The sequence below is a fragment of the Metarhizium acridum genome (assembly GCF_019434415.1).
Source record: "Metarhizium acridum strain ARSEF 324 chromosome Unknown scaffold_1, whole genome shotgun sequence".
Lineage (NCBI taxonomy): Eukaryota > Fungi > Ascomycota > Sordariomycetes > Hypocreales > Clavicipitaceae > Metarhizium > Metarhizium acridum.
The window spans coordinates 7,038,829-7,145,239 of record NW_027094015.1 but is presented as its reverse complement, the minus strand read 5'-3'; the positions used below and the strand labels follow the sequence as shown (position 1 = coordinate 7,145,239).

Sequence of the window (106,411 nt, the reverse complement as noted above, 5' to 3'; positions counted from 1 at the left end):
TTTTTTTCAGCTATACTTTCATTAATTAGTTATATTATAAGGGGAAATTAAGTCCCTATAGCCTGAAAATTTCTAGCTAATTAAAAAGTAGTGGGGGCCCCATAGCAATGGTCAGGTCAGGTCAATTACAATGGTCGGGTCAGGTCAGGTAGGCGAGCAATGGTCGGGTGGTATGCATTCTCGACTCTTGGTGCTGGCAACGCAGCGGACTTTGTACCCTGCGTACTTTACTTTACGGAGTACTGAGTGCTGACTCCATACCCCGTACCCACTGCGTAATTGTGTCAACTGGTCTCTGAGCTGCTACTACCTCTAATACTCACCCCGAAGCTGCTCGTCCCTGAATCTCGCCAAAAAGGGTGACGACCTGACTAGACTTGCCGGTTCTGGACATCACCGTCCGCCACCTGGCTTCTTTTTATTTTCCCATCCAGCACTGAACACGCAAGCTTTTACGGAATCGGTCCATACTTTACGAGCTGCCCTTTGTTTTGTGGCACGTCTTGCGTCCGTGTTGTGCAGTTGTGTTGAACACGTCACGTACAGTCGACATCGACCTACGCATCGCCCTGAAATTCGAGTTCAATTTCCCTCGGCCACTCATCCACCAAACTCTCGAACGACGCCCTATTGTTCCCCCAATCTCCCGTGAGCCGATAAAAACTCGTTTCTATTCCAGATATGACGCTTTGCGAATAATCCGTCCGAACTTCTCCCAACACAAATCTTTGATGCTGGCCATGGAGGTGTCATCTCCTCCGGCGCAGAATCCTGTGGCCACGACCAATGGAGGAGGCGCGCCATCTCCTGCTTTCCCTACCATCGACCCGGAACGCGTGGTTGAGCATCTGGCTGCTGTTTGTCAGGTAGCCCTCGGTGCCACGCGAGAGGACCTCGAACAGCCTGGGAATTTGTTGCATGATAGCCGTTATGCCGAGACTGTTTCGCGTTGCACTCGTTTTGCGAATGATACCCAGAACGTTCTGTATATCCAGAAAGACATCGCACATTCGTCCACAGTCGAGAACGGAACAGACGCTGCTGGTGAGTGATGCTGCAATTTTGATTTTGTGCCCTGGCTTGATAGCATTTGAGGACGTTGCTAACCCGACTTGACTCCTTTTTTTGCCTTTTGTTTAGTCCCGTCTTCGTTTTACTACACCCTTTCGACAGAAATATCTTCCTCCGCCTCGACCGTTGCATCTCTCGTTCTGTTGAAGACACCGCAGCCTATTGACCCAGCCAGACCCCTTACATCGCAAATATTTATTACTAATTTACCTGGTCCTGCCTCCCTTAATACCGCTGTAGGAGAGCAAGGCGCTTCACTCTCCCCGTGGGAGGTTCTTCATTCTCAAGTCCACCATGCGTTGGTTCCTTACTTCGACGCCAACACAAAGAGCCAGCAGCTGGCAAACGGATCTAGGGGCCGTTCCGATGTCGATGCGAAAACAGGAATTCCGGTTACGAAAAAGAGATTAAACGACTTGGAGCTAAGTTTGTTGCACTTGCAGCAAAATGTTGACATTCCCGAGATATCCCTGACCTTCCACTCGGTCGTCCAAAATGTCCTTGATGAAGCCGATGCCCGTCACGGCAAGGCGGCCATCGATGCGATTCCACAAAACCTGTTGCAGGACAGTACTTTCCTAAATCGCCTGCAGGCCAACGTGAACACATGGATCAAGTCTATACAGGGCATTACGAAAATGACAAAGGATCCTTCTTCCAATGCAAACCAGGAATTTAGTACTGCCAGTCAAGAGGTGAACTTTTGGCTTTCCATGGAGTCGGCTTTGGAGGGCATAGAAGGCCAGTTGCGAAGTGAGGGTGTCCTCTTGACGCTTGAAATTCTCAAGCATGCCAAGCGATTCCAGGCCACGGTTAGTTTCACTGCCGACACGGGATTAAAGGAGGCCATGGACAAGGTGCAGAAGTATAATCAGCTTATGCGAGATTTCCCCCTGGATGAGTTATTATCTGCCACTTCGTTGCCAAAGGTCCAAGAGGCAATTTCACAAATTTTCAACCATCTGAATAAGAAGTTGAGGATTTGTCCGTATCCCATCCGCCGGGCCCTACCACTTGTTGAGGCCATTTCTGCCGATCTTGATGACGTGCTCCATCGACTTCTACCAGGCACAGAACTGGTTAACCTCGATTATCAGCAGTTCCAGGCCCTCATGCGCACTTGTGATGGCATATTCCGCACCTGGGAGGAGAACGTCAAAGAGTTTACAAATGTTGCTCGTGAAGTCACTCGCCGCCGTAACGAAAAGTTCATTCCCATCAAGATCAATAAGAAGCACTCAGAACTCGAATCTCGAATCAAGTACGTCGGCACGTTCCGCGACAACCACGAACAACTTCAACGAACAATTGTCAACGTTCTTGGCCCCAAGGCCACGATTCCTGGCGTTTCAGAGACCACAGGCACAAACGGGGTGGTGGTGGAGGAGATTGGCGACGTCGATGCTGTAGAAGAAGTCAAACAAGCTTGGGAAGCACTACAAAACGTCGACTTGCTTGACGTTACGGAGCAAGGCAAGGAACGATGGGTACGAGCAGAGAACTTGTATAACGAGCGCACAACTAGAGTGGAAAATTCCATCATCGCCAGACTTCGAGATCGACTCGCAACAGCTAGAACCGCTAATGAAATGTTCCGCGTCTTTTCCAAGTTCAATGCCCTTTTCGTCCGCCCGAAGATTCGCGGTGCCATTCAGGAGTATCAGAACCAGCTCATGGACCATGTCAAACAAGCCATCAATGGCCTTCATGAGCGATTTAAACAGCAATATGGACACTCGGAGGCTCACGCTATGGCTCAGCTCCGTGACCTACCCCCGGTCTCTGGAGCAATTATCTGGGCCCGACAAATCGAACTTCAACTAGATGGCTATATGCGAAAGGTAGAGGCTGTTTTGGGCCCTGATTGGACACTACATGCCGAGGGTCACAAGTTGCGAGAAGAGAGCGAGCTGTTTAAACATAAACTTGATACTGGCAGAATCTATGAAGCATGGCTCACAGACGTCAGTCGACGAAAGATCTCCATATCCGGCCAGCTATTCGAGATCGCTCGCGTCCGATCCGCCGGTGGCATTCTCGAACTCGCGGTCAACTTCGATCCTCAAATTATCACCTTGTTCAAGGAGACGAGAAACTTGACGTGGCAATCTTACTCTGTCCCCCATGCCGTGACAACTGTGTCGAAGGATGCAAAGAGAGTATATCCGTACGCTGTCAGCCTGATGGAGAGTGTCAGAACCTTATCACAGACGTTGCGGCAAATTTCTACTATGGGCGAAGAATCGGTCCTGCTTCATGGCTATCGCAATGACGTTTACAAGCTAATTGGTGACGGTGTTCCCCTTCGGTGGGAGTCCTTCATTAATTCACATGAGTTGTTTTACGCAGAGCAGCGGCAAGCTCGTCCCATGCTCCCTGGTGGTACTGAATTTGCTCTCTCCAAGAGTAATGAGAGCAAGCATGGAATGTTTATTCGTGGGTTTGCCGCCGCAGTGTCCGTGCTCCAAAGCAAAGCTGTGGCTCTCAATCATATCCATGCAATTGTCGAGCAAGCCCTCAAAGAAATTAGCAGCTGCCCATATGATTCTTCTGCCTTCCAGTCTCGCCTCAACACCATCCAAACTGCTGTCGATCAACTGAACTTGGAACAATACGTCAACCTAGAGTTTTGGGTGCGAGACTTGAACCAGAAAATACAGTCTATTCTGCTGGGTCGCCTCCATGCTGCAATTAACGCTTGGATTGCCGCCTTCGAGGACGAAGCTTCAGACGAGGGTCGATGGAAGAAGACCAGCGAAGACGAGGGCAAGCCAGACGGACCTGTCATGAAGCGCCTTGTGCTTGAGTTGGTCATGCGAAATCAAGTCATCTATCTTGATCCTCCATTGGAGTATGCCAGAGCGAGCTGGTTCTCGCACTTGCATGACTGGTTGGGCATCGTTTGCAATTTGCGAAAGATTAAAGCGGCACGTTATCAGATGAGCCTCAATACTACTACTGCTGAAGAACACCGCTTCACTGACTTGCCAACTGAGTGCGCCGACATGCTTCATCGCGTATATGTTTCCGTCGAGAAGAAGCTGCAAGAGATTGGCGCCTATATTGACAAGTGGCTTCAGTTCCAGTCGCTTTGGGACCTGCAGTCTGAACAGGTATACGACATTCTCGGTGACCACCTGCCTCGATGGCTTGAGTGCTTGCAGGATATTCGCAAAGTGCGGACCACCTTTGATACCCAGGAAGTCAGTAGATCATTTGGCCATATCACTATTGACTATGATCAAGTCCAGACAAAGGTGAACGCCAAGTATGACCAGTGGCAGCACGAGATTTTGATCAAGTTTGCGAGTCGACTTGGTAATCGCATGCGAGATGTCAATGCTGAGATCGAGAAGGCCCGCAAGCAGCTAGAGGGACAGAGCTCTGATACTTCATCTACAGCTCAGGCTGTGCAATTCATCACAGCTGTTCAGAGCTGCAAGCGCAACGTCAAATTGTGGGCTCCCGAAATCGACATGTTCCGGCAGGGACAGTCGACTTTGGTACGACAACGGTACCACTTCCCCAACGATTGGCTTCATATTGAGCAGATTGACAGCCAGTGGGAGGCGTTGAAAGAGATCCTTGAAAAGAAATCTCGTATTATGGAGGAACAATCTGATGCCATGCGTGCCAACATTGTGGCTCAGGACAAGCTGGTCAATGAACGCATAGCTGAGATTATCTCGCAGTGGAACGACGAAAAGCCCGTGTCTGGCACAATTCAACCCGATATTGCGTCTGCTACGTTGAGCAGCTTTGAAACAAGGATTGCGAGTTTGCAGGACGACTTCCAGCAGGTTGTCAAAGCAAAGGAAGCTCTTGATCTGCCTGTTGGTGGAGACAGTTTTCTCGATGCCACTCTCGAGGAAGTGCGTGATTTCCAATCAGTTTGGTCCAGCCTGTCTACTATTTGGTCCAGCCTGAATGAGACCCGCGAGATTCTTTGGACTGCAGTTCAACCCAGGAAGATTCGATCCAAGGTTGATGATCTTATCAAGAGCACCAAGGACATGCCTAGCAGAATGAGGCAATATGCTGCCTTTGAGCACGTCCAGTCCGTGTTGCGCGGATTCCTCAAAGTTAACCCAGTCTTGTCAGACCTCAAATCTGACGCGATTCGCGAGCGTCACTGGCATAAGATTTATAAGCAAATTAAACCTCAGAAGCGATTCTCACCTAGCTCAATGACCTTGGGCGATGTTTGGGATCTCAATCTAATCGCTACGGAAGCCATTGTGAAGGATATCATTGCCCAGGCCCAGGGAGAAATGGCTCTTGAAGAGTTCTTGAAACAAGTACGTGAGATTTGGCAAAATTATGCATTGGATATGGTCAACTATCAAAACAAGTGTCGTTTGATCCGCGGCTGGGACGACCTCTTTGCCAAATGCAGTGAAAATCTCAACTCGTTGCAAGCCATGAAGCACTCGCCTTACTACAAGGAGTTTGAAGAGGAGGCTGTCTCATGGGAAGACAAACTAAACCGCGTTCACGTACTCTTTGACGTGTGGATCGATGTCCAGCGACAATGGGTATACCTCGAAGGTGTTTTCACGGGCAATGCCGATATTAAGCACCTCCTGCCCATTGAATCTGGCCGTTTCCAGAATATCAATAGCGAATTTTTGGCCGTTATGAAGAAAGCTAACAAGACCCCATATGTTTTGGATGTGCTCAACATTCCAAACGCGCAGAAGTCCCTAGAGCGCCTGGCGGAAATGCTCAACAAGATTCAGAAGGCACTGGGTGAATATTTGGAGAAGGAACGAGTCTCATTCCCACGATTCTATTTTGTCGGTGACGAGGATCTCCTGGAAATGATTGGTAACAGCAATGACACGTTGCGTATCGCTAAGCACTTCAAGAAAATGTTTGCTGGCTTGTCTGGTCTCGTGATGGGCGATGACGAGACTGTGATTTCTGCCTTTACTTCCAAAGAAGGCGAAACTGTTCAGCTCAAGAAGGAAATCTCTTTGGCAAAGACACCACGCATCAATGACTGGTTAGCACTCCTCGAGGGTGGTATGAAGTCCACTCTTGCTGAGCTTCTTTCTGAAGCTGTGGAGCAGTATACCCCAATTTTCGAAACTGAAGCCATTGACAGTGCCGCTTTGAACGCATTCATGAACGCGTTTCCTAGTCAAATTGTTGTGCTCGCTACCCAGGTTGTGTGGACGACAGCTGTGGATAAGTCTCTGGCTGCCGGTGGACAGACCCTACAGACCTTATATGATAGAGAAGTACAAGTACTAAGAGTGCTCGCTGAGACTGTATTGGGTGACTTGGAGATTATTCTGAGAAAGAAGTGCGAGCAGATGATCACTGAATGCGTGCACCAACGCGATGTGATTGAGAAGCTCATCAAGAACAATGCGACTACTGCCGGTCACTATCTCTGGCAGCTGCAAATGAGATATGTATACGTCCCTGAGGGTAACTTTCTTGAACGTCTACACGTCAGAATGGCCAACGCTAAGCTCAACTACGGTTTCGAATACCTGGGTGTTCCTGATCGCCTTGTTCGAACGCCACTTACCGATCGCTGTTTTCTCACCCTCACACAAGCTTTGTGCCAGCGTCTTGGTGGCTCACCCTATGGTCCTGCTGGAACGGGCAAAACCGAGTCCGTTAAAGCACTTGGTCTTCAACTCGGTAGATTTACACTTGTCTTCTGCTGTGACGACACTTTCGACTTCCAGGCCATGGGGCGAATCTTCTTGGGTATTTGTCAAGTAGGGGCCTGGGGTTGTTTCGATGAGTTCAATCGTCTGGAGGAGAGAATACTCTCTGCTGTGTCGCAGCAGATTCAAAATATTCAGCTTGGTCTGAAGCAAGGTGCTGAAGATAGCAAATCGCAGATCGAATTGGTTGGGCGTCAGCTCAGCGTCAACGAGAACACCGGTATCTTCATTACAATGAACCCTGGCTATGCGGGTCGGTCCAACTTGCCTGACAACTTAAAGAAGTTGTTCCGCAGTGTAGCCATGTCCAAGCCAGACAAGGAGTTGATTGCCGAAGTCATGCTTTACTCGCAAGGGTTCAACCAGGCGAAGCAGCTGTCTAAGCAAACTGTACCGTTCTTCGACCAATGCTCTGGCAAGCTCTCCAAGCAAGCACATTACGATTTTGGTCTGCGTGCGTTGAAGAGTGTTTTGGTTAGCTCGGGTGGTCTCAAGCGAGCTCGTCTAGTTGATGGCAACCTTGGAGCTGAGGAGGTTGTCGAGCCCGAAATCATTGTCCAAAGCATTCGAGAGACTATTGCTCCCAAGCTGATTAAATCTGATGTCGAGATTCTCACTACTATCGAGAAAGATTGCTTCCCTGGTGTCGATTACGTGCCCGCCAACTTGGTCGAATTGGAAGGCGCTATCCGGACTCTCGCTGCGGAGCGTCATCTTGTTGTGACAGACTTGTGGATGACCAAGGTCTTGCAGCTGTACCAAATTCAGAAGATCCACCATGGTGTCATGATGGTTGGTAACTCGGGTACCGGAAAATCGGCCGCTTGGAGACTCTTGCTGGACGCTCTCCAGAAGGTCGAAGGCATTGAAGGTGTTTCTCACGTCATTGATTCCAAGGTTATGTCCAAGGAGGCTCTGTACGGTAACCTGGACGCCACGACTCGTGAATGGACGGATGGTCTCTTCACCAGCATTCTGCGCAAGATTGTTGACAATCTTCGTGGTGAAGATTCTAAGCGACACTGGATTGTTTTTGACGGTGATGTTGATCCAGAATGGGTGGAAAACCTGAACAGTGTGCTTGATGACAACAAGCTTCTCACACTACCAAATGGCGAGCGTCTTAATCTACCACCCAATGTTCGAATCATGTTCGAAGTCGAGACATTAAAGTATGCTACTCTGGCCACTGTAAGTCGATGTGGTATGGTTTGGTTCAGCGAGGATACCGTCTCGCCGGACATGATGGTCACGAACTATCTGGAGAGGCTTCGTAGCGTGCCATTCGAAGACCTGGATGAAGATAGCGTTGCCACTGGCCAAAATTCTACCAAGATGCTCGCCGTTCAAGGTGAAGTTGCAGACTTGTTGAAGGCCTACATGACATCAGAAGACTTCATTCATCAAGCCCTCGAACGAGCTGAAAAGTACAACCACATCATGGAGTTCACCGTGGCGCGTGTTCTCAATACATTGTTCTCGCTGCTCAACAAGGCTGTTAGGGATGTCATTGAGTACAACGGCCATCATTCAGATTTTCCGCTGGATGCTGAACAAATTGAAGGCTTCATTCCCAAGAAGCTGCTCCTCGCATTGGTTTGGGCTCTGACCGGTGACTGCCCTCTGTCGGATCGAAAAGCCTTTGGCGATGACCTTTGCGCGTTTGCAAGTTTTGGGTCGCCACCCCTAGATGGTAGCAGCTCACTGATTGACTTTGATGTCAGCCTGCCCAGGGCTGAATGGATCTCTTGGCAAACCCAAGTACCTAGCATCGAGGTCAACACCCACTCCATCATCCAGACTGATGTCGTGATTCCAACTCTGGATACCGTTCGCCACGAAGATGTTCTCTACTCTTGGCTTGCTGAGCACAAACCCCTATTACTATGCGGCCCCCCTGGTTCCGGTAAAACGATGACTCTCTTCAGTGCTCTCAGGAAGCTCCCAAATATGGAGGTTGTTGGCCTCAACTTCTCGAGTGCAACCACGCCCGATCTTCTTATCAAGACCTTTGAGCAGTACTGTGAGTACAAGAAGACGCTCAATGGGGTCATGCTTTCTCCTACGCAAATCGGGCGCTGGCTCGTCGTCTTCTGCGATGAAATCAACTTGCCCGCTCCGGATAACTACGGAACCCAGAGGGCAATCTCGTTCCTGCGACAACTTGTTGAGCATAATGGCTTTTGGCGCACCTCGGACAAGTCCTGGGTTACTCTTGACCGTATCCAGTTTGTTGGTGCCTGTAACCCTCCAACTGACGCCGGCCGTACCCCTCTAGGCGCCAGGTTCCTGCGGCATGCTCCTCTCATCATGGTAGACTATCCAGGAGAGCTGTCACTCAACCAGATCTACGGCACGTTCAACTCTGCCGTCCTCAAGATCATTCCTGCTCTCCGTGGGTACGCCGAAGCGCTCACTCACGCCATGGTTCGATTCTACCTAGAATCCCAGCAGAGATTTACCCCCAAGATTCAGCCTCACTATGTTTACAGTCCCCGTGAACTTACTCGCTGGGTCCGCGGTGTATACGAGGCAATCAAACCGTTGGAAAGCTTGTCAATTGAAGGCTTGATCCGTATCTGGGCACACGAGGCTCTACGGCTCTTCCAGGACCGTCTCGTTGCTGAGGATGAGTGCAAATGGACTGATGAGGCAGTTCGGCGTATTGCACTGGAGCACTTCCCCAACATTGACGAGGAGAAAGCCCTTGGCGGACCAATCCTCTTCTCCAACTGGCTGTCCAAGAACTATGTGCCCGTCGATCGTGAGGAGCTTCGTGACTTTGTCAAAGCCAGACTCAAGACTTTCTGCGAGGAAGAAGTCGATGTACCACTTATCCTCTTTAACGATGTTCTGGAGCACGTGCTGCGAATCGATCGTGTGTTTAGACAGCCGCAAGGCCATCTTATCCTCATTGGTGTCAGTGGTAGTGGCAAAACTACCTTGTCACGATTCGTTGCTTGGATGAATGGCCTCAAGGTGTTCCAGATCAAGGTCCATGGCAAGTACTCCGGTGAAGACTTTGACGAGGATCTTCGAGACGTGTTACGACGATGTGGTTGCAAGGGTGAGAAGATATGCTTCATCATGGACGAGGCAAATGTTCTAGACTCTGGATTCCTGGAACGCATGAACACGCTGCTTGCCAACGCAGAGGTACCCGGTCTGTTTGAGGGTGACGAATATGCTGCTCTTATGACTGCTTGCAAGGAAGGTGCCCAGCGTCAAAACTTGCACCTGGATTCACCAGAAGAACTTTACAAGTGGTTTACTCAGCAGATTGTGAACAATCTCCACGTTGTCTTCACTATGAACCCGCCGGAGGAAGGCTTGTCATCCAAGGCAGCCACTAGTCCCGCCTTGTTCAACAGATGTGTGCTCAACTGGTTTGGAGACTGGTCAGATCAGGCTCTCTTCCAGGTCGGCCATGAGCTCACGCACTCTATCGATCTTGACCGAAGCACGTTCCAAGCCCCTGACACCATCCCAGTCGCTTACCGCGGACTCAACCTGCCCCCGTCTCACCGTGAGGCTGTTGTAAATTCTATGGTCTATATCCACTATTCGCTTCAGCGATACAACGAGAAGCTGTACAGGCAACAGAAGAAGATAACTTTCCTCACTCCCCGACATTTCCTGGATTTCGTTGGCCAGTACGTCAAGCTATACAATGAGAAGCGTGAAGATTTGGAAGAGCAGCAGCGCCATTTGAATGTCGGCCTCGAGAAGCTCAGGGACACCGTGGACAAGGTTCGCGATCTGCGTGTGAGCCTGGCGGAGAAGAAGACGCAGCTTGAACAGAAGGATGCAGAAGCGAACGAAAAGCTGCAGCGCATGGTTGCAGACCAAAGAGAGGCCGAACAAAGAAAAAACACCTCGCTGGAGATACAGGCGGCTTTGGAGAAGCAGGATGCTGAGGTGGCGAAGAGAAAGAAAGTTGTATTGGAGGATCTCGCAAAGGCTGAACCAGCGGTTGAAGAAGCCAAGGCCAGTGTCAGCAACATCAAGAGACAGCATCTGACTGAAGTACGATCCATGGGTAACCCTCCACAGGGTGTGAGGCTTGCTCTTGACGCCGTGTGCACATTGCTTGGCCACAAGATCAACGATTGGAAAGCAGTGCAAGCGGTTGTGCGCAGAGATGACTTCATTGCCAGTATCATCATGTTTGATAACGGCAAACAAATGACTAGGGCGTTGAGGAACAAGATGCGAAACGACTTCCTCTCTAACCCTGAGTTTACGTTTGAGAAGGTCAACAGAGCCTCAAAGGCTTGCGGTCCCCTTGTGCAATGGGTCGCTGCCCAGGTCAACTATGCAGATATTCTGGACCGTGTTGGTCCCCTCAAGGAAGAAGTCACCCAGCTTGAAGAACAGGCCCTGCAGACTAGGGCAGAGGCCAAGGCAGTTGAGAACAACATTGCCGAGCTTGAGTCCAGCATCAATACTTACAAGACCGAATATGCCGCACTCATCAGCGAGACGCAAGCTATCAAGTCCGAGATGTCCAAGGTTCAGTTCAAGGTTGACCGAAGCGTCCGACTCCTGGACAGCCTGTCATCCGAAAGGACACGTTGGGAAGAAGGAAGCAAGTCGTTCGAAACACAAATCAGCACTCTTATTGGTGATGTGCTTATGGCTGCCGCTTTCTTGGCATATAGTGGCTTGTATGATCAGACGTTCCGAAAATCCATGATGGACGATTGGTGCCACCAGCTTCACCTCTCTGGAATTCAGTACAAGTCACCCAACCCAGTTACCGAGTACCTCTCGAGCGCAGATGAGCGTCTTGGCTGGCAGGAGAACACGTTGCCGGTGGACGATCTCTGCACCGAGAATGCAATCATTCTCAAACGCTTCAACCGTTACCCTCTCATTATTGACCCGTCAGGAAGAGTGACAGAGTTCCTGCAGAAGGAATGCAAGGACAGGAAGCTCACTGTTACCAGCTTCTTGGATGACACATTTACGAAGCAGCTTGAAAGTTCTCTACGTTTCGGCAACCCGATCCTCATTCAGGATGCCGAGCACTTGGATCCTATCCTCAATCATGTCTTGAACAAGGAGTACCAGCGTACCGGTGGCCGTGTTCTTATCCAACTCGGCAAGCAAGAGATAGACTTTTCGCCAGCATTTAAGCTTTATTTGTCCACTCGTGACCCTTCGGCGCAGTTTGCTCCAGATATCTGCAGTCGAACTACATTTGTCAACTTTACAGTCACGAAGAGCTCTCTCCAGACTCAGTCACTTAATGACGTGCTGAAGTCTGAGAGGCCCGATGTAGATGAGCGCCGAACCAATCTCATCAAGCTTCAGGGCGAGTTCAAAGTACATCTACGCCAGCTAGAGAAGCAGCTTTTGCAGGCCCTCAACGAGTCTCGCGGTAATATTCTCGATGACGACAACGTGATCGAGACTCTCGAGAGGCTCAAGACGGAAGCTGCGGAAATTTCCGCCAAGATGAGCAACACTGAGGGCGTCATGGCTGAGGTAGAGGAGATAACCCAGCAGTATGGTGTGATCGCAGGCTCTTGCAGTGCCGTGTTTGCCGTCCTCGATCAACTGCACTTTCTCAACCACTTTTATCAGTTCTCTCTACAATATTTTCTGGACATTTTCCAGCTGGTACTTCATGGCAACAAGAACCTCGCCAACGAGACTGACCACAACACTCGCCGTGATATCATTGTCAAGGACCTCTTTGTCAACACTTTCAAACGTACAGCTCTTGGTCTGCTTCAAAAGGACAGAATCACACTCGGCATGCTTCTTGCGCAGGCATCTCCCTACAAGATGGATAAGTCACTGATTGATATCGTCCTTGACAACCGCATTGAAGGTCAGGATCTGTCTTCGACTCCAGAGCTGAAGGACAAAGCCTTTATCGAAGCCAAGAAGCTTAGCACACTGAAGGAGAAGCTTGATGGAGTTGACGATGAAGATTGGAACAAGTTCTTTACAGAGGAGCTGGCAGAAGACGTCGTGCCGCAAATCTGGGACGACAAGACCAGCCCAACAGACCAGTCACTACTATCTTTGCTGCTCGTCAAGTTGTTCCGCATGGATCGATTTGTACCTGCAGCCGAACGCTTTGTCGGCCGTGTGTTTGGCAGCGAAATCTTTGACTTTGTCGAGGATCTCAAGGAGACAGTTGCTCAAGTATCTGCTACTCTTCCAATTGCGTTGGTATCTAGCCCTGGTTTCGATGCTAGTTACAAGGTGGACAACCTGGTGGAGAGAATGAACGTCAAATGCACCAATATTGCCATGGGATCGAACGAAGGTCTCGCCAGTGCCGACAAGGCGATTAGCAATGCTGCTCAGAACGGATCTTGGGTTCTGGTCAAGAACGTTCATTTGGCGCCTACCTGGCTTCAGAGTCTTGAGAAGCGTATGGAGGCACTCAACCCTCAAAAGGACTTTAGACTGTTCTTGTCAATGGAGTCCAGTCCCAAGATTCCAGTCAACCTTTTGCGTGCTTCCCGGGTGTTGATGTACGAGCAACCTGCTGGTGTAAGGGCCAATATGAAGGACTCCATGTCTTCACTGTCGACCCGATCAACCAAGAGCCCCGTTGAGAGAACAAGGTTGTACCTACTCATCTCGTTCCTGCATGCCGTCGCTCAAGAGCGGTTGCGGTACGCACCAGATCTTGGTTGGAAGGGTTTCTGGGAGTTCAATGACAGCGATGTAAGTAAACTTGACGCCCGTATTTCTTTGAAATCACTTTGCTGACCCGGGTAACAAATAGTATGAATGCTCGGCATTTATTGTCGACACCTGGCTGGACAGCGTGGCTGGCAACCGGACCAATATTGCCCCTCAAAATATCCCATGGGAGATGATTCGTTACTTGGTTACCGAGACGTATGGTGGCAAGATTGACGATGAAGGGGACTTCAAGTTGCTCGGCCAGCTGGTCACGTCACTCCTTACGCCTGACGCGTACGATGTTGATCACAAGCTGGTGGATGGCCCTGACGGCGGGCTGCTTGTGCCTTCCGGGACGAGCCTGCAAGACTTTATGGCCTGGGTGCACAAGCTTCCTGAACGTGAACCGCCTACTTACCTGGGCCTGCCTGCCAATGCAGAGAAGTTGTTGCTCGTTGGTCTCGGCCGCAGCTTGATCTCGGATTTGCGCAGAGTGACGGAACTGCTCGATCAAGGAGAGCAACTAGTGACGGACTCTTAAGGGGGGCAAGGATAGAATGCGGGGCAAAACTATGACTAGAGGGTGGTTGAATATTGGGACTTTTACTACGTGCTGCTCAGGCATGATCGTTTTTGTATTTCATTTCCTTTGTTTTATAATTGTGTGCTCTTGGTTTTTCGGCACGGTATGGGGCCGCGGCGCATGGCAGGCTTTTGTTGTAAGGTGTAGAGGAGGCTATATACACTGATACCCTATGATGAAATTGTTTTATTGGTTTGAGTCATGATTGTTTTATAATAGTACGAGTCTCGTGTCCACATTGGCCTGCTCTGTTGGGTGCCAATGAGATGATGAATGGGTGGTTAGATGAATTCACAGAGTAGTAGTAGAGGGGGAATTAATGGTACAAAAAAACAATAGACATTTTTACAGTTTTGGTCATGGGCATGCCGGTTCGCATGGCAGCATGGGTAAGGGGTCTCGAGTTGCTGCAGGGGAAGGGGATGTGGTGGTTGCGTTTGTCGAGAATTGGTATGCTTGAGGGCTTCTTGAAGGGAGGGCAGGTGAGACATGGACCGGGGCCGCTGCAAGCAGGTTTCCGTGGTTGTTTGAGGATGAACATACGATTCATCTGGTGATGATGATGAAGATTATGGTACTACTCGCTGGCCTGGCCAAATTGGCAACGGTTTCACCCACGCGAAGAAAATATCAGAGGAGGGACGGGGTTCATTGCTACGTTGACCTCTTGTCTGTGAAAACAAAGCCAGGTAGGAAAAGTTGCCTGGGGGATGGATGGATGGCAGCTGGGGGTTCCACGGCCTAAATCAATGCTTGAAAGGGATGGAGCTGTCAAGGTTTTTCCACGCCGTCAAACTGAGTTCAATGTTGGAGACTGTTGCGAGCAAGTACCGAGGTGGGGAGGGTGAGGTGCCCGGGTGCCGCGTGCAACGTACCCCGCGTGTATGGAGAGCCAGCTGGGCAAGGCACGCAGCCAAGCAGTGTGTACAAGAGTGGTCGACAAAAAGTGGTGACGTATTGCGGATTGCCTCGACAACATGGAGGGTGCAGCGTGTCTTTTCCTGGGCCGAGGAAATTGGATTTTGCTTTGATGCTGATGCAGCCGGGCGTGAATCGTGCTTGATGATGAGCTGCCGAGGTGTTTTCTCGATTTTGTCATATCGGAGAAAATGGAAGACGCGTCCTCGTTGGAGTCTCAGTTAGTCGTTGTCGACGACGGGTGAGACGTGCATTTTGTCTCCTTCTCATAGCCAACAGACTCGCAGAGCGCTCAGGCCCGCTCGCCACCGCGTAAGCCTTGTTTTGGCCGTCGCCCGTCGATGGTTCGCCGTTGGAGAAGATGGTACTACTACGACCATGGCCATGACAGCATGGCACCATGAACAGGATGGTGTGTGGCGCCGCCGTGCTTGCTGGTTTGACGGACTGCATGGTCAGCTGGCCACCTGGGCAGCCTGGTACTGCGCAGAGGTCAAGGACCTAGGTACCTGGGTACTTGTGCATGCCCTGCAGGTCCTCGTGCCAAAGGCACACGGATAAGTAATGTGTACTTTGGTAGGCTTGTCCATGGAGCCGATAGTCCAGATGCAGAAGCCAGAAATGCTGCCTTCCCCCCTTCTGGTCTTCCGGCACCTCGGTGTCACCCCAATCACTGGCGTCATTGATGAATCTGCCGATGCTGCTGCTTGTTTTAAAATAAAAAAGGGCAAAAAAAAAAAAAAAAAAAAAAAAAAGATACTTTGCTACAAGAGTCAACTTTGTAACCCCGCTTCGCCTTGAATAAATACAAGCTTTGCTGCCCGCCCTGGCCTATTCCTCCTGTGCTTGCTTGCTCCCACCATTCATTCTTGGCATATTCTCCTCTTCCCCGCGAGGATCGTAAATGACGAGAGCTGAAATCCGGCCGCTGTTCTGATTGGCACCATACACATACCAAAAGTCTTGATTTTATTCGTTTATTTTAAGAGGGGAGAAAAATTAAAGAATTTTTGAGACTTCTTCTTCACAATGGCGAACTGGAATGCTTGTGAGTTGATGGGACAGCATCGCTCGAGATGACATGAACATCATCAACTTCGCACGCAATACTGACACGGTCAGGGAACCCCTTTAGCCGCCGCGAGACTCACAGCTCCGGCTCCATCCTCACCTACAAGCTTCTCACCCTCCTCACCTGGCTGCTGTCCGTCATCGTGACCGTCTACTACGCCGTCAACGAGCCCAAGGATGGCTACAACATCCGCCGCCGCATCTGGGACCAGAACAACTTGATCCGCACCGCCTTCACCATGAACCCCGTCCTCGGCGACATCTTCTGGTTTGTGCCTCCCATTGTGTTTCCTTCTCCCCGTCTCTAACACGCCGTCAGGATCGTCCTCTTTATCCTCCAGTTTGGCTACATCACGCACCTCTTCTCGCGCACCCCCGAAACCGTCAACTACGCCGCCAGCGTCGGCAGCCATTTCATCGTCAACAACCTCTTCCACTTTGCCTTTATCATGCTCTTTGTCCGCTCGCACTTCATCTGGGCCGAGGTCATGCTCGTCATCAACTTCTTCAACCTGTCGACCTTGTACTTCCGCCACAACACGTCGCCGCGCTTCATCCACGCCCCCGTCGCCTCGGGGCCCCTGGCCTGGACCTTTGTCGCCCTCTTTTGGAACGGCGCCATGATGGTCTACCACCCGCGCAATCTGGTCGCCAGGGTCTTTGGCAACATCTTCATCTGGGCCATCCTGGGCTACGGCGGCTTCTTTATTGTTGCCTTCAAGGTGCGTCTTTTCATCACTCCTCACCTCTTCCCCCTTCCCCTCTTCTGTTTTGCTCGCCCTTTTTGTGACGAACAGCCGGGGAGAACGAACAACCTGACATCTGTAAAACACTGCAGGACTATACCATGGGATTTTGGCTCAGTCTCCTGACTGCCGCCATTGGAGTCGCTCAATTCGAGCGCCAGATCATTTCCCTCCAGTGGATCTTTGCTTTTGTCATCATGGCCATCCTGTTCCTCGCTACAGTGACGGTTGCTGTGCCAGCTTGGACAGGCAGAGACTATCTGTGGCGTCGCGAGGCACAGCCTGCCCGTGATGCTGAACGGGCTCCTCTGCTCCATGAGTAACATTGGTCTGCGGAAAATACGGGCAAACAGCCGACGGCGAACTATACCGTCCAACGAAATTGTGGACAGCTTGCTTTACCTTTTTTTTTCTCGCCATCATTCTTATTGAAATTCACTTTTCTTTGGACCTTCCTCAGAATGTTTAGTCTACCACGGTGCTTTGGGTTTTTACTGATTTGGTAATGTGTGTACGTGTCTACGAGGGTCGGGGCAATTCGTTCACGTCTTTTACATGCTGGTGTGATAATATGTGGTACAAATGAAAATAATATGAGGCGTTTAGGCAAAAGAGCTTGACGCGATGGGGTTACATATGTCAAGCCGAGACCTTAATAGTGAAATGCGTATGAGTTGCATCATGATGAGACTTGGGATAATGGGGGAGCATTTCCTCCGTGAGATATGACTGACGGCATGTTGCAGCTGGTGGCTCCCAATGACGTAATTTGTATCTTTTGCGTCGCCCACGGCCGCGTACTTATCGATAAGGCCGAGCACCACCCAAAACTTGTGCACGCAACAACGCGGCCCGCTCGACGATGCAATTCACCATGATGCAAATGACCCATGCCGGGCACCCATGGCCCCCCCAATCCGTCCCTTCCCCTTTCCCATTCACATCGGCACCGACATATGCCAAATCTCACGCATATACAGCATCCTATGCGGCCCGCGCCGCACGCGCTTCATCAACCGCGTCCTTGCCCCCGAGGAAGTTGCCCGCCATGACGCGCGGCTGAACTGGTCGGCGGCCTGTCCGAAAGGGGACACCTGCCACGCAGACGGCGGCATCAGAGGCACGGAGCTGTGGAAGACGGCTGCGTTTGTGGCAGGACGGTACGTTTGGGGCATTGTGCCCGCTTTCCCGCTGAGGACGAGAAGGGGGGACTGATGGCGGTTTCTAGGTTTGCCGCCAAGGAGGCCGCCATCAAGGCGCATTGGCGCCGGAGACTCACCTTCCACGATGTCATAATCGAGCGGAGGGCCGGCGGGCGGGGGGACACGCTGGGGAGCGGACCGCCCGTGGCGAGGATCAGGGCCGGCGCGGGAGACGCGGAGGATGCCTGTGCTTTGGTGTCGATTAGCCACGATGGGGATTACGCGACGGCCGTTTGCGTCGCGCACGACGGGACGGCTTGAGGATGCCTGGCGCTTGGGAGGGGAGGTTGTGAGACATGTCGGAGGGGACGCAGGGCATGCTGACTTTGGGGCTGGAAGCAGGATGTATCCTGTGAATATAAAAAAAGGGTAAAGCTAGAGGGAGTGGAACTTGTTGGCGTTGAGTTGTCAACTAATATATCAACAAATGAGTAGGACTATGCGACGATGCATGTATATATATATCACTCTGGGATGAGATGAAACCAACAGACGGTGTCTATTTTTACCTGCTAATTCTTTGGTGGTTTTTTGAATCGGTAACCTTGCTAGCGGCCAACGTATCTCCGTGCGTTCATGGTGTATTATCTGCGCTCCAAGTTGGAATTGTAGGTCGGTGGTGCGGAATAAGATGTTGACCGAGAAACGGCCTGGGGAGGCTATATTCTTCGTTTACCATCTCATGCCTCTCTGTTTTGGAATGTATTGTCCGATGACGTTGGCTTGTTGAATGCTTGTTCCGTCAAGTTTCAACACAGACAGCCCGATAGCATGTCAAAGGCCCTTTTCCATGACTGAACTCCCCGTTTCCGGTTCAGTACCTGACCTTGTTGCAATGGAAGATTGGTGCCAGAACCTCATGTACAGCTTTGCTGGGCTGCGTGAAGGGCCGAGCTGCAAATGGTAGCCCCTGACATGAGCCACTTTGACATGGGCGCTAGAATAGAATATTCTCAAGATATATGCTGTTCATTGTTAGGTATCCTGAATCGCTTGTCCTCTTAGTATCGACAAACGGCACCTGGCTGTTGCAACACACCGGCAGCCCGATGCAAGACGCCCGAATAAGCCCTCGCCGCATCTTGGCCACCACCGGCCAAACCTCCACCAAACACCCGCAATGAAGGTCATTGTAGCCGGCGCAACTGGCCTTGTAGGTCGTCATCTTCTGGAACAGTGTATATCATCATCCCAAATCACCCACATATACACGCTCTCCCGGAAGCAACTCCCCAATCAAATCGGCACAAGAGCCGAGGTCACAGCCATACGGCACGACGACTTCACGTCATATCCTGCGGGTCTGCTAGACCAGATTTCCGACGCGGAAGCGTGTCTGTGGTATGTCCCCCGCCAAAGCTCGTGCACCAGGTTCCCATCCCCTCCATCGATACTCGCGGGGGAGACTGACATTCATGCAGGGCCATTGGTGGCTTGGTGCAGAAATTCTCATCCGTGGAAGCTTGCAAACTCGCCAACGTCACTTCCACCCTCGCCGCGGCCACAGTGTTCGCAGACCATGTCGCGCCTCATTTGAAGCAAGGCCGCAAGTTTCGGTTTGTGTTTTGCAGCGGTATGATGACGGAGTGGGATCAGGATAAACGGCTGTCCTTCTTGAATGATTCGCGGCAGATAAAGGTTTCCCCCTTCCTCTTGCTTTTTCCTTCCTTTTTAAACACGTTCGACGTGACAAGTTGGCCGGTGGAAAGACAAATGCTGATTGATGTGTAGGGCCAAGCTGAAAGGGGTCTGTTTGAGATACAGGACGCTCACCCGGATCATTTTGAGGTATATTGTCCGCGACCAAGCGGGATACATGATACTGGTGCGGGCACGATTGAGCGCTTAGTTGGGAAGCTCTATTCGGGGATCGGCGTTGATGAGGTTGCGAGGGCCATGATCTCCATTGCGGTGAATGGATATGGCGAGAGGATTATTTCGAGTAATGCACTGAAGAGAATTAAGTGATCACTGGTGTGTTTGGGTAACTCGGTAGTTTCTGCAGTGCTACATGTTGAGAAAAGTCGGTTTGCTGTGTGTGAGTCTGCTGGTATGGTTAGCTACGGCATGTTGAGATATCAGTATTTGCAAATATAAGTACAAAATGATGAGGTGTTGGCCTCTTCCACTTAAAAGAGATGGCATCCTGCGACGTTGTCTCCTGTGCATGTATGTTCCCCTCTTTTTTGTGCCTGTGCTTGCATGTGGGTAAATTACCACTGTCGAGCGTTTAAGACGAAAGAAGTTTCGAGGACGTGGTCGTCTTTGCTTTTCTAAGGCGTGAGTCTCTCATGTTTGCACATTCTGCACATAGTTCGCTCATACAACGTTTTGCAACTCATTGAGCAACCACGACCTTCAGTGGCCAAGGTATTTGACTTGACAAAGGCGGTTGTTCATCACATATCATGCTACGAGATGGCAGCAGATACTAGGCATTTGCTTGCGCGATTGGCACATACACCGCATGCCGTTCACTCTTCTGGAGCCACACTGAGAACGCAGCGCTCTGTTTGTTGATATATCACCAAAAGTAGACCCGAAGTATCAAAAGCACCTTACGACGGGTCCTCAAAACGAGTCGGTTGGCAACTTCACAAAAGCCCCGTCGGCCAAACAGCCTTTTGAACGCCGACCTTCCCTTTAGGGCAAACATTGGCGCTCACCGGCGACTGGCACTGCCACCACTGCCACCGGGCCGTGACTAGGTTGTTTGAAAGCGGGCTGGTGAGTAAACCAAGTCCAGAGCCAGGTTTGTCCCTCTGATGAATCTCTGCCGAGTCTGATTGACGGTTAGCGTTGCAATCGCAGCTCTCGGGCGGAAAGAATAAACACACGACTGCAAAACTTACTAACCAAGTATTGAAACCATGTTCCTATGCTTTAAAACAAGGTATAAACATGATGGTAATTCGCTCGTCCTTAGCTCGACAAAGGTATCACAGTCCAACCGTGTTGGTTCCCCATGGGTACAGTACCAGGGTCAGGACCGTACCAGCATGGCCTTCCGTGTGTTCAAGATAACTCCACAGCTGGGATAGTAATAGTCAAGTATGTCGGTTTCTAAAGACAACCCGAGATCTCTGGTAGAGCCAATGCTAAATGCAGAGCGGAGAATCCATCCAAACGGAGCAGGGGAGAGTGTTCGGTGCCTAATATCGCGATAGACAGCGAAGCCCGTCTTGACCGACAACATAAGACATGGGTGCCATCTACTGGCAAATCATGACACAGTAATTGGATCATGTTGGTCGACTTGCAGGCAGTCTGGCCTATCATTCTGCACTCAGCCCGACAAAGGTTGCCAATCGAAATCGATGGAGCGTTAGGTCTGCCTTCCGAGGTCTTGATTTCCGATAGTCAGTTGTCTGCCATGGGCAGGTTTTCCAAGCAACTAGTGCAAGCGTCGTTTTGCACCTTGCCGGATGTCCTTGTGACAGAGACCAAGCCTGCATGCGTCGTTCGGGTTGTCATGACTCAATCGGAGTGCCAGACTGCTATTATGGTTCGCCCGAAATACTCCATACATTAGGTTGATGCCGTCTAAACCGGTGAGACGAGGCAGCAACCGCCCTGGTAAAAACGTTTGACAAGCCCTTTCGAGCAACTCGAGACGCCTCTGGAATTGTGCCAACTTTGAGGGTGCGGCTCATCCTTGAACTTATTTGCTTTCGTCTTTGTTACGGCATCTGTATCGTGTTCTCGTCGCTCATGTGGTCAATCAGAGGTCTCCCTTCAACCTTGATCAGCCATCAGCTTTCCCAGTCAACCGGTTCAGCCTGCCCTGGTTGCCACCATGTTTGTGTCACCACTTGTCGTGGAACCTTCAACTCCTCACATCTCCGCAAGCACGCGCAGTCTCATCCAAGGACTTGGTGGATCAACACCTTTGCCGACGACTGCTCGAGATCTCGGATTGGCGGCTCGATTGAGGCTCACGAACCTAGTCGCCCGCTACCACTTCTGGAAACAGGGCTGGAGACAAGCCCCAGGTGGGTTCCGGCAACCGCCATCACGCCGCCGGGCGACTTGGATGATCCTTGCGGGCTGCTGGGGGTGATGTTGGTTGCTTGTTGGCCCGAGGAAGTGACGGCCGAGACAAGTTGCAACGCACCTCAGCATTCAGAGCCCATCCTCCCGCTTGACTATTTGTCTGGTGGTTTCGCCGAGGACTCATCGCCCGTTTGCTCATCCTCGCGTCGGCCTCGGACCTTATTGTCGCAGCCATGAACGTGGTGATAGACAGGTTCCGCGACTATGAGTTCTCTCCTATGCGCAACCGCGTTGTGCTCGGTGATAACCACCAAAAGTTTCCGAGTCGGTACGGACCAATTTCAATATGCTCAAGCACTTTGTGTCTGCGCAACGCCAATCTATCTTCCAATTTAGCCAATTCAGTCGTTTGTCGCTGACAATTCGTAGCCTCGCGTCTGCCGCTTCTCAGGTACCTTGGATCGTTGAGGCCTCGAGCGCCGCTCGCTCTGGCATCCCGCAAGCCATTGTTCTCGCCACATCTTGTCTGTTCATCGTGCTGCACTTGATCAGACGACGCTCAAAACGTGGCCTCTCACACCATGCCGTAAAGTCCAGAGCGTCTGGTCTTCGATGGGGCTATGAGGTGTTGTCGCAGATGGCTCGAGCCGCGGCGCTCGCCTTCCTCGCCGTCGCGTTTTTCCAAGGGGACGCTCACGTGCTCAACGTGATTCTTGTCGCATACACCTTCGCCCTTGGATTGACTCGTCTAGTCACGAAGGCCCCGTGGCGTCAAGAAGCTCTCTACCACGTCAACCTGATTATTGTTGCTGAATTGGCCATCTTGATCACCGCCCAGCTCCTTCCCTGCATCGAAATCGACGTTGAGTGCACCGAGGATGCCAGCGTCATGGGAGCTACAGGCGCCCTTTCCTTTGGCCTGGCTGTTGCCATGTGTACGCCTCGTCAATGGATTCAACCTCAGCTCGCCTACGAGATCCCGGGTTTCCATGTGCCCGACGAGCCCGCCCTGGAGGAAGAGACCAGCTGGATCAACTACTACTGCACCTACCAGTGGTTGACTCCGACCATCTGGAAAGGCACCTGGGGCAAGCTCGACATGTCTGGTATTCCAAAATTGGCCTGGTATGACGAGCCTCTCTATCTTCTTCGCCAAGTTCAGCTGGCCAGAGCCGCCTCCAAGTCCACCTTGTGGACCACGCTACGCTTCCAGCGAAAAGAATTAGCCCTCATGTCTATCTTGATTGGCCTTGCATATATTGTCGAAAACGTCTCTCCTTTTGGCATGTTCCAACTGCTTGCGTACCTTGACGATCCCAACTCTGCCGTGTATAGGCCGTGGGTGTGGTTACTGCTCACCTTCTTCGGCCCCATGAGTCGATCTATCCTGTTCCAGGGATATGTCTTCATTTCCACTAGACTCATTGTTCGTATCAAGTCTGCCATGACCCAAGAGCTGTACCAAAGAGCCTTGGAGTCTATGGAACTTGAAGATGATCCCTTTGCCGGCAAATTTGATGACGACAAAGAAAAGGAAAAAGAGAACAGCACCAAGGCGACCTCGGCTGGTCGATTGGCCAACCTCATGGCTGCAGATGTCGAGGCTATTTTCAAAGCACGAGATGTCATAATTATCCTGGTGGGTGTTCCTGCTGGAACCATCGTTTCTTTTATCGGTCTGTACCGAATGCTTGGCTGGGTGTCCATTGTCGGAGTCGTTATCCTCGTGCTCGCCACACCCATCTCCTTTCTTCTAGGCAAATGGATGTACCGCACACAAAAGAAGGTTCGGAAGGCTCAGGACTCGCGAATTTCTCTTGTAACGGAGTATTTGGCTTCCATCAAAGCCATCAAATACTTTGCCTGGGAGAAGCCGATCACGGAAAAGATTGTCGAATCCCGTGCATTTGAACAAAAGGCATTGTGGGGAGTATCTGTTCTGCAAGTTTTCATCAACCAGATCACACAGATCTTCCCTTATCTTTCATTGCTAGTCATGTTTGGCCTGCATGTCATAGTCGACAAGCAGCGGTTGACAGCTTCTACGGCCTTCACAACAGTGTATCTTGTTAAGAACATCCGTCGAAACATCATGATGGCCAGTTATTTTGCTCGAAGCTTTGCTGGTGCTATCGTTGCTTTTGGCCGACTCGACAAGTACTTTGCCAGCACTGTGCCACTGGTCCAATACCCGGAGGGTCCGCTCCGCATTGAGAAGGGATATTTCAGGAGGAATAAGAAGGCCATTTTCAGACTCGAAGATATTTCACTAGATTTTGTCCAAGGCGGCCTGAATGTCGTTACTGGCCAGAGTGGAAGCGGCAAATCCACCCTCATGCTTGCTATTTTGGGAGAGACATATCTAGAGAGCGGTTCCATCTCTGTCCCGGCCGACATTGCTTACGCTTCACAAACATCGTGGCTGCAAAATGAGACGATCAAAGACAATATTCTCTTCGGTAGCCCAATGGAAAAAGCTCGATATGACCGGGTCCTGACTGCATGTTGTCTTCCTGAAGATTTACGCGAGCTACCAGATGGGGATCGGACATCAGTTGGAGAGAACGGAACGTCCTTGTCTGGTGGACAAAAAGCACGGGTAGCTCTGGCCAGGGCTCTCTACTCCAAGGCCCCCTTATTGCTGCTTGACGACATCTTCGCAGCCCTCGACGCAAAGACTTCTGCTGGTGTCTGGAAACATTGCTTCTGTGGCGACTTGCTAAAGGGCCGCACTGTGGTTCTCGTTACGCAAGTTCCGTGGATCGCTGCTCAAGCCGATCTCTCCATCTTGCTCGAAAAGGGCCAGGTCAAGGCGGCTGAGCCCAACATCGGTGTCGTGCGCCGACCGATTAAGATTGCTGAGGTCCTCGGAGGCGATGCTGATGACAGCAGCGAAACTGAGGTGGAAACACCTCCTGAACCGGATCTGCAAGCTACATCAGACGCTTTGAATGACCCCAACAAGGTTGCCCAGGACGTCCCCGTCAAGGACATCGTCGACCAGGAAGCAAAGGCATCGGGAAAAGTTAACAGATGGACCGTGATTGGATATCTGGGATACTTTGGTCACCCATCTTTCGCTGTTGCCTGCACACTTGGCCTGTTTCTGGCCAACATTTTTTATTTCGGTGCCAATTTCTGGTTGTCCATTTGGGTTGAAGCATACGATAAGGGCGGGCCGGTAGATGTTGTGTATTACCTGGGTATCTTTGCCGCCTTCATTTTTCTCGAGATCATCGCCTTCGGCTGTATTGTCATCACGTTTGAATGGGGCGGCTGGCGTGCCGCAAGACGTCTACATAATGATTTTATTCGAAGCATCATGAGTGTTCCCCTGTCTTGGTTTAAGACCATCCCAGTGGGTCGCATCACCAACCGATTCTCTGGCGATATGGCATCAATTGATGGCAATCTTAGCGGCATGGTTCGTCAAATCATGGACATCTTCATGATGCTCTTCTTCCGACTGGGTGCTGTCAGCTCCATCATGCCCATTTTCATGGTTCCCGGGCTCATCACCTGCTTTATCGGTGTGTTGATTGGAGAAATGTACACGCGAACCGCCGTCGTCATTAAGCGCCTCACATCATCATCTCAGTCTCCTGTATTCTCTCAGTTTGCTGACACCCTTTCTGGCCTTGCCATTATTCGAGCTAGAAAGGACAAGGCCCAGGGATTTAGATTTGACCTTGCTGACAAGCTCCGTGTTTGGTCTGCGACGGCCGAGGCAAACTATAATTGCAACCGATGGGTCGGTGTTAGGATAGATTTTGTCACGTCACTTGTTTCACTCTTTGCTGGCATAATTGCCATTTCCAAGGCTGGCATTGTTAGCGCGGGTTTGGTTGGCTTCTCTCTAACCAATGCCAATGATCTCAGCAATACTGTTCTCTACATGGTCCGAGCTATGAACGACCTCGAAGTTGAGATGCAAAGCGTACGTTACAAGATCCAAAAGGCATCAGAATCGCTGCGCAGAAGCCTAGCTAACTGGAAGTGTAGTTCCACCGAGTAAAGGAATACGTGAAGCTGGAGCCCGAGGACAAAAATGACAAGCCTTATCCAGATGAAGGTGAAGGCCAGTATGCTGATGACGAGACTCACGTTATTCCCAAGAACTGGCCCCGGTCCGGGGAGGTTGAGTTTCGAAACGTGACAATCCGCTATGACCCTGATGGCCCTGACATTCTCAGCAATATCAACCTCAAGTTCAACGCCGGAGAACGGGTTGCCGTGGTAGGACGGACTGGATCTGGCAAGAGCACTGTTCGTTAAGGTCTCCAGAAACCGTTAATCAGAAGCATTCTGTGCTGACAGATGGCAGCTCGTACTATCACTACTTCGATTCACCGAGATTGTATCGGGTGAGATCTTATTCGATGGCGTGGACATCACAAAACTGCCTCGCACCCGTCTTCGTGAAAGTCTCACCATCATCCCCCAGGAAGCGGTCCTGTTCAATGGATCCGTAGAGTCCAATCTTGATCCAACCGGCCGAGTTCCACGAGAGCAGCTTGAAGCAGCTCTCGACAAATGCAAAGGCATCGCCTCCTTCTCCGGCAGTGTCACTGAAGAAGACGATAATGACGCCGATTCCGCCATCCGTGGGCACGCCCAGGCCATCACGCTGTCGACTGAGGTAGACGCCCGCGGAGAGAACTTCTCTCATGGCCAGCGCCAGGTCCTCTCCCTGTGCCGCGCCTTAATCCGCAAGAGCAAACTAATGCTCCTGGACGAAGCAACCGCCAGCATGGACTACGAGACCGATCGTGGAATCCAGCAAATCCTCCGTGAAGACCTCGAGGCAGCTGATTACAATCGCACCCTCGTCACTATTGCCCACCGTCTTCGAACCATCATTGACTACGACAAGGTGGTTGTCATGAGCGCCGGCAGAGTCCTAGAGTAAGCTTTTGATATTCCTTCACCATCACCAAGTTACGCCGTTGCTAACCTGCGTACCTTTTTTTCATCTAGATACGGCTCCCCCAAGGAACTCTACGACGCAAAAGGCCAATTTTATGACATGGTCTACCATAGTGGGGAAATGGAGGAGCTTGAAGGGCTTTTGGGGGAGAAATAAACCCGATACATGTGGGAATAGGGCATCACTTATACATGAATAGACTGGCATTCACGACGAAAGAAAGGCTTCCGGTTGGCGTTGATTCAAGCCGAGAAGCAATCCTGCATAATGGATCGGAGCGCATTGAGAAGCTGTCTCTATCAGCCTCATAATCAGTAAGGACTTTTTGCTCACAGTTGCAACTTTGAATAGATGTTGATACAAATTGATACCAATCGATTCTCTGTTTCAAAAAAAGTGCCCGTGTAATTGCTTCCCGTGCAGCTTGTAGAAATATATATTTAGCCACAGCCAAGTATAAGCCACCTTCCACATCCAAATACATGACAGTAAGCGTAACAGAGAACTGCACAATCTGGGTGATATCTGGGCTGATCCAATACTTCCTACGTACGGTAGACATGCTGCATCATGACGGTTGGGGCGAAGGCCCTAATGATGACCATTTCATTCCCGCAGAACTCCGTGCTATTGGGCTTCCGCAATTCCGGGGACCTTGTATAAAGAAGAGGATGTTAAAATATGAGTACCCCCGACCCACCAGTCTCCCAAACGCCATGACTTGATATTAACGACACCTCTCCGAAGCCTCACATGCACACATCCAGCCTCTGTTCATTTCCCGCACTCCTTCATACGTTTGCCAGCGTGTATTCTGTATTGGTAATGTGATTGCGCTCCAAGCACCGTCTTTGCACTAAATGACTGTCGTATGACGTTGTCTGACCCAAGGTATCCAACCATTCGCTTCTCCATGCTGGCGTATACAAATCGCTTGATTTACTGATTTATTGCCCGTTGAACTCTTGACTCTCCATAGCGGCGACACCAGCCTCCACGTTGTGGTAGTCAAGAATTTCAGAATACCTGCAACACGGGTTAGGCAACAATACTTGTAAGCAGAGTGAATAGCTACGTACATCATGATCTTCCACGTGTCAACGGGTAGATCTGCATCATTAAAGCTCCAATCGAACTTCTCTTCAGCTACCGGCTCGTCTGTTGGGTCATGGTACGGGGCAAGGTATTCGTGTGCAAGAGCTTCGGTAGCCGTAATCCGCTTCTTGGGGTCGAATACGAGCATTTTCTCGAGTAAATCGATTGCTATGGCACCGGATTAGGTATCCCGTATCAAAACGGCTCTCGTCATGGAAGCAACTCTTACCTGGGGCGTCGGCGTTCTTGAACTTGTTCTTCAAGGGTTGGCGTTCTCGCTTGGGTAAAGATTTGACGAATCTTAGCGTCTATATTAAAAAACATTAGTACCATTGTAGACAGTGTGGCCGGCAAAAGTTCAAGGCATAAAGCTCACATTTTCGCTAGCAATTGTGTTGATAACGTCGTCAGGAGGGGTGCCCAAGAGCTCGGTGATGATGGAGAACTGGTTGACGTGATCTTTGCCGGGGAATAGCGGTTTGCCCTCCAGCATCTCAGCAAAAATGCAGCCTGCACTCCAGATGTCTACTTCGACATCATATTTCTGCCACGTGAGCATGATTTCAGGAGCTCGGTAGTATCGCGTCGAGACGTATCCAGTCATTTGAGGGTCCTGGATTCGGGCAAGACCAAAGTCACAGATTTTCAAGTCGCAGTTTTCATTGACCAGAATGTTGCTAGGCTTCAAATCACGGTGTACGACGCCGGCCGAATGGACATATTTCAAGCCTCGCTGTGCGTAAGCTGTCAGTCTAGCTGTGGGAAACTCGACGACGCTTGGTTACATACCATGATTTGATACAAAAAGTACTGAATAAACTGCTTCTCTAGCGGTCGCGAGGTCAAAAGTCGATGTAGGTCTGTTCCGAGGAGTTCGGTGACAAAGTAGCTGCATAAAAGGTTAGTATGTCTATTAAAACAGCTCCTAAAGAATACGCATACATATCCTCTAATGGGGAAATAAAAATATCACTCAGAGAAATAACCTGGAGGTCAATAAGTTAGCATCAGGAAATACAAGGCTGGAAGCTATGGTATTCAGGACTGGCATACATTTTCGTGCTTGAGGTGCTTCAACAACTTCAACTCTCTGTACGTTCGCTTGGCGAGGACCGGGGTGCTGAATGGCTTCATAATCTTCTTGACAGCAACATTTTGATTTGTGAGTTGATCCCGGGCAGAGCTATTGGCGGCCATTGAGTCAGCTAAGTGTACATCATGGCTGCATGGCATAATCAGTGTGCGTACCAAACCAGACCGAATGCTCCCATGCCCACAGGCTGGAGGTCGGAGTATCTACGATACCAGTCAGTATACAGCAGATTGAACCGCCTTTGAAATACCGAACTGTTTTTGAGAGGCTTTCCCCTACCTGGACGTGATTTCGAAAGTCGTGCCGAAGATTTGGGCGCGTACGAATTCAGCCATTGCTGCGGTTAGAACACCTATTGTGTCTTGGACCTCGAAATGGCGGGGTGGTTATGAAAAGGAAAACAACGTCGCTCCGATGCCCGGAACACAAGTGGTAGGTTGTGACTATCCCCTGCGCCTGGATAATCGGCCGATCAATTTCAGCCGTGTGCGCGGTTTGTACGAAATGCTGTGTCCCCAGGTTTACCTGCGGCAGCCAGCAATTTGCTCGTGACTGGAGGAAATCTTGTCGCAGCGCAGATGGACGAGCGGGGCAAGCCAGACGGCGGGTTTGGCGAGGCCCTGGTGTCGGTCGCTGTATTGGCCGAACAAAAAGACTGGCAAGTTGTCAGTAATGACGATGTGACTGCGGTTCACTGATGCCGGTGCAGTCTCGGGGTGACACGGGTGAGGAAGATCAAATCGGGAAGAAAGTTGAGTCAAAGAGAGGGAAGCTTTGCGGTCTGGCTGGAAACGGAGGAAGAAACTCGTGTGTCTGAGTTGCAGGTGGGGGAAAGGTTCTCAGGCTCCAGTAGCATTTGAGGCGCCACCAACTTCCTACCAGCGATCAATGGCAATCCACAGGGACCCAGTATCAAATACATTTGTACCTATGTCATCGGCACAATGTCGATATCGGTGAGCATGTCCTAAGCCTGCCACAAGGGACAGACTTCCCGGTGCCTCTGTGGAGCGGCCAAATAGAGTTTCCTTCGATGTCAACTGGTCCTTCATGTGCCAATACAACCAACAGCTTGTTTGGCTGTTTGCTCACCGTCCACTAAAACGGCTCACGGCTCATTGCAACTCTCAGCAGCATGGGAATCAGCGCTCCAAGAATTCGCACCCAGCGGGCTGCCACGCAACAGCACTCCAGGGCATTCTATTTGTCTTTTTTCTGCCAAGTGTTGCGAGCCAACCGCACTCACAACATGCTGGGAGATACATAACTTGAGCTCCTTAATGGGTGAATTCTCTCGACTTGATTGATGCTTGCTACATGTAGACAAGCGGATGCAAGAGGGTGGGACGAGACGGAAGCGTTGACAGGCCAGTCCAAAGCTCCTGAGTGCCGGGGCGCCCCGGTGTTCGTTCGGGTTATTCCTGTCGGTGGGAGGGGGCAGGGAGTCTTATGGTATGACACGTTACGCACCTCTGAGAGTATAGATAGTAACTATGAGTGGTGTTATAATTTAACAATCAAACTGCGACCGTGTCAACCCGGCCGGCATCGACAGATGACGTTGTTTCAGCGCCGTCAGAGATGAACATACTGTTTGTAGATGGGAGTAGCCAAGCTCTGGCCACCAGCGTTGAAGATCCCGCGCTGTTTTCGCTGTTCTAGAACCTCAAGCTCTGGCGAGAACCGAGGGCGGCTCGACGGTTATTGCTGTCAGCCTTCAATGCTTCGCAATACAGAGAGAGAGCTGAAGACTAAACCGCGGATCCTCGAATCCCATGTGATAAAGATTATCGACAGCGGTATTTAGGGGGAGAGGAAAGAAGGGAGTAAATAAGCAACTGATGAGAGGATGGTGCGAGGTAATGTCGTAATATTCGGACCCGTCTCGGTTGGGCTTTGCTCATGGGATCAAGCAAGAACAAGACTGCACAACACAAAAACAGAACCGGAACCAAGAACCAGGCAGGGGCCGGCTAGGATGCGGATAGGAATGAAGCAGCCGACCCGTTGTCTGTGAGTTGGGCTTTGACTTCAACCAGGGCGTATGGCATGGTAACCGTGTTAGTTATGGTCTTCGGAGGCATGTCCGCTCGAGCCAGGTCAATTGGTAAATAGGGACCATTAGGTCTTGCATTGGGGGGGGGCGTGCCCGTTAGCTCGGCCAGAGTGAATGGCTGTGGTGAGGTTGGCCCTTTTCGAGTGGATCATCGATCGAGATCCCAGGCACTGGAGCTCGGCGATGCTGCACCACAAGCCCCAAACGCTGGGAGGAGAGCCACTTCAGAAGGTAAAGCTAGGCTGAAGGCTTGCCTCAACATCCACCGAGAAATGTCGCAAAGGATTGATCAAGAAGCAAGAAGGACAATGAGGGAAGTATCGAGGAAGCGAAAGTACCCGTGGTGAATAATAACGTGGGGGATTCCGTGGGAGTGACGACCTACAGCAGCAAGAGCAGGTAACATGCCTACAGGTACCTTGTCCTCCAAGGGTCAACCAGACTTGGACGCAACAGCCAATTGCATGACTTTGGACCGGCGGCAAGTGCTGATACTCGCTCTTTCCTCATAGAATCGTGAATGCATCTATCTGCCGATTCATTTGGACATTCAGTTTCTCCCGTCGCTCAGATGCTAACAACACTCGACCCTTTCACCCAGATGTCGGGATATCCCACTCACACTCTCGGAGCAGTGTCTGGTGCACTCATGGGAAATCTCTAGCCGACAAATAACGTACAACAACAACAACTTGAGAACGTGAGCCACAGCAACATCCGAATCCACAAGTGCAAATATCGTCGCACAGACGCCTGGCAATTGGCAGGCTGAGACACCCGTTGTGACGACACAAGACTCCCGACGATGCTCAAATCTGCACGACTTTTCATTGACATGCATACTAATCCGGAAATCATGGCACGATTTAGCTTCGGGGACCAGCCTAGCCAACTTTGACGGTAGAAGTGGGCACTCGATAGTCTCCATGCAATTCTTGCATCAACAGGAGCCCAAGTGGCTGAGAATCACCATCTGACACGTTGAATTGTCGTGCAAATGCGTCGAATGTTCAAGAATGCGAATGCCTTCTTACCCCTCCCCCGCCATGGCAGGGGAAAAGAGGATGCGCATCAGACCTTGACAACAAACGGGCACGCCGCGCAACTACGTCATGGGCGTTATTGCGGTGCGTCGACGGATGATCATAAATTCAAGGATCCTTTATTTTGTCCTCCTCTTTCTGCGCCACACGCCCCTCAATTTCATCATGGCAGGGTGCCCAATAACAAGCAGAATCTGCATGTCCGAAAAAATGGCATTTTGTGTCCAAGCCCGCACACCGCGATTCGTTCAACCAAATTGTCCTCGGCTGTAAAACGGGGACCCGTCTCCAACATTAGAGAACGCTTACTACTCTGATTCGGACCCCAAAGCACCTCGGCGCCAATGCCCTGCCTTTTCAGAGCTGCGCTAGAATCCATGTGGCCTGTCCTCCGTACCCCGTTCAAGGGATGCAGAGATCGGGAGGGACTAACACCGTCTTAGCCAGGGACGTGTCTCTCGTCCGTCTTGTCGTCATGCTGAGGATACTTCTCATCTGCTAACGCCCCGTTATGTCCTCCGATCTGGTCTGCCCATCCTTCATCGCTGGCTCAGTGCAGAATCGGCGCGGCGGGCTGGACGGCGTGAACATTTGTGGACGAAATGCTCCGGCAACCTATGGCAAAACAATCCGATGCCACCCTTGGAACACGATTCCCCGAGAAGGAAAAATTGATTGGAGGTAAGCCGGCATCACGGGTTTACATACCGCTTTTTGGAACCCATGAATTCAGGTCCCTATTACGGAGTACTCAAGCCACAACCCCAGCTGGGGACGCGGGCCTACCCTTCCAAGTGAACTTCAGCCCGGAAGCTGAACCTGGTGCTACTATCCGTAGTGATGACGTCGTTTCCTGCAGCGAAAACCCATTGTGAAAGGAGGTGAAAGCCACCTGACAACTCCGATATACTCGCGCATCTTGTACGAATACTATTTTGAGCGTGTCGCATACGTTGCTACTGAGCGCATACGTAAAGCTATTCATAAATTCACCCTTATGAAAACATAATAATACTGACAAAAGAATAAAGGAATAAAGGTGCAAAAAAATTCGAGGTGTAAAAATCACGTGTCTCATCCTGAAGATCCCAATGTAATTTCGAATATATATCCCACTGTATTAGCAAACACTGGTCTGTCAACGGCAGCCCCAGATTATGCAAGTCCCAAGACAAAACTAGTGCCTGTCAACAAGAAGCGGCTCAACGTTCCAAATCTCCTCAGCATACTCATTAATACAACGATCACTGGTGAAGAAGCCCATGCGAGAAACCGATGTGATGCATTTGGCGACCCACTCATCCTGGTTGCGATACGCCTCATCTACGAGCTGATGCGTCTCGATGTAGCTGTGAAAATCGTCCGACACGAGATAGTAATCACCATGGTGGCGGACTGCGGCGATCATGGCGCTGAAGTCGTGTGGGGTACCAAACGTGCCCTTTTCAATCTCGTTGAAGACTTTGTCGAGGTCGGGATCGATGGCGTGGGAGCCGTAGGTGTGAGCGTGGCGGAGGTCCTCGACGTCCTCGGAGAGGTTGCCAAAGAGGAAGATGTTGCTTTCACCGATTTCACGCGTGATCTCAATCTGTTGTCATTAGAGGTCTGAAGCACACGGTTACATACTGAATCTTGCAACGCTGAAGACTTACGTTGGCGCCGTCGCATGTACCAATGATGAGGCCGCCGTTGAGGACAAACTTCATGTTGCTGGTTCCAGAGGCCCTGTGAAAACGTCAGTACAATTCCGTTCATCGAGAAGAAGCCTTCTGCCCCTCCCCCCCTTGGTTGTCTGGGACGAAACAGAGCAATGGCGAGGGGGAACATACTCTGTTCCGGCGGTCGAAATATGCTCGCTAATATCCGAAGCAGGACATATCATTTCCGCCTTGCTCACGTTATAATCCTCCAAGAAAATAACTTTGAGCAAGTCACCAATATCCTCGTCCTTATTCACCACCGCGCCGACCGAGTTGATCAGGTGGATAATCTGCTTGGCCATCCAATACCCCGGCGCAGCTTTGCCGCCAAAGATACTCACGCGCGGCAACTGCTTCTTCCGTTGATCGGGTGTCATGGCCTTGAGGCTCAGATACCGATGAATAACGCCAAAGATGTTCAGCTGCTGACGCTTATACTCGTGGATACGCTTGACCTGCACGTCAAACAAGGAGGCAGGATTGACAACAACGCCAGTAGTGTCCTTGATGTGCTTCGCCAGACGCACCTTATTGGCGTACTTGATCTCGGCCCACTCCTTGCGAAACTGCTTGTCTCCAATGTGCTTCTCCAGCTGGTTGAGAAGCGTTAGGTCCTTGAGGAAGTCTTTGCCGCCGCATTTGGAGGCAATCAGTTCGGACAGGCGGGGGTTGGCTTGGTGCAGCCAGCGGCGTGGTGTAATGCCGTTGGTGACATTGGTGAACTTGTCCGGGCCGTAGATTTCGACAAAGTCCTTGAAAATGGTGGTCTTGATGAGGTCCGAGTGGAGTTCCGCCACACCATTGACCTTGTGAGAGCCAACAATGGCCAGGAACGCCATGCGTACCATCTTGGGCTGGGATTCCTCAATGATGGATACCCGGCGGAGAATGTCTCTGTCGTTAGGGAAGGCCTTTTCCACGCTTTGCAAAAAGAATAGGTTGATGTCGTAGATGATCTGGAGGTGCCGAGGGAGCAAGTGCTGGACGAGACCGACGGGCCATTTCTCGAGGGCTTCGGGGAGGACCGTGTGGTTGGTGTATCCAAACTACCATTGATCCTCATTAGCTTGTCATCCAGAAACATGACGCAAACATACACAGTAGAGGGGGCGCTTTACAGTGCTCGTCACAATTTCCCACGCAAGATCCCACTCCAAACCCTCAACATCGACCAGAATTCTTTGCAACTCCACAATCGCCAGCGTAGGATGTGTGTCATTCAACTGGATCGCCACCTGGTCAGGAAACTCGTTCCATGACCTCCTGGATTTCTTGAACCTGCGCACAATATCATACAGCGACGCTGCTACCCAGAAGTACTGCTGCTTCAGACGCAATTCCTTGCCGCGCTCAAGGTTATCATTGGGATACAGCACCGCGCTTATAGTTTCTGCGCGCTGTTGATCCGCCACGGAACTCTCATAGTCGCCGTTGTTGAACTTCTGGAAGTCGAATTCTCCGCCAGAGGCTTTGCTCGACCATAGGCGGAGGTTGTTGGTCGTCGGAGTGTCGTAGCCTGGGATGGGGACATCGTAGGCAACGGCTTGGACAATTTCGCCGGCTTCCCAGACGGATATAGTTTTGCCGCCGTCTGTTTTCTTGTTGACCTGGCCGAAGAATTGGATCTACAGGCAACTACACGGTTAGCGAGGTGGTGTTTCGGAAGATACGAAAGAGACATACGTCTACGGTCACATCGTGACGGGGAAACTCCCAGGGGTTAAAATCCAACCAGTAATCAGGCACTTCGACCTGATATCCGTCAATAATCTCCTGCTTGAAAATGCCGTAGCGATATCGTAGGCCGTAGCCCCATGCGGGAAAGTTCAATGTAGCCAGACTGTCCAGGAAGCAGGCGGCCAGGCGGCCCAGGCCACCGTTTCCGAGGGCAGCATCATGCTCTTGCTTGATCACATCTTCGATTCTGAAACCAAGCTCGGAAAGGCCATCTTGCCAAAAGCAGACGCAAAGTCAGCCACTTACATACAATCCCAGTCATCAGGTGCGAAAGTACGGAGAGGCTGCATACCTTGGGCGACGTTCTTCAAGCCAACATTCAGCATTGCGTTATCCAGGGCCCTGCCCATCAAAAACTCCAGGCTCAGATAATACACTCTTTTGGTATCGCGGTACGTCTGACGCTGCTGCGTCCTGTTCCAGTGAGTGATGAGACGGTCGCGAAAGGAAAGGCTCGTAGCAGAATAAGCCGCGATTTCGTCGCAGTTGAACATGCTTCGGGCGAGGGTAGTTTCCACATGGCGCACGACTTCCTTTTCGAAACCGTCTTTGTCAGTGAAACTGGTTATTTGGTTTCGCTTCCAGGCTTCCCGCTGAGGCTCGGGGATGGAGGCTGCAAGTCGATTAGCTGCAGTCTCCAGCAGACAGGGGTGCGCCCGAGTACAAGCATTGTGTGAGACAACATGGGCAGGACAAAGTCGAGTCGACAAACCGTCTTCCACCGTGTACTCGGCAGTTATTACAACAGCACTCACCCTCAACACTCTTGATTTCTCCGGCCCCAAAGCCCGTAAAGGTCCTCTTGTGCTTCGGACGAGAGATGCCGGCAGGCCCAACACCGCCAGTAATATCCACAATGGGAGCTGAGGTGGAGGGGCGACGTTCCCTCATCGGCAGTCGTTGTTGTTCAGTAGCCATGGTATCGACGTCTAGTAATTTCAAATTTCAAATATCAGCCAGTCTTTCGCGATGGCAGCTTTCCCAAACTTCAATTGCATTTGAGCAGGCTCGGAGAGCAAATGTCACGCACTGGGCAGAGCTTCGGCCTCCCTCGAGCCCCGGGTAAATAGTGGGCAGTTACAGCTGCGGAGGAGAGCTATGGTGGGGTGAAGAGGGTGAAGAGGTGAAGAGAGTGATGAAAGCGGGGTGATGGATGGCACGAAGCACGGCAAGGACCAAGGTGAGCTTGACGAGAAAAAGAAATGTCAACGTACACAGACTGGGACTTGAAATGGTTACACACTTTATGTGAAGGGTAACGCGAGCAAGAGAGGGGGGTATTAAAAAGGGCAACAACCGAGTTTATGACACCAGACACTACAGCCACATATACTTTCCATTCCGTCATTGTGGCCTTGTCCATCGTCCATCCATGCATCCCAAGCTTTTTACATGTACGGCGGTCCAGATTGGTACGCTGGACCTGGAAACGCCATCGTACACACGTACACCAACGGCAGCCCGGCCACTCCGGAGCAGCAACTTACCAATGACCACGGTATCTAGCAATGCAGACTGGCGCAGCACGCATTGAGTGGACGTGTCTTCTCATCGTGCTGCTTCTTTGCCATGCCACGACGACCTCCTCTCAGCACGTCTACAAATTATGCAGACGTCATTCTGCATCCCGACTCTCCTCACACCCCGTAGGTGTCCTGATGTGTGGAGAGGCATTGTCCGGACGATGGAGCTGTCGAGCTATTCATACCATGCGGTCCCACAACCGTTTACCGTCCAGCCGCCTTGGCCACTAGCACAAGGCGATAGCTGGCATCAACTCCCTATTGGATGTTTCCGCTGTCTGGCCTGTGCTAGACGCGGATGGCTACTTTGGTATTGCAGCCAGTACCAAAGGCATACCGAGTATAGCTGAAGCTGGCCATCAAACGAAAAGATTTTTCTTCTAAAAAAAGGGAAAAAAGCACAGAAAGGGGGTGAGACAGAGAGTCTAGCAGTACACGCTTAATATTTACCGAAAACGAACTCATCATGCTGGCATTTTTTACACGGCTGGGGTATCCGGGACTATCGTGCTCCCCGCTGCTCAAAAGCAACCCACCACCACACACCCGTATCAACTCTGCAATCATTCGAGGCCTTTTCTTATTTTTATTGACGCCAACCGCGAGTCCTGACCTTTCTCTCTCCAGGGATCCTGACAATTCCGCAATATCCAAATTGTAGAGAACTCGCCCTCCGGATAGTCATATCAAACATGTCGTCATTCCAGTCCTCACAAGACTTCATCATTATCCGATGTACTGAATTGCATGGTCTTGTCTCCATTCAAGTCCTCCTTTTCTTATCGCCGTTGTGCCGTAAACGCCAAGCCACTGTGAAGGGCTGAAGGTCGCACATTCAAGTCTGTGTACGCGCGCCTGCGCTTGCAGGGGCTGCCGAGTAGCAAAAGGCTCGGCACGACTGACGTTTGTCGCTGTGACTGGGTGAATTAATATTGCCATCTGTATTGGCCGGGTCGTGAAGCAAGTAAAACAGAAGAAAGCCGCGTCCGTGGGCATCACCAAACATACGAAAATAGGAACGCCTCCCTAAAACTCCATGAAATGCTCTAGGACGCCAGCACCCTGTAGTCCGCCTGCTCAAATCATGAACATAGTACAGCGGTCTCCATCATAGGATTCCCGAGTCCTTCAGAGCATTATTTAAGATGGTTTCTTTGACGGCGGCAAAGACGAGTCGGATATTCGACGTGTCTGTAGCTTGCGTCAAGCTGAATTCGGTTGTCAGCGCACCGGCTACGCATTACTTGGCCAAAATGACAAGACTTACTGAGGGTATAGATTCAGATGTGCTCGGTTCACCTGATTGAATCGCCACAACAGGTATTTTGCGGCCTTGTTCACGTCGTTTCCTCCCGAATAGTCTGGGAAATAATTTCCCAATGGCGACCGAGTCAACTTTTGCTTGAAAATATCAACCTTGTTGAGGAACAAGATGATGCTAGTCCTCATGAACCAGCGCGAATTCACCACAGAATCGAACAGCAACAAACTTTCCATCATACGGTTCTACGATAGTCGGTCAGTCTTAGGAGCTCGTGATGCCCAGCAAGTCGATATTGGCTAACCTGGCTGCTCTCCTCGAGGAGAACCTGGTCATATTCGGAGAGAGCGACGCAGAAAATAATTGACGTAACATTCTCAAAGCAGTGAATCCACTTCTTTCTCTCGCTTCGTTGCCCACCGACATCAAACATACTATCCGGAAGTCAGCATTGACGTTTGATGGGGAAATGCCCAAGTATAGACGCACTGAATACTCAACTGGCCCATTTGAAACCTCGTTTCGTATATGCCAGTGGTTTTGGTACGAGCTCGCAGCACATCCATTTCGTTCGGTAGGTAGTCGGGGGCAACTATTCTCAACACCTCCTGGAAGAAGCTATTGACACTGTGTTAGAGTTTGGGTCTGAAGATTCAGAGACAGAGATGCTGCTCACTATTCTGCAGAATCCATTAAATAGAATTCGGTCTGGTGCTCCATCAACCGCTCTCTCGCAGGGTCGGCCCACAGCGACTGAATAGCTGTGCCAACTTGGGGATCAATGTGTGCCTGTGGTCCAGATTCGGCTTGATATTCCATCAAGTACTCGATATGTCGCTTATTCTCTTCCAGTTGCGGCTCAATGTCAAATTGTTGCATCGCGGTGATAACGGCCTTTGCGCATTCGACAAGGTTCTTAAATACGGTGGGTCGATAATTATACAATTCATCTTCTGAATATCCCTTGAGATGGATGATCTTCATCTGCTTGACGATGGTAGACTTTCCACTTTCTCCAGAACCTATTCAAACAACGGTTAGCCGGCGATAAGATGGTGCAACCGCCAAGTATCAAAGTCCCCGAGGGGGCTTTAGGTGCCATACCCAAGAGCAAAATTTTGCATTCTTTCCGTAGTCTTTTCGAATCCTCCTCTATTACTCTGTCGATGGCTTGACTCTTCTTCTTCTGTTCCGCCTCCTCGGTATTGGAGCTCATACACCCGCCCATGATGAAGACTTTTCTTCCTCGACGCTTCCACGCCGGCGCGAAGGAGGCTCAACACCAGGAGCTGGCGAGCTGTGCAGTCAATGGTTGTCGCTGATTGATGCAACTATTCACGCATTGCTGTCGTCGATTCGTCGCGGTGGAGATGCGCGGCAGCACAGCAAATCTGTGTCGATTGCTATCAATAACGAGCACCCCAGGTTGGTTTGGCCCCCCAGGTTGGTTTGGCCCGTAAGATGGCCCGGTCGTTGGTGTGTGAAGGTCGTGCAGCTGTCGAGCAGTATCAACAATGTACCATGAGCTAATATTATGTTGTATTGAGTCTCGTTCGTTCGTTCGCTCGCTCGCTCTGCTAGGCCACTTCCTTGCGGGGCCTGCTTACTCCGAGCTAAATCACGGCCAGGCGGAACTAGCGATTGTGAGTACTCGAGAACCAGGCTGGGGAACAGGAATAGTTCGAGCCTCGTTACTTCTGACAGAGTTGCCTTGTGTATGTTGCCAGTCAGAGCCGGGTCGCGGCAGAGGCGACGGGTCGGGAGCAATGGGCAACGACAGGAGCAGCAAGTGACGACCACGGGAGTAATGGATAATGAGTAAACCAGCGGGAAGACCTCTGAAAGGCAAGCAAGGTTCGCTAAAGGTAGGCTGTCAGCGAGGTGACCTCTCACTAGCCAGCTCGAGTGCTGCTAGGCAGGTGAGCGGCAGGCCCAGAGAACGACAGGACGAGGTGTGACAAGGACCAGGACGGGGACCGGGTCCGGGTCGAAGCCACACCAATTGACGTGGAGCGACGGCGGGGGGGGGTTGGGTGGATGGTTTGGGGGTTATGGTGGTTTGGTGAGCATTCGAGGACGGAAGGGTTGTTGGATACTCGAGGGTGGATGCTCGACGCTGCAACGGAGTTTGGTATGGAGCAACTCCGTGCTTGCAAAGCGAGTGAGGATGGAGCGAACTCTGGATGAATGTGGAGGCGGCGACTACTAGGTCCAGTCCAACCCCAAGCCAAGCTTTCTCCTCAATGTCACGGCGCCTCACGTCCGTGCCTCACTTCCAACTGCCCATATTACTCCGTGCTAGGACTGTCCGTCGTTGGCAATCGCCGGGCCTTGGTGGTCCGCGATGTTCGCCGCGAGGTCACGTAATGAGCACTCCTTAAGCCGATTCGACAGGTCGCTGTCGACACTCTTCAATTGTTTCTGCATCCCACAATAGACAACGACAGGGTCCCAACAGGCACAAGAACAGGCACCAGGTGCATGAAAAGAGGGGAAATGGAAATTATTGTACATACGGTGTACTGCAAATGCATTGCAGCCACAGGGGAGCGATTGATAACAACAGGACATCTGGACAGCCGTCATGATCCAACATCCAACATCCAGCAGTCATCAATCTACCGACCCACTGCCAGCTCAACATGAACGGACAGGGTAGGGTAGGGTACGGAGTAGTCCTAGCACGAATTACGCACGAATTACGCCGTACTCCCATGCTAGGTTTACTCCGTTACGGAGAGCACCCAGTCCCATGTGCCAAGACACCTGTGGGAGACCGCCGAACACAGGCAGGCTTTATGCCAATCTGCTGTTCCAGAACGGCGGGCTGGAATCTAAAATTATAAACAATATGGGCGATACGATATGTGAGCGTTCAGTGCGCAAAGTGGCCTGTCCACATCGCATGCCCAGACCGCGTAGCCGACTGAGTGTTCAAAGCCCTCCATGTCCTCCATGTTCCCGGGCGTTGGGTCATCATAATTTAATTGTTGTGGTTTGAGACTTGAGCCAAAGTAAGATGGCGAAAGGCCGGAACAACACGAAGCCGCGAGCGTCTGAAGCCTCTATTATTCCCAACGCTCACCACTAATTTCAGTCCTGGCCAGGCCAGACAGGTCAAGTAAATAATATGAAGCCCAATTCCCGGGCTCCAGGAGCGCCGGTGGCCTATATTCAAATCGCGCACACCTGTTTCGGGTCATGACGGTGCGGTGGGAGCAATAAGCATTTGCCCACACCGAGTGGGCAAATACTTGCTGCCCTAGGTATGTATGGCAGGCATATTATCAATCCAGCGTTGTTCGTTACATATCATGAGAAAAAATTTTGCCAATTACCGGCAGATATATGTATAAGCCTCACCTAACAGACCCAAGGTAATAAATAATACTATTACGGAGTACCGATAGCCCTGGTTCACAGTTGTGGTGTGGCAATAAAGCCAGAAGTTGCTTGTACCACGTCCAGGAGTGTTTTGGGAGGCCTGAGACGAAAGATGCAATAACTTGCAGCCTCAGAGGTAGGACGTGATGTAGATAGCAGTCGGTATCATGAAGTACCGAGATAGGTATAGGCAAGCAATCAGACAAACATACCGGTACATACTGCACAGAGTGCATCTGTACATGCTGTACTCCGTAGATAGTTGCCCAGGTAGTCAAAGCGGTTGTTGTGTGGCATCCCGGATGGACTCCACAAGGCGCGTCTGCATGGTTTTAGGTTTTGAACACACTTCCAGAATGCAACAATGGAAGACTCGATACGAAGGCGCTCACAGGTCGAATTCGAGTCCACGACGGGCGCCTATTTTCTGAACACATCTGAGACGACGACTCTAATAGGTTCTCGGTTGTTCTTGTTGCTGTTTTTGGGAGGCATTTCCTGAATCTCACAATTCCTGGACGCATCAACCATGCAGAAATACCTAGCCCTTTTACCCAAACTGTCCAACGTACGTATGAGGCGCTAGTTGCTGGTCGCGTGTCTAGACCGCAGTTTCTTAGGTTGGCCACTGAGAATTACTTGCTGTGCGTGTGGTAGTATGTATCTTGTCGAAGCCGGGAACAACCTGGCAACAGGCAATTCGGATGAACAGGCAGCATTCGAGTCAGCTCAGCCCATTTGGCCTCGCCAAGGGTAGAGAGCTCAGCACCATTAGCAGCTTTCGATTACCGGCAGGAAGATCGGGCGATCATGGCGATGACATGTGTAATATACGGAATACTAGCCATTACTGGGGCTGATGTTCATATCTCAGCTAACTTGTTCTGTCAAGTCGTTTGGCCGTTGTTTTCTTTTTGGGATGGCGAACAGCCGACCACGCATGCGCTACTCCGTACCACTCCCACCATCTGTGTACCCCTGTTCATACCATTGCCCAGTTGAGATAGTACATGGTTAGTTATATTCTCTCCATGTCCAGTCGGGCGGGCGCACTAGAGCGAGGTTAGAACAGGGACGGAGTAAAAATAACGTTGTGGAGAACAATTTGCTCGTTGGCTTGCAAACCGCACAAACTGCTTGTGTAGGTCCCTGTGTCCATGTAGCTTGCCAATCTGCTAATGTCTATTGGAATATTGAAATGGTTGGAATAATGCGACTTGGCCAGCCTTGAAGCCATGGTCATTTCGTCATCCTGCAAGCTGACTCGATATGACTCGTCGACGACGGACCCGCCTGGATGAAGTCGTGTCGAGTGTCTCAGCATAATCATCTATCTATTCTGACAGCCAGGACCTCGGACTGCAAATTGCGCCCAGGCAAACGCGGCCCATCCGTACCGTCTCGACGACGTATATCCATCCCTACGGAGGATGTTGTCGACATGTAGCTATCCCATCGTTCATTGACCACTGACAGCAGATGGAAAACAAGAATTCGTGATTTAGTTCGAGGCACCTGCGAAACATCAGCTACCGTCGGTGTGCAATAGAAACATATCTAGCCGTCCATCAAGCACATAAGCGGACAGGGGGCAATGACTGTTCCTGAAACAAAAGTGTTCAGAAAGGCGACCACGAGGATTCCTCTCGAAGCTGTTGTTCAGACACAACGGATCATGGCTTGCATGGCGCCACCAACTCATGAGGCCGCCATGCATCGTCTGGTACTGCTACTAATACATGCTGCGCTCTGTGGGACACAGCACACAGTACAACAAGACCTGAGAGTAGACGGTAGGTTCCGCGGCCTGGCTTCAGCACCGTCTTACAATCTTGCATGGACGACCAGCCACGAGGTCTTAAACTTCACCCCAGAGTCCATCCACGCAGTCTTACTTTCTTGCCGTGTCATAAATAGCCACGGAATACAGAAGCCAGAATCCATCGGAGCGTCGGACTAGGCGGACCTGACCACGATTGGCGCGTGGCAACTCAGCTGGGCGAGGCGCGAGAGCCCAGACTGCCAGTGTGTTGACGATCAAGGGACCCAAGACAAGATCACCACGGGCACCCTGCTGAAGCAAGGTGAAACCTCCACTCAGTGTCCGCAGCCAGCGTCCATGTGCAATTTTGCCAAGTACTCCGTACATCTCTAATATTTACGCCGGACGTCAGCAAGACGCAAGAATCATTGGCGTCGCTGAGTCCAGTCCGGTTCCATTGATTCGCTCTCACACCACTAATTATAGACCTAGACACTCATCGACTACTTGCATGAGGTGTTTGCGTGACTTAAAATCATCTTCATGAGGCGAACTCGAATATCAACAACATTTTTCCTTCTTTTATTAGACATGAACCACCAGGGGCCACTACAACATGGAGCGGAATCCCAGCAGTTGACCAGATGCGACAGGGGTTTACACGTGGCCCAATGGACCCAAAGCGTTGTGGCCTGGGTCAAGTTTTTTTGTAACACCTCAGTATTGAACTCTGCAGAAGTTACGGAGTACTACGGAGTACTGCGGAGTACAGAACTCACAAATGGAATGTGGTACGGAGTAGTCGCTGCCGGATCGTCTTTGAAGTGACAGTTCGGGTCCGTCCACGTGTTGACGTCTCTTCAGGATGGCAACCCCATGTGCTGGAAGCTGCATTCTGTATGCCGCGGAAGCACCACAGACCAGGCACTGGGTTGCAATGCGAGGACACAAGATGCATATATTGTGGTTGGGGTCCTGTTGTGAAACCAGGTAACGGCATGTCTCGAGTAGCCGGATTCCATGGAGACGAGGTCTTGTCTCATGCCCCCTTGCAACACAACAAGGGCGCCAGACGTGCACAATACAACCTCAAGTCTGTCAGAATCTCAGCAAGATAAGCTACTCCCCTCAGCAAATCATGAAATCAAGCATCTGAAGCCCCCTGGCAAGGGGCCCCCTTTGGTGGATTGGAATCAATAGTACTCCGTATTGGAACTGCGATTTGGTGGTGGTCGGATGTGGACCAGCCACAGACCAACAGAGACAGGGCGGCATGCATCAATATGTGTTGCCAAGATGGGTTACGTCAACGTGCGCTGATTGCGCAGAGTGCGAGAAGGCAGCCACACCGAAAACCTTGGACTTTCTGGTACCCCAATGTCCCTGGCCTTCACCGACCGGTGTCACGCATAAGCATGTGGCTTTGTACTCAGAGATCAGGATTGGGCCTTACCGGCTGGACAAGCGGTTGGAAATTTGTATCCCCCCTTGGCCATGTGGTGTCTTCATGGCTTTATTGCTAATTGTGAAGCTAGACATGTACCATTCCAAGGCTTACAAAGTAGGCTTGGGCCGAAACTTATGACAGGGCTACTACCCCAAGTGTCCAATTGTCAAATGGCCCTGTGCTCAAACGAAGTTGATTACTACTAGAAAACCCAGTGAACATTCAATCATGGTATTTCGTTCAAAAACAAAAGTCTAGCGACAAGGCATTATTCGTTCTTCATTTCACATCTTGAGTCAAATGGCTTCAGCGCACAATATGACACAAAAGGGCGGCATATCGCACCGAAGGCTTATGAGCATCGACTCCACGTTTTCCTCATCTCTACAGAGTACGGAGCGGTCAGTAACTTTCTCCTGGCATTGTATCAGACTACGGAGTAGAGCATGGGTGTACCCTCCTTGTTACCAACTCCATCAAACGCCACACGGCACTCAATCTGCTCCGTAGCGCAGAGAAATCGCCGCTTCATGTGATTCACAGTACGAGTGGCCCCTTTGGTCTTGGTTTCAAATAACTTCGACTGGGGATAGGCGGACCGTGCCGAGAAATAATAACAGGTATCTGTACTCCGTATCTTCTACTAAAACTACCACAACTACAACAAGAGCCAAACCCACTATGATACGGAATACTCCGTACCTAACTTCAATTTAAAGATCAAGTGCTTTGTTCGTCAGATCCGCTGGCATTCTTGCTGTTCTTCCTGCCTGCCTGATAAGACGAACCGTAGTCAACTCTCAAGCTCTTTAGCTCCCGCTTTTTTTTCCCTCTCTCATTTCTTCACCTCTCTTAGACCTTTTAGTACTAGTAGATATCACCTGGTTCCGTTGTTAATGCGCCTGCTACACATGCCCGGTGTCTTCATGGCGTGTTCTGCGTGTTCGGACATGACAGTCTACTGGTACAGAATGAATGGATCCTACTTTATACTTTGAATACTCACAGGAGACTCTGATAGACTTGTGTCTACGTGTGTCTTGCTGACTTGACTAAAAGCCGAAACACAGCAACATCCCCAAGAGTAACTGCGCTAACTTGGGCGAATAGTTGGCCAATCGCACCCTCGACACAACAATGGTAGGGGAGGTACATCGGAGGTACACTAAACAATAAGCTGATTCCTCAAAATTGCTACTTGACTCCTTCATGAGTCATCTAGCCCTCACACACCATATTATATTTCTTCAGAGGAACATGCTACTGCTAAGCACATTCACCCTCACAGCTTTCCGAATGTTTTGTGTTGCCACCGAAAAGGGCCAATGGAGATAATGTAAGATGCTTGGTTGCTACAAAATAGCACATGCAGGGCTAAACCCAGTTGAAAATGCCATCCGCATGAATCCATTCTCAACCCAGCACGGCCAGGCTGCAAAAGCTTGTATAAAGATTGGAAGCGTCCGGTCGAAATCTTGATGCTGTAACGACGGAGATGGGCTAACAATTGGCCGGGCATAATTGCAGTAGCTAACTGCAAACAATAACCCAAGCTCTCTCAAGGCTACAAAAGATTTGCGTTGATTCAGAAGACATCTACAGTCCGCCGCTAACCCTGTTTATAGTGTTACACCAGAAAAAATGTCCTAGTCGGGTAGTCAAGTGCCAATACTCACTTCAACGCGCGAAGATCTAAGCGCCACGACATCTGGCATTCGCCCCCTCCCGGGCAAGCTCTGAAATTACCACAGGTTCTTTCCTCTTTTGGCGAGCCATTATTATGACATGTGAGCATATTCACATGTGTCTTTATCAATATGGCCGACGAAAGGCACTGCAGCTTATACTGTCGCTGACAGTCTGATGAGGGACATTGCCATTGCCATCATGACCTTTATTTTGGGCAATCTAGCCAGGGGGGGTGTGTACTTGGGTTAACCGAGGGACAGGCCGATGCCGATGGTGGGAGAAGATTCGGATGATCTTGTAAGTCCCGCTTGAATCAGAATATTCGGCATTGTTGGAGGGAAATGATCCATTTTATACGTCCAATGCTTGGATGGAAAACTACAACTCAACAGGATATTACTAGTCCCTGGTCTAACCACTGTTATTAGGCAGTTTGGCTTCTGAGGTAATTCTTAATTTCTTCATAGACCTGTTGCAGCTGCATTGTTGGTTATTTCGGACAGCAAAGACAAGTTGTCTCAGTTGGCCTGCATCTGCCCGGACTCGGTTTGTCGATTTAGGGTTTTAAAAAAAATACATAGTCTTAGAAAGATATAGGTGTAGTAGAAGTTGAACTGCTGGGTGTTGTTCACGCTCCTGTGGATATTGTGTACCAAAACTACTGTTGGACCTCGCTTCGGTGCCGTTGCAATCAGGTTCCGCGGGAGCAAGGTTCTTTGCAATGCTTGTTGCCACTTATAGTATAATAGTCAGCTATGACCAAAGCAAGTGTCTTCAAGGTTTACACGACCACACGACGATATGAATGTATGACATGCAGGTATTTCGGCTTCGTTCTTGGGCGCGTTGCATCCCTACCCTAGACCTATCTATACCCACTTGAGTGCACTCACTGTGGTGGATAGAGCAGGTGGGGGTGTGCTTCCTATTTGGGCTTGGCGGCGCAGCTTCTTTGCTCAATCCTCCTTGATGAGCTGGCTAGCTGGCTAGCTCTCTGTTCTGTGCAACCACGCCAATTTCCGGGACCCTGTGCCATGTTCGCTCCTGATGTCACATTGTCAACACAAGCTTGCGCCCAGAAGGCATCACGAGCCGCCTAGCTAAAGGGTATCAACAGAGGGAAAACGATCCTGTCCACTCTCTCGTGCTTATTGCGCTGCCGGCAAGATTTGACCCGTCATCGCTGCGCCATCCAACGATATCGCTGGCAGACACACACCTGCGTCTCCACCGCATTGACACTTCATCTTGCATATTCCATACTTTGCACGACGTTGAAGAGCCGACTGGCGGAGGCAAGAGACTGTCGACCATTCATTTCAGTTTTCCCATTTCCCACCACCTGTATCTCGAACGCTGCCTTCCGAACCGTACAGTACTGCAGGCCCAAGCTGGACAAAGCTGGACAAAGCTGGACAAAGCTGAACAAAGCCTGCCATTGCCATTGTCCTGGGTGGTAGTCCAGAAACATCACGAGACGCTGGATCTCTGGTACGCTCGAGCAACTCGTTGCCGACGGGGACTGTATACATACATATGTGTGTATATGCTTGGCTGACAGCCACTCTACTTTGAACGACACACTTGCAAGCAAGAGCGCTACCGTCTGGTTGGACGCTTGGATCAATCATCCTGCATATGGCGAGTTTATTGTATTGGCAAGCCGCTCTTTTGAACCTGTACGGACGCTGATTACGAATCAACGATTGCGGCTGCGGTAAGGACTCAAAACGATGGCATCCGAGGACATCAAATACAAGCACAATGGTGCAGCCTCTCCGGATGCGGCAGATGTTGAGCCGGCATTGACCCCTATCAGCCTTGCCAATACGGACAGCCCAGCGGGTAGTGGGTTCTCGCCGCTCGTAACTGTTGTAGGATTTCATCATGCTCGGGGACCCGAGGTGGAGACGTGGTTTGGTGCTGACGAGGGAGTCGATCCGGCTATCAAATACAACTGGCCACTATTGCCATTCATGGCACTGAGTGACGGAGCTCATGCGTACGTAGCGCCAGGACCCCTATTGTCCTCGAATCGAGGAGCAGTGTTGCTGACTGAAATACTAGCTCCGAAGAAGATTTTTCGTACTTTACACTACTGAAACCAAAGACCAATACGGAACCTGCCACATCACTCTTCGGAATATCGTGTACACGGCAACTGGATTCGGCCCAATTAATCAACCGCCCTGCTGATGTAACCAGATCAACAGTCCAAAAAGCTGTGGTTGTTATTGCGGATAGTCCACAGTCTTTTGGCATGTTGCGTGAGCGCCTCAGCATTGTCACCCAAGCATGGTTTGCCCAACGGGAATTCACAGACACCGAGATTCTGCGACGGTTTCAAGAAAGCCTCGCCGACGAAAAGGCTAGGGGCCTCATGAAGGAGGAAACTGAGCGTGACCAGCACTTGGGAATGAGTTTGCGGGAGTTCATACATGAGTTTAAGTGGCAAGCGCTAGTCTTATTGAAATGTTGCTTGCTCCAGCCAAAGGTATGCCCGATATGCTCTTTGTGTCTTGCTAGGCTAATGATTTTCAGATGCTTTTTTTCGGCTCAAGGTGTGATAGGCTGTGTATGGTGCAGTTTTCTCTCATTTCTCTGATACCTGGCTTGATCCGCAATCTGCCAGACTGCGCCGACCCCGAACTGGACAGCTACGAGAAGAAGCTTGCCAAACCTACAACTTTACAGAGTAGCAATCGCAATTCACTTTTGACTTTCATGGGGCTCCCGCTGCAAATCTTTGGCAAGGTTGGAACACACACACATATATTTCCGTAGCTACCTCAACTAACATATTTCATAGGGTGGCTTTTTCGGACCTTACACACCGTTGCAACAACTTGACATTTTAGCCGACTTTGGCACCAAGTCATATATGGTCGGCAGCACCAATTCGCTCTTGCTTCAGCAAAAGGATAGATACAGCGATGTCCTCATCAACTTGGACGAAAACACCGTCAGCATCACATCACCATCTCTCAAGGCGGCGCTAGCCTTGACACCTGCAGATCGTCGCTGGATAGACTTTCTAACTCATGAGGTCAACGAAACATGGGACGAGGCCAATCCTAGCAGACCCAAGAATATGCAGTACATTGGAAGTGAAGAGTTCATCAGATCACAGTTCGAGGCGTACATGCTGGGGCTTATATCATCTGTCAAGTTCCGCAACTTTCTCATTACCCAAGGCGAAGACCCCGCTACCCTCGGCGCCGACAGCGATCCTGCTGTAGACTTTGGCTCCGAATGGGTAGAAGCATGGAAAAAGACTGAAAACTACCGTATATGGGACGCTCACACTGACACAAATCTATTCGCCGTCTCGGAACCAAAACATCCTTGTGCGGGGGGTCTCACTATTGACGACATTCAACGCCGTGTCGCCGATCAAATCAAAGATCTCCATCTCGACGAGCGTCTCGCTCAGGGCCGCGATATACTCGGTCGCAACCTCGCCGCGGGCCGCGAAAAGGCCTCCACCATGTTAAACAAGCTCTACTCTGACGTGGAATACCTGCGTGAATCCCAACGGCGTCGTGCAGAAGACTCGCGCACCCAAACACCGAACTCGAAATCTTCCACAGAGAAGTCTCAGTATCCGGTGGATCTCACTAAAGCCCAACAAACAATGAACTCGGTCGGCGCCAAAGCATCCGCCTACATGTCCAGCTGGGCAACATGGGCCGGGGAGAAACGCAAAGCTGGCGGCTGGGCGTCCGGCTGGGGCGGCAAGAAATCCCCTTCCCCAAGCACGCACAGCAATCCCCCTATTCCCACTAGCCCCATCGACAAAGACTACCAAATGGTAAGCCCGCCTGATTCGAGGTCCACGAGCACAGATGATCCCAAGAGACCCGCTACACACGCCAGTTTCAGCGAGAGTATTCTGAGCAAGGCCTCTGACCGACCTGTTACGGAGTCTTCAGAAATGGATGATTCCTTTCAAGACGTCATGGGGTCACCCGAAAAGGTGAGCCACAAATCAAAGGACGAGGAGGATGTAACGCCGAAATTGAAGAACGACGGGTTCCAGCAGGAGGATGTTATGGGCGCAAAGATGAGTGAGACGGGGGACATGAGTGACACGTCGGAGGGCAAGGGCACGGAAGTCAAAGCCAGCGACTAGCGTCATTGATTGGCATTGTAATCGATTTAGTAGTGCCGGTGCGGAAGGGAAAGAGCATCAACTTGACATATAAAAGAGATGGGTATTTATGGCTGATGGGTTTTGTAAAATCTCTTTCTTAATAGAAAAGTTCACCCTGTCGATCACGAGGCCCATAGTTTGCTTATGGCGAATGGATATTTCCATGTATTATCTACTGGCTACTCGCTACAAGTCTGTATCACCTTTCTTTTCTTTCTTTGTCCATCCGTACTACCCTGGCCTTGTCTACATTCCCACTCATTCTTTTTGCCCATGCAACCTGCACCCGTCCAGTTTGCCCATCTCCACCCAGCAAATATAACACGAAGCGGAACCATGCTGCGCCGTGACCGATCCATTCCATACGGCGAGTAATACCCTAGAGTCGAAATAATATAAGAGTTACGTTTAGTAATGTCTTTTTTTTCAATATACTCTACGGACGCTATCCATCCCAGCTAATATGTCGTCGCAAAGGGAAGAACGCAATCGCATCCCAGGAACAGTGGGCACTTATGCAATCGCGGTGAGGAAAGTGAATGCCCGATGCGCCTGAGATAATATAACAAGAGGAGCCGGGTATGCAGCAATATATCATTTTTGTGCAATTCGTGATTTGCCATGGCAAATAATCCGCCAAAATCGTGGTCGTTGCTGTGCATACTGTGGAGGAGTGTGGTCGGGATATGACACTATGCGAGGTAACCCAGCTCATCGTCATCCAAGCGTTCAAGATACTCCTTGTCCAGAAGGATCTCAATACATTTTTTGATATCACCAACTTTGGGAACGAATCTCGAACGAATCTGGTTGATGGTTTCGCTGACAAGTTGAGTGTGTTTCATCTTCTTTCGTGCCTTCATGATTCGGACAATGGCCGACTGTCGACAAGGTTAGAAACGCGCCATCTACCTCTCCATCTTGAGAGGCATTTTGGGATGTGGGTGTGCTTACCTGAAGTACCAACTTGCGGTCCTCCTCAATGGTCTTGTTAGTCTCCGTCTCTTCTTGCTTAGCCTCCTTTACACCACCCAAGTTAAGGTTGACGCGAATCTTCTTGCTCTTGAACTCGTAGTTAAGGCTGAAGGACCTTCCGGGTTTAGGCCTTGCGCCCGAACCTCCATCCATCAGCAGCACTTTGGCCTTGAGGATGACGGCTAGTGCTTGATCCAGAACTTCAGTGCTCAGTTGTGTTGCGGTGACCATGTCATCATATGTGTAGGTGTCCTTCTCATTGAACAGCAAAAGAATAGCCATTTGGTAGATTGAAACTTGGAATGTGAATGGCGTTTTGCTGTTCTTGCAATATCCCGCCTTGACTTCACCTTTGCATAAATGCCACAACCAGGTCAATTTGCGCCCGTCATGCTTGTGCTTGTAGAATCGCGTAAAGCGCTCAATTTCTGTGGCAATTTCCACAGGCGGGTGAAAATGCGTTGATGGCGCTTGTAGGGGCCAGAAACCGGTACCCAAAATTCGAGAAGGTTGAGTCAACCGTCTTGGCTGAGTCGACGCTTTCTAGGTGGCCCCGGAAGTCTTTGTTCAGGTCCTTTGAGATCTGCATGTCCTGGAACATGCGTTGTAGCTTGTTGGTATATTCAAAACCACAAGCCTCCTTGAGCTTGCTAATCATGCTCGTTTCGGCGTCGTCCGATGACGAGTTGCTATGTACCAGGCGTCGGGCCAACATCCGGGAGTAATACTTTTGGAATACATCCTTGTCCTCGATGTATTTGAAAACGGTCATAATCTGGGTCAAAGTCCGCTCCAAGTCGCCTTCTTCTATACTGGTGCTACTCTTACGGAGTAGGACGTCGGTATACTTGGCTAGGAGCTCTGGTGATTTTGTGGAAGTGTCCTTGCATACTTCGTTGCGATTTACGAACTCCCTGCATGCGTTGTCAAGCGAGCGAGTAAAGTCTGGCTCGTCATTGAATGCTTGCTTGACCAATAACTGATACTGGGAATGCACTTCAAGTAGTGCATCCACATATACTTTAGGTTCAAGCTTGTCACCTTCGGAGGACTGTACCTTCTGAACAGCGGCGAGACCAGCCTTGAGCACATGCTTTTCGAATTTAGTCCGCAATGGGTCCAGCCCGTCAGGAATTCTGGAAAGGAGGTTATACATTCTTGCCATGTCTTCCTCTCGTTCATTGTCCAACAGGAACTGGAACTCCTCCCGCAGCAACGTTGAGTGTTCGGCAATCAGAGCCGTGTTGCAAGTCTTCTTCAATGGCACGGCGATATCCTGATGCAAATACATGACGACTCTTTCCTCCTCTTCGGCCAGACGTACTTCGGCTTTTTTCATGTATTCAACAACGCTATTTTCAGCGACAAATTGTTTCGATTCGGCGGTGTAAAACTCTGCGGTAGCTTCCAAAAAGGGCCTCTCAAAGTGGTAGCGGTAAACGTCCAATGTAGACCTCGACATGTCGGCTTCATCCAGACCAAGGGATACAAAGGAGTCGACAACTTGTTTGATCTGGTTGTGTTCAATCGTCTCGCCATTTCGCTGCTTCTCCACTAGCTTCAAGACGGCGTCCATTACCTTTCCGGAGACCTGCTCGAACAAAACCTTGCGCCACTGTACGAGGTGGAGAGTGTAGACATCGTACACGTTCTTCTTACCCTCATCGATTTCTCTCTTGACCCAGTGACGGTTTAAATATCGGAAGAGATGGTGGATGTATTTTGCCGCATTGGTGTATCGACTCCATTCCTTGATGTAGTATGCCAGCAGTGCCTCGTCGGTGTGCGATTTGGATGCCTCTACAAGATCTTCGAGATGCTTCTGGAGGTAGGTAATGAGGTTGTTGTAGAGTTCTTCACCTAGGAGATGGGCTATGCAAGAACGAGGAAATTAGCTGAAACTGAACGTCGAAGGTGTCAACGCATCGATGTGCTATGTGACAACTTACCACCACGGTGGTTGGACTGCATGGCTGGCCCGGTGAGACCAACGGCCTTTTGTGAGGTGCAAAAGTTGTGAACGGCGCTGTGTATGATGGCAAGTCAGCACATTATTATATTTACCATCATTCTGAAGGCGAGAGCTCGATGAGCAGAGACGGCAAAGCACGCACGTGTAGACACCCATATACATTTGCATGTCGATTCCTCTCTCTAGCTCGTTCATGATACGAGTGATGCCAGTCTGGAGATATTGCCATCTGAGATGCACGACAGGTCAGCCATGTTTTGTCGATCAGCAGCGGTCGGCTAGGAGCATCTTACGTCGCCCCGATGTCCTCCCTATTAGGGACTGGAGGCATCTGGCTAGGAGTGGCCATGCGTGCAGCCATCCTTCTGCTGGAGAGACGGCGTGGCGGCGGTCGTCACGAACAGGCAGCGCGGGGTTCGAGTCAAGAGTCGTGCGGGCCAAGGAGCACGCGGCACACGAGGGAGAGACAAGAGTTCGGATTTGCGACGACAACAGCGGCCAAGGCAGATTGGCGAGAGGGGTGAGAGGAAGTCTCCGAGAAACGTCCTGGCGGCGGAGGTGCAAGGGACTGCTTCGAGACAGGGTGCGGTCTTGGACTGTTGAAGGGGATGGTCAGGCTGAGGTGCGGCGCGGATGCAGGTTGAAGGATAATGCACGAGGTCAGAGTTGGAACGGAGGCCAAGGCTGCGATACGGTGCCGTCTGGAGCTGGCGAGCGTACCACGGGAACTGTTGGCGATACGCAATGATCAGATGGCTGCAGCCTGGTCTGAATCGCGGCAACGAAGGGATTCGCGGGATTAGAACAAGGATGCGGTCGAGGTGTTTCACAAAAGGGAAGGCGGATGTCGTGACCAGTGGATTGACTAATTGTTCATCCAACTTTGACATCGAAATAACCAAGAACCCAGCCGCCACAGGCAGGCGGCAGTCCAAGTGCCCGTCCGCCTGGGTCGGTCAGCCTCGAGACATGCCCCAATGTGCCGAAGTACTTGGGCACCGAACCTAATACCAAAAATACCACGACCAAAAGTGGGCTAGCGCAAGGCTTGCATCCCAAGGCGGGAGCCGACAACTAAGACCATTGAATCGCCGTGGTTGAAGCAGTGCGGCTGCAGCCACTGATTTAGAGCGAGGATTGCGATTGGGGCCACCGAGTATATTGTACATGAAGAAAGAAATGAAGAAAGTAGAGAGAGCTAACTATAGGTGCAGCCAAGGCTCAGAGGCCTATGTAGGTAGCTCGGGTGTAGAGTACTATACTACCTGATAGGTACCCAGGTACTCTGGAAGCCAAAGAACACGAATATTGACTCCGAAAATCTAAGAAATGTAAAGCCAAGAGCGGTGCATCTCATGTTCAAACTTAAAACGATGCAGAAGTGCTACCCGCAACAAAGCTAGCGAGAGATAGCTAATCCGCATACATACGTCTTTGCGCGTAGGCCTGACAGTCCCCATAAAAAACCTCGTTAATCTGTCAAAGTTTCACGCATAATTGACTTTGTCGGCTTGTTGGCTATACCTGGCTTCAATGCTCAGAATGTCCATGGGCAAGTACCCTGTGATATACATCCTTTGATGCCAAAATGTTGGTCATGATACGCGTACATATGCCAAAGTAAATGCCGCTTGGAAAGGACGTACCCATATCAAAACAATATCTACATACCTACCTAGGTACCGAGGAATAGGTAGGTTAGTCCATATAGTACTGGTAATGGCTGCATCATGAATGTACCATATAATTATCATTTTGCTTGGAAAAAGGAGAAAAAAATATAAAGTGTAAAATATAACGAAAAAAAAAAAAAAATTAAAAAAGACTTAAAAACCTTTGAACGCTGACAATATACTCACAATGGTGAAGAATTCCCCCGTAAAAACTCCTCATATCTACATTGAACATCCCTCGCCCGTCCTCATCATACACCACTTCCATCATTATCATCCCCTCCACCTCCTAGCCGCTTGACGGTTCGGAAAACGTTGATTGTAAAAGTCATCGACCAGGAACAGAGGCCAATGAGCTGGAAGACAGCCAAGGCCACGGACAAATGGACGAGTTGGTTCTGCCGCACATTATGATATATAAAACTTTCAAACGCCAGGGCCGTGCTCGCAGACTTGAATATGATGAAGAACAGGTCCAGCAAAATCAGCGAGATCTTTGACATGGCCGACCGTAGACCCAGCGGTTTCCCCGTATACTCGTCCCATATCATATACCCAATGTAAGGAATTGCTAAACAGTCCACTACGATGGCAACCACTACCTGGGCTCGCTCAGCGCCGTTGCTCTGGTTCATGCTGTTTTCTAGCTGATATATTCGAGCCGCGATTCCAAGTGCCAAAATCGAAGTCACCATTACGCCCAACCGGAATAGAAATGGCGACAGCGGATGCCGCATTATTCGGTTCCAGATATGCCTTGGTAGAGCTGCCAACTTTCGATGATGTTTGACTCGCACGTCTGTGTGATGGAATTGGACATCCGTCTCCTTATTGAATGTCGGCTGGAGCTGATCGAGGACCTGATGATCGACGACCTGGGATTCTTCATTGGGCATCCGTCCCCAGGCTGACGACCGTACAAAGTCAAACCATGACGATTTGCTCTGGGTTGGAGCTGGTCTGTAGTGGGAGACAATGACGGGTTCGTTGGAACGCAAGTGATCCCACTTCCTACCGCGCATAGAAGCGCGTCCATATCGAAGGAAATGAGGGATTTTGGCCCGAGCACTCTGGGCTGGGCCTAGAGACGGATCATCCCAGGCGACGAAGCCATCTTTGGAGACACGGCGTTGAGGTGGATTTGGAGAAAAATTGGCTTGATGCTGCACGATACGCGCTGGTGGTTGCAAAAGACGAAGCTGTTCATCGCTAACGGGCCCGTATCTCTCCTCGTAGGAATCAATCCAAGCTGTAGTCGAGTGAAGGCATTGTTAGCAAACAGTAGTTTCGAAAGCTTGTGCACTGCACTACAATACAGCAATCTCGGGCAACACATACGGGGAAGAGTCCTAGGAGGTCGGAGGCGAACGATAGGACTCTCAGTCGCCACCTCTGATAGATATGCATGTCTAGATGTAGTCGGTTCGGACGAGCTTGATTCCGCAGCGGTTGGAGGAGGCGATGACGATGGCGCAGCACACGACGCTTGGTCCTTCATCGCGGCTAATCTGTGTGCTACCCGAGCAGCCACATGGGTTCATCACCAGCGGCTTGACGATTAGCAGCTTTGCATGATTCCTTGGTGCTGCGTGGTATGTTGAAATGCCATCTAGAGATGTCGCACATGCGATGGCCGTTACATCAAGTTTACGCGACCCGAGATGCGAGCTGGCTGAGGTGCTGTCATGAGTTTTGATGCGGGATGATCGGAGTTCTTATTTCTGGCGTGCTCTGAAGTGCTGCTGTCTTGGGTGTCTGCAGCTACCAATTGGCGCTTGGCTGTACGGCGTAGAAGCGAGTTCAATGTTTGGACGGAAAGCGAGGCCCATGTTGAGCAGGGGCCTGGTCGGTCATGAACGAGTCGTTCCTGCCAAGTATGGCTTGCGTTCACTTGCGCCTTCTTCCGTCACCTGATGGCGCGCTACAGAGCCACAGAGCCACAGCAGCCAACCACTTTACGCACTCTTCACACGCGTTGCCTTTCGCAGGGCGTGACCACGATTTGACCTTGAGACTCGACAACATTGGCGTTTGTGTTGCATGCAATCAATGCTAGAGCGTTCGCACTTCCAATGATTTTGAGGTTAACGGTCCGATGCTCAAGTCATTCACACCAACCTGCCCGTGCTTTGCAGCTCACCTGGGATACCTAGGTAGCTAGGCTTGGGTTTCCATCAACGAACAACTTTGACTGAGCTTCGCCGAGAAAGCTGGCCAGCTCGCATCGGGTATCCCTCGAACCCATGCAACTTACAGCCGCTCTCAGGGTGCCACCAGCATCAACATGCAACCAGGTCTCAAAGCAAAGAGCCGTGGGCTTCAGGCATTTGCTCGTGGCAAGTCCGACAGCAACGCCAACTACAATACTGTCACCGAAAAACCGTCTCAACCACAGCCAGAGAAACGCTCAGCCACGCCAAATGCAATTGAATATGTTCCGAGCCGACAAGAACTAGCAGAGTTTGCCCGACTTCCTCTACCTGGAGCTGTCCGCAAACCGCTAGGTAGTCCTCGCCTCGGTGGTCAGCTCAGTAACCCGCAGAAGCCTCAGTCACCACTAAGACGAGGTATTGCATCACCAGTCAGACAACCTGTGGACCAGATGCAAGCAAACCACCAACCGCAGCATGATATCTTCACCGGTTCACAGCTTGGGGAAAATTTTATGATGTCAGGGCTGTCAACCCCCGTGAATGAATCTGAGGACATAGTCATCAGACGAACTCCAGACATCAAGATAGAAGACTCACGCCAAGATCGTAATCATATTCAAAGACTACCACCTAGGCAGGCGCCGGTCACCACGAGCCAGAAGCATGAATTCGCGCTTGGTGCAGATGGTCGACTCTCTGTTGTCCCAGGCATGCACCGCTACCATCCATCACATATGAAAGATGGATTTTACAACAACGATGCTCAGCCCGGCCCAAGGCCATTCAAATCACAGAAGTCGGCCTATAGTCTCCCAATGCAGTCAGTTCCTGCCCACGCAAAGTTGCCAATGCGCGGAGTTCGAATCAACCGTGGACAGCTTCCAGGAACCAATGCCCTAATCATTCAAGAAGATAAGGTTAAAGACAACTTTATTGAACGGAGGGATGGACAGTGGCAAGAACAGACAGCCGACGAGAAATTTAACGAGTCCATCCTTGTGAACGATTCGGATGACGACTTTGACGCTCTTGGCGCATTTGGCGGCATACATACGGCGCCCAAGCCCAATATGCAAAATGGACATCGCACGAGGAGAGAAGATGGCGTATCTTCGAAATTTTCCCGAAATGCGCCGGCCAAGGATAAAAAGCGTAGACGACAAAGCTTAGACTATGACGACAAAATCCTCAGTTCCATGACATATCAAGATCTTCAGGAGGAGCCGTTTGATGTTGTACCGCAAATACCTGGGATGAATGGCCACGATATGTCTACTTCAAAATTAAAAACAAGACTTGAACAGTTTCAGCAGCAAGGGGAGCACGAGCAGCGTCAATTCTTTGCCAACATGTCAATTGAGGATTGGGAAGACTCTGGCGATTGGTTTGCTGATCAGTTCTCGGACATAATGAAACGTCTACGAAACGCTCGACGCGAGAAGCGTGAAATGATTCGGTCGTTTGAGACAGAAGCTTCTCATCGAGAAGAGGCCATACGTTTGCGGACTGATGCCATCGATAAGAAATTAGCCAAAATGAAGCAGGATGGGCAACGAGTGGTCGGCGACAAGGATTTGTAAAATTTGCAAAGCACCTATGCTATATCATGAGTAAAAATTAATAGTGGATTAGTCAACGATCAAGATGGATGAGGAATGCATATATATAGGAGTTGGAACTGGGGTTTCCGAAGGTAAAATTCAACGAGCATGGCGTTATTTTGCGGGAAATGGAAAATGACACGCCGATATACCCCGGTCGGACTGAGGATGCAATTGCTCTTCTTGCTTTCTATATACACGTATATACGTATATATCACTTTAAGCTCATGATGTATTTGAACAATAAACATTCAAATCTGCACAACATCCTTGACCTTTCTATCCCTTCCAACAATCATGCGCAACTGACACCCGGGCCTATCCCTGAATATGCCTCTCCTCATACCATCTGTATAGAGCTCATAAGCAGGAAAATACCCGTCCACAAACCTGACCACCTGCTCCGGAGTCATACCCGCCGTCGGATCACCCCTGGTGGCCCGCAACGAATCTTCCTGCTCCTGTCGCCAGGCGTATACGTACTCTGCATCCTCCGAGTCAATATGTATAAACGCGTCAAAGGAGTCCGTCAGGGCGTCGTAGTTGCCCAGCTGCTCATTTATAAATTGCAAATGCTCCAGTTTATGTTTATGCAAGGTCCTACTGGGGGCTTTCCACTTCGCCTCTACCTGGGCAGCCGGGATGGGACGGAAGCCGACGCACCAGCCTTCAAAGATGACGACTCGGACAGGTGGTTGGCCCGGGTGGTTGACCGGCAGCCACTGGGAGGGCGGGAGACGGTCGCCCTGTCCGGAAAAGAGGGCCTTGTCGTACTGCGGAATAGAGGTGGGCGAGTTGTTGATGAGCGAAGCAAAGACTGACTTTGCCAGGGGGACGTCGTGCGTGCCTGGCTCTCCGCGATGCTGCACGAGTGCGTTGTCGGGATGCGACGCAGCCAGCCTGACTTGCTCGTCGTGGGGGAGATAAAAGTCGTCGATGCTGAAGACGAGTGTGTGGATGTTGCGGGCTTTGAGGGAGGCGGCCAGCGGCGCGACTAGAGTTGTCTTGCCGACTCCCTGCATGCCGTTGAGGCCGATGATGAGCGGGCGGTCCGGGGATTTGGCCTGGTGGTCTTGGAGGAGCTGCGTGATGAAGGGGATGCATATTGGTGCTTTGTCATCTGCGAATGTGGACATTGTGGCCGACTGCTTTGTTTTGGGGGGTGTGGTGAGGAGTGCCGTAAGCGGCATGAGGTTCCAAGTTGGAGTTTGTTGACGGTCCGGAGCCGGAGCCGGAGTGGGGGGTTGAAGTTCATAAGTCTGGGGTGATGCCTGTTGGCGGGAGGCGGCGATTCCCCATCATGTAAGTCGTCAAGGGGCTCGGCATATTGCCCACAAGACGCTACGACTTTTGCGTCCAAATTCTGAGAGGTGCGTGCGACGTAACGGTATCCCTTAGATGTGAGAGACGCCCCTGCTACATGAGAATTGCGTCAAACCCCCACAGCACATTATCCCAACTCATAGTCTTTAAATCAAAATCCGCATCGAGCGTCTGCCACCGCTGATCCATGTCCACCATCTCAACGCCCATCTGTTTGTTTCCCCCGTCCAGGTCCGCCTGCTCGAGATGCTGCGTTGGCTCGAGGACGTGCCGTGCAGTCTCTAGGTTCCCGCGCCGTTGAGCTACCAAGGCCGCCACAATGGCCTCCGAGACGCCGTACTTCCTCAACATCTGGCTCGCAAACTCGAAAAATAGCTCAATGACATTCGAATCCTCCTGCTGATCGCTCATTAGCCTCCACGCATCAAGCATGTCCGACCTTTCCCTCTCGAAATCGCGAATCTCGGTGCCCGAACAGACATCCAGCAGGAACACCGCGCTTGCCATGATCAAGGACCTCAGGAAGTTGGTCGCTTTGAGGCGCGGCATGATCCAGGAGTACTGGGACTTGACATCCCTGTGTAAGCGGACGATCTCGCTGGCGGAGCTGAGGCACGCTGTGCGAGATGGCGCGTACTTGGGATCGATGATGGAGAGGGACAAGTACTGGAGGTGGAGGAAGCAGCGCAAGATGTAGACCATGCAGTTTATTTGGATGCGGTGGACGACCAGAGTTTGCTTTTCGTGTGTCGCAGGGGTGGACAGTCTGTTGACGGAGAAGAACGGCGGCAGTTCTCGCTGATATTGCTCAAGGCGGGCATCGTGCTGTAGCACTTTTTGGTAGTCTGCGTCTGTCTGGGACTCGGAGAGCGGGCAGCGGTCAATATACTGGCGGCTGATTTCCGTCAGGCGAATACGCTCCAGGAAGTAGGACACGTCGCTTTGCTGTTCACGTTCTTGAAGGGACGGAGTGCCGTCGTTGCCGTCTCTGATGATTCTGGGTTTGTTGACGGCCATGTGTTGAGGGTGGATGGTGTATACGCCCTCGTGGGCGCCAGGGAATAATGCGAGCAACCTAGTACCATATATTGCCTGCGTATTAATTCCTAGCTGTTGAAACGCCATGTGGCAGGATACGAATTCGACGTACCAATCTATGGCAACAAGGTCCCACCATAATCGTCTCCCAATCTCCATGTCCATTTCCGAGTCTGTATCAAGACTGCCGGGTTTATTTCCAGGGTGATCTATGCGGTGGAACCCCAGGTCGCGAGCCATGGCTACAGACGTAGATATCAAGCTCCGGGCTCGCACTGAGCTTCCTTCTATATAGGTAGAGACTTTGCACAGGATGTTCTGTCCCTGAAGACAGACTATGCTTCCTTGGCCACGCCTCTTGATCTCGTCAGACAGCGCATAAGAGGCCGCCACCCACGATGCGCACTGTGTATTCGCTTCCAAATGACTTGCAAAGAGCCTGCAAACGTCGCCTTCGGGGGAAGAGGCATATGTCACTGAAGCGATAATGGCTAAGAACAGGAGTAAGTCTGACTTGTCTACCGGCGTCTGCTGCTGTATATTGGTGTATATGCTTTGCATGGAGAGCAGTGCCGAGGGGACATGGAACATGGGGCACAATACTGCGCACTCTTCAATAAAGGTGTGCAAGATGATGCAAGCTTCTTGGTATAAAGGCAGGGTGAGACACATCTCCCGCCCCCCTGTTGCAAGCGATGCGAATGCCGAGGTCGCATCTTGTATAATAGAGTACGGTTTCTTGATGAGTCTTATCGGCGAAAGCTGATATGTCACACACACATCTAAGAAACTCGTTTGCTAAACACAGGGTCATATTCTCAGCTCAAGTCTTAGAAAACAAGGTAACTTGATCTTGGGTCTTACAGGTGGGATACACTTGGCCGTCTTGCAGAGGAAATGGCCCCCAAACCACAGGGCATCCTCGGACAAATGCTGCACAGTAGCCGATGACTGGACGCGCATCATCATCAGTCTTTTCGGCCGAGGGCGTGGAACCCAGACGGGGATCAGAAAGGCCGGTAATCCAAGTCTCCAACCTGTCTAGCCGGGCCCGAATGTCGGCGTTGGAGACATTTGCCGACCTTGGCTCGCCCTTGTCCTTCACCTCGGGCGTCGGCTCAAGAGGCTCGTAGAACTGCACACACTGCAGTCCCCTGGACGTGCAGTTGGAGCATGGAAACTGGCGAGAGCATCGTATCTTGCGTCGCCGGCATGACTGGCATGCGATCGGGCGTTGACGCCACTGCCGTCCCATGGCTTGTGTTTCCGTGATACCTGTCCGGGGAGTAAATTGCAATGATGAGCTTGGCACACATCCTTTTTATTTTTGGTTACAAGCCCATCCAGCCCAGATGGAATTACTGGGAACGTTGGGTGGCATGGACGGACTTTAGATTCCCGAGTCCGCGCACTTTTTCACACCCCGATGGGTCCGATTGTCCCGGCCTTTCAACCGACTTTCACCATCATGTCGCCGGTGGAAGAACCCTTTAAACAGGTTTATTCAGCACAAGATGTATTTTTGGATATAGATAAGCTGTCTGGGGGTGGCGTTGTAGTTTCCTACTGTTGGACCGGCAGTTATGCTTGGTCAGGCTGGTGGCTGCGGTAGTAAATGCATCTTGCTGGGTTTGCGAGCATCTTGTCGCGATCGCGAATCTCAGTCTGTTAGAATCCTTTGAAATTCACAATCCAGGCCCCGTCCGCGATAAGCATGTACCATACTGTGAAGCTATTGCACTATTGAGTAGGCAGTACTTGTGATGCTTCTTGCATTCAGATGGTCTCGCTCTGGCAAGCTCGGGCTTACATTTGCAAGACATGGAATTATCCCTTCTGAGCTGCTGTTCATAACAAAAAACGTATCAAGATGCCCACCATGTGCTGATCCAGCCACTGACAGTTACTGGGAGCTCATCCTCTGCTGTTCGAAAACTGCGGTTGAGAGAGGACTGCATAGTCCCAGCAAGCAACAGACATTATGCATTGATTGCGGCTCGTTGCATTGCCCGCATTGATATCATCGGCCGACGCGACCAGGAACACGATGATTAAAGTGCTGGTAAAAATGACTCTCCTTGTCTAGTCATGACTTTGCTGGCCGTTTTGCGACTACCCAAGAACCACGCATAGCTGCTTGGCAAGATTGAGTTACAGATTGGCGACTCGCTCCGGTGCCTAAGTAGGCAGCCCTGTGGTCTAAGGCATAATTGTATGCGTTTGATGAAACTCAACCGGAGAGATTGCTAGCAAAGGTACTCGCGAGTCTGATCGGATGGAAGGGGTTTCGCAAACAGCCACATCTTGACTCGTGAACGACAATGCCAGCGGGAGCCATTTCCTGCTTTCATGTCAGGCGATCCTTTCTCAGCATTGCAGGTCCAGAGCACCTGGAATAAGTTGTTCGTAAGTGACATAGACGAGTTAAATGTTACTCAAACAAGCTCCCCCGTTGTCCACATTGACTTGAAGTTGTTGAAGAATTGGACACATCCAAGGCAAGAAGGTGCGTGGGCCACAGTTTCCTCACAAGACCCTCCTGGCTGCAAGTTTCGTCATTGCAAAAGTACGAGCGCATAGTGATCCAGCCCTCAATTTAAAAGTAAAAAGACAAAACTCTCCACTCGTACAGCATTGCAGGGGCCAAGCCAAGCAAACAACTTCGTACAATACATATTATGTCTGGTACAATATACTGCAGGTGCAACGGTGACAATTGGCCACGACAACGCGGGCACTCAGCACAAGCCAGGCACAGGAGGCACAAGGCAACCTAACCTAATGGCCTGGACAGCACATGCCAAGGTTTGTCGGTTGAATACTGTAATTTAATTGGGAGGCGGGGAAAACACTGACGAGGCAGGTCCGTCCGAGCTAGGCTGCGCCTATCTCGTCACTCGCGCCGACATGGGTTGGCCCGCCCCTCCCCCCCAATCATGCGTGCTTCGTCCAGACACATCTTCTCGTTTATTTTGCTCGCTGTCAGTCCTTGCCCTCTTATTCTGGACGTCCATACCAAGCACATAGAGCCATCATTTGATCCATTCGCGCTTGAGTGAACAACCATCTGCACATCATACAAAGCCCCAAATTGCCTGGTTGCAGGACCGACTTCGAATGTTGACATTTTAACTTTCGTTATCCGCACCCACCCAAAGTCAAATCATTCCCCCACCCATTGGCTGCCCAGCTCCACGTGCCTTGCATTGCCTTGGACCACCTCCGCGACCTGTCTCTCCTTTTCACCCAGTCGCTCGCTTATCAACGCAAAGGAGCACGGCGACGTGTCTCCATCCTTGAATTTGTTGTCGACGCCCACCCTGCCATTCTTTGTGCTTTTCGAAGCCTGCGTCGAATTGTCAACTCATGACAGTGCGATTGAGCTCCAGGGAGCCTTGAGTGTCTCCCGTCGTAACCACCGTCCACTTTGACGTGCGACAGAAATCTTCGAGACATTTGTTGACAATGGCATCGCCATATACTTTGCCCTCCTCTGCGCTCCCTCATGCACACCAGCAACACATGCATTCTCACGCTCACAGCCACACTCATCACACTCACAATCAGTCTCAATCGTCTCTAAATGCCTGGCGAGCATCAATGTCGACCGGATCTCTCCCCCAATCCCTCGCCGACGATGGCCACGACCACGACCATGGGCAACCACATTCGACCTCGAGACAGCCCTCACATGCTCGCCAAGCACTCCGCTCTTCCAATACCAGCGCAGCATTACATCGAGAGAAGCCACCACCGGCTTCGTTAAATTCCCTAGACGGCTGGACGAAAGAGACGACAGCTGGTGGCAAGAGTATTCTGACGCCTGGGCCCGACGCCGCCACAACACCATACTCGCCTCCAATCCAACACGGCCACAGTCATAGCCATCACTCGCACCACCACGGTCATAGCCTCGATCACTGCCACAGTCATGAGGTCGGACACAAACATGACCGTGCCCACATCGACGAGCATCGATCCGACCCTGGCAAAGCGCCAAGATCCCTGTTTACAAGGACATTGTTAAAATATACAGCTCGGTTTCCCATTTTGCATGCCATTCTTGTTGAGAAGGACTCGCGGAGAATATTTTACTTCATGGTGTTAGTCATGGTTCTTGCGCCGATATAGCATGAGATCCCGCTAACATAATAATTCAGATTGAACTTTGGGTTTATGACTGTCCAAGCATTTTACGGCTACGTCACCGATTCGCTGGGGCTTCTCAGCGACAGTATACACATGTTCTTTGACTGCGTGGCACTCATGGTAGGCTTGCTGGCGGCTGTCATGAGCAAATGGCCTCCGAGCCAAAAATTTCCATATGGGTTTGGCAAGATCGAGACTCTATCAGGCTTTGCCAACGGTATTCTTTTGATGTAAGCAAGGCCTTTGGCTTCCTTGGTCGGCTGCAGATTGTTGACATGTATATTCAGGCTATTGAGCGTTGAGATTGCTTTTGAAGCGTTTGAACGATTATGGGAAGGCACGAAGACGAAGCGACTTGGTGAATTATTTGTTGTGAGCAGCTTAGGTCTTGCTGTCAATTTGGTTGGCATGATGGCATTCGGCCACCACCATCATCACGGCCACAGTCATGGCCACAGTCACGGTCACGAACACGACCATTTCCATAATGACGACAATCACAAACACCATCATCCACATGGCTGCGGCAGCGATCATGGTCATGACCATTCGCATGACAACGAAAACATGCACGGCATCTACCTGCACGTTCTGGCCGACACATTAGGCAGCGTCTCGGTTATTGTCTCGACAGCACTGACCAGCTTTTGGGGATGGGCGGGCTGGGACCCCTTGGCGTCATGTTTCATCGCTGTTCTCATCTTCTTGTCCTCCAAGCCGCTTGTTATCTCCTCAGCTAAGCGCCTACTTCTCAGTGTCCCCGAGGCTACTGAGTATAACCTGCGCAATACTCTTGGCGGAATCCTGGAGCAGCGCGGAGTGGTAAACTACTGGGCTCCCAGATTCTGGTTGGATGACCGAACTGGAAGCGAGGACGGCGAGAAGCTTGTCGGCGTTGTGCATGTTATTGTGGCACGCGGGTACGGGATGGACGAGGCGCGGGACAGAGTGCGTGACTTCCTAAAGAGCCAGGGGGTCGAGGCAATGGTACAAGTGGAACGGGAAGGTGACAATGCCTGCTGGTGCACAAGAGGACGTGGCTCCGTCGCACCGCCGTCTGCTCCGAAGATGCTTTAGAGAAAGCACATGCGTGGTAGCTGGGCGTCTGCTGAGGCAACTGTTGCCGACTCTAGGCAGTTCATGCCACTGTCAGGTTCTCTACCAACTGGACCAGCCAGGCTTCCCATGTTGCCGTTGGCGGACAATGTATAAATGACGCCAACAGCATCTACTTTTCTTCTTCTTTTTTTGCGTACAATCACGGCATAGGACTGGCATCTGCCCGTCGTGTTGGGTACAAGTTAACGGTTCTTATGAATACTGAGAGCATACACGGTTTGGCGACGACTGGAGTCGTGGCGTTTTTATTGGTTGTTTTATATAGATACTCCATATAGTGTCTTTTCGCGTTTGACGCTCTTTGGCAAAACTGTATCAGATTAGCCATGTATAGTAAATATCAGACAGCAAAACATATCTAGGATAGCTGCAAAGTGTTCTGTGCAAGCTGCAGTGGCACTCGCAATGAGTGAAAATATAGAAGGAATATGCTTGGCCATTATATGTGCCCGTGTAATACTCAGCATACATACTTCATTCGGAGATGGGGCCGGCCTGAAGGCTGTTAGTGGTACTATCACATGTGAATGCTCCAAAATTCCGGGGTGTGGGGTGAAGGTGTGGCAAAGGCGATGTTGAATCAAAATCGTGGGGCAGAGAGGCGCTTGACACAAGACAAATCTGGAGCTGGCCCCTCAAGCGGCACCGTCAAAAAAGGAGCCAGAGCTTCTAGAAGCAGATTATTCTTTGCGCCAAGGGAAAAGAAGAGCAGGATGCAAGCCATGATGCTACCTGTACGCTCGCCAGCCAAGCTTTCTGGAGATGCGAGGCGGCTGCGAGGCTGGCGGGCAACGTGCTCTGATTGGGCGCATGCAAAACGGAGCAGACGGGGTTTTGCGATTCCCCCCGTCCGCAGCCGGCCATGCGGTACGGGGGACCCGAGAAGCTGAACCCTCCCCACCTACAGACAGCCGAGGCCGTGGCAAAGATGGAGATGGAGATGGAGTTGCCGCGAGGAGCATATCTGCGGGCTTTACAGAGGAGTCTGAGGCCGCTTGGGGCGCGCATGTCCACCATGTCCAGGCGGGAGCGCGAAGACGCAGAATGCGCAGTCAAGACATTCGGACATGTAAAATGTGTTGATGGGCGTCAACCACGCAGCTGGAAGCAGACGTGGGATTCCGTATCGCGCCGAAGCGGTAAAGCGCCGACGTGGCGAGCCATTTGACGTCGTGGTTGCAAAAGAGGTCAACGGTGTGTTGCCACGAAACACCAGCCCCTTTGGCTTCGGGTGGACACGCAACTTGTCAATTCTCCTACTTTTCATTGTTCTATCATTTTTTTTTTCGCCTTGCAGCATGCGATTGTAAAACCCTTCACTTGCCGGGAAAATCCATTGTTGCATTCGTCATTGTTACAGACGTTCCGGCCTGGTTGCATTTTGCGCCGCCACCGAGCGCCCACAACAACCCCAGAGGCCGAAGTGACGGAACCGCAAATCACCTTACCCAGACGCTCTTTCCCGCTTGTGCACAACTGCCTTTTTTTCCCCCTCGCTTCTCTCGCGCACAAAGCCCATTTCCTTTGCTTTTTCCCCCCCTTCTCTCCTTCACCGCTCGACGCCGCCATCCTTCCACCCCCATCAGACAGAATGCCCTCCGCCGCCGAGAACTTGCCCGCCCCCGTGGCCGACAAGCTTCCCCGCCTGCCAGAGACAAAGGAGGAGCTCCAAGAAACCAAGGAGGCCGCCAAGTCGGGGCTGTTATCGCAGCTGCGCGCCCTGGCCGCCGGCGGCTTTGGCGGCATTTGCGCCGTCGTCGTCGGCCACCCATTCGACCTGGTCAAGGTGCGGCTGCAGACGGCCGAGCGCGGCGTGTATTCGTCGGCTGTCGACGTCGTGAGGAAGAGCGTTGCGCGGGACGGCCTGAGGAGAGGGCTGTACGCCGGTGTGAGCGCACCGCTCGTGGGCGTCACGCCCATGTGTAAGTTAATTTTTCTTTCTTGGCTGCTCCTTGCCAGCAGAAAAAGGACAAAAAAAGAAAACTAATTCTTTTTTTTCCCGCAAATAGTTGCCGTCTCCTTTTGGGGATACGACCTCGGCAAGCAAATCGTCTCGGCCACGTCCACCGTCGGGCCCGACGGCCTGTCCATCGGCCAAATATCGACGGCCGGCTTCCTGTCCGCCGTGCCCATGACGGCCATCACCGCGCCCTTTGAGCGCGTCAAGGTCATCCTCCAGGTCCAGGGCCAGAAGCAGCTCGCGCCCGGCGAGAAGCCCAAGTACAACGGCGGCCTCGACGTCGTCCGCCAGCTGTACCGCGAGGGCGGCGTCCGCAGCGTCTTCCGGGGCAGCGCCGCCACTCTCGCCCGCGACGGGCCCGGGTCCGCCGCCTACTTCGCCGCCTACGAGTACATCAAGCGCGCGCTGAGCCCCAAGGACGCCCTCACCGGCAGGCCCACGGGCGAGCTGAGCCTGACGGCCATCACCTGCGCCGGTGCCGCCGCCGGCGTCGCCATGTGGATCCCCGTCTTCCCCGTCGACACGGTCAAGTCTCGACTGCAGACGGCGGAGGGCAATGTCACGCTCGGCGGCGTCATCCGTGAGCTGTACGGCAAGGGCGGCTTCAAGGCCTTCTTCCCGGGCTTCGGACCTGCTCTTGCGCGTGCTGTGCCTGCGAATGCTGCTACCTTCTTGGGCGTGGAGCTGGCTCACCAGGCCATGAGGAAGGCTTTTGACTAAATATGGGGGGGCCTTCAGACGACATTCAATGGCACTTTAAAAAAAGAGAGCGTTGTAGAGAAACTCGTTTCGACTTGGCGGTAGAGAAGAGGCCAAGCTGCACAACATATAGGATATAATCAAGACAACCGTCGAGACAATGGCGAGCCAACGGTCTTGAGCTACGTATAACTTGTGGGAAGGAAAGAAGACAGTAGCGGATGCTTGCTTGCTACGCTGTTTCAAGGCTCGTGTACAGCCACCGTTGTCGATTCGAGGGTACAGATGGCTTGTGACGTTGAGGATGAGGGATACCCCGTCGCATAGCTGCCGGGCTTTTTTTTTTCTTTCGGAATACTGTATATAGACTGCATGTACGCAAATGGAGTTGCTTTAGAACAATGGGAGTCTGTTTCTCATAGGTAAATCGACACGTTTTCACCGGTGCTGCAGACCTGCTGGCTGTTGCACCGACATTGATTGAAACCCGGAAAACGGGCACGTTCAAAAAGGTCTCCTCTGTCATGCGCCTCACAGTACTGCTGGTACGAACTCGGGGGCCAACGAGTCCGCGGGGAATTATAAACCAATTGGCTTCGTTATGCTGGCCGGTTCATCGGGTTTATGTATTCTTAGTTGTTGCAGGTACTTTTACTGTTAAATTTCCGCTCAGCCACGAACCCCCATGCTCGTCACCACTGAGAGATGCTGACGCCCTTGGAATGTGACGCGCCCATCTGTCATGCTTTTCTCCCCATGGTGCATTCCATAGTTACTCATGCCTCATCCATCACAGCTAGAAAATCACGGGCGAATCGAGGCTCGAGAGCAACTGCATCTTGACTCATACAATGCTTTTTATTACCTGGCACTATGGTGCCCCTAAAACGCCCACGCCATGCGAAAAGTTCAATGCCACGATTCCCGCTCCATCGTCACACCAAAAAAGAAAAAGAAAAAAAAAACGCTCAGGATATTACCGTCCACTCTAGGCCTAATACATTACACAGAGAAATAGACAAGGAGATAAAAACATTCATGAATCTGCGTCAGCCTAGGCTCGTTCATTAACCGTCCATCGGCGCTTGGTGTGGCTCATATCCCGAAACCGCTCTGCCTCGTCTGGTGGCGGAGGAATGCCCCAGAGACCGCCGAGCCCTGCTCCAAGCTGCCTCACCTTCACTTCCTCTACAGGTTTATCGGGCCCCAGATTTGTATGCAGCTTAATGGGACCGGCGAACATGGGTGGTGTCGGGGTGTCTTGGACCTTGTCCGCTCTCGTTGGTGGAAACTCGGGAAACGTGGGTGCGTCGTCTGTTATCACTGATGATGAAGTCGACTCCGCCGAGAGATCTGATTCCCTTTCTACCTTTGTCGGAGAGCTCATCTTGAATCGCTTCTGGTCAAAGTCTGGTAGTATGGAGCCAAAGTCATCTACATCATCGTTTCCGTCGTCCATGAGTCGCAATGACGAGGGTCCAGCTGACGGCGGGCCAGCCGACCAGAGGCCAAATCCTGACGATGTTGCGGGCGGCGATCTATTGCCCATGTTTGAAGACCCAACTGCGTGGCCAAATCCCACCGAGGCGAGAGCGGGACCTCTTGGCAACGGTCGCTGAGAAGCCCGTCGAACTATTGGAGGCAAAGCGGCGCTGGCTGAGGTGCTGCGACTACCAGTGGAGGAGAAGGGATCTGAATATGTGAACGGGCTCATGACTGGGCCACCTATGCTTGACAGGGTTGAGGTCCGGCCTCGCGAGCCATGGTTTGTGTTCCAAATGTTGGTCATGAGGTTGGATCTCGCGGAAATCGGCGTTGAGGGGCTGGACCGCCGCAAGTGCTCCGTGCTTGCTGACAGTCGAATATCATACATCTTGTCAACTGCTACTAAGGTTTTCTTGGAGGAATCGGATGGTGGAGGCGTTGAAGCCAGCAGTTCCTTGTAATCCAAATTTTGCTTCCGAGAAGCCATGGTAATGGATGCGATGCCAATGTCCATTAGCACCGGTTGGTGAGTAATTGCGCCGATCAGAGCATTGCATCCAGCACCATGAGAGACCATAATCACAACTGTTTCTACATCGTCGTCAGATTCATGCTCTGCGCCGCTGTCGTCGTCCTCGGCGGACTTCGTCGGGACCAAGTCTGCTGGAGACTCCGTCGAGGCATACCAGTTGACCAGTTTTCTTACGCCTCCCCGGAACCGCTTATGCATAGATGCCCACTCCTCCCCAAATTTGCCTCCGTCGCCAAAGTCGAGGGGTGCCCTCATTGAGTCCCATTGATAGTCTACGGTTACAGAGGCATCTCTTGCATGAGCAACGAAGCCCTCTGGAATACTCCCGGAACTTGACGAGGCATAGATAGGCCGTGGGGGGATATATCCTCTTTTCACATCTGGTCGTGTAGGAAGAGCGGCTCCTAGTGCTGACATATTTATTGACTCTTCACTATCAGTTGAGGGAGATCTCGGAGTCTGTGCCGGACTTAATGTTGGTGATTGCCATAAAGATCCAGAAGAAGGCCGCGGAGCCTCCGATTCGGGAACGAGGTCGTAAATGCTGTAATCTTCCCGCCTCAGCAGTTCGGCCTTTGCGCCACCTAGCATGAGAGCAGGGCCTGGCGGGGGTGTGATCATCTCGAAGTACTCTGGTGACAGCCATTCTCCCAAGAAGGAATCAAGCCGCAGGAGAGTAGACTTGAACTGAAATTGAGGCTCGGTATGTGGTACGGCTCGTGGGAAAATAAAGTCGGCCGGATTATACATGGAATCGGGTAGGAATTGGGTAAGTCCAGAGCTGATGCCAATGGAGGTTTGAACACATCGTAGGAAGGGGGAACTGTGTATGACAACCTTGAAGCGCTTCCGCTTTCTGGAGCCATTTGAAGTATGGCGCGTTTCGTCGTCGGCTTTGGCTTGCTCGAGTATGCTTGCTATTTGGTTGCCAACTCGTCGAGCTTGGAGGAAGCCGCCGTAGGTCAGAGGGGGATCGTAAGGGGTCGGAGATGTTAAATGCCATGACTTGTCGGCAGCGTCTAGTCGGCTTCCATGTCTAAATGGCATTCACATGTTAGCAGGAGGTGTGTTGATGGTGGCGGGTCGGGGCTGGGGGGCACCTGTCCGACTTACCTCACAACGAACAAGTATTCCGGAGGAGAATGTCTCATGTTGACAGGGACTGAAGCGGGTATGGCCAGGAGCAATGCGTCAAATGGCAATGCGGCCAGCAAGAAGCGACCGCAATGGCAGACCTTCTTTTCTTTAAGGTTTGTTGGGCCCTTCGTACCGGAGGAAAGCAATCATGCAGCAAAATCTCGGTAAAATGTGCCGTCATACGATCCAAGCCGGCGGGTCGCACTAGTAATAGTATTCAATGTTTTTCCCTTGCAAGCGCAGGGCTTCCGCAGCCACCGGCGACAATCAAGTGCAAAGGCGGAAGGGACAAAGTTGCTGTGCCTCGCCCTCGCAGCAAGACTGCGTATTTGCGTAGATGCTACTTGACGGCCACGGGCGAGTGCGGAAAAAAAAAAAAAAAAGATGGCTAGGTGGTTGCGAAAAGCTGTCGCGGCCGCGCTTGCAGTCAGGGTGTCCTGATGGTCGAATCCAAGTCACCAAGGGACGAAGAGCTCAGGCCCGGGTCAGTGCATCCAGGAGGCAACAAGGCGATGCACGTTTGACGCAGCAAGCTGCATCAAAGCAGCGGTGGGTTGGGCAAAAGGACTGCCAGACAGGAGGTCCAGCCGACTGATACACCACCGGGACAAAGCAACGGGCGTGGGTGGCGAGGTTGCTGGCGAACAGATGCAGCTCAAAGCCGGAGGGTGGTGATTGTGACGGCTTGGCGATTTCATCTGTAAAGCCCCGCGCTCTACGGAGTTAGACACTTGGTGTTTCGTCGATTTGGAGACGGGGCAGCACAACCCCGACCCAACCAGGAACTCTGGGGTTCAGTGCGCAAGCACAAAGTGTGACAATGCACGACGCCACGGCGGATGGAACAAAGAAATAAAAAAGCGAAGCAAAGAAAATGACGAGACCCTGGTGATGTTTGAACCAGGCACGGCGGTGCAGGCAAGGCTTCATTGATATAAAAAGTGCCTCCACCTGTGACATGACACAAGACCCACATCCACGCTCTATTGTGCTTACTCATCACTGACTGCCCCTGGCACTTGAGAGTGGGGCATCCATCAATTGAGGCCTGCACCAGACCAGACTCTTTCAACTTTTGTCGCAGCCTCGCTGTCCGTCAGATCATCGGGCAAATTTTTGAGCCGACAAGTCTCTCTCTTGTGTCACTTTGTCATTCTCAAGACTGAGCCGGCTGCAAACCATCGACCGCGCTCAAACAGGAACCAGTCACCGCGCCATGTGATCCGACTGGATCTTCTGATTCCCACTTGCTGTTCCCACCTGAGCTCCATCCGTCCGTGTCGTCATGGCACGTGGGGGACGCGGGCTCTTTCAGGGTCCAAGCCTGGCATTTGAGCTTGAACTGTTCGGACGACAATGGCGAGCTAAAACTCTAGATTTATCGACTCTGAGACTCTTTGAGGAGCTGGTGCAGCATCCGATATCTTGGTGACCCAGGTGTCGGCAGCATCTTCATCGAGAGAAGATCGGGGACAGTAAGGTCTGGTCTCGCCAGATTTTCCGCCTCGCTGAACGCTCCGAGTTCTCAGAGGTCGTTACTCCACGGCCTCCACAGTTGATTGAAAGACGCGGACGGTCGCGGACGACTCCAAAGGTACTCGCAATCGGCTTGCGACTGAGAGGGCAGGTTATCAGATGGACGTGTCACTTTTGGTTTTAGCCTGTACAAGGAGAGCCTGTCTGCTCCTGTGACCAACCTTGGGAGGCATTCCTTCACCAACTGCGCTGGGTTATCAAAATTGGAATTGCTCCTTTGCGCTTCAGCAACTAAGTGGCCAAATTCGCCTTTCGTTGTTCTCCTATCAACCTGTGGGCTAATGCAGAACCTGGCTCTCCTCAAGCCCTGCTACTACCAACTAGCTTTGTTGCACTCTACTGTAAATGGCCTCCATTTTGCCCTGCGATATGGCAGTTGTTTTCTCCGCGATCAAACCAGGGTCTCTGGTTGCTTTGCAATAGTATTGACATTAGTGGCGTACAGTCTGTGGCCTACCCACCGAGAAGTATACACTAAATTACTGTAATATATTACAGTATGGAGCGCGATAGCCAGATATCTGATCTGGTTAATACTTTTTGCCTCCCACTGTATATCCCCCCGGGGGTTGCTGAGTACGAAATCATCGGCTGCTTCTAGTAGAACAGCGAGCACTTTCCCGCACCCAAACCAATGACTGAGCAAATTGCGATCTTGTTCATGTCGTACGCGGGTACTCTGTACTTTTGTAGTGAGTTACTACGTAGTATTTATGCTTCCCAGCCCGAGTGTCTCACAGCATTTTGACCAGACCCGACCAAGGCTCTTACAACCAGCGTCTAAGCCCCCGCTGCGACCCTGTGTGTAGCTTGATGCTTCAGTACTGTAGCATTGGGCCGGAAGTGTGATCGGCATCAATATTGATCTTACTAGTCAGGCCAGCTCAACCAGTAGTTGAGAATGTATTGTTACGACTATTGGCCGCCTTGATCAGCCGCGAATAGAGCGAATGCGGCTGGAGCCGCTGGCTCATAGCCTCATAGCTCCCCCGGCACCATCCCGAGTCCCGACGAAGTGAGCACTTGTGAACGGTTCGACAACCAAAAGCTCCAATGGTGACAAGTGCTGGATTAATCAAGTCTCGTCAACCACACCATCACCCTGCCTTCGCCACTGTGGCAGGGTCGCGCCCGTCGTGTGCAACTCACGGTTCGAGATGGCTGGATGCCCTTTTCGGGACTCGTGAGTCGTACATTGAAGACTGCGGGCTGTGTGCCAATCCCGGTCCATAATCCAGCCTCACTTTTCCCGTGCTCCCTTTTATTACCGTGCCATTCTCGAGCTTGAAATCACAGACCATCTTGCTCGGTGCTCGGCTCATGAGTAGCACCTCTTTGGAGTATTGACAAACGCTGAGTCTTGGAACTTGCCTTGACGTATCACAACATGGCAACCAGTTGCTCGCACTCTTCCATTGTAGATATACTGCAACTACACGAAGGTATCGTACCGCGTCGCTCAAATTTGAAGAAAACATGCGTGTCTAATTGAGTAGGCGACAATGAAGTAGCGAGGCTGCAAACATCCGTATGTGGCATCGAGAAACCCGCGACCACGAACTCTGGGGCGGCGTATCATAAGCCTGGAGAGAAGCCCGGAGTCACTGTCATGTACGTATGCTCGTGATGCAATTTCTCTACTTCCATCTAACCTTGATGTAGCGTCGCTAAAGCAAATGTAATCCGTAATTGCGAGCAGTGCCGCGCATTCATGACCTCATGCTTCCTGATGCCAAAGGTTTGGTGGGAAGAATGCTGCAGGAACGCCAACGGCTATTTTGGCCTGGAGGAATTGACAGAATCCTCAGACGCAACTGGGGAGGAGCTATCTGGCTTGAGTAAGCACACCACACTTGTGACGCAATTGAAAAAAGTATGATAAAACTGACTGCTTTAGATTCATGGGCTCGTTTTCAAGTCAAGGCGGTGTGGCAAGACGACCAGAGAGACGAAAAGGAAAAGGTCAGAGAAATCTTGTACGATTGGGACAAATTAAATGTGTTTGCAAGGTGGTACCAAGCTACTCACCACATGGCGTTGGTCATATTTGATCCACGCAGTGACGAGCTCAAGAACAGTTTCACGTCAGCCGTCCTGGACCCTCGACCGACGCCAGGGGAGCTCAAAGACCCATTCTGGATCTACCCACGATTGATCCAGAAGATGGTCGATCTAGAGGAGACCTCTGTCTGGGCAACACGCAGGCTCATTCGAGACGTGGAGAAGAAGAGGGTCAGGCAGGAGAAGAACAAGCAGTCTCTGGATCCGGGGTACTCGTGGCTGCATGAAATCGCGCGACATGTAATACACGTTTCAGAAACGCTCAGAGTCGGCGCCGTATCCGTGGAGAGCATCCAGAAGCACCATGAGGAGTTCCTTGAACTACATGGCAAATCGCACAGTGGAATTAGTTCCATGGCTTCACGCAATATTCGCAACCGTCTGGCATTCTGCCATCACATGTTGAGGAGCAGCGCGCACCGAGCGGAGGCGAACAGCGCTCGACTGCAGAGCGAAGTGACGCTGGCGTTTAACAAGGTATCGCAGGAAGATTCCAACGTGTCTGTTCAAATCGCCCACTACACTAGGAACGATAGTGCGGCCATGCGTACCATTGCGGCGGTGACGATGCTGTTCCTGCCGGCGACATTCATCTCAGCCATCTTCAGTACGACATTCTTCAATTCTGACGGTGGTGTCTGGAAAGTCTCGGACAAGTTTTGGATATTCTGGGTCGCGGCGGGCTCCGTCACCGCCCTCTCGTTTACCGTCTGGGCAATGGCTGAGCCTTACTTTCGGCCGAAGCCAATTGACCCTACTGAGCGTCTCTTTCGGACATTGCCGCTGGAACAAGAGGCCGAAGTAGATGAGAAGGGGGTTGTTTAGACAGTTGTCGTGTACATGAGCTACGTACGTACTCATACCACGGAGTGGGAACATGAGGCACTGTGCCGCAGCAGAACTAGCTGATATTGTTTGACAGACGAATTCTGATCTTGCCTGGGTGGATTAATCATTGATGTGTGGCGGAGAGCTCAAGGCAGCTTGCGGGCAGCGTGGTGGTTGGGGGCATTCATTACGAGATTGATTGTCGAAAGGTTGCAGATTGTCAAGTTGGTGTAGAACTGAATTTTTTTGTTCAATATTCTTGACCGGTAAATGAAGCTGTCCTTTTGAGAGGGCTGCTGACATGGTTCGAGGCAAAGCGGAATTTGAAGCTGCCTTCAATCTCTGGTTAGACGACGGTGTTCAGGATATAATTGACTAATTTCCCTCATCACCACCTTTCTGGGCTAAGAATAGCAAAGTGCAACAGGTGATTGAATGTTTGGTCGGCTTTAGCAGGTCCTGAAATGAAGTCGGGAACGAATGACCCTAACCCTGGGAATTGGATCCGTCAACAGTTGGCAACAAATTCTCCATGTGACAGACGACCATGACAAGACGGGCACTTGGACCGGCTCCACATCCATTGAATCCGGCACGACAATGTGGCAAAGTCTGGCAATGCCTGGCCCCCCGGAATTCAAGCGGGACACTCGCACCTCCCCCGGGTCTGTGATGAACAGAAGCACTCGCCCGTCAGGGTCTCTACTAGACCACGGTCGCACTCTCAAAAAGAAACAAGCCAGTCGTCTTGCGAGGTGCGGGCGAGAAAGAATGGTGAGGCGCGGATAACTGCCGAGCGCAAACATGTGAAGCTAGACCGATTCACAAGGGCTCCCAATCGGGCCTAGCGCCCTCCGCATCTGCCACCCCTCAGTAGGCTCAGTACCCGCCCGAGCTTCTTCAGCCGAGGCACTGGAACTCGCCTTTGCTGCCGAAGACAAAGCATCCGCAGCATCTCGAGGCCGACGGTTGAAGCCAAAACGTCACCTGCTCTGGTTCTCCCGGCCTCCGTTCTTCTCGGCCTCCTTTCCTTTTTATTGGCCCTCCCCCATCTTCCCCTTCCAACATCTTCATTATTATACCCTTTGCATCTCTCCGTCTCTCTTCTCTGTTTGCCTTGTCCGTTTGCTGTGGTTGAAGAAGCGTCCACGGTAAAACTAGCACAGGGGGACTGTCATCTCCTCCACATTACATCACATTCCATCACACAATGGCCGAACAATTGAGATTCGACGGCCAGGTCGTCGTCGTCACCGGCGCTGGCGGTGGTCTCGGCAAGGCCTATGCCCTCTTCTTCGCTTCGCGAGGTGCCAGTGTCGTTGTCAACGACTTGGGAGGTTCATTCCAGGGCGAGGGCAACTCAACAAGGGTGAGATTCAGACGCCATGGTCAGCACTCACATGCAGACTGCATGCTAACCTGGGCAACTGCCTGCAGGCTGCCGATGTCGTTGTCGAGGAAATCGAAAAGGCCGGCGGCAAGGCTGCGGCCAATTACAACAGTGTCGAGGATGGCGACAAGATCATCGAGACGGCCATCCAGGCCTTTGGCCGTGTTGATGTCGTCATCAACAACGCCGGTATCCTCCGAGATGTTAGCTTCAAGAACATGACCGACCAGGACTGGGACCTCATCATGAAGGTCCACGTCAAGGGCGCCTACAAGGTCGCTCGTGCCGCCTGGCCTCATTTCAGAAAGCAAAAGTACGGCCGTGTCATCAACACTGCCTCTGCCGCCGGCCTGTTCGGGAACTTCGGCCAAACCAACTACTCAGCTGCTAAGCTGGCCATGGTTGGTTTCACTGAAACTCTTGCCAAGGAGGGAGCCAAATACAACATCATGAGCAACGTTATTGCTCCTATTGGTACGTACCGAGGCTCACTTTGCGAACAAGGGGGGGGAAAAAAAGAAAGAAAGAAAAAGAAATCGTATTACTGAAGCTAACGCATATGAATTTTTTTTTTAGCTGCCAGCCGAATGACTTCCACTGTTATGCCTCCAGATGTTCTTGAGCAGCTCAAGCCTGAGTGGGTTGTTCCCCTGGTTGCAGTTCTTGTTCACTCCGGCAACACCACTGAGAACGGTGGCATCTTCGAAGTCGGAGGCGGTCATGTCGCCAAGCTGAGATGGGAGCGTTCCAATGGTCTGCTCCTCAAGGCTGACGACTCCTATACACCGAGTGCCATCCTCAAGAAGTGGGATCAGGTTGTCGACTTTTCCAAGAAGCCCCAGTACCCCTCTGGCCCCAACGACTTCTTGACTCTGCTTGAGGAGTCCATGAAGATGGGCCCCAGCGAGCAGGGTGACAAGATCGACTTCGCTGGCAAGGTTGCGCTGGTCACTGGTGGTGGTGCTGGTATCGGCCGTGCTTACTGCTTAGCCTTTGCCAAATATGGCGCTACCGTAGTCGTCAACGATCTCATGAACCCCGATGATGTTGTCAATGAGATCAAGAAGGCTGGCGGCAAGGCCGTCGGTGTCAAGGCTTCCGCCGAGGACGGTGACACTGTCGTCAAGGCTGCCATTGACAACTTTGGCCGCATTGATATCATTGTCAACAATGCTGGCATCCTCCGTGACAAGGCCTTTGCTAACATGGACGATTCCCTCTGGGATCCCGTATTCAACGTGCACTTGCGTGGTACCTACAAGGTCACCAAGGCTGCCTGGCCATATTTCCTCAAGCAGAAGTACGGTCGTGTCATCAACACCACCTCTACCAGCGGTATCTATGGCAACTTTGGCCAAGCCAATTATGCTGCTGCCGTAAGTCCTTTCTTATTTATTTCCATATTTTCCAAATTTTTTTGCTAACATGGCCTTGTTAGAAATGCGGTATTCTCGGTTTCTCCCGAGCACTCGCCATCGAAGGCCAGAAATACAACATCTTTGTCAACACCATCGCCCCCAACGCCGGTACGGCCATGACCGCTACCGTCATGCCTCCCGAGATGGTCCAGGCCTTCAAGCCCGACTACATTGCTCCTCTCGTCCTCGCACTCTGCGGCGACAGCTGCCCTGACCCCACTGGTGGGCTTTACGAGGTCGGCAGCGGCTGGTGTGGAAAGACTCGCTGGCAGCGAACCGGTGGTCACGGATTCCCCGTGAACGTCAAGCTTGTCCCTGAGGAGGTTGTCAAGCACTGGAAGGACATTGTTAACTTTGATGACGACCGTGTGGATAACCCTGAGAAGGCTCAGGATTCTATGATGAAGATTATGGGCAACATGGGAAACGTTGTTGAGAAGGTATGAGAGTCCTCTTTTTTGTTTATGTTGACCCTTGACGATACTTTTGTACAAAAATAGATAGGACTAGACATGTAATTGGAAATGAACACAGCACAAAACAAAACTCCAAACCTATTACAAAGAACCTATTTGCTGATTTGTGAACTTGTTTTAAAAAGGTTGATGAACCCGCCGCCAGCAACGAGTACCTCGATGCCATCAAGGCTGTCATCGGCAAGGAGGGCCCTCCCGTTGAGTACAAGTTTGAAGAGCGAGACTCGATCCTGTACAACTTGGGTCTTGGTGCCAAGCACACTGAGCTGAAATATGTCTTGTGCGTAATATACGTCTTGGCCCCCTCGTTTGTGAACTCAGATGTGCTGACTTTGTCATCTACAGCGAAGGAGCTGAGGACTTCCAGGTGCTCCCGACCTTTGGCGTCATCCCCATCTTCACCGCCGAAATGCCCTTTGACTTTGGCAACATAATCCCCAACTTCTCGCCAATGATGCTCCTCCACGGCGAGCAGTACCTCGAGATCCGCAAGTTCCCTCTCCCCACGAGCGGCACCCTCGAATCCCGCGGCAAGCTCGTCGAAGTTGTTGACAAGGGCAACGCCGCCGTCGTCAAGACCGCCCTCACCACCGTCAACAAGGAGACTGGCGAGGACGTCTTCTACAGCGAAATGACGGCCTTTGTCCGCGGCAGCGGTGGCTTCGACGGCCCCAAGAAGGGCCAGGACCGCGGCGCTGCCACCGCCCCGCACGCCATCCCCAAGCGTGCTCCCGATGCCGTCGTCGAGTCCAAGACGGACGAGAACCAGGCTGCTATTTACCGTCTCAGCGGCGACTACAAGTATGCGTCATTCCCCCCCCCCATACTGTCATTCCAGATAAAAGAAAACCCTGCTAATGCGTAGTGACAGCCCTCTTCACATTGATCCCTCCTTTGCCAAGATGGGCGGCTTCAAGCGCCCCATTCTTCACGGTCTCTGCTCCTTCGGTGTCGCCGGCAAGGCCATCTACGAGACCTTTGGCCCCTTCAAGAACATCAAGGTCCGCTTCGCTGGTACCGTCGACCCCGGCCAGACCCTCGTCACGGAGATGTGGCGCGAGGGCAACAAGGTCATCTTCCAGACTAAGATTAAGGAGACTGGCAAACTGGCTATTGGTGGCGCGGGCGTCGAGCTGCTCGATGGCGATAACAGCAAGATTTGAGTTGGGAGACTATGTAAAAAGAGGAAGAATGGGACGTTTGAAACATTGCTATATCGGGAGGAAGGATTATGCAAAGCAATGGATGTCATGTATTATAATGAATTTGGACTGTATTGTTAATGATCTACTTGGATGTATTTCTTGCCTTTCGCATGCTGTGCACTGATGGTGTTGAATTATGCCTGACCTTGTTCCAAATTGGTAGCGCATTTTGTTATGTATTTATTGTCTGCTTCATGTCATCAAGTGACCGCTGCAAAATGCCATCATTACAACTATAGTAGTGGACTAGTGCGTACGTGTGACTTCCCATCTTCCCGTGATTAACACAGCCCGGTACTCCGAATACAATATTGCCAAGCCCGTCAAGCAAACGCCATCCCGTGTCCCGAAAAAACCCTTTCCGCTCAATAAAGAAAAACTCTACAATAATGCAAATTCAGAGGTGATATTGGTCGTGTCAAAAGTAAATCGTTTCGACAAGAAGATCAAGAAAGTCAGACAGAGTCGGCGAGGTCCCACTGGTCAACAGCTGGTCGATTCTCGAATTGACGCTTCTTGATGCCACACCCGTCTCGAGATACGCCATTTCGGCGCCAGACAGTTCCCGCTTCTCCGTCTCTTGCCACTTCTTCTCGGCCACCTCACGAGCTTCTCGTAGCACTGTGTCGATATCCTCCGACTCCCAGAGGTTGCACCTGTCGCATTGCGTGCAGGGCCGCGGGTCGCCATCGGGGCGGAAGTGGTCGCAGAAATGACGGTACCCCTCCTCGCTCAAGTCTGCGCGGCACACGTAGCACATCTTGTATCCGCACGGGCAGGTGAGTTTGTTGCAGCCCGCGTTTTTGACAAAGGATGTGTTACAGCGCGGGCATACGCGCTTGATGGCCATGCTCATGGCCTGCTCGACCTGTGTCCGGAGAGCCACGAGGGACGATTCGTTGCAGACGTGGATGTCGGTCCAGGCTTTGTGGCACGACAGGCAGGAGGCTCTGGCGCATTTCGGGTTCTGACACGAGAATCGAAGGCCTCGGCGCCGCCGGCAGTGCCTGTGGACGGCCTTGTTCCACTCCGCGCCAATGTCTCGCCACACGTTCTGCTCTACGCTGACGGCGACGCAAATCAGCGCTGCCACAAGCGCAAAGGGGGAGACGACGATGAAGACGCTTATTACAATGGAGATGACGACCAGGTTGTAAATGTTTCTGAGTTTGAAGCGCAGCCGCGCTTCGCGCGATGGGAGATAGATGTCGTCGATCTCGGCATAGCTGCAGAACGGACAGTGTATCAGTGGGACTTTGCATGCCACGAGGCTGTGCTCGGCCAGTCGTTGATCCAACCTGTGAAGTATGTCTGCCCCCGATTTTTCCTCCATGAATGCTCGATGAATATAGTCGGATGAAATGTGGCCCGTACACCCGCCGCCATCGACCGCTAAGCATTTCAGAGTGCCGGTGTCGGTGTTGATATTGCTCAGCCATCCTTGGCCAAACAGGGCTTCCTTGATGGAGTTTTGGACGCATTTGTAACAAATCATGTGCCCGTCTCTGCTGCAACTTGTGAACTCTTCAAAAGTGTAATCGACGAAACAACAGGCACATTCATGCGTCGCGGACACCGCTTCTGCTTCTTCATTGTTGAGCAAAACAGCCAAAATTCGGTCTTTGACTTCTCGGTCATCCTTCATCTTTTGCTTCAGAGGCCGGATGAGTGCGTCGTATAGTTCGCGGTCCAGCTCGGCATTTCCCGTTGTCCTGATGGCGGGCGTGATGGAACCCTGCCCGGTTGATCGCCATACCACCAGGGGGTGATTTTCCGCCTCCCCCGTCGTCAGGTGTTTGCGTCGCAAGAGCAGTGACTGTATGGTAAAGCGCCAGGATTTCGAAGACAGTGTAACCAGCGTCCGTCGGGCGTCCAGGTAGGAGTGGTTGGACTCTGCTAGCACGGCGTTGACGGTAGACTTGGAGAGCCCGCGGAACTCGTGTACGGCCAGAGTCGTCACGGCCTGTATGTATTCTTGGCTCCGAAACATGTCACTCTTGGGCAGTGTAGCGGCGGCAGCTTCCTCCTTGTCCACAACCTTCCACCTGCCCTTAACCCAATCGACTCGATTCTTGAGCAGTGCATTTGCCACCAAAGCCAGTCTCGACTCGCCGTCAAAGTTGGACAGCAATTCCCTAAAGACCTCGATTTGAATGTCGGGAAACACGGCGGCAAGCGCCTCAAGGCTCGAGTTGAGTTCTCGCAGATTTGGCCGTTGCGGAGGTACGCACGGAAGCTGGGCTTCGTCGACGATGTATTCTGGCAGCAACTCAGTCTCCTGGGTAGGCTTCGACCGACTAGCCGAGGCCTTGTCGGAAGAGAGAAAGCCGATAAACACCATGGTGATGTATCATTCTTGTGACGGGAGCATGTTGGCAGAGCCGCGAATAGATGTCGGATAGTCGACGCTGGCTAGGAAATGTGAATGTGAATAAGAAGTGATTCAGATTCACGAGGCGAGATCGCACCCAGTTCGCTGGCTGACGTGGGGCTTCCGCACGTCAGCTGTCTCGGCGCCAGGTAAGTTCAAGAGCAATGGAGACCCATAATTTTTGGGAATGTATTTTTTTACCCGCCGTGGTTAAAAAACTGTCCAGTCGTTAGCGACAACGAACTTATACATATGCAAAGACGAATCGCGAATTATGCACCATGGCTCGATTCATAAGACCCTTGTGCATTTCCAAACGTCAGTCGTGGCTATCGCGGACCCAGAGTTCGGGTAGCTATGACGAAGGAAGGAGCTCCTGCCATCTGCGGACCATCACGCCAACCCCTAACTACCGGAAAGAGCTTACCTGTCGCTTCATCCAGCGTCGAGGTCGAATTCATGTTGCTGGCACTGCTCCGTATTCAAACCGACCAGAAAGAGTCCCGGCAGCACTTGCCCGTCCAAATTTGCACAATCTCGCGACCGAGTCACAAAACACTCATTTATCACATAAATTAATCAAGGTTGATTGAGCATTAACTGCAAGCAAAAAAAATGAAAAAAACACACGTACGGGGTCTGGCCGGGGATTGAACCCGGGACCTCCTCTATATTCAATTCCAACGAACTGGGGGTGTAGCCCGAAAGAGGAATCATACCACTAGACCACCAGACCGGCGAATTAGATGCTTGGTTGAGTGATATTTGCACTTATAATTAAAACACATATCCCTTCCCTTCAATCCCGGTGACATTACCCTACAAAGCTTTTCTTGTTTGCTAGAACTTCAGGTGGCCCGCATTCCAAGGTAAGGTGTTAAAATGTCCACGGATACCCAGTACTCGTGCCACGCCCCACTATTTTAGGGGCCTCGTTTCACTCACCACCTCACCTTTAGGTGGTGAGTGAAACGAGGCCCCTAAAATAGTGGGGCGTGGCACGAGTATAGGTTTAGGTAGGAAAAAAAGACTAAAATGTCAACCGGTATTTATAGAGGAAAATAGGTTATTTATAACTATTTATTAATAATTTTAGGTAATATTTAAGACTTAATTTATTTAATATATGAAAATTTACTAATAAGCTATAATAGGTAATATATAAGCCCCTTACACGCTATCACATCTAAGTGTACCAACCGAGGTGTTCGAGCTACTCCTCCTGGTACCTATGAACGCGGCTTATCGAAGGCAAAAACCGAGCTTAAAGCTCTTGTCTATCCCTCGGTTGGACCATATCTTTGCTCTGCAAGCGGCCGGGGACTATTCGTCGGCCATGGGTTTAGATTGGATACCCGACGTTGCCGATGCAAGCAGCACTTCAGTGATATTGCTTCCTGCAAAAGAGTGCTTCTATGACCTGCCTGAAAGCCTGGAGAATATGACCGCTGAGTTCCCAGCATCGCCATGTTCATTGGTTACGTTTGTGAGAATATTGAGACAATCAGGGAGCCAGGCTTTGAGAAGCAGCCTCCGGGAGAGTACTGGCCATCTCATTCTGATCAGGTATAAGGAATCAGGAAGGCTGATCTAGGTACATTTGGGTGTCAACGCCACTACAAACAAACACATCACCTGCGACATGACAGCCGAGCATGTATAAACAGTGCTCATCGAATAACACAGCACTGCCTACTTGGTTAGCACCTCGGTTATACTCTTATACTCGACTACATGGCGCAAGAGCACACAACGTGTCTTTGTAAGGGGGTGGTAATCGCTTGCATTTTCTCCGTTGTTGGCTGCCCCGTTGTTGGGAGTTATCACTATTGCCGTTGTTCGCATTGCCTCCCTTGCTGTTGGAGGCATTTCCGCTGCCTCCAGCTACCTCGTCATTGGTATTAGTCGAATTGGCACCATTGCCGGCCATCTGGAAAGCAAGCACGCCCGCCAAACGGGCCAGTGTTGCCAGGATTGGCAAGCTCTGGGAGACACACATTAGGCATGCCGTTCATGGAGCCTTGGCAGGTAGTCCCAGCGGGAATAGCAACTTGAAGAGGCTACATGAACATCAGTTTGTGTCCACGGCGTGTAAGTGGAGGTGTGGATGAGGCTACTTACATGGTCCGTATCAACGTTCGATGCTCGTTTCCCAAGTAGTTTGCCAGCCAAGCCGCCGAGACCACTACCGTGGCCGCTCTTTGGGTGGTTATTGCTCCGTGGACCAGGGGCAATATTTCCTTTTTCCCCCGGGACCTGTGTCATCACTTCTGCCTCGGTGCCCTTTGAAAACTGACCGGCTCTCGAAGGATCAATGATGGCTCTCACGGGGCCGGCCCCATCCTGGTGATTAGGTCAATACAAATTGTGGCTTGATAAAGTACACGGGGATATTTACATACGGTAGTAATAATATGGTAAGTAGCAGAAATGTACCCGCTTTTGCTGCTAACCTGGGGAAGAGTCGAGCTAGACATGACGACAAGGCGACTCATATCTTCAAGGGTGTTCGGGCCATTGCCGTTGGTTCGGCCCAAGCCATTAGAAGCCGCATTTCTAGAGCGGAAAATGGTCGTATCGGGCTCGGTTTGCCGGTTGGGCCTTGCCCTGGCACAACACCGCCCATGATACCAAGTGCTGTGGTGTTGCCGCCCGCATTGCCCGTCTTGAGAACGTCATCAGAAATTAGTGCGTTCTTTGCAAGATTATGCAAAAGCTTACAGCAAAGCTAATCTTGCAATGGGCTTAGACAAGAGTGGAAGTAAAGGCCGCCAGGGCTACGTAAATGGTTGAAAAATGTATCCTAATGCAATTATCTTGGGGGACCAGGTGTGCCAAAGAGTTTTGATGGCGGATTAAAAGAAGCAGAACAGATCTAGGAAGCAATGATGAACTGATGAGGATATCTCCAAAAAAAAAAAAAAAAAAAAAAGAAGAAGTCTTTATTGGCGACCTCTCATCTATTTATATGATTAATTTATCCTGCTGAGGTCTCTCCCAACGAATGATCGGCACAGCTATTCTTGGCTATCACTGCGGAGCTGTTTCGATGGTTTTGGTTCTTAAACATACTGACCCCGACAACAAAACACTTGATTGGTAGGCAAACAGAAGCGATGTCCTCTTCAACATTGACAGGAATCTGTAACAGTAGCTCACGACGGCGACTTCTTGCACTCGCTCAGATTTTGCGTGGTATTGGCGTGTGGCTACGCAAGTCAACCGAGTGGTTATGAGTGTCACGTAAATTGTGGTCGCCGGTTATTTCGGCATCGAGATATGTTGCGTGAGGCCACTAGTTGCTTCATGAACTGCCGATAGCGGGCAAAAATAGCTTACAGATGAACATTTTCATGACGCCTACTGTGACAAGGGCAGGGTAACTGGGCTTGGAACATTTGGTTCAATTCAAACTGACTTTGAGGTATCAAAGGTCCTTTGTTTTCCAAGTGGCCTGGAGGGACCGAAGGAGCCGAAGGTCTATATATACAAGAAGTCAGTGAGCCCTAGCAGCCTCAGGCAGCCCTTGCCAAGATCCGGCTCCGGGCTCTCGTGATACCCTTCTTTGTTGTTGTGTAACCTTTGATATCCGATACCTTTGTCCAGGCCTTGGCCGTGTGACACCTACAGAGGCTGCTACAGGAGGAAAAGGCATGAAAGTGCAATGTCGCCCTGAACTCAGCAGCATGACCGACTTTTTTTATCTCTTGGAGCTTTGGCAGTCAACAGAGATACCGGCATAGAACGACAGTATTGATATGCCCGGGTGTTTACCGGACATAATAGAGACAGACTACCTGTGATAAGGGCTTAATAGAGGGCTTAAAGCAAAAGGGCTTAATTTAATGATAATCTTGTAGGATGTTAAAGGTCCTTAGTTCCTCTAAGCTAAAAGGTAAGGGGAGATTATCTTATATACATGAAAGGAATAGCTCGTGCCTAATATACCCTATAGTTCTTGTAATCTCTTTATGTAATAAAGGGCTTTTAATTCTTACTTAACCTAATTCATGTAATATTAGCTCTCTTCTTTTATAAGCTTAATCTTAAGCAGAGCATTGGAAGTAGTGTAGTTTTATAGTTTTGTAGTTTTTGTAGTTTCGAATATAAAAAATTATATTAAATCTAATAAAATACTTATAAGATTATAAGTTTTACGGATAAATAGTATAAATCTTATACTATAAGCTAACATAAAAAAGTGGGTCCTTATAAGCTCTTATAATCCTAGAACTGTAAAAACTACATTTTGTAGTTTTTGTAGTGTAGTGTAGTGTAGTGTGTTTTTAGAAAATTACATAATCTAGTTTTTAAGCTTATAATAAGCTAGAAGGACCCACTTTTTTATGTGAGCTGATTGGCTATAATATTAGCTAATTTATGTATTTATTATTATAATTCAAGTATTTTATTAGATTTATTATTAATTATTTAAGCTTTTTTGAAAATTGAAAATGTAGTTTTCTTGTCAATGCTCTGATCTTAAGTAATATAAGATTATTTATACTTTTTAGTTTTAAGGCTTATTAGAATTATTTAACTTATACTATTATAATAAGGACTTTACACTCTTACTTAAGAAGTATTTATAAGGCTTTTAAGTCTAATACTTTTTTATTAATTAACCTTCTTACTTAATTAAGTACTTTACATTATTATTACTAGTTTATTAGAAGTCTTTAATTACTTTTACTTAATAATCTTTATTTACTTTAATAGGTAGCGCGTTTCATAGAATTTATATAGTATTAAAAGCTTTTTAATTATTATTTATACGAAATAGCTTAATTGAAAAAACGTGAAAGGAATTATAGATTCTTTAAAAAGCTAATAAGGCTAATTATACTATTATTAAAAAGATTACCTTAATTATCTTAAAGGGTTCTAATATCTTTTTATTTAATTTCTTAATAGGTTACTTTATCTTAATATTTTAAGCATTTAATATTATAAGTAAATTTACTTTATATTTAAGAGCTTTTATACGTTATTAATTAAATTAATCTTTCATTTATTATTAGCTTTATTTTAAATGTTTTTTAGCTTTCTTATATACTTAAATTATTTAATAAGAGTATAATTTGCTTTTAGAGTTTCTAGGTTCTTCTTATAATATAAACGGGTTACTTATTAAAGAGTAAAAGCTATAATTCGCGTAAAATAACGTTATTTTAGTTAAGGCTAATATAAAGTTATTATATATAAATTCTACTATTAAAAGAAGGCCTTTTTAGTTTAATATTTCGTAGTTTATAAAGGCTTAAAGGTATACTTTAAGAGTTTAATTTATACGCTTTATTTACCCGTTTATTTATAAATAAAAGGTAATACTTATTTAACTTTTAATTTTTATAAGCTTAAGAAAGTTAATTTATAAGTGTATTATAAATTATAAATCTTTATTTAATATAATATTTTAGGGTACCTTATAATACTTTTAATATACCTAAGTAAAAATATAAATTAGGTCTTTCGTTTTCTTTTCTTCTACTAGAAGAGGTATAAAGTAAGCTATTTTAGTAAAGGGGTTTATTATAACCTAGATTAAGTTATATTCGTTTAATAAAGGTAGGTTTATAATAAAGTTTATTATTATTAATTATTAAAGCTAGTAATAAAGTTCTAATAGCTAAAGAAGTTTAAAGGTTACGTATTATAGGTTCTTATTCCTTTAATATTTAAGGTAATTATATATATAGTTTCTAATTATTATCTTTATATTTAACTATTAAAAGTATCTTATAATTAACTTTATTATTTTATTTATATTAAAGTAGCTTATTACCTTAAAGTTATATTTTAACTCTAGAATTTTCTTTTAAATAGCTTTTAAGACTTAAAGATAGCCTTTTTTATATAAAAGATTATCCTTAATTATTATTATTTTTAATAGCTTTCTTAGTTCTTTTTAATAGATAAAGTTATTCTTTATTAACGCTTAAAGCTATTAAAGAAAGTCTAGGTTTTAACCCTTTACTATTAGGCTATAAATCTAATTTAACGTTAATAAGGTTATTAAAGGAGAATAAAAGTGTTTCTTTTATAAGATTATTAATATTAGCTAGTTTTTACCTTCTCTTTTATTTAGCTTATATTAAGGGAGTTAAGAAAGAATATTTACTTTATTATTAGACTTTCCTAGCTAATAATTAATAATAAATTAGAATTCTACTAGCTTTTAGGCCTATTAAGCTTAATAGTAATTAAGGACTTTAACCGTTATAAAGTAACTAAGGTTCTAGTAGTTAAATGTTACGAACGTCACTGCACGAGACGCGGGAAGCTAGGCCGCACTGGCAAGGGTAGGCACAGCTGCTAACTAACAAGGACATCAAGTCACGTGATAGCTTATTAGATTATATAGATAATCTAACGAGACGGGATTATTAAGATTATTAGGCGATTTAAATAATTTGGGTCTATAATAGAGAGATAAACGAATACTTAAGGAGAAGGTATTCTTATAATTAAATAATTTAGATCTCTATTAATTAATTTAAGTAATAGTCTTACTATTAAGAGTTATACTCTTAATAGCCTTATTATAATACTACTTAAAAAGCTACTTTATAGCATTTAACCTAACTTACTTTCTAAGAAATAAACCTACTATACCTTAAAACCTAAGCTATTATTACATTTTAATTAATTCTATTTAGTAAGTTACCTTAAAACTTTAAGTAATAATAACTTTTAAGATATTTACTTTAAGCGGAAAGACTACTAACCCTAGGGAGATAATAAAGTACCTTTATAATAAGATTATTAAGCTTAAGAAGTAGAATTAATAGCTTCTTAACTAATAGAATAATCTCTACGAAAAACTTAAGGTATAAGAAGAGAAACTTATAGTAGTTTAAAATCTTATACCTATATTCTCTATTAATAATAATAACATGTTAAAATTCCTTAAGCTTAAATTATACGATAGTTATAAGGGTAATATAAGGAACTTTCTTATATAAGCCTAAGCTTACCTACAAGTTAACGAAAAAATCTATATAATACTTAAGTTATAGATTCTTTATATTAGTAACCTCTTAACTAGGAAAGCAATAGAATAGTAGGAGCTAACCCTTCGCGTATATCTTAAGTATAGTGCTAAAGCTAGAGTAAAAGTTATTTATATCTTCTTTAATTATAAAACCTTTAAAGAATAACTTCTCGCTATATTTAGAAACCCTAATAAGTATAAAGAAGTTATATAATAGCTTACTTAACTTAAGTAGACTAGATTTATAGCTTATTATACTAGGGAGTTTAAACGTATCGTAGTAAAACTTAACTAAAATACTAAACCTAAAATGAAAGTCTTCTATTAAGAACTTAAAGAAGAAGTAAAGAATAACATTTATTAAGAAGATTATTTTAAGTTATTTAACGACTTCGTTAAAATAGTTATTAAGGCAAATAATTGTTTATATAAGTAACGTTACGAAAAAAGTCATAGGAAATTTAAATTATATACTAGGTTTAATAAACCTAATAGTAGTAAGCTACGCTAAACATTAATAGTATACGGGTATTATACTAAACCTATAGAACTTAACGCCGCGAATAAGGAAAAGGGGAAGACTTATTATAATTATAGTAAGACTAAACACTTTACGAATAAATGTAAAGCCTTAAAAAAGCTATAAAAGCTAATTCCTAAAGGCAAGAAGCTTTATACCGTAAACCAAGAAGACTTACCCACGCGAAATCTTAGTATAGTAAGTAATAAAGGAAGCCTTATATTAATAAATAATATTAGTTTAGATAAAGATTAGGAATTTAAAACCTAACTAATACCTAATAACTTTTAGGAATACTAGACACTCTTATTAAAAAGTAAACCTTTACTAGAATGAATCTAAGAAGAAGAGAATTATTTAACTAAGAAAGATAAACCTAAAATTAAATATAAACTCCTTAATTAAACCTTCTATTATAATAATAATTACTATACGCACCTTAATAGTAAGTAAGGTAATAGATAGTTTCCACGAGAATAAAAGGGAAGGAGAATAACCCTTATAATATAACTAAAATTATAATAAACCAATTCTAAGATATTAAACGAAAAATTATACTATACTAAGAATAACGTATACACTATTTAAATTATACCCTTATAATCTAAGAAAGGAAACTATATAACTACAAGTAACTCACTTAGTTTAAGTTTTATTAATATAAATAGTAGATTAAGTAATTACTAAGAAAGCTCTAATAAGACGCTAGAAGATAATCGCCGATAATAGCGCTTAGAGATACGTGCTAAATAATAATAAGAGAAGAGAAATAATAATTTAGGAAATAACAGCTATTATTGCAATTAAAACTAATTCCTTAACGAAGATCTAACAGGTCTTTATATATTATAAATATTAGTAGTACTACACACCTTATAATTAATATAATTATAATAGAAAGAAAGATCTAGGCAATAATTAATAGCAGAGTATAAGGAAATTTTATCTCGCTAAATCTCATTAATAAATTATAATTACCTTAAACACTTAAAGATAAGCTCTATTAACTTATAACTATAGAAGAAACTACGGTAAAGTATAGCTACGAAGTAGTTAATATAAAGATTACGTAGCTTCTTATTAATATATAAGGCACGAAACACTAAGTTACACTAGATATTATAGTAATCTTAAAATACGATATTATATTAGGGATACCCTAGTTATAAGTAAGTAATTTACGAGTTAATTAGAGAACCGGTTAACTTTAATAGGATTTACTAGAATGCGGTTATAAAGTAAAGAGTAGCCTATAAAGGGCACCTTATTTAAACTATAATAGGCCTTTAAAAATATATGTAATTGCTAGAGAGCTAAAAGCTAAAATAACGGAGATTCCTAAGAAATACTTATAGTATAATAAGCTATTTAGTAGAGAGCTAAAAATAGGACTATTAGAGCATTTACGCTAAGACTATAAGATTAGACTCTAGCCTAGTACTAAACTAACGTTTAATAAGATTTATTCTTAGAACCCTAAGTAAGATAAGGCGCTTAAGGAGTATTTAAAGGACATGTTATAAAAGGGATATATAAGACTATTAGAGTCTCTAGTAGAATACCTAATTCTATAGGTATTAAAGAAGAATAGGAAACTATAATTATATATTAATTATTAACACTTAAATAAGATTATAATTAAGAATTAATACCTATTACCGCTTATAATGGAAATTAAAGATAAAGTTAAAAAAGCTAAATAGTTTACTATACTTAACTTAAAAGAAGCCTATAACCTTATACGAATAAAAGAAGGCTATAAGTAGATAATAGCATTTTAAACTAGTAAAGAATATTACAAATATTTAGTAATACCTTTTAAGCTTACTAATACACTAGTAACCTTTTAAAGAATAATCGATATAATCTTACGAAAATAACTAGAAGTATTTATAGTTATATACCTTAATAATATTCTTATTTATTTAAATACCTTTAAGGAACATAAATAATATATATATAAGGTACTATAAACTCTATAGGATAATAAACTCTTAGTTAAAGCCTTAAAATACTAGTTCTACTAGAATATTATACACTTTTTAGGGTACGTACTTATATACGAAGAAATATAAATAAGCCTAAATAAGATTAAAACTATTAAGAAATAGCTTATACTAAAGAATCTAAAAGAAGTTAAAGGATTTATAGTATTTATAAACTTTTATTATAAGTTCTTAAGCGAATATAAAGATATTTTATAACCTCTTATAAACCTAATAAAGAAAGAAGTTAACTTTTAATAGAATAAACTAGAAGCTATAGTATTCTAAAAGATAAAAGATTTAGTTACGTTAAAACCTATATTAAAAGCACTTAATTAGGATAAACCTTATAAGCTTAAAATAAACGCCTTAAACTTTACACTAAGCGGATAGCTTAAATAATAAGATAATTAAGGAAGATTACACCTAGTTATATTCTTCTTAAAAAAACTCTACGAACCTAAACTTAATTATAGGATCTACGATAAAGAACTTATAGCTATTATTAAGTGCTTTAAAGAATAAAGATACTATCTTATAAGAGTAAAGCATTAAATTAAGGTTTATACTAACTATAAGAATCTTATATTATTCTTAACTATAAAGAATTTAAATAAACGATAGATTAAATAGTATAAAACCCTTACAAATTATAACTTTAAAATTATATACTATAAAGAATCTAAAAACGAAAGAGTAAATACGCTTAGCTAAAGAAAGGACTTAAAATCGAATAAGTAAGTGAGTAATACACCCTTACTACGCGCTATTAAGAATAGGAACCTTATACTAGACACCTAAGAAATTAATATAACCTAGTAAGTTAAGCTAGATAAAATATAAATGTATTAGATTATATTATATATTAATAATAACAGCTATTTAAATAATTAGGAAACGAAAACGCATTTATTTAAGGAAGGCAAGACCTTCTTATATAATAAATAACAGTATATTCCTAGTACACTTTAAGAATAGCTTATTAAGGAAATACATGAGTACCTACTATACGAATATTAGGGTATAGGGAAAACGATTAGTAGGCTAAGAAGATCGTATAACTTTCTAGAAAGTAGAAAAATAGTATAAGAAGTTATTAAGAAATACAACACGTGTAATAAAGCAAAATTAGCGTAACACGCATTATACGGAGAATTATAACTAATATTACTACCTAAAAGAGTATAGTAAACTATTATAATAGACTTTATTATTAAACTATTAAAGTTAAAAGAACCTATAATAGGAGTAGCTTATAATAGCATTCTAGTTATTATAGATAAACTCATAAAATACGCCTACTACATTCTATATAAGGAATTAAGTAATACTAAAGACTTAGCGTATATATTCTTTAAAATAGTTATTATATAATATAAATTACTAATAAAGCTTATATTAGATCGCAATAAATTATTTACCTTAAACTTTTAGAAATACCTTATAAAAACTATAAAGATTAAATAAAGCTTATTAATAGCATTTTACCTATAATTAAATAGACAAACAAAAATCTTAAACTAAATACTCGAATAATATCTACGAAGCTATGTTAACTACTAACAGAATAATTAAGTAGAATAGCTATTACTAGCATAATAGGCTTATAATAGCTCTAAGATTAATAATATAAAGATATTACTATTTAAGGTAAATTATAAATTTAACCTTATTATTAAAATACATGTAATATAAAATGTAAACGCGCTAGTAGCTATAACGTATATAGTAACTATAATAGAAATATAGAAACACTTATAATAGGAATAGATATTTTTATAGAACTAAATAAAATACTACGCGAATAAAAAGAGATTATTAGCGCTAATCTTAAAGGAGGGATATAAAGTATACCTTATTCGTAAAAACATTAAAACTAAGCGACCTAGTAATAAACTCAACTAGAAGAAAATTAGACTATTTCTTATTAAATGAAAAATCTTAAATACTAACTATAAACTATTATTATTAAATAAAATAAGAATTTATCCTATATTTTATATATTACTACTAGAGAAAGCATTAAATAAATCTATAATCGCTATAAATATTATAATAGAAAATACTAACGAATATAAAGTTAAACGAATACTTAAAGCACGAGGAGACATAAAGAATCGTTATTATCTCGTTAAATAAAAAGGATATTTAAACTCTAAAAACACCTAGGAATTAGCTAAAAATCTTACGAATTACTTAACGTTACTTAAATAGTTTTATTTCTAAGAAACGTATCCTAATTAATCTTTTAAGTATTGTTTAACGACTTAATATTAAATTTAGTATCTAAGAAATAAACTAAAGCTAGATTTAAATTCTTAGAAGGAGTAAGAAGGACTCTTATAGCCTTTTAAAGCTATTTTGCTTTCTTATATTTTACACGTTTTAACTCTTTAATGTTATTAATACTACGCGTAATCACACGTATTATTTTCTTAAACTATAATTTCTTTTATTTTTACAAGTAACGCACCTTAATACTCGCCTTTTTAAGTTCTTTCTTAGTAGCTTTTAACTTAAACTTAGCTTTCTAGTATTAGGTACTAATATAACGTAACTACTATAGGGTAAGAGAATTTATATCGTAGTAAGACCTATTTAAACGAATACACTTATAATAATAGGATAAGTTTACGTTAAACGCCTTATAATTCTAAAGGCCTTAATCTTAGTAAAAGAAACAAGCGGGTATATTAATTAAATTCCTAATTATTAACTTAAGAAGAGCGTTTCGCTTATTTATCTTATAAGAAGGTTTATAGGATTAAATAGAAGGTCTTAAGACACGATTAGCTAATATAATAATACACGAGAAGAATAAAGAAGGGAAAATTACCTAAACCCCTAGCTAGCCTATTTTAATAGCCTTAAGAATAAGACTAATAAAGGAGGGGTATTATATTATAAACGTTACTATACGAGACGCGAAAAGCTAGGCCGCACTAGTAAGGGTAGGTATAGCTATTAACTAATAAGGATATTAAGTCACGTGATAGCTTATTAGATTATATAAATAATCTAACGAGACGGGATTATTAGAATTATTAGGCGATTTAAATAATTCGGGTCTATAATAAAGAGATAAACGAATACTTAAGGAGAAGGTATTTCTATAATTAGATAGTCTAAATCTCTATTAATTAATCTAAGTAATAGTCTTATTATTAAGAGTTATACTCTTAACGGCCTTATTGTAATACTACTTAAAAAGCTACTCTATAACATTTAACCTAACTTACTTCCTAAGAAACAGACCTACTGTGCCTTAGAACCTAAGCCACCGTTACATTAAAGTAAACCTTAATATAATATATAGTACCCTTTAAGTACTAATACTAGCGTTTAAATAAGTTTATTATAATTAAAAGCTCTTTATTATATATCTTATAGTTTATTTCTATTAGTAATAGTTTTCTTAAATAAAATACTATAAAATATTACTTTTTATTAAAACCTTTTTAAAAGAGTATTACGCTTAAGGTAAAGTTTAAGGTATTTACTTTAACCTAAAAAGGTAAAGCTAGGTTAAAATAAATTAAAATTAAGGCTATATAAAAGGTTACTTTAAGTTAATTAAAGGCGTTTTATATCTTTATTATTTAAGCTTAAGGTTTTAAAACGTTTATAAGAGGTTTAATAATTTTTAAGAACCCCTTAATAAATTATTAGTAAAAATTAATAAATTCTATAAATTTTTAAACGTTCTTAGCGTTCTTAAGCGTTTCTTATACGTGAATATATTTAACCTTTTTCTTAGATATTAAGATACCCTTTATAGAGATAATATAGCTGAGAAATTCCACTTTTAATACTCTTTAATAGTATTTTTAGGGGGCTATTATTAAATTATATTAGGAGAGATAAGTAAGTACCTCTTTAATTATAGTATTATATTCTTTAATAGAGCTCACGTAAATAAAAATATCGTTTAGGTATACTAAAATACTAGCGTTAATTAAGTCTTAGAAAATACTATTTATTATTACCAGAGCATTAACAAAAAAACTACACTACATGTAGTTTTTTAGTGTAGTTTTTAGTGTAGTGTAGTTTTTGTAGTTTTAGTGTAGTTTAACTACACTACAACTACATTTGTAGTGTAATATGTAATTATAGAGAGAAATTTTTAATTATAAATATAACGTTAATTATAAGACTTATAAGGTTATGATTATTATACCTTAATAGAGCTAATTTAGTTCTTTATAATGCACTAATTTTTATACGTATAGCTTATAAATTAAGCGAGTTATAATAGGTTAAATCTTAGCTAAAAATTAAGATCCACTTTTTTAAAATAAGAGACTAAAAGCTTAATATCTCGCTTAATATCCATAATTTAAGGTTAATTTTTAAAGATTTAAAATCACGTGATTTTTAGCTTTATTTTCATATATAATATGCTTATATAAGCTTTTTTTTAGTAAAACTTTTTTATAATAAAATTTAAAAATAAAAAAGTTAAGTAGGAAATATAAAATCTATTATAATATAAGAAATAATATATATAAAAAGAAAGTATAAAATATTATTTTATATGAAAAATTTTAAGGTATTTAAATATATTATTTATAACTTTAATATATTTCTTATAACTTTAATATTTAATATTTTATATTTAAGTTATAGGGTAATATTATAAATATTATTATTTTATAAGATATTTATATATAAATAATAGAAATTTTTAAATTTATTATATTAAATATATTTTACTTATAATAATAATATAAAATAATACTTGCTTACTTAATATAATTCCCTTATAATTCCCTTTTATTTTATTTTTATTTTATTTTTATTAGTTTTTTAATCCCTGTTTTTAGCTTATTTAAGCTAGCTAATCCCTGCTTACTAATATTAATATTAGTAAGCAAATGTAGCTCTATTTTAGCTTACTAATTATATTAGCTAATAATAGCTTATAAATTAATTAACACTACACATTACACTAATTTTTAAAATGTAATGTAGTATAGTAAAACTACACTACACTACACTACACTAAAATTCACTAAAAACTACAAAACTACACTACTTCCAATGCTCTGATTATTACTTAAAAGGTAATAAGAGCGTTAATAAAACCTAATAATATTATTATATATTTAAAGAGGTTATATTTACACCTAAAAGCTGTCTTTTATTCGTAGTCTTCTACTATACGTACGAGGTTAAATCTAGTTTTAAGGTTAATTTTTAAGAAAACTATAGCTTTTTATAAGCGATCTTAAAGCTTATAAATAAGTGGTATTAGATACCTAATAGGTACTATAACTTTATTTAAACCTTTATAGTTAATAACTAATTAAAGTAAGTCTTTTAAGTCTTTCTTATCTATAAACAGAGCATTGACAAGAAAACTACATTTTCATTTTTTAAAAAAGCTTAAATAATTAATAATAAATCTAATAAAATACTTGAATTATAATAATAAATACATAAAATAGCTAATATTATAGCCAATCAGCTTATTTAAAAAAGTGGGTCCCTTTAGCTTTTTGTAAGCTTAAAAACTAGATTATATAGTTTTCTAAAAACTTACTACACTACACTACACTACAAAAACTACAAAATGTAGTTTTTGAAGTTTAAGGCTTATAATAGTATATAAGGACCCACTTTTTTTATTATAAGCTTATAATTTTAGATTTATGCTAGTTATTCGTAAAACATATAATTCTATAAGTATTTTATTAGATTTAATATAATTTTTTATATTCGAAACTACAAAAACTACAAAACTACAAAACTACACTACTTCCAATGCTCTGTCTATAAATATTAGAGAGGTATTATAAGGTACTTTAGATTTTCTAATTTAATTAGATTTAAGTATTTTATTTAATTAAAGATAAAAAGCTTTAAGTTCTTAGGTAAATATAATAAAAAGAGATTCTTATAGTAGAGATTTCCCTTCTATTACTTTAATTTAATAATTCTATAATTAATAGTTTAAAAGGTAAAGAGCTACTTTAGCTAATATAATAGAAATAAACTCCTTAAATTCTTAAGGTATTATATTTAAGGCTACTTATATTATTAATTTTACTATTATAACGCGATTTTTTATTTACGTAGGTCTTAATAAATTTAAGTTTATATAGTTCTTTTTATAGAACTTTAAGGTAAACTTTATCTTATTTAAGTTATTATCTTAAAGGTTTATTAGCTAGTATTACTTTATTTATTAATAGGGAAGAATAATATTATAGTTAAACCCTATAGCTTTTAACTTAAAGTTTACACTTATAAAGTAGTCTTTTTAATACCTTAGAATAATAGAGCCTATATAATAGTAGTTATTAGAGTTATTAGGCTTATTATTAAACCCGTATAAAATCTTCTTTTAAGGTTACTTATAAATTAAAATTCTTAATTTTTAAGCTAACATTAAGAATATAATAGGTAAGAAGCTATTAATATTAAGGAGAACTTTAACTAGTATTTCTTTCTCTTACTTAATTAAAGTTATAGAAATTATTAATTATAGCTTAATTTAGGGTTTATTAGATTAAAGCTTCTTTAAATATAAAGCTATATTAGGTTTATTTTAAGGTAAAGACCTTTTCCTATAAAATAACTTATAAAGGTCTTTTAAAAATTTAAATTAAAGTTAAAGGGTAACACGTAATTATATTCTATTAAATCTTCTAAGATTATACTAATCTTAAGCTATTTTACTAGTAGTAGCTTTAATTTCTCTTTACTAGATTTTTATTTATTATTACTAGATTTCGTAATATTAGTAATCTTAAAAGGGGTTAGTAGTAAGATATTACCTTCTTTATCTTTATTAATATAGTATTAGGTAAAAGAGTAATTATCTTATTTATAATACTAATAGCGGTTATTAACCTTTTTTCTTTTCTTAATAAAAGCCTTATTAATTTCTTTAAGAGCTTTTTAAAAGGACTCTTATCTCTTTTCTTTATTAGGCTTATTATTCTTAGTTTAATTCTTTAAGAATTTCTTTAATAAGCCTAAAGGTTTTTATAAGCTATTAGTTTTAAATTAGCTTAATTTTAAGGGCTTTTAAGTTAAATTAAGCGCGTCTTTTCTTATAAATTTAATTAAGCTAGAGTCTATTAATATATTTTTATAGACTTAACTTACTTTAATAATAGCGTTAAAGTATTTTTTATTTAAGAGTAGTATATTACCTCTTTTTAAGTAAACTAGCTTAATTATTTTATCTAGTAATACCTTAATAATATACGTTTAAAGAGTAAAGCTAATTTAATAAACTATTTCGTTTAAGTCTATTATATTTATAAGAAACTATAAGATATTCTTAAAGTATTTAATCTTTAAAAGCTTTTTAAGGTTATTAAATACTTTTAAGATATCTTTAAATCTCTTTTAAATAATAGTAGTATACGCGTTTTAATAGTCTATTACTTAAAGACTTTATAATTACTAGGCTTTTTATTAATACTAGATCTTTACTTTATTAGCTAATAGTAATTCTACCTAATTAATTTTAAGTTAATTAAAGGGTAAGCTACACGTATAAGAGTTAATATATATAATAACGTTAGTCTATTAAGAGCGAAACTTTATAAGGGATCTTCTATTAAAGAGAGCTAGCTTAAAGATCTTTAATAAGTTATTTCCCTTTATAGTATAGGTTTAATTAATAAGATAGGCTAAAGAGTTCACTTATTTAAGTTAATTAAAGGGTTTTAAGCCTAAGTTTAAAGGCCTTAAAGAACCTAAAGAGGGTTTATTAGGCCTCTTATTCTAATAATTATCTTTATTACTAAATAAGTTACTTAAATAGCTAGAGCTTAAAGGGGCCCTATAAATTAAAGGTCTTAAGAAATAAGAGTAACGTTAATTATCCCGCGAATTTCTTATATATACTATATAAAGTATATTCTTATTATAATAAGGTAAGGCGAGGGTACTTCTTTTAATACTTTATAAAATAATAGTAATAAGCGATTAAATTAAGCGGTTTAAAGCTACTTTTCACTTAATCTTACCTAATATTCTTTTAATATTAATAGATTAACCTATCTTAAACTTCTTAAGAGTATTCTTAATAATAAATTTAGCTAAAATATAAATATCTTAAAGTTATACTTAAGTATAAACGTTAAGGTTTTAAGAGCTAATATATTATTAAGCTAAGAGATTAATAATAACTTAATTTTTATTTATAATTTAATCTTTAATATTATACTAAGTTTTTATTAGTTCTTAATAAAGTACTTAAACTTTCGTTAAATTTTAGGCTTATACTTCTTATATTTTAGTAATTATAGTTTTTTTATTAGTATTATTTTATATATACTTAATAATTTAATTATATATATTACTAATAAATTAATAAGTAGTATTCTTTATAGCGTATTAGAATTAAGTGAACTTATCTCTTCCCGTTATAACGCCTTACCTTATAAGGGTAATAACCTCTTAATATTTACTATAAACCTTTTAGTAATAGTATTAAATAATTAAGAGGTTATAGTAGTTAAAGGCTTTAACGTGTTAAGCTTATAAGTGTAAAGCTTTATAAGCTTAGGTTAATTAAACGTTTAAGCTAATAATATTATTATATACTATTATAAATTAATTAATTAATTTAGTATTTTAGGTTAATATAACGGTAGCTTAGGTTCTAAGGTATAGTAGGTCTATTTCTTAGGGAGTAAGTTAGGTTAAATGCTATAAAGTAGCTTTTAAGTAGTATTATAATAAGGCTATTAAGAGTATAACTCTTAATAGTAAAACTATTACTTAAATTAATTAATAGAGAATTAAATTACCTAATTATAATAGAAAACCTTTTTCTTAAGTACTCGTTTATTTCTCTATTATAGTTTTAAATTAATTAGCTTAACTATTAATCCCTTTAAACCTTAATTAATTAACTTAAGATTTAATTAGTTTAATTCTTTTTAATTAATACGTTTAAATATTAACCTCTTTAATTACCTTTTAGGTTACGTAGCTAATTACGTGCTTTTACCTTTTTCTTATACCTATAAGTTATACTTATTTTAGCTAATATAGTCTCGTTTTATCTCTTATATAATATTATTTATAATATTATACCTCTTCTTTATTAGTCTTATTCTTAAGGCTATTAAAATAAGCTAGCTAAGTATTATACGTTTTTCTTCTTTTATTATTATATACTATTATATTAATTAATTATATCTTAAAATAGCGGTTTAAAGCTTTATTTACTTCTTCTCTTTATTAAAATAATCTTCTTTTTATAATAATTAATAATTTATCTTTATCCCTTATAAAAGCTTATACTTACTATACTTATATAAGATTTTCTTAATATAAAGCCTTTATTTTTAATTTAAGTTATTATATAAAGTGTATAGTAGATAAGTAAGGGAATTATAATATTATAAGAGTAACTCTTTAATAGCTTTATAGTATTATAAATTAATATTATAAGCTTAAAAGAGAGCTTAAAGAAGCTAAGAAGTATACCTTAACTAAAAATTAAAAGGTCTTACGTTTATAAAAATAAAAGAAATTATAGTTTAAGAAAATAATACGTATAATTACACGTAATATTAATAATGTTAAAGAGTTAAAGCGTGTAAAACGTAAAGAAGTAAAATAACTTTAAAAGATTATAAGGGTTCTTTTTACTTCTTTTAAGAATTTAAATTCTACTTTAATTTATTTCTTAAATATTAAGTTTAATATTAAGTTATTAAGTGGTACTTAAAAGATTAATTAGAATACGTTTCTTAAAAATAAAACTATTTAAGTAACGTTAAGTAATTTATAAGGTTTTCAGCTAATTTTTAGGTGTTTTTAAAGTTTAAACATCCCTTTTATTTAATAAAATAATAATAATTCTTTATATTCTCTTATACTTTAAGTATTCATTTAACTTTATATTTATTAGTATTCTTTATTATAATATTCGTAGTAATTATAAATTTATCTAGTACTTTCTCTAATAATAATATATAAAATATAGGATAAATTCTTATTTTATTAGGTAATAATAGTTTATAGTTAATATTTAAGATTTTTCATTTAATAAGAAATAATTTAATCTTCTTTTAATTAAGTTTATTACTAGGTTACTTAGTTTTAATATTTTTACGAATAAGGTATACTTTATATCTCTTCTTTAAAATTAGCGCTAATAATCTCTTTTTATTCGTATAGTATTTTATTTAATTCTATAAAAATATTTATTCTTATTATAAGTGTTTTTATATTTCTATTATAATTACTATATACGTTATAGCTACTAGCGCGTTTATATTTTATATTATATATGTTTTAATAATAGAGTTAAATTCGTAATTTACTTTAAATAATAATATCTTTATATTATTAATCTTAAAGCTATTATAAGCCTATTATACTAGTAATAGCTATTTTACTTAATTATTCTATTAGTAGTTAATATAGCTTTATAAATATTATTTAAGTATTTAATTTAAGATTTTTATTTATTTATTTAATTATAGGTAAAATACTATTAATAAGCTTTATTTAATCTTTATAGTTTCTATAAGGTATTTTTAAAAGTTTAAGGTAAATAATTTATTATAATCTAATATAAGCTTTATTAGTAATCTATATTATATAATAACTATTTTAAAGAATATATATATTAAGTTCTTAGTATTACTTAATTTCTTATATAGAATATAATAGGCGTATTCTATAAGTTTATTTATAATAACTAGAATACTATTATAAGCTACTTTTATTATAGGTTCTTTTAACTTTAGTAGTTTAATAATAAAGTCTATTATAATAGTTTATTATACTCTTTTAGGTGGTAATATTAGTTATAATTCTTTATATAACGCGTATTACGTTAATTTTACTTTATTACACGTGTTATATTTCTTAATAACTTCTTATATTATTTTTCTGCTTTTTAAAAAGTTATATAATCTTCTTAGTCTATTAATTATTTTCCTTATACTCTAATATTCGTGTAATAAATACTCGTATATTTCCTTAATAAGCTATTCTTAAAGTATACTAGAAATATACTACCATTTATTATATAAGAAGGTTTTACCTTTCTTAAATAAATGCGTTTTCGTTTTTTAATTATTTAAATAGCTATTATTATTAATATATAATATAATTTAATGTATTTATATTTTATTTAGCTTAACTTATTATATTATATTAATTTCTTAGGTACTTAATATAAGGTTTTTATTCTTAATAGCGCGTAATAAAGGTATATTACTTACTTACTTATTTAATTTTAAGTTCTCTCTTTAATAAGCGCGTTTACTCTTTTATTTTTAGATTCTTTATAATATATAATTTTAAAGTTATAATTTATAAGGGTTTTATATTATTTAATCTATTATTTATTTAAATTCTTTATAATTAAAAATAATATAAGATTCTTATAATTAATATAAACCTTAATTTAATACTTTACTTTTATAAGATAGTATTTTTATTCTTTAAAGCACTTAATAATAGCTATAAGTTCTTTATTATAAATTCTATAATTAAGTTTAAGTTTATAAAGTTTCTTTAAGAAAAATATAATTAAATATAGTTTTCCTTAATTATCTTATTATTTAAGCTATTCGCCTAATATAAAGTTTAAGGCGTTTATTTTAAGCTTATAAGGTTTATTTTAATTAGGTACTTTTAATATAAATTTTAACGTAATTAAATCTTTTATCTTTTAAAATATTATAGCTTTTAGTTTATTCTATTAAAAGCTAACTTCTTTTTTTATTAGGTTTATAAGAGATTATAAAATATCTTTATATTTACTTAAGAACTTATAATAAAAGTTTATAAATATTATAAATTCTTTAACTTCTTTTAAATTCTTTAATATAAGCTATTTCTTAATAGTTTTAATCTTATTAAAGCTTATTTATATTTCTTTATATATAAGTATATACCTTAAAAAGTGTATAATATTCTAGTAGAACTAGTATTTTAAGACTTTAACTAAGAGTTTATTATTTTATAGAGTTTATAGTACCTTATATATATATTATTTATATTTCTTAAGGGTATTTAAATAAATAAGAATATTATTAAGGTATATAATTATAAATACTTTTAATTATTTTTATAAGATTATATTAATTATTCTTTAAAAGGTTACTAATATATTAATAAGCCTAAAAGGTATTACTAAATATTTATAATATTCTCTATTAGTTTAAAATACTATTATTTACTTATAGCTTTCTTTTATTTATATAAGGTTATAAGCTTCTTTTAAGTTAAGTATAGTAAACTATTTAGCTTTTTTAACTTTATCTTTAATTTTTATTATAAGCAGTAATAGGTATTAATTCTTAATTATAATCTTATTTAAGTATTAGTAATTAATATATAATTATAGTTTCTTATTCTTCTTTAATACCTATAAAATTAGGTATTCTATTAGGGACTTGAATAGTCTTATATATCTCTTTTATAATATATTCTTTAAATACTCCTTAAGCGCTTTATTTTACTTAAGGTTTTAAGAATAAATCTTATTAAACGTTAATTTAATATTAAGCTAAAGTCTAATCTTATAATTCTAGCGTAAATACTTTAATAGTCTTATTTTTAGCTCTTTATTAAATAGCTTATTATACTTTAAGTATTCCTTAAGAATCTCTATTATCTTAGCTTTTAACTCTTTAATAATTATATATATTTTTAAAGGCTTATTATAGTTTAAATAAGATGCTTTTTATAGGCTACTCTTAGCTTTATAATTATATTTTAATAAATTTTATTAAAGTTAACTAGTTCTTTAATTAACTTATAGATTACTCGCTTATAATTAGGGTATTCTTAATATAATATTATATTTTAAGATTATTATAATATTTAATATAACCTAGTATTTTATACCTTATATATTAATAAGAAGTTACGTTACTTTTATATTAACTACTTTTTAATTATACTTTACTATAATTTCTTTTATAATTATAAGTTAATAGAGCTTATTTTTAAGTGTTTAAGGTAATTATAATCTATTAATAAGATTTAGTGAGATAAAATTTTCTTATACTCTACTATTAATTAT

The 106,411-nt window shown here is 46.0% G+C and overlaps 23 protein-coding genes across 27 annotated transcripts; 12 read left to right on the top strand and 11 right to left on the bottom strand.

Moving 5' to 3' along the window:
• The first annotated feature begins 366 nt into the window (after window positions 1-366).
• Window positions 367-14,601, top strand: DYN1_1 (dynein heavy chain). The gene is made up of 3 exons (XM_066117184.1): window positions 367-1,044; window positions 1,141-13,445; window positions 13,507-14,601. Exons 1-3 carry the CDS (start codon window positions 732-734, stop codon window positions 13,945-13,947), a joined length of 13,059 nt encoding a protein of 4,352 aa, XP_065979075.1. The 5' UTR covers window positions 367-731; the 3' UTR covers window positions 13,948-14,601.
• A 962-nt stretch (window positions 14,602-15,563) lies between these two features.
• Window positions 15,564-17,476, top strand: J3458_002210 (uncharacterized protein). Its single transcript, XM_007816237.2, has 4 exons — window positions 15,564-15,955; window positions 16,030-16,246; window positions 16,298-16,700; window positions 16,817-17,476. The coding sequence occupies exons 1-4, from the start codon at window positions 15,937-15,939 to the stop codon at window positions 17,045-17,047; spliced, it is 870 nt and encodes a 289-aa protein (XP_007814428.1). The 5' UTR covers window positions 15,564-15,936; the 3' UTR covers window positions 17,048-17,476.
• Window positions 17,477-17,627: 151 nt separating this feature from the next.
• On the top strand, window positions 17,628-18,187 carry J3458_002209 (uncharacterized protein; the record flags this gene model as incomplete). The annotated part of the gene is made up of 2 exons (XM_007816236.2): window positions 17,628-17,884; window positions 17,953-18,187. 2 exons carry the CDS (start codon window positions 17,628-17,630, stop codon window positions 18,185-18,187), a joined length of 492 nt encoding a protein of 163 aa, XP_007814427.2.
• An 859-nt stretch (window positions 18,188-19,046) lies between these two features.
• J3458_002208 (uncharacterized protein) lies at window positions 19,047-19,894 on the top strand (the record flags this gene model as incomplete). The annotated part of the gene is made up of 3 exons (XM_066117183.1): window positions 19,047-19,267; window positions 19,348-19,564; window positions 19,658-19,894. 3 exons carry the CDS (start codon window positions 19,047-19,049, stop codon window positions 19,892-19,894), a joined length of 675 nt encoding a protein of 224 aa, XP_065979074.1.
• A 2,413-nt stretch (window positions 19,895-22,307) lies between these two features.
• J3458_002207 (uncharacterized protein) lies at window positions 22,308-27,200 on the top strand. Of its 2 annotated transcripts, XM_007816234.2 has the most exons (4): window positions 22,537-25,856; window positions 25,922-26,185; window positions 26,244-26,824; window positions 26,897-27,200. In XM_007816234.2, the coding sequence occupies exons 1-4, from the start codon at window positions 22,557-22,559 to the stop codon at window positions 27,000-27,002; spliced, it is 4,251 nt and encodes a 1,416-aa protein (XP_007814425.2). In that variant the 5' UTR covers window positions 22,537-22,556; the 3' UTR covers window positions 27,003-27,200. The 2 variants fall into 2 exon arrangements, with proteins under 2 accessions (XP_065979073.1, XP_007814425.2); XM_066117182.1 differs by having other exon boundaries at window positions 22,308-25,856; window positions 25,922-26,824.
• A 29-nt stretch (window positions 27,201-27,229) lies between these two features.
• On the bottom strand, window positions 27,230-31,165 carry HOG1_1 (MAPK protein hog1). Its single transcript, XM_007816233.2, has 11 exons — window positions 30,626-31,165; window positions 30,505-30,525; window positions 29,314-29,689; window positions 29,190-29,237; window positions 28,995-29,124; window positions 28,884-28,927; window positions 28,731-28,830; window positions 28,318-28,674; window positions 28,171-28,249; window positions 27,926-28,109; window positions 27,230-27,872 (listed from the first exon to the last, which is right to left on the bottom strand). The coding sequence occupies exons 3-11, from the start codon at window positions 29,367-29,369 to the stop codon at window positions 27,794-27,796; spliced, it is 1,077 nt and encodes a 358-aa protein (XP_007814424.1). The 5' UTR covers window positions 29,370-29,689; window positions 30,505-30,525; window positions 30,626-31,165; the 3' UTR covers window positions 27,230-27,793.
• Window positions 31,166-32,712: 1,547 nt separating this feature from the next.
• GPH1_1 (Non-essential glycogen phosphorylase) lies at window positions 32,713-36,924 on the bottom strand. Of its 3 annotated transcripts, XM_066117179.1 has the most exons (8): window positions 36,785-36,920; window positions 36,326-36,499; window positions 35,863-36,183; window positions 35,517-35,782; window positions 34,952-35,458; window positions 33,963-34,879; window positions 33,786-33,858; window positions 32,717-33,721 (listed from the first exon to the last, which is right to left on the bottom strand). In XM_066117179.1, exons 2-8 carry the CDS (start codon window positions 36,486-36,488, stop codon window positions 33,311-33,313), a joined length of 2,658 nt encoding a protein of 885 aa, XP_065979070.1. In that variant the 5' UTR covers window positions 36,489-36,499; window positions 36,785-36,920; the 3' UTR covers window positions 32,717-33,310. The 3 variants fall into 3 exon arrangements, with proteins under 3 accessions (XP_065979072.1, XP_065979070.1, XP_065979071.1); XM_066117181.1 differs by lacking the exon at window positions 36,785-36,920 and having other exon boundaries at window positions 32,713-33,721; window positions 33,786-34,879; window positions 35,863-36,774; XM_066117180.1 differs by having other exon boundaries at window positions 32,874-34,879; window positions 36,326-36,924.
• An 18-nt stretch (window positions 36,925-36,942) lies between these two features.
• Window positions 36,943-40,233, bottom strand: gna3_1 (G protein alpha subunit). The gene is made up of 6 exons (XM_066117178.1): window positions 40,050-40,233; window positions 39,031-39,988; window positions 38,844-38,972; window positions 38,659-38,788; window positions 38,361-38,599; window positions 36,943-38,301 (listed from the first exon to the last, which is right to left on the bottom strand). The coding sequence occupies exons 2-6, from the start codon at window positions 39,336-39,338 to the stop codon at window positions 38,202-38,204; spliced, it is 906 nt and encodes a 301-aa protein (XP_065979069.1). The 5' UTR covers window positions 39,339-39,988; window positions 40,050-40,233; the 3' UTR covers window positions 36,943-38,201.
• Window positions 40,234-47,646: 7,413 nt separating this feature from the next.
• On the top strand, window positions 47,647-50,918 carry J3458_002203 (uncharacterized protein). Its single transcript, XM_066117177.1, has 4 exons — window positions 47,647-48,638; window positions 48,704-49,130; window positions 49,178-49,390; window positions 49,446-50,918. Exons 1-4 carry the CDS (start codon window positions 48,370-48,372, stop codon window positions 50,766-50,768), a joined length of 2,232 nt encoding a protein of 743 aa, XP_065979068.1. The 5' UTR covers window positions 47,647-48,369; the 3' UTR covers window positions 50,769-50,918.
• A 563-nt stretch (window positions 50,919-51,481) lies between these two features.
• CDC53_2 (ubiquitin ligase (cullin) of SCF) lies at window positions 51,482-52,046 on the bottom strand (the record flags this gene model as incomplete). The annotated part of the gene is made up of 2 exons (XM_007816229.2): window positions 51,482-51,670; window positions 51,744-52,046. The coding sequence occupies 2 exons, from the start codon at window positions 52,044-52,046 to the stop codon at window positions 51,482-51,484; spliced, it is 492 nt and encodes a 163-aa protein (XP_007814420.2).
• A 139-nt stretch (window positions 52,047-52,185) lies between these two features.
• CDC53_1 (ubiquitin ligase (cullin) of SCF) lies at window positions 52,186-54,097 on the bottom strand (the record flags this gene model as incomplete). Its single annotated transcript, XM_066117176.1, has 4 exons — window positions 52,186-53,636; window positions 53,714-53,790; window positions 53,879-53,965; window positions 54,030-54,097. The coding sequence occupies 4 exons, from the start codon at window positions 54,095-54,097 to the stop codon at window positions 52,186-52,188; spliced, it is 1,683 nt and encodes a 560-aa protein (XP_065979067.1).
• A 781-nt stretch (window positions 54,098-54,878) lies between these two features.
• J3458_002200 (uncharacterized protein) lies at window positions 54,879-57,232 on the bottom strand. Its single transcript, XM_007816228.2, has 2 exons — window positions 56,748-57,232; window positions 54,879-56,658 (listed from the first exon to the last, which is right to left on the bottom strand). The coding sequence occupies exons 1-2, from the start codon at window positions 56,905-56,907 to the stop codon at window positions 55,661-55,663; spliced, it is 1,158 nt and encodes a 385-aa protein (XP_007814419.2). The 5' UTR covers window positions 56,908-57,232; the 3' UTR covers window positions 54,879-55,660.
• Window positions 57,233-57,693: 461 nt separating this feature from the next.
• Window positions 57,694-59,142, top strand: J3458_002199 (uncharacterized protein; the record flags this gene model as incomplete). The annotated part of the gene is made up of 1 exon (XM_007816227.2): window positions 57,694-59,142. One exon carries the CDS (start codon window positions 57,694-57,696, stop codon window positions 59,140-59,142), a length of 1,449 nt encoding a protein of 482 aa, XP_007814418.2.
• A 273-nt stretch (window positions 59,143-59,415) lies between these two features.
• J3458_002198 (uncharacterized protein) lies at window positions 59,416-60,354 on the bottom strand (the record flags this gene model as incomplete). The annotated part of the gene is made up of 1 exon (XM_066117175.1): window positions 59,416-60,354. The coding sequence occupies one exon, from the start codon at window positions 60,352-60,354 to the stop codon at window positions 59,416-59,418; it is 939 nt and encodes a 312-aa protein (XP_065979066.1).
• Window positions 60,355-60,580: 226 nt separating this feature from the next.
• Window positions 60,581-62,491, bottom strand: J3458_002197 (uncharacterized protein; the record flags this gene model as incomplete). Its single annotated transcript, XM_066117174.1, has 3 exons — window positions 60,581-61,562; window positions 61,638-62,323; window positions 62,390-62,491. The coding sequence occupies 3 exons, from the start codon at window positions 62,489-62,491 to the stop codon at window positions 60,581-60,583; spliced, it is 1,770 nt and encodes a 589-aa protein (XP_065979065.1).
• Window positions 62,492-64,747: 2,256 nt separating this feature from the next.
• MSC2_1 (putative zinc transporter msc2) lies at window positions 64,748-67,221 on the top strand. Its single transcript, XM_007816226.2, has 3 exons — window positions 64,748-65,628; window positions 65,686-65,904; window positions 65,962-67,221. The coding sequence occupies exons 1-3, from the start codon at window positions 64,991-64,993 to the stop codon at window positions 66,749-66,751; spliced, it is 1,647 nt and encodes a 548-aa protein (XP_007814417.2). The 5' UTR covers window positions 64,748-64,990; the 3' UTR covers window positions 66,752-67,221.
• An 804-nt stretch (window positions 67,222-68,025) lies between these two features.
• CRC1_1 (carnitine transporter) lies at window positions 68,026-70,047 on the top strand. The gene is made up of 2 exons (XM_066117173.1): window positions 68,026-68,715; window positions 68,803-70,047. Exons 1-2 carry the CDS (start codon window positions 68,385-68,387, stop codon window positions 69,471-69,473), a joined length of 1,002 nt encoding a protein of 333 aa, XP_065979064.1. The 5' UTR covers window positions 68,026-68,384; the 3' UTR covers window positions 69,474-70,047.
• A 241-nt stretch (window positions 70,048-70,288) lies between these two features.
• On the bottom strand, window positions 70,289-73,485 carry J3458_002194 (uncharacterized protein). Its single transcript, XM_007816224.2, has 2 exons — window positions 72,583-73,485; window positions 70,289-72,505 (listed from the first exon to the last, which is right to left on the bottom strand). Exons 1-2 carry the CDS (start codon window positions 72,618-72,620, stop codon window positions 70,507-70,509), a joined length of 2,037 nt encoding a protein of 678 aa, XP_007814415.1. The 5' UTR covers window positions 72,621-73,485; the 3' UTR covers window positions 70,289-70,506.
• A 1,990-nt stretch (window positions 73,486-75,475) lies between these two features.
• On the top strand, window positions 75,476-77,407 carry J3458_002193 (uncharacterized protein). The gene is made up of 4 exons (XM_007816223.2): window positions 75,476-75,753; window positions 75,805-75,980; window positions 76,040-77,052; window positions 77,126-77,407. The coding sequence occupies exons 2-3, from the start codon at window positions 75,854-75,856 to the stop codon at window positions 77,026-77,028; spliced, it is 1,116 nt and encodes a 371-aa protein (XP_007814414.2). The 5' UTR covers window positions 75,476-75,753; window positions 75,805-75,853; the 3' UTR covers window positions 77,029-77,052; window positions 77,126-77,407.
• Window positions 77,408-77,943: 536 nt separating this feature from the next.
• FOX2_1 (bifunctional hydroxyacyl-CoA dehydrogenase/enoyl-CoA hydratase fox2) lies at window positions 77,944-83,933 on the top strand. Of its 2 annotated transcripts, XM_007816222.2 has the most exons (7): window positions 77,944-78,400; window positions 78,469-78,895; window positions 78,998-79,797; window positions 79,860-80,279; window positions 80,441-80,595; window positions 80,661-81,116; window positions 81,187-83,933. In XM_007816222.2, the coding sequence occupies exons 1-7, from the start codon at window positions 78,242-78,244 to the stop codon at window positions 81,476-81,478; spliced, it is 2,709 nt and encodes a 902-aa protein (XP_007814413.1). In that variant the 5' UTR covers window positions 77,944-78,241; the 3' UTR covers window positions 81,479-83,933. The 2 variants fall into 2 exon arrangements, with proteins under 2 accessions (XP_007814413.1, XP_065979063.1); XM_066117172.1 differs by lacking the exons at window positions 80,441-80,595; window positions 80,661-81,116; window positions 81,187-83,933 and having other exon boundaries at window positions 79,860-80,391.
• Window positions 81,679-83,946, bottom strand: J3458_002191 (uncharacterized protein). Its single transcript, XM_007816221.2, has one exon. The coding sequence runs from the start codon at window positions 83,859-83,861 to the stop codon at window positions 81,939-81,941; it is 1,923 nt and encodes a 640-aa protein (XP_007814412.1). The 5' UTR covers window positions 83,862-83,946; the 3' UTR covers window positions 81,679-81,938.
• A 165-nt stretch (window positions 83,947-84,111) lies between these two features.
• J3458_002190 (uncharacterized protein) lies at window positions 84,112-84,637 on the top strand. Its single transcript, XM_066117171.1, has one exon. It carries the CDS (start codon window positions 84,173-84,175, stop codon window positions 84,482-84,484), a length of 312 nt encoding a protein of 103 aa, XP_065979062.1. The 5' UTR covers window positions 84,112-84,172; the 3' UTR covers window positions 84,485-84,637.
• A 1,155-nt stretch (window positions 84,638-85,792) lies between these two features.
• On the bottom strand, window positions 85,793-86,368 carry J3458_002188 (uncharacterized protein; the record flags this gene model as incomplete). The annotated part of the gene is made up of 3 exons (XM_066117170.1): window positions 85,793-85,951; window positions 86,013-86,234; window positions 86,294-86,368. The coding sequence occupies 3 exons, from the start codon at window positions 86,366-86,368 to the stop codon at window positions 85,793-85,795; spliced, it is 456 nt and encodes a 151-aa protein (XP_065979061.1).
• Window positions 86,369-106,411: the final 20,043 nt, after the last annotated feature.

Coding starts and splice junctions, on each gene's coding strand:
- J3458_002203 (XM_066117177.1), top strand. CDS start 48,370: ATGGCATCCGAGGACATCAAATACAAGCACAATGGTGCAGCCTCTCCG. Junction 49,131..49,177: donor GTTGCTTGCTCCAGCCAAAG/GTATGCCCGATA, acceptor AATGATTTTCAG/ATGCTTTTTTTCGGCTCAAG. Junction 49,391..49,445: donor CGCTGCAAATCTTTGGCAAG/GTTGGAACACAC, acceptor CATATTTCATAG/GGTGGCTTTTTCGGACCTTA.
- J3458_002190 (XM_066117171.1), top strand. CDS start 84,173: ATGGCTCGATTCATAAGACCCTTGTGCATTTCCAAACGTCAGTCGTGG.
- J3458_002207 (XM_007816234.2), top strand. CDS start 22,557: ATGGCTCGAGCCGCGGCGCTCGCCTTCCTCGCCGTCGCGTTTTTCCAA. Junction 25,857..25,921: donor TCGAAGTTGAGATGCAAAGC/GTACGTTACAAG, acceptor CTGGAAGTGTAG/TTCCACCGAGTAAAGGAATA. Junction 26,825..26,896: donor AGCGCCGGCAGAGTCCTAGA/GTAAGCTTTTGA, acceptor TTTTTCATCTAG/ATACGGCTCCCCCAAGGAAC.
- gna3_1 (XM_066117178.1), bottom strand. CDS start 39,338: ATGAAGATCATCCATCTCAAGGGATATTCAGAAGATGAATTGTATAAT. Junction 38,973..39,030: donor TTAATGGATTCTGCAGAATA/GTGAGCAGCATC, acceptor CAGTGTCAATAG/CTTCTTCCAGGAGGTGTTGA. Junction 38,600..38,658: donor TCCTCGAGGAGAGCAGCCAG/GTTAGCCAATAT, acceptor CGACTATCGTAG/AACCGTATGATGGAAAGTTT.
- J3458_002200 (XM_007816228.2), bottom strand. CDS start 56,907: ATGAAGGACCAAGCGTCGTGTGCTGCGCCATCGTCATCGCCTCCTCCA. Junction 56,659..56,747: donor ACCTCCTAGGACTCTTCCCC/GTATGTGTTGCC, acceptor ACTCGACTACAG/CTTGGATTGATTCCTACGAG.
- FOX2_1 (XM_007816222.2), top strand. CDS start 78,242: ATGGCCGAACAATTGAGATTCGACGGCCAGGTCGTCGTCGTCACCGGC. Junction 78,401..78,468: donor GCGAGGGCAACTCAACAAGG/GTGAGATTCAGA, acceptor AACTGCCTGCAG/GCTGCCGATGTCGTTGTCGA. Junction 81,117..81,186: donor CGTCTCAGCGGCGACTACAA/GTATGCGTCATT, acceptor GCGTAGTGACAG/CCCTCTTCACATTGATCCCT.
- J3458_002194 (XM_007816224.2), bottom strand. CDS start 72,620: ATGAGACATTCTCCTCCGGAATACTTGTTCGTTGTGAG. Junction 72,506..72,582: donor GAATACTTGTTCGTTGTGAG/GTAAGTCGGACA, acceptor AATGCCATTTAG/ACATGGAAGCCGACTAGACG.
- J3458_002193 (XM_007816223.2), top strand. CDS start 75,854: ATGACCTCATGCTTCCTGATGCCAAAGGTTTGGTGGGAAGAATGCTGC. Junction 75,981..76,039: donor GGAGGAGCTATCTGGCTTGA/GTAAGCACACCA, acceptor TGACTGCTTTAG/ATTCATGGGCTCGTTTTCAA.
- DYN1_1 (XM_066117184.1), top strand. CDS start 732: ATGCTGGCCATGGAGGTGTCATCTCCTCCGGCGCAGAATCCTGTGGCC. Junction 1,045..1,140: donor GAACGGAACAGACGCTGCTG/GTGAGTGATGCT, acceptor CCTTTTGTTTAG/TCCCGTCTTCGTTTTACTAC. Junction 13,446..13,506: donor GGGAGTTCAATGACAGCGAT/GTAAGTAAACTT, acceptor GGTAACAAATAG/TATGAATGCTCGGCATTTAT.
- GPH1_1 (XM_066117179.1), bottom strand. CDS start 36,488: ATGGCTACTGAACAACAACGACTGCCGATGAGGGAACGTCGCCCCTCC. Junction 35,783..35,862: donor CTTGAAGAACGTCGCCCAAG/GTATGCAGCCTC, acceptor GCTTTTGGCAAG/ATGGCCTTTCCGAGCTTGGT. Junction 33,859..33,962: donor ATTTCGACCGCCGGAACAGA/GTATGTTCCCCC, acceptor ACGTTTTCACAG/GGCCTCTGGAACCAGCAACA.
- HOG1_1 (XM_007816233.2), bottom strand. CDS start 29,369: ATGGCTGAATTCGTACGCGCCCAAATCTTCGGCACGACTTTCGAAATC. Junction 29,238..29,313: donor ACTTTCGAAATCACGTCCAG/GTAGGGGAAAGC, acceptor CTGGTATCGTAG/ATACTCCGACCTCCAGCCTG. Junction 28,675..28,730: donor ACTTTTTGTATCAAATCATG/GTATGTAACCAA, acceptor GCTTACGCACAG/CGAGGCTTGAAATATGTCCA.
- J3458_002191 (XM_007816221.2), bottom strand. CDS start 83,861: ATGGTGTTTATCGGCTTTCTCTCTTCCGACAAGGCCTCGGCTAGTCGG.
- J3458_002210 (XM_007816237.2), top strand. Junction 16,247..16,297: donor GTCCTCGGCGACATCTTCTG/GTTTGTGCCTCC, acceptor ACACGCCGTCAG/GATCGTCCTCTTTATCCTCC. Junction 16,701..16,816: donor TCTTTATTGTTGCCTTCAAG/GTGCGTCTTTTC, acceptor AAAACACTGCAG/GACTATACCATGGGATTTTG.
- CRC1_1 (XM_066117173.1), top strand. CDS start 68,385: ATGCCCTCCGCCGCCGAGAACTTGCCCGCCCCCGTGGCCGACAAGCTT. Junction 68,716..68,802: donor CGTGGGCGTCACGCCCATGT/GTAAGTTAATTT, acceptor TCCCGCAAATAG/TTGCCGTCTCCTTTTGGGGA.
- MSC2_1 (XM_007816226.2), top strand. CDS start 64,991: ATGGCATCGCCATATACTTTGCCCTCCTCTGCGCTCCCTCATGCACAC. Junction 65,629..65,685: donor AGAATATTTTACTTCATGGT/GTTAGTCATGGT, acceptor ATAATAATTCAG/ATTGAACTTTGGGTTTATGA. Junction 65,905..65,961: donor GCCAACGGTATTCTTTTGAT/GTAAGCAAGGCC, acceptor ATGTATATTCAG/GCTATTGAGCGTTGAGATTG.